The sequence below is a fragment of the Echeneis naucrates genome, chromosome 23, assembly GCF_900963305.1.
Source record: "Echeneis naucrates chromosome 23, fEcheNa1.1, whole genome shotgun sequence".
NCBI classification, from domain to species: Eukaryota; Metazoa; Chordata; class Actinopteri; order Carangiformes; family Echeneidae; genus Echeneis; species Echeneis naucrates.
This window is the reverse complement of record NC_042533.1, coordinates 1,136,400-1,258,295: the sequence shown is the minus strand read 5'-3', so window position 1 is coordinate 1,258,295 and position 121,896 is coordinate 1,136,400. Positions and strand designations below refer to the sequence as shown.

The 121,896-nt window shown below is 44.3% G+C and overlaps 12 protein-coding genes across 23 annotated transcripts in view; 5 read left to right on the top strand and 7 right to left on the bottom strand.

The window, feature by feature from the left end:
* Positions 1-314: 314 nt before the first annotated feature.
* Positions 315-3,663, top strand: LOC115036623 (arg8-vasotocin receptor-like). The gene is made up of 2 exons (XM_029494866.1): positions 315-1,314; positions 2,238-3,663. The coding sequence occupies exons 1-2, from the start codon at positions 387-389 to the stop codon at positions 2,519-2,521; spliced, it is 1,212 nt and encodes a 403-aa protein (XP_029350726.1). The 5' UTR covers positions 315-386; the 3' UTR covers positions 2,522-3,663.
* A 3,004-nt stretch (positions 3,664-6,667) lies between these two features.
* LOC115036802 (acyl-coenzyme A thioesterase 4-like) lies at positions 6,668-10,892 on the top strand. 2 transcript variants are annotated; one of them, XM_029495154.1, is made up of 13 exons: positions 6,668-6,778; positions 7,168-7,213; positions 7,285-7,480; positions 7,878-7,977; positions 8,059-8,243; positions 8,327-8,490; positions 8,667-8,786; positions 8,880-8,962; positions 9,035-9,131; positions 9,286-9,366; positions 9,527-9,668; positions 9,746-9,896; positions 10,793-10,892. In XM_029495154.1, the coding sequence occupies exons 2-12, from the start codon at positions 7,205-7,207 to the stop codon at positions 9,868-9,870; spliced, it is 1,302 nt and encodes a 433-aa protein (XP_029351014.1). In that variant the 5' UTR covers positions 6,668-6,778; positions 7,168-7,204; the 3' UTR covers positions 9,871-9,896; positions 10,793-10,892. The 2 variants fall into 2 exon arrangements, with proteins under 2 accessions (XP_029351014.1, XP_029351013.1); XM_029495153.1 differs by lacking the exon at positions 10,793-10,892 and having other exon boundaries at positions 9,746-10,256.
* On the bottom strand, positions 10,567-15,622 carry c23h12orf56 (chromosome 23 C12orf56 homolog). Its single transcript, XM_029495688.1, is given in 13 exon segments — positions 10,567-10,678; positions 10,815-10,996; positions 11,073-11,150; positions 11,279-11,507; positions 11,655-11,744; positions 11,840-11,934; positions 12,111-12,255; positions 12,321-12,409; positions 12,645-12,800; positions 12,892-13,078; positions 14,021-14,036; positions 14,220-14,415; positions 15,371-15,622. Coding segments are annotated over 13 exon segments (1,827 nt in total).
* A 3,425-nt stretch (positions 15,623-19,047) lies between these two features.
* LOC115036864 (CD9 antigen-like) lies at positions 19,048-27,921 on the top strand. Of its 2 annotated transcripts, none has more exons than XM_029495249.1 (8): positions 19,048-19,204; positions 24,720-24,822; positions 26,075-26,172; positions 26,289-26,363; positions 26,443-26,544; positions 26,666-26,755; positions 26,862-26,945; positions 27,368-27,921. In XM_029495249.1, exons 1-8 carry the CDS (start codon positions 19,136-19,138, stop codon positions 27,431-27,433), a joined length of 687 nt encoding a protein of 228 aa, XP_029351109.1. In that variant the 5' UTR covers positions 19,048-19,135; the 3' UTR covers positions 27,434-27,921. The 2 variants fall into 2 exon arrangements, with proteins under 2 accessions (XP_029351109.1, XP_029351110.1); XM_029495250.1 differs by lacking the exon at positions 19,048-19,204 and adding an exon at positions 22,190-22,508.
* A 354-nt stretch (positions 27,922-28,275) lies between these two features.
* On the bottom strand, positions 28,276-32,431 carry cwf19l1 (CWF19 like cell cycle control factor 1). The gene is made up of 14 exons (XM_029495331.1): positions 32,351-32,431; positions 31,739-31,823; positions 31,548-31,632; positions 31,367-31,468; positions 30,849-31,063; positions 30,653-30,768; positions 30,475-30,559; positions 30,240-30,380; positions 29,971-30,133; positions 29,771-29,850; positions 29,462-29,671; positions 29,242-29,361; positions 29,058-29,155; positions 28,276-28,934 (listed from the first exon to the last, which is right to left on the bottom strand). Exons 1-14 carry the CDS (start codon positions 32,371-32,373, stop codon positions 28,790-28,792), a joined length of 1,668 nt encoding a protein of 555 aa, XP_029351191.1. The 5' UTR covers positions 32,374-32,431; the 3' UTR covers positions 28,276-28,789.
* Positions 32,432-33,413: 982 nt separating this feature from the next.
* On the top strand, positions 33,414-38,515 carry dmtf1 (cyclin D binding myb-like transcription factor 1). Of its 5 annotated transcripts, none has more exons than XM_029495366.1 (16): positions 33,414-33,480; positions 34,447-34,565; positions 34,707-34,802; positions 34,884-34,975; positions 35,276-35,387; positions 35,468-35,544; positions 35,618-35,775; positions 35,863-35,895; positions 35,978-36,087; positions 36,244-36,472; positions 36,555-36,706; positions 36,790-36,975; positions 37,058-37,140; positions 37,323-37,493; positions 37,583-37,792; positions 38,006-38,515. In XM_029495366.1, exons 2-16 carry the CDS (start codon positions 34,457-34,459, stop codon positions 38,219-38,221), a joined length of 2,034 nt encoding a protein of 677 aa, XP_029351226.1. In that variant the 5' UTR covers positions 33,414-33,480; positions 34,447-34,456; the 3' UTR covers positions 38,222-38,515. The 5 variants fall into 5 exon arrangements, with proteins under 5 accessions (XP_029351226.1, XP_029351227.1, XP_029351225.1 ...); XM_029495368.1 differs by lacking the exon at positions 33,414-33,480 and having other exon boundaries at positions 33,503-34,565; positions 38,006-38,108; positions 38,187-38,513; XM_029495367.1 differs by lacking the exon at positions 33,414-33,480 and having other exon boundaries at positions 33,502-34,565; positions 37,064-37,140.
* A 1,319-nt stretch (positions 38,516-39,834) lies between these two features.
* Positions 39,835-43,012, bottom strand: tmem243b (transmembrane protein 243, mitochondrial b). 2 transcript variants are annotated; one of them, XM_029495371.1, is made up of 5 exons: positions 42,897-43,012; positions 40,887-41,159; positions 40,644-40,694; positions 40,281-40,385; positions 39,835-40,129 (listed from the first exon to the last, which is right to left on the bottom strand). In XM_029495371.1, exons 2-5 carry the CDS (start codon positions 40,980-40,982, stop codon positions 40,010-40,012), a joined length of 372 nt encoding a protein of 123 aa, XP_029351231.1. In that variant the 5' UTR covers positions 40,983-41,159; positions 42,897-43,012; the 3' UTR covers positions 39,835-40,009. The 2 variants fall into 2 exon arrangements, with proteins under 2 accessions (XP_029351231.1, XP_029351230.1); XM_029495370.1 differs by lacking the exon at positions 42,897-43,012 and adding an exon at positions 41,270-41,385.
* Positions 43,013-44,809: 1,797 nt separating this feature from the next.
* Positions 44,810-45,422, bottom strand: meig1 (meiosis/spermiogenesis associated 1). The gene is made up of 2 exons (XM_029495687.1): positions 45,276-45,422; positions 44,810-44,941 (listed from the first exon to the last, which is right to left on the bottom strand). The coding sequence occupies exons 1-2, from the start codon at positions 45,420-45,422 to the stop codon at positions 44,810-44,812; spliced, it is 279 nt and encodes a 92-aa protein (XP_029351547.1).
* A 903-nt stretch (positions 45,423-46,325) lies between these two features.
* dclre1c (DNA cross-link repair 1C, PSO2 homolog (S. cerevisiae)) lies at positions 46,326-51,635 on the top strand. Of its 2 annotated transcripts, XM_029495043.1 has the most exons (15): positions 46,326-46,517; positions 46,653-46,704; positions 47,241-47,325; positions 47,496-47,555; positions 47,676-47,731; positions 48,016-48,117; positions 48,214-48,286; positions 48,534-48,674; positions 48,928-49,029; positions 49,121-49,257; positions 49,331-49,385; positions 49,579-49,667; positions 49,878-49,975; positions 50,129-50,209; positions 50,403-51,635. In XM_029495043.1, the coding sequence occupies exons 1-15, from the start codon at positions 46,409-46,411 to the stop codon at positions 51,077-51,079; spliced, it is 1,917 nt and encodes a 638-aa protein (XP_029350903.1). In that variant the 5' UTR covers positions 46,326-46,408; the 3' UTR covers positions 51,080-51,635. The 2 variants fall into 2 exon arrangements, with proteins under 2 accessions (XP_029350903.1, XP_029350902.1); XM_029495042.1 differs by lacking the exon at positions 46,653-46,704.
* On the bottom strand, positions 50,281-68,871 carry LOC115036727 (carboxypeptidase M-like). Of its 4 annotated transcripts, none has more exons than XR_003840427.1 (18): positions 68,765-68,871; positions 67,775-67,951; positions 66,482-66,579; positions 61,247-61,419; positions 60,138-60,237; positions 59,881-59,986; positions 58,829-58,999; positions 58,348-58,500; positions 58,106-58,254; positions 57,821-58,019; positions 54,272-57,370; positions 53,674-53,692; positions 53,473-53,502; positions 53,303-53,379; positions 52,872-52,942; positions 52,254-52,457; positions 51,805-51,968; positions 50,281-51,402 (listed from the first exon to the last, which is right to left on the bottom strand). XR_003840427.1 is itself a non-coding variant. In XM_029495045.1 (10 exons), the coding sequence occupies exons 2-10, from the start codon at positions 67,935-67,937 to the stop codon at positions 57,711-57,713; spliced, it is 1,422 nt and encodes a 473-aa protein (XP_029350905.1). In that variant the 5' UTR covers positions 67,938-67,951; positions 68,765-68,871; the 3' UTR covers positions 57,398-57,710. The 4 variants fall into 4 exon arrangements, 1 of the variants encoding a protein (XP_029350905.1); XR_003840426.1 differs by having other exon boundaries at positions 50,282-51,402; positions 51,805-52,075; XR_003840425.1 differs by having other exon boundaries at positions 50,282-51,402; positions 51,805-52,457.
* Positions 68,872-71,233: 2,362 nt separating this feature from the next.
* LOC115037184 (nuclear factor 7, ovary-like) lies at positions 71,234-72,886 on the bottom strand. The gene has a single exon (XM_029495686.1). The coding sequence runs from the start codon at positions 72,884-72,886 to the stop codon at positions 71,234-71,236; it is 1,653 nt and encodes a 550-aa protein (XP_029351546.1).
* Positions 72,887-93,036: 20,150 nt separating this feature from the next.
* The window catches only part of LOC115036752 (thyrotropin-releasing hormone-degrading ectoenzyme-like), a 59,188-nt gene continuing 30,328 nt past the window's right edge, over positions 93,037-121,896 (bottom strand). Inside the window, exons 3-18 of the mRNA XM_029495081.1 lie at positions 119,688-119,801; positions 115,258-115,395; positions 114,981-115,046; positions 112,575-112,640; positions 112,198-112,376; positions 108,177-108,265; positions 107,482-107,615; positions 107,339-107,394; positions 103,360-103,507; positions 103,125-103,228; positions 102,815-102,922; positions 99,363-99,530; positions 97,468-97,608; positions 97,302-97,383; positions 94,236-95,094; positions 93,037-93,622 (exon numbers count right to left, since the gene is read on the bottom strand). Of these exons, the coding sequence (XP_029350941.1) occupies positions 94,942-95,094; positions 97,302-97,383; positions 97,468-97,608; positions 99,363-99,530; positions 102,815-102,922; positions 103,125-103,228; positions 103,360-103,507; positions 107,339-107,394; positions 107,482-107,615; positions 108,177-108,265; positions 112,198-112,376; positions 112,575-112,640; positions 114,981-115,046; positions 115,258-115,395; positions 119,688-119,801 (1,746 nt within the window). The 3' untranslated portion in view covers positions 93,037-93,622; positions 94,236-94,941. The remainder of the gene's footprint in view (positions 93,623-94,235; positions 95,095-97,301; positions 97,384-97,467; positions 97,609-99,362; positions 99,531-102,814; positions 102,923-103,124; positions 103,229-103,359; positions 103,508-107,338; positions 107,395-107,481; positions 107,616-108,176; positions 108,266-112,197; positions 112,377-112,574; positions 112,641-114,980; positions 115,047-115,257; positions 115,396-119,687; positions 119,802-121,896) is intronic.

Genomic DNA, 121,896 nt, shown 5'->3' with positions numbered 1-121,896 from the left:
AATGCCAAAGAGTCTCTTTGACTCAAACTAACTGATGATTTTCCACTTTATCCAGTTTAGGGGAGGGAGGAAGTGTGTGTGTGTGTGTGTGTGTGTGTGTGTGTGTGTGTGTGTGTGTGTGTGTGTGTGTGTGTTGGGGGACAGGAGCCTTTAAAAGGGGCTGCACGCAGCACCGATTCAGACCAGGAGTTCTTGTGCGTCACGGAGGGAAACCAACTGGATTTAGTTTTTGTGTGTTTGTTTGTGTGTTTGTTTTTTCCCCACCGGGTCTCTCCGGTGATCACTCAGGGTGAGTGTCTCCGGTGTCTCCGCCGGTGACGGTTACGCACAGGCGGGCAGCGCCCTCCGTGCGCCCCGGAGGAGCGGCGGGAGGACAGCCGGCCACCATGCTCTTCCCCGGGAACTGCTCCGGAGGCTCCAACCTGACGCAGCAGCAGCAGCAGCAGCTGGAGCTCGGCGGGGGGAGCAACAGCACCGACCCGTTCGGGCGGAACGAGGAGGTGGCCAAGATCGAGATCACCGTCCTGAGTGTGGCCTTCCTGGCGGCCGTGGCGGGGAACGGCAGCGTGCTGCTGGCCATGCACCGGACCCGCCGGAAGCCGTCGCGCATGCACCTGTTCATGAAGCACCTGAGCCTGGCCGACCTGGTGGTGGCCTTCTTCCAGGTGCTGCCGCAGCTCTGCTGGGAGATCACCTTCCGTTTCTACGGGCCGGACTTTCTGTGCCGGATCGTGAAGCACCTGCAGGTGCTGGGCATGTTCGCGTCCACCTACATGATGGTGATGATGACTCTGGACCGGTACGTGGCCATCTGCCACCCGCTGCAGGCGCTCACGCAGCCCACGCAGCGCGCCTACATCATGATCGGGTCCACCTGGGCCTGCAGTCTGGTCCTCAGCACCCCGCAGTCCTTCATCTTCTCCCTGAGCGAGGTCCGGCCCGGATCGGCCGTCTACGACTGCTGGGGCCACTTCGTGGAGCCGTGGGGGCTGCGCGCCTACATCACCTGGTTCACGGCCGGGATCTTCCTCGTGCCCGTGCTCGTGCTCGTGCTCTGCTACGCATTCATCTGCCGCGCCATCTGGAGGAACCTGAAGTGCAAGACCGGCGGGAGGAGCGTGGGCGCGGTGGCCGAGGCCACCAAGACCGGGATCCTGGGCCGGAACTCGGTCAGCAGCGTCAGCACCATCTCCAGGGCCAAATTACGCACAGTGAAGATGACCTTCGTCATCGTGGTGGCCTACGTGGTCTGCTGGGCGCCCTTCTTCACCGTGCAGATGTGGTCCGTGTGGGATGAGACCTTCTCCTGGGACGGTAAGTCTGCCTCCACCTGACCAGAGCTGGCCTTCTGGTCCGGCCTGGTCCGGAGAAGAACTCCAAAGTGTCGTCCTGGTTTTTATCTCCACTCCTGAGGTGACCAACCTAAAACTGATATGGGTCAGTGTCCCCAGAGGAGAAACCTTCTGACTGCATGTCTTCAGATCACAGGAAGTCTGAAGGTCGTAGGAAGGTTTAATTAATGTTCAAATCTCCTTCGCTAATTTATATTTGGAACATTTCCCTTAATTTGTGAGATTTTCACACTTAAAGGCTTCAACACTTTCCATTAAAATCTCAGTTGGTCTGATGCTGCTCTCTGTGATTCTTTCTGACCTGGAGGACAGTTTATTTTAAAAACATCTTCATTTGACATAAAAAAAAAAAATACGGTCAAAACGGTAAACAGCAGCCGAAGAAAAGTCCCATTTTCTGTTTCCAGATGAATCCTTGAACTTTAACTGTGACAAAAAGAAGCGACTGAGAACTGAAAACCAAAGATTTTTCACGATATTCGGGTGAAAAGCTTCAGATGTTCATGTTTGGATGGAAAGTTGGAAAGTTAAAGAGGTTTTTTCGGCTTCCGGCTCAGATGTTGGGTCCTGAAGGGTGTCTGACAGGAAGCCGATCATTTTCATTTATCCGTCAGGGTCACAGGTGGGACTTCAAACGGGTGTGAATAAAAATAAAAGGAAAAATGGCACGTTGCCAGGCGGCGTTCAGTGGTTGTAGTCATGACGACAGCAGTGTCTGATTTATGTCAGTTAGTTGTGTTTCTGCCATCTTTAGGAAGGACATGAATGTTATGGTAACTATGGTGACAAAGAAAAGGTCCATCACACGTGCAGCCGTAGAGCCGTCAGCGTCCTCCCTGAAATTCAGTTCGGTTGTCGTTGACGTCTCTTTCTGTTCCCCGTCAGACTCGGAGAACCCGACCGTCACGCTCGCCGCCTTGCTGGCGAGCCTCAACAGCTGCTGTAACCCCTGGATCTACATGCTCTTCAGCGGACACCTCCTGTCGGACTTCGCCGGCAGCCTGCCCTGCTGCCGCCGCCTCAAGAACAGGTTCGGCCGCCAGGACTCGGACAGCAGCTTCCGCCGGACCACGCTGCTGTCCCGCCTGCAGGGCCCCCGCCTTTCAGAGCCCTCCAGGGACCTGGACCCCGTCCCCAAAAGCTGTCCCCAGATCCCGTCTGTGTCCTGACCACCGGAAAGACGACACAGAAGACGACACAGAAGGGGGGACATTTTGTTCTCAGTGGTCTCCACCAGAGAGGACCAGTTTCCTCTGGACTGTTTAGTTGTTGGTCCATTTAGGAGCTTTCTGTCCGGCTGGAGCTTTTTGGGGAGAATTAGCGTGAAGATCTTTGCTGTCATTACATCAACCGTATGAAATGTGGCTCAATAAGAGCGTCTGTCCACACCAAGAGGACATGTTCATTTCCTGGAGACATGAAGAGGACAGTTGGAGACATCACTTTGTGTTTCACATCTGTAACTTTGTGATGTCACAGCATGCCACAGCATGTTTTGCTGCTACTTCTGTACCTTTGAGTTGTATTTAATGTGTTGTATTTTAATTTTGGCTGTAAAGTCAGTGTTTTTATTTTTTGTGGAATTGTGGAAATTGCAAAAAAAAAAAAAAAAAACAGAATTCATTTAATTAAATTAAAAAACTAAAACGAACCCCTTCTGCAGATTAATTTCCGCTCCCTTTTTGGTTAATCACCTCCAACAGATGAATGTCTAATAATGGAGTTTGTAATTCAGTGTTCGTCAAGTTCATTGTTAAAGTCACCACCAGTTGCCATGGAGATTAGTTGGACGAGAGTGATGACGACACATGTAATGCTCATTAGTGACAATTAAAGCTGCATTGTGTTTAATATAGACAATAATAATCTTGTGAATATGCTTCTTTTGGTTTATGGTGTCCAGCTGTACACACAGACATCAGACATTTCATTATCAGGTCGGGGAAACTTGAATTAGAGGTACAAATAAAATCAGCTAAAACAATCAAGTCTGTAATCAGCCAGCTTCCTGCATGTGTTGTTGTAAAGATGTTTAACTATTGTGATGAATTCTGTCGTGTGTATATTGTTGGATGATACATGTGTATATTTATGTCACGTAAAATGTTCTTCCTGTAATCTTCAATGAAACTCTTCACGTTAGTCGTAAAAATATCTTCGCTTCACCTTTTACCTTTTAAACTTTTCAGATTCTGGTTGCAACTGAATATTCCCCAAAAAAGAAAAAAATTATAATTTTATGGGTGTTTTAATAATATCTGAATGAATTGTGTCTCCAGTAAATGAAAACAGGCTTAAAAAAAAAAAAAAATGATCCACTGACAGAATTAACAAGTTATTTAGTCCCTTTAAAGCGAAGCCCACAAAGAAGCATTTAAAATGAGCATGCAAAGGCGTAGTAGTGCCATGAAGCATAATTAGGATAAACGTCAACTCCACATGAACCATTTCAGTAATTAACAACCATCCAAGCCTCCCTTCTTTTCCTCCAGTTCAACCTTATCAATGATCCTCTCTTAAACTAAGCATCAGATTTAATCCACTCACTGTTTGGGGTTAGCAGTTTGAGTACGGATGCAGGAAAAGGTAGAAAATAAAATATTTGTGTTTCCATTCAAAGTGAGTCTAAATGTTGGGTTCAATATATCATGTTTAGATTTGTAAAGCCCTAAAATATTAAATTCCTGTTTCAGCTGCTCTCCACTGACTCTTTCAAATGACCTTTCACCTCAACAAACACACCTTTCCCTGATTTTTACTGACCTGAAAAAGGAGGAAGTAGTTTTCCGTGTTGCTGCAGGATGGAGGCAGCAGGCGGAGGATGCTCTGCAGGTCGGCCATTATTCTTCCTCATCTGGGGAGGCTGACTGTCTGACTTCGGCTGATCTGGATTAAAAACAGAAATAAGAGTCATCCAGAGTTGAATGTGCAGCGAGGAAGCGAGGACAGGACCCTCGCCGTTGTAACTGCCGCTGTGATCATCGACGTGTCTTTTATCGTTTGGGTTTTGATTGAGTTCTTCACGGGGAAAATTAAACCCTGGAGGCTGAATTGAACTTCAGGTTGAACCCAAGAAGGCCGAAAAAAAAAAGCTGCTGTGATTTTCTCTTTCAGTAAATTTGATTAGTTTGAAAGTTCAGCCAGTTCCATTGACCTGGATCGCCCCCTCACCACAGAAATAGTCTGGACCAATACTACCTGTGAATGACTATTCTGCTGCAAACTGAAGTTCGGGCCAACATTTACTGGCAGAAGTAAGCAGATCTTCTTTAATATCAACTTTTAAATGTATTTGTTCAAACTATCAGACAGAATCCTGAAAAATGTCCAAAAATCCATAAAGCAAAATGACTTGTGCTGGATAAGTTCTGTGGTGATACAACCTGATTTATTCAGAAAACTGCCAGACAACATGGGAATCATCCAAATTCAGGCTGAATGCACTTTTATGTTCTCCATCTTAGAAGTCGTTCAGGACCCAAAAAACATGACTTAAATTCTGAAATGTCAAACGTAACGACGTCTGCAGGGAGCCCCTTTATCGGGGAGATGAAAGCAGGAAATCGGGGAGAAAGGAAGTGCATTGTGAAAGACAGGAAGTGGAGATGGATGTTACTAATGTGAGTCAAGCGATTTTAAAACCAGGCGGCTTTCATCCTGAATGACTTTGGGTGGAGTCGCATCCTGTGGCGAGCATTTAAACGGCCTCTATCTCCATCTACACATCATTCACTCCGTCTGTCCATCTGTCCAAACCCTCCATTTCTTCTTCTTCCTCTCATTGAGAACCAAAGTGGAACAGGAACAGCCGGGTTCCGTTATTAACTGAACTTCCTGTCGTTATTTTTCTATTTTGAAGATTAAATATTTTCTGCAGTGAAGCAGAGAAGCTTAAACTCGGATGTTAATGTCACATTAATTATTCTATCGGTGGTAATAGTTTACTCTCAGTGCATCAGCCTCACAGATCTGACTTCAGCGTCTGCAGGTTTCTTTCTGTCCTTCTGTCTGGATGAAAGAGGCTCCCAGCAGCTTTTTCGATCTGTTCTTTTCCACACAGAAAAGTGTTTCCATTAAAGTGTCCTTCTTGGCTCTGAACACACGACATAAAAACAGTGTAACCTCGGTACAGAGATGATAACAGAATAAACCTGCTGACTGATAAAAGTGGTTCTTTGTGCATTTCACAACTTTTAAATTGCAGAGATGGAAATCAAAGTCACCTTTCACTATATCATTAATACCGTCTGTCCATGCTGATCTAATTCAGATGCATAAAAAATATATTCAAGGGGAAATTGCTGATGGACCGATGTTCAGTTTTTCACAACACGCCAAACTTCAGTAACTAATGACTCAGTTAAGAAATCAAGAACAGATGAAACCGTAAATTGCAATCAAGGTCTGGACCCTTTCTGACAGTAACTTCAGGCGGGTGGAAAGATGCCCACATAATCTGATCAGACCAAACAGATCTGAGTTGGCTGCATCCTGCGTGGGAGCTAAAAGGAATTCCGAGCGGCTGCATTTAGATTTCCATCAGCGAGGTTCAAGTTTTTAAGGTGCAGATCAGCGCCGACTTCCATCTGACTGATGGATGAATCCTTTAAAGGAAGCAACGACGGATGACGGAAACATTCACGCTGTAATTGACTGTCAAGGTTGACAGAAGGAAACATCGCGAGGAACCCTCAACCTGCTGGGTTTTTAATTTTCATTTAATTTAATCAAGGAGATGGTGGAGCAGGATGTGACCTCAAACTGGAGACTGAGACTGTAAACTCATCAGGAAAACGTTTGCATGTATAAAACTTAACGTTTGATTCAGTGTGTATCAAATGAAATATATTTCATTATAATTATGTCCGCTACAGCGACGCAGTGTGACAAACGTTTGATTATTTTGGAGGAAGGAAAGAGATGAATTTGGAATTAAGAACCTTAAAGTTAGTGCTGCAGAAAAAGACATCAGGTGTCTGAGGACTTTGGTCCCAGTTCCAACGTCCACAGCAGATATTTAATCTTCTTACTATAACGCGCTCAGACAATATAAACTTTAACAGAATCTAATGTTTGCTTTTTATTTCGAGGCTGAAATCATTTTAATAGCTCAGAATTTACTGGTTTCCATTCTGTTCTGTTCTGAGCTCACTTCATTTACTGTCGTTGACCTTTACTGGGGGGGTGGGGGGTCCAAAGTCCACCAGAGTTCTTGGCACTTGGAGATTACAGCCCCTTCATACTAAACTGGTTAACCTGAGGTCACTTAGGACACGCCCACACGCTGCGTCACAGACACACCTTCGGAAAAGCTCCTCCTATCCAGCCTGAACCGGTCAGGTCCGTCAGGTAGGTCATCCCAACCGAGACCCGAACCGAAGACACAGCACAACTTTTATACTTCTGTACTTCCAACTGAAAACAAGGTGCGTTATTGTGTGTTTAATATTCATTCTTTCGTTCGCTGGAAAGTGTTTGTGTGTTTTTGTGAAGTTGGCTTAAATTGGAATAGCAAAAGAAGCAAACAAACTACAAACTGACAAAATTAACTGAAAACCGACCTCCTTGGTCTGCTGTGTTTAAAGCTTTAAAGAATGAGGAATCAGAGTTTCCTGCTTCTGGAAGTCAATCGGCAGTTTCAAGAGAACAACCACATAAAATGTCCAGAACAAATCTGGCTGCTCGGGGTGTCGGGCACGAGCACTGCTCGCCCCCGCGGACAGAAAAAAACAACCGGCCGGTGTGTTGTGAGGTGAAAGAGAGCTGACGTCATAGTGGGTCACGCTTTCATACATGTCTTTTTTTTTTTTTTTAGAGAGTCCGGATCATCAGAAGCGGACCGTGTACGCAGCATGAGCTCGGTGAGACGCACGTTTTCAGGAATAACGGACAAAGTGATTACCTTGTTGTGTAACTGTGTGTGTCCCCGCAGATTACGGCCCCCCTCCGGACCCCGGTGCTCTCCGTCGTTCCCATCCGGGCTCTGGTGGATGAGACGTTCAAGGTGCTGGTGGAGAATCTGTCCCCGGGCCGTCCGGTGACCGTCCGGTCCCTGCACCACTCCGAGGACCGGGACGACTGGGAGGCCTACGGACACTACATCAGTGACCACAGAGGGACGGTGTCAGGTGGGACACATACCCAACAAAGACACAAAACGAGCCACAACACCAACAACACCTTCATCTTAAAACAGCAGTGCTGTGTGTTCCGGTTTTTGTCAGACTGGTGAAACATTTTAACTGCTTCTCAAGTTTAACTCAAGTTTAAGCAAAATTGACTCTAACAAATAAACACAACATGGCAACTCATTTAAAAAACAAAATTGCCTCTAAAATGGTTAATAGAGAAATTGATTTGCATTATTATGAGTTATTTTAAATATAATTAGTTGTGCTGTTCTTGGCAGTGCCTGACTCCGCCCCCTTAAGAGGTGGATGTGTGTGCAGAGCTGAAACTGGTTAGCATGTGTTTTGCCGTCAGACTCCACTTTCCCATAGGCTTCAATAGAATCTGCCTTTACAGTGTCCGATGATTCCAGTTTCGGGGGCTCCTACTCGGGGAAGGAGCCCATGGGTTTGCTGTGGAGCATGCGTCCTGTCCCGGGCAGCCGTCCGGGCCTCAGGTAACATGGCCCGCAGCTTCGCGACCTCAGGTGAGCTGTCACCATGGTGACGACCCTGACCTCCTGATCTCCAACTGCCAGGTTACGTAAAAGGGACATCACCTCCCCGTTGCTGGTCAACATCTCGGTCTACAGCGGCCACGAGGGCTTCAGAGACCAGGAACCTCTGGCCTCTGTTGTCACAGAGAGGTGGTACATGGCTCCAGGGGTCAAGAGGGTAGAGGTCAAGGAGCAAGGCATTCGGGGGACCCTGTTTATTCCTCCAGGTTGGACTAAATGTGTGAAGGACCAGGGTGCCTCCTCCCCCTCTGCTCACAGTCTAATCCTGGCTGGATTCTCCTCCCCTCAGGTCCAGGACCCTTCGCCGGCCTGTTGGATCTCTGGGGGGGCGGCGGGGGGCTGCTGGAGTATCGCGCGGCCCTGCTGGCGTCTCACGGTTATGTGTGTCTGGCTCTGGAGTATCTGCGGACTTCTGAGATGAAGTCTGGAAAAAATGAGCAACTGTACTTTGAGGTTTGTTCTTTTATTACATCCACGTTGTTTCAGTCACATAGATCAACTAGATCCCGCCAGGTCGGGAGGGCCCACGTGGAGGTCTACCTTTAGACCGTACCGACGTCCAGCTCAGTCCTTGCCTGATAGAATTTGAGATCAGATGCAGACACTAACTTTCATTTCTGTCTCCGCAGGCAGCATTCAACATCATCAAGTTCCATCCTCAGGTGATGCCGGACCGAGTCGGGCTCTTCGGGCTTTCAATGGGTTCGTTGATTAGTATGTACTTGGCGGCTGAGAGCGCTGCAGTCAAGGTGAGTATCTGCAGATTGACCTTTTCCTTTCCAGGGTTTTAGCAGCCTGACTGGAAGTGACGCCTCACATTGTTTCCTTGTGTTGTGTTGCAGCCTCGTTGTTGTGTTTGTATCAGTTGCAACCACTCGTATCTGCCGGGGAAGCACATCACTGATGGGTACAGCGGGTTACTCAAGTAGGTGTCTGTAAATAAGGTGGACACAAGACCTGTCACAGTCTGACTAACACAAACTGTGACGTGTGACAGTGAGAACTACAACAAGGTCCGCACCGACGAGAATAACTACACAATATGGAGAGACATGGGCCTGGAGATTGTGAGGAAAGTGGAAAACAACATAGATGTAAGTCAGCGTCACAATAACAATCCAAGGATGGGAACAGGAAACAACAAACACACATCAAAAATAGATCATTCAGCCTGCAGGAGAAAAGCCTTTTTTTTTTATTTATGTTTTATTTGTTTAGTCGACACGTTTTAAATCTGCTCTTTGCCAGGTTGGAAAAATAAGCTGTCCGATATTGCTGGTCAACGGTCAGGATGATCAAAACTGGCCCTCGGTGGAGTCGGCCGAGGACGTGAGTCATTAACAAATAAAAACAACACTTGTTGGAGATTAACAGAACAGAGGATGAACTGTGAACCGATCGGCTTCAGTGGGCTCTGTACTGTGAGCTGCTTTGAACAGCCTGGAGGAAACTATGCAAACTATTCTGTGATTTGACCTTTGACCCTCAGATTGCAGCGAAGCTGCGGGCCGCGGGTAAGGAGCACCTGCTGACCAGGCTGACGTACCCCAACGCTGGACATCTGATCGAGCCGCCGTTCTCCCCTCACTTCAGAGCGACCAACTTTAAGAATATTATCACCAATGAGAAAGGTCTGTTGGACACGCCACTGTTCATGGTTTCGCCGTGTTGTGTGTGAATTTCTTATTGAATGTAACGTGCGTTGCAGTGGTCATGCTGTGGGGGGGGCAAACTAAACCTCATTCGGACGCTCAGGAAGACTCCTGGAGGAAGATTCTGAGTTTTCTGCAGCTGCACATGTACAGCAGCTCGAGTCCCAGAGCGAAACTTTAAATGACACGACAGGCCTGTGTTCTGAGGTAGTACCAACCAAATGAGCATTAATCTGTATTGTCACATGTGCCTCTGTTTCAAATCATTTTTTAGACCAGCCTTAATCAAAGTGAATGTAAATTCTGAATGTCAATAGAATAAACCTGATGTTGACGCCTGTCGGATCACAAGCTGTTCATAAATATTCTTGTTAATCAGGTGTAGTCATGGTGTTAACCATCCAATGGACGCTTACAAGCTGACAATTCCATCAGCTCAGTTTTTTCAATTCCTCAGCCATTTCTTTGTGTTTCAAAAGTTTGTGAGTTTTATGTAGCTTTTTTTATTGTGATTGTGGAAATTTCAAGGCAATTGTGTTGAGAAGTGTAAAGCACAACAATGCTGGTCCTAGTAAAGTAAATAAAATCAACCATGTGTTTAACTCACATTGTGTCTTTAACAGTTTATTTAGAGTGTGACACATCAGGAATCTGCACAATCTGACCTGTGACTATACAAACATCAACATTAATTATAATGAAGTGCAACAGCTGGCATCTGTCTAGTTTCTAGATTGATGATAAACAATATTTAATAAATAACAAATACAGAAACGTGGATGAATTTACTGAACAAACTCCCTCAGGCTTCAGTAAAGGCACACTTCTTCTTTCACTCTGGGTGAAAATCTAAAATACAGTTGGAAAGCACACGAGTTCATCTGCTCGCTATAAGAGTCAGAATCTGCTCGACCAGTCGGAGAGTCGGTAAGCTGATCAGGTACTGAGGCGGCAGGTTCTCCTTCACACTTGACGGCTTCACAGAGTACCTGCAGGGAGGAGACGTGTTGAATGCACAGCTCATAACTATGAAGAAATACTGATGATTAAAAAACACTTCGCTGTCCATCTCTGGGATCAATCCTGTATTTTTCTGACCTCAGACTCTGGAGCTGCTGCACCAACCTGAACTCCTCTCTGAAGTGCGATCGGAGATGTTGGGCCAGCTGACTGTTGTACTGCAGGCAGGCCAGCAGGAAACGGCAGCGCTGGAAGAGCAGCACGGCCTGGACGGGGCTCAGATCTGAATCCTGCAGCTCGGACAGAACCAGGACCAGCTCCTGGGCCTGGTGGTCGATGAACGGGAGCTGCAGACAGAACGGGTGTAGGTCAGAGCCAGACGGAACAGACACAGAATCATCTCCGCTGTCGGCTGGTCTTTACCAGGTGAGGGTGAGGCTGCAGCACTCGGAGGATCCAGCCCACCGACAGGAGGTTGTCAACGGAGAAACACCTGCTGGTCTGAAACACACATGTACACATGTCCGATATACACGTACAATAACTGCCTTTAAAAACGCCACATTTAAATATTTAAGACATTTCTGACTTTTCAGAAGCTTTTTTTTTTTTTTGAAATCAGGACTGACCTCATGCCTGGAGAGCAGCAGCTCAAAGAGCAGAGAGCAGGCAGCATCCAGATACTCAGAGAGGAAGGCCTGAAGCTGTTGGAGACAGACAGCGATCATCACCTGATCAGGTCAGGTTAAAAACAGCAGAGACCATCTCACCTCAGAGTCAGTCTCCGGTCCTCTGCTCTGCGTTTGAAGACGTGGATCACAAATCAAGGCCAGCAGCATCCGGGAAGCCACAGCTCCTCTGCAAAGAAAGACTCAGTTTACAGCTGGAATACAGAAGCACCTGGCAGCTCCCCCCCCCCCCAAAAAATGAATGTGCTTTAAATTTGAACAAACGGAAAGAAGCTGGAGTCAGACACACAGACACAGAGAGAGACGAGGTGTTTACTTCTCAGCAGACAGCAGGTTGAGTCTCGCTGCTTCGACCTCCGTCTCTCTGAACATGATGGCGAGCGTCTGGACGATCACGGTGCTCAGTCTGAGGACAGAATCATGACGTCAGAGACAGAGAGGAGCTCAGTGACCCTGAGGAGGCCCCTCAGTGTCTAGAACAGGACCTGAACACACACTCACAGTAGCTGATCTGTTGTGTAGACTCCACTGGCGTTGTGATCTCCGTGAAGAGTCTCCTCCAGAGTTTGAACCAGGAAAACACAAACCTCACTGGACTGAACGAGAAAACACACTTCAGTATGAGACTTCACTTCACAGCACGAACCACCAGAGGTCAGACGTGATGCCAAGACGTGGAGGGAGGGAGCACTATTGTTCTTGTTTATGCTTGTAGGCTAAATCACGCGCTGTACTCCCCAATGAAATGGAGGAAAGTGTGTGTGTGTCTCACCCTCCAGAAGAGTCTGCGCAGGGTGATGTTGCGGTGAGCAGCCGTTCTCAGCTCCTGCAGCAGCAGGTACAAACTCTCCACACTGATGCCGTCCTGCAGCAGCTCAGAGCTCAGCTGGCCGAACAGGTGAGCTGTCCGCTCCTGACTGCACACACAGACGTTTAAACCTCCTGATCTGTGCAGCCCATTAAGGAATCATCAAAAAGTTACCTGATGGCCAGACGCTGTTTTCCCGGGGAGGGCTCGGAGGAAACGTTGCACTTCCTTCTGTAGTGGGGGTCTAACAACAGAGTGGACCTCTGAAGACACACACACACACACCTTTAAATATATAGTAACATCTTTCATTGTATTGTTGTGGACTTGAGCTATTTTGAAATTACGAGCTGACAGCTAGGTCTCCTAATGAGACGCTCTGATTGGCACCAACTGGAGACGTGACTCTAGACGTCACCATCGAAGACAGATTAACACGGCGAAGGTAAGCAGCAGAGCTCAGACTGAGCTCAGCGTGAAAACACCTTGATGACTCACAATAATAAAACTGTTCCATGAGCTCTGTAGATGCAGGTAAAGCGTGGACGTCGGAGAAACGGAGTAAAGATGAAGCTCGGCCTCTCTCTCCTCTCTGCTGCTCACACAGTCTCTCCTCAGCAGGCGGGACAGGACTGAGCTGATCCTCCTCGGGACCTGGATTAGGATTTGTAAGAAAAGAGACGTGTAAAAGCATCCCCCCCTCCTCTCCTCTTCCTCAATGCTTCACAGTACAGCTGATCATTACCTGACCACCCTTGAAGTTCTTCAGACTTTGCTCTGAGGGCGACGGAGGTGAGGCAGGGGAGCTGGTGGGTGGTTGGCTGGGAGGGTGAGGGACCATCTGGAGGCCCAGAGTCTCAGGGTCCGGACAGGAGGCAGAGCGGGCCGGCTTCATCACGTGGGCGTCCTCGTTCCTCCATTCAACGCGGCTCCTGGATGAGACGGACGAGCTGCAGAAACATGCTTTTTCGGAGCACTGGACATTTTATCACTTTTAAACAGTCATGGTGTGTAATGAGCGCTGCAGAAAAGTCACCCTGCCTGATTCAGTCCCCAAAGATCAGTCATTACTTCTGTGTTTTAAACAGAGGATGGCGTCATAGTTAAAATGTGCCCAGGCTGGACTGAATACTCATCACACCGGTATTTAGGAAACTATGATTATGATGAACTCCAAGCATTAACTGATTTATAATGAAAATGATCAGGTGACTGGTTTATAATGCCAGAAAAATCAGATGAGATGAACTCCTTTATTGATTAAGTAAAGTACTCAACCTGCTTGTGTTCAATTTCAGCGTGTGCATCAGATGAAATATCACTCGGCGTGTTGCTGGTACTTTACAGCAGAGCGGCTCAGTGAACACTGTTAATAGCAGCAGGTGAGCTGAGGGGAAACTCGTACCTCTTGGGTAAATAAGTGATGAGCTACATGAGACGCCGAAGAGGCTGATGAGATGTGAGACAGTCAGAAGAAAAGAGTCACGGTTAGTTAGCTCTCTCCTCAATGGTTTGTTTTATTGACTGAATTGGTGAGCTGTGATTCGTCACGTCGAGCAAACAGAAGAGTTGAGTGAAAACACGGAGCGCTGGTGACGGACAGGAGCTGCAGCAGTTTGCTAGTCTGTACTCAGAAACTGAGCCTCAAAACCAACCGCCAGGATTTCTGGAACTTTGTGATGTCACAACAAAGCAGTCACCCCCCCCCCACCTGTCTGACCCCAGCTAACCTGAAAGGATTTGGTTTGTCTCAGGTGTTCACCTGAAATCTGAAAATTACAGTAAATCACTCAGAAAACAGAAAGGAGTCTGAGCTTCTTCGGTCTGAAGTAGATTTAGGCGTTATATCAGCGAGGGACCAGTGTAATGCTCACCTCTCTGCAGGATATCCTGCGGACAGAAAGACACACAGGTGGTTAAAGTTACAGGTGTCGATATCAGGACAAAGAAATAAAGGACACGTGAGCTTCAGGTCACTGATTTCAGCCCTGATTACATTTAACTGATTAGTGGTTTTTGTTTTTACGCCTCTTTAATCGTCTTCAAAGCAGCTGTGCACCAGCACTCGTTTACCTTCTAAGGGGTGACTTATTAACGGGCAGTGGCTGTTTCTGCGAGCAGCCGGGGCCACGGGAGGAAGCGTTGACCTCTCGTCTCTTCTAAACCACTCCAGTCCCTTTGCAGCAGGTTTGTTGGTGACATAGATGATTCGTATGTGCTGGCAGCACTCTCTGTCCTTCCCGCTGAGGAAATCTGGGAGGTCGTTCACCTGTTTGGACGAAATGGAGGGAGAAAAAAAATCTGTAGGTCAAAGGTTAAATCATCAACCTCGTGCCTTCCCCAGAGACATGAATCAACTCATTTATCTGTTTTGTATTAGTCGACAGCTGCGTGTGTTAGTCCTGTGTTTGTGAAGCCGTCACAGGTGAACTCAGGCTGTAATCTGATGGTATAATCCAGACAGGATTAACTCTAAAACTCGTAACCTCTGACATAACAAGATAGTGGTGCAGGAATTAGAGCCTGAAGCTGCCACACTCAGCCTGTTATGTGGTGATATGATGTCGCTGGAGGCGGAATCTATTTTCAGGAGGTAGTAGTCTAAACAAGTCAGTTTAATCATTTATAATCTGAAGATTACAGTTTCCTAAAAAGAACTTCACTGTCTCTCTACTGGAGGTGTTGGTTTTTCCTCACACAGCATATCTGCCTCTGATTTCCTCTCTTTGCTGTGTCATTTAAATTTCCGCAGGGGGAAATCTGTCCTCATGCAGGATTGTAACCATGAAAAGAAATGACAAACCGAACAGCAGCTTGAAGTAAAACTGTGTATAAAATAATAGGACATCGTTTGTGTACACTGTTACCTCAGCTATGAAATCTGGAAGCTGGTCCAAGTGAAACTCAGCATCCGATCAAACTGGGAGTCAAACCGGGACACAGGTCATTAATTAGCTCAGAGCAGCTAGCATGAGCAGCTCAGTTAGCAAACAATTAAGTGATAAGGTACGTGTGTAAATGTTCAGAATCCAACACAGCCGGATTAAATTTAACCCAAATTTAGCTCTCAGTGATACAACTCAGTAAAAAGTGAAAATGAAGATTTTAGGTTTGTGAAGTGTTCAAACTAATTCAGTTTCTGTATCTGACCGGATTCTCCCTTCGACAGACTCACCGATTCATCGCGCGACCTCTGAACTCTGACCTTTGACTTTTCAACTCACCAGCTCGATGTCGCGCACGCGCCCGAAGCCGACGGCCGCGGTGAGCGTGCGCGGCAGGTACTCTGTGAGGTACACGCGCTCGTCGCTCAGGACCACGTGCATGTAGACCCTGTGGACGGACTCGGAGACCACCACGCTGGGCTCGTGGATCCGGATCCGTTCGTACTCGGCCCGCTCCGTGTTCCGCTTCAGGAAGGAGTCCAGCTTGATGTTCCGCCGGCAGAGGAGAGTCCCGGAGCCGGTCCGGGCCATGACGGGGGGCGGGGGTCACCCTCCGTTCCGGGCTGAGGCAGCTCGGCGGACTTCCATCAGCTAGACCCGGAGTTTACGGTAAAAACCGGCGGAGCAGGTGAGCTGATGCTCCTCCGGTCCTCTGGGTCCCCCTCCTCCAGTCTCCGGTCCCGGTCCTCCGGTCTCCGGTTCTCTGGGTCCGGTCTCCGGTCCTCTGGGTCCCCCTCCTTCAGTCTCCGGTCCCGGTCTCCGGTTCTCTTGTTCCCCTCCTTCAGTCTCCGGTCCCGGTCCTCTGGGTCCCCCTCCTTCGGTCTCCGGTTCCGGTCCTCCGGTCCCGGTCCTCCGGTCTCCGGTCCTCTGGGTCCCCCAGTCTCCGGTCCCGGTCTCCGGTTCTCTTGTTCCCCTCCTTCAGTCTCCGGTCCCGGTCCTCCGGTCTCCGGTCCTCTGGGTCCCCCAGTCTCCGGTCCCGGTCTCCGGTTCTCTTGTTCCCCTCCTTCAGTCTCCGGTCCCGGTCCTCCGGGTCCCCCTCCTTCAGTCTCCGGTCCCGGTCCCGGTCCTCCGGGTCCCCCTCCTTCGGTCTCCGGTCTTCTGACCCGGTCTCAGGTCTGAACAGGTGTGTTGCCGCTGACGTCACCTTCCACTGCTCTCTGATTGGCTGCAGGATAACTCTAACAGGTCCAGGTCCAGATCCAGGTCCAGGTTTTAGAGGCTTCCATCGAGCAGGACCGGATTCAGCTCTGGATCGGGACTACCTCGGCCCCCTTTGGCCTTCAGGTCAAACACACACCTTTCCTTTGTTGTGTTAACTTAAACTTTGTGTGTCTCTGTGTGTTATGTGTGTGTTGACTCTCTTTGTTGTTGTTGTTTGTCTTTTTAAATCTCTTCTCAGTCCACTGAAAACGTTTCCCTTCAGTTTCCTCAACGTTTGCTGATTTTCCCAAACACACAAACACACAATTCTTCAGTTTCTTATATCTTATTATTTCATATTCTATTCTATTATATTCATTATATTAATGTGTTATTTGTTATTATGTGTCACTACAGATGCACAAAAAACAAAGTTTTCTGATATAAATTTAAGTATTTCTGGATCATATTTGGTAAATTTATATTAAATTCATTTAGCATCACAGATAAAAGTATGTTATATAAATGCAGCAGACATAATTAATATAATTTCAATGTACAAACAGGGGAAATAGTCACTATCCCAAATTAGCTCATATGAATAATTAATTGGACTATCATTTTTTCTCACATCACTTTAATGCAGCAGCTGTGTAGCTTGTGAATTTCTTCCTATATCTGTTTTTATATAATTTATGTGAATAAGTAAATTTTTATAACAGCAAAAATAAAAATCAGTTTCCAAAATTCCCCACTAGATGGAAGCAAAGTTTAGATTATCTTGATGCTCAATTTCAGAGTCTCCTAAAATTGAAATGACAGTCAGAGATTAAGATGTTTGTTTGTGTAAACTATTAAAACTCTGAGATCTTGATGTAAACCTGAAAAGAAAAAAATGCTGAAAATGTGACGCGCCGTTCTTCATCCTCCTCCTTGGTCTCATCATCTTCCTCACAACACACACACACAGACACACTGACACACTGAGGCGAGGCTGCAGCTTTGAAGGGAAGCTTTGTGAGACGATGAACGCTGTCTCAACAGACCATGAAGGACATGAAGGCAGTGTTGTGTTAGGGAGGAACACACTCAGGCTTTTATGCAGCCCAGTAAAAGGACAGACACACAAACTGCCTCCTCTGGTTGTGTGGGTTACAGATATGATTGTGTAGTTCTTTAATTTTGTGTTTTTATCTGTAATCTCTGCAGTACGGATGCAAAACTGTGTTGAGAATAACTCCTGGACAGAATCAGCCCTCAACAAAACTCCAGGCTGAAAGAGATGACGACAAATTTGTGTCTTTGTTGTTATTCTGTTTCTCTCTATATGCCCTTTTGGAGTTTCCTGCATTGCTGTGTTTGTTTTCTCTACAATTTTCATTTTGCAACTTGTTGTGGTGATTTTTATCAGAAATATTTTAATGACCCCGTGCAGATGGTCGAGCCCAGCGGCCCCTGACGTCCTGGGCCCCTGTACTTCCTTTCAGGAAAAAATAAATGTTGACATTTTTAATGATGAAAAAGAAAAAAGAAAGAAAAGTTAAACATGAATCCATCTGCAGTCTTTCTCATCCATCAAATATGACACTCATCTTAAAAGTTAAAGACATAAAAATCAGTCCGATGTAAATTATGGGAATAATTTATTTAACTCACAAATGTGATGTGCAAACAACAAATATCAAACAATGCCACAATGAATTTACAGTTTTTCTGTAATCTCAGATATTGTATACAGATAATGTTGGTTTCAGTGTTTATGTTTACAGCTGATCAGATGGGTTGTGCTGTACTCCTTCATCATCATCATCATCATCATCACCATCATCATTGTGTGTGTGTGTGTGTGTGTGTGTGTGTTTGTGTGCAGCTGCAAACAACAGTTGTGGGCCGCCAGCTCACACTGCCGTCTTTGTTCAGCAGCAGAAGAAGAAAACAGTCACATTTCCCATCAGAGAGAGAAAGAGAGATTATGGCCTCATAACGAACACACACACACACACACACCGTTTTGCAGATTGTGAGGTTTAAAGTTCAAATTCTGAATGTGTGACTGAAACTTCAGTCTATAAGTTTCTACTCATATTTTACTCAACCAGAGCTAACATGCTAACTCTGTGTGTGTGTGTGTGTGTGTGTGTGTTTCAGAGTTGGGGTTTTTTTTTTTTTTTTCATGCCCATCCTCACTGGGCCACGGCTGGATTAAACTCCTGAGAGGCCTGGGGCAAACACTTTGCTGATAAAAACAATGCTTCAATAATAAAAACTATTTTGATGATTGCTTTAAAACATTTATGAACAAAAAATGTTTTTTTTTAAATCACTCCACTTTAATGTGAATATTTTTTTAGGGAAGTGTGATTTTTGTTTTGTAGCGCTTTCCACAGGCTGTTTCATTTTTGTGTTTTGGTGGCACAGCAGTAACAACTGAAGCCTTGTCTCCTCTTCTACAAACAAAGCCCATTGTCCTCATTAGTGTTATTGGTGCAGCCTGTTGATATGAAGTGAACTTGGGGCCCCTCAGGTTCTCGATCCAGCAGCTCTCTGCTTGTCTTTTCTTTTCCGCCGATAATTTGGGCATTCATCTCAATCAAAGGTCGTGTGGTTTGCTGTAACAGAACAAAGGGGATCAAACAGCAGAAGAGACGGACAGAAATCTATTTATTTCTCCCTTTTTCAGTGGGAGTCGAGCAGCAGCTGCGGCCTCAGCCGACCCCTGACGGAAACGGCCGAGCGCAGCCGGAAACAGCCGAAGTGACGGCGACGGGTCCGCGCTGAACCGAGCCTGCAGAGGAACCGAAGGAGGTCTGAGAGGAGAAGCTGCTTCTCTCCATCCACTGTTTATTTCACAGCAGCTTTATTTACGGCTTATTTACCAACAGGAAGAAAGAAAACAGCAGCAACATGTCGGCTCTAAGCAGCTGGGAGCTGTTCGTCAAATACGCCCTGTTCATCTTTAATTTCATCTTCTGGGTGAGTGTCCAATTAAAAATACACACTATCCATAATTACAATCACACAAACACACACACGGTACATGTTATCGGGTTTTCTTTTTGTTTTGTTTTGTTTTCATGTGAATAAATGAATATGGTAAACTCCCATTAGAAATATTCACTATAATTTAAATTAATGATTTAAAATAGGTAGTTTAGCTAATCTGTTCATATTTACCACTCAACTGTGTGCCATATGTTAACATTTGTTAATTCAACTAGGCCAAAGTCTAACTTTAAGCGTTGCAGTTGAATATATATATATATATTATTGGGAAAAAGAAAAGAAAATTAGAAAATTAGTAATTTTTTTGCAATTCAAGCAGTTTATTATACGCTGAATTGAAGATGTAGTTCCGTTTCATTGTTTAAAAATATTGTTTTGTGGACTAACGTTAAATTTAGCAATTTCTAAACGGAGTCTGGTTTTGAAGCCAATCAGGATTTTTGTAATCGGACCAAACTAAACTTAGAGTCAAATTAAAGGGGACACGAAGAGACTTATTGGTAATATTATTGTTTTCTAACAGCTGGACCAGCTATTTTCTGGATTTCTGGTTTTATTTTCACATACTGTTTTCAATGAGAGAATAAGTGAGTGGCAGAGGGAGACAGTTAAATATTAATAATGACTCACAAGTACATTGCACTGAAAATGGGAATTAAAAGTACATTGAGGGGAAAGTTGGTTGGTATATCTGGAAACTAAATCAAATCAAGTTCCTGTTTTGAAAAAGAAAAAAATATAAATCAGGAATGATCAAATTTAGCGTTAATGGACATTTTGTGTGCACATAAATATTGAAACTAGTTTAAAACTAGTGCAAAAACAGACAGTAGATAATTCAGAGTACCTGAGATCAGTCCTAAAACCTGGATCAGGTCGAGGGTTAGGGTCAACTACACAACTGCACAAATGGGTCAAATGTGTTCACCTGAGAAACAACAACCAGGCTCATTGTGGATGTTGACAGTTTGTATACAAACAGCACACACGTGTGGTGGGACATTGCCATATTTTGTGTTGCTACAGCCCGCCTCCGATTAGCATCTTAATTATTGCTTTTTATAGATAATCATTAAGTGATAAGTCTGGTTGAGAGTTATCCAGCGAAGAGCTCGGTTTAACAGTTGATTGTGTGAGATTTCAGATTCAGATGATTGATAAGAAACAGTCAAACCGGAGGGGACTGAGTGGAGCAGACATGATGGAGTTAATCTGTAGTAAAAAAATAAACGGGTGAGTGATTTAAAAAAAATTATAATAATGTTTTACCAAAGAGACCAAAAGGAGGTTTTTAAGTGTCTGACTGTGAACATGGAAGGAGGAAGGGAAGGAGGAGCTCACAGACAGAGCTGGTGTTTGTCCAAAGCAGTGGACCCAGTGGAACCGACAACAGCTTGGAGGTGTGTGTCTGTGTGTGAAACCTCCACCCTCCGTTCTTTATTGTCTCTAATCAGAGCGAAAGAGTTTCTACTGAGCCGAGCAGTTTCAGCAACAATAACACACACATAACTCTCTCAGAATGAGAGAGACACAATGTGAACATAAACCACACAAGAGATGTAGTTGTGTGTTGTTGGTCTGCACTCGTCTGATCTGAGGGGTGAACTCCGAAGACAGCTTAGTGCCTTATCGAGCTATGTTGAGCCCAAAGTCAGACTTCTGTGTCACGAAGGCGGCTCTCTTTGAAGCTATCTGTGTCACCATGGTAACCGATGCTGGAACATAACCTGGTCCGGTCCAGTTGTTGTTCTGACTTCATCGATCATCCTCCCTGAACATGAGCTCACCGTTTGTAGAAGATCCGGTGGATTCAGGAGCTGTTCGGACGGAGAGAGTTCTTCCAGACCGGAGTGATCTGTTGGTGTTTTCTGACGAAACAGACTCTCAGCTGAGGGAAGATGCTACAGATCCTCCCCCAAAACAAAACAAACAAACAAACAAACAAACAAACAAACAAACAAACAATCACAGGATGTTTTATTACTTATTAAAGTTCTGGAAAAGCAAAAGTCTTAAGTATACAACATCAACGTCATGCTGAACAAAACCTTTGAAAGTACCATTTCCTGCAGTGCCCTTTTCCTCTTACTCCAGCTGCTCCATCTGAAGTTTTAGTTTGTTGATTTCCAGCTCTTTTTTCTGATTATCCAGCTCTAGATTCCTTTCATTGTCTGCTCCAACATGTATTAATAGGACATTGAGCTGTTCATGTTAGAGTACATGACAGCTTTGACAGCAAAGGTGTGTGCTGGCTGTTTGAGCAACACTAATGTGTCTCCTTCAACTGTAAAATAGACTTTTCTCATCTGAGAAACAATAAATATGCATTTAGTATTTTACCACCAAAGCACTTTTCCATCCCCTGGACAGAGAACAGCTGCCGGGAGTCCGACTGAATACCTCCTCGTATCTCCTCCATGATCCAGCTCCTCTCATTTTTCTTTTTGTTTGCTTAAAATAACATTAACTTAATATGTTACGCAGTGTTTCATCCACATTCCACTAAAAGAGTGATGAATTCAAACCACTTTGGATGATATTCTTGTTCTTGGTCCAGATTTGCACTGCTGGCACTACAACTGATAGAACACCAATTATAGAATGTATTTATTTATCACAAATAAGACCAATAAAACATATTTCACTTTGATTTGGCCCTAATCTAAGTGACTTCCGTGTATTCTGATGGAGGGAATTAAAGTTATATAATGTCATAAAATATCGGATATATGAACTTACAGGATCTGAATTTGTTGTCAGACTTCCTCTCTCGCCTTGTTTGTAGAAACAGTGTTCTTTTAGCTGGTCTTATCGGTCTGAACTCTTCAGAGCTCTCCATTATCATAATCTGCTCCTCTTGGCTGAAACATGCGGCGCGTAATCGGACACTGTTTCTGCGGAAATGACGTCAGGTGACGCCTAAACGCCCCTTTTTGTGTGAACGCGCACAGAGCCTGCTGAGGAAAGCCTGGATCGACAAATCAACATCAGGCTGATAGCCACCTCCGGGATACTCGTTATCTGAGGTCGGAGCCAGCTCGGGTCGTTAATCACCTCCACCTGAGATCAGATTCAGACTCCGCCCCCGGCCACGCCCCTCCCCTCCTCCTCTTGTATCCCAGGTGAGGTGCAGCGGATCTGGGTGTGGTTCCCAGTTTTCTGCAGCTCGTTTCAGAGGACAGCTCGCTGAGGAAACGCTCTCGTCTCTGGCTCAAACATGGGTGCTCTGCAGTGCATCAAGTATCTGGTGTTCGTCTTCAACTTCCTGTTCTGGGTATGTAGAGCTGCCTTCCACCGACCTGCAGCTCAGCAGTCCGCTTTTAGCGCGTCTGCTGAAGTGAATGTGACCGAGAACAGATTTCGCTTTTCTGTTTATCATGAATGATAAAGTGATTTATTCACCGTTAAACTCTCATCTCGTCTTCCAGCAGCAAAGATGCTTACTGATGAAAGTGGCTGAGTTCTGAGGCCTGCGCAGATATGAAATGATTTTATCATCATCTGATTGGCTTTTCTTTCTGTGGATTTTAAATCTAAACTTTCTTCGTGTCTGTGAGTCACTGGATGAGTATTTGCCTTCTGCTCTGACTCACCGTCTGTTATTCAGACACACGAAGGGAACTTTTATTTTTTCATACAACAAAGTTTGACTCGGACCGTTTAAGTGTGTCTGAAAATGTCGCACTTTCTTCTTCTTCTTCTTCTTCTTCTTCTGCATTTCACTAATAGTGTGTTTGGAGCTCAGATCATTTTGTGCATCGTAAAGCTAATTGTCAGAATACTTTTTTTAATGAAGCCAACACACAAGTTAAGGCTGTAAACATTTCCTCCTGCTGGCTTATTCCAAGTCTTCCAGTTCAGCGGAAGAAGCGCCTGCCCCCACCAACATAACCATCAGAGAAAATGGCTTGTTTATTCCACTGGGAACAGATGGGTAGTTACTGAGAGCTTTTCCTCTCATTCTCAGGTTTGTGTTGAAATGTCACGTTGTTTTATAGAGCAGCAAGCTGCCTTTTGTGCTGAATGAGAGCTAATGCATGCTGAGGGTTGAACCTCTGAAGATGGTTCACCGCTGTCTGGCTCTCTGGAGAGTGTTTCCTGTGCATTAACGCCGCTCCAGCTTCCTGCTGTCAGACTATCAGTAATAAAACTAAAGGGATATAAAATATTTTGGCTTCAGGTGACTGATTATTAATAGCAGTCAGATTAGATTAGTTTGGTCGGAGGTTGTTTAGTGTGTCTGAATATGTTTCTCGGCCCTCCACGATGTCCCCCATCAGTCTGTGAACTGCTCCGTCAGCCATCTTTGTTTTTGGAAACCTAATCTGGAGGAGAAGGTGGATCTGATCTCACTGGCTGCCTCGCACAGTCTGAGGAAAGTTTAGTACTGACATTTGCTTTTCGTAGGTTAAAGGCCGGAATTCAATCTAACAAAAATCATAAATTACCTTTTTGTATCCAGAAGGTCACAGGTCAACTTCAGTTTGACATCATAACCCTCCCATGGCTGGAAGAAATCACACCCAACCTGATCTCTGTTTGGGTGTGGTGCTCAGTAACTTTCCTTTATGTGGCTGTTAGCATTAGCAATGATCTGGATCACTTGGCCTTTCGACACTTTTTTTTTCCTCCTCCATAAGTGTGTCACAGTTTGAGCTCAGTTTAAGTCCAGACAGTCGGCCAGACTGAGATGAGGTCTCATTGTGTTACAGGAGCCGGTGCATGTTGTTGTGTGTTTATGATTGTTGTCTATTGAGTCAGTCTTCAGTCAGTGAGGACCCGACCGAAGTTGTTGCTGCTGGCAACAAAGTGGATGTAAACTGTGTTTTGTGGTTAGTGAGGAGAGAATGAGTCATTTAGGAAACTATCAGTGGGAGGCGCACTGAAGAGGCCTCGGGCTCCGTTTTCTACCCAGAGAAGAAGAACTGCTCACTCAGCCGGTTGTTCTGGTGGATTGAGTACTTCACGTTCCTGAACTCGGAGCTCTTCACTCCACTTCAGCGTGAACTGTCTTCTCTTTACGTCCTGTTGTGGCTTTAACAGACCTTATTTTTGTCTTTAGCTTCTCATGAGACGGGCAGCAGCAGATTTTTTTTTTTTTTTTTTTTTTTTTTTTTGTTTGTTTTGTTGAGAAAGCTGCCACACACACACACACACACACACACACACACAGTCTTTCAAAGAAAAAGCACAAATCACTTGATCCAAAAACAAAGTCTGACACCTCAGAATCCAGATTTGTGACGCACAACTCCGCCTGAGGATTAGGGCCATTTATCCCAAGTTCTCAGTTATACAAATAAATTTGGTGAAAACATGAACGCACATTCATAAAAACTTTAATATTAGCTGCATCGATGTTCCTCCAGGACAGTTTGAAGTGTTTCTACATCCTGACTTCCTGATAAATGAGACATGTTATCTGTGATGGAGATGTGGCCTCGTCTGAAGCAGAGGACCTTCAGTTTGATTCTTTGTGCTGCAGTTGGCGGGTACCGGAGTACTGGCTGTGGGACTTTGGCTGCGTTTTGACTCCAGGACAGCAGGACTCTTTGAGGGACAGGACTCACCCACAGTCTTCTTCACTGGTAAGAGTTTGGAATCTTTTTTTTTTTTTTTTTATTATTATCAGGGCTGCTGCGAGTTGCATTAAAAATCTTCACAATGGAGGAGCAGGAACATTTTCACTTTTATAATCTGAGGATTGGTCGGTTAGTTTTCTGTCAGTTGACAGTAAAATGCAGTTAATAAAGTCTTTAAAATCCCAACAAGGGACTGTAGAACAGTTTTTCTACACTTAAATAAGTTCAGGTGTTTCCATGATATGAACAGTATGACATAACAATGATTTTTAACTCAGTCAATTTATTTATTTATTTATTTATTGTCACCTCAGTAAGTGGTACTCCATCACCAAAGACAAAACAATAAGAGGAAGGAAGTCATTAAAGTTTCAGTGACTTCATGGAGCAGCAGCATCATAAGCAGTCTCGCTGTTAACTCTGTTATGAACGTAAATGTTTTATGACGGCAGCATTGCTTTGTGGCTAAATGCTGGAGCGATGGGAGAAGAACTCAAACTTAGATTCTGGCTAAAGTTAGACCTTAAAGGTCCATGATGAGCGCCTCATGGGGGGGCAGCTGAGTCGGCTGAAGCCTCCTCCATATAGATTTAATTCTTCGGCGTTGACAGGGACGTCTTTGTCTTCGATCTTTGGCGTTTGCTGAAGAAGTCTCGGAGGCGACGCAGCTCCCGCCTCCATCAATCTGAGAGATGAAGTGGGCAGAGAGGGCGGTCCAGAATGACAAACATCTTAAAAACAGCTTTAGAGGGAAGAGGCGGTGGTTTCTGTGTAGGTGACGTCAGTGTTGTGTGTGTTTTTTTTTTTTTTTTTTCTCCCTGGCTAGGATGAGTCATCATCAAACAATGTGGCATAACAGTAACACAACTTCCTCACATTCACTTGGCTGCCGGTTTAATGGCTCAGTTTCTGAATCTGTCAGTGAACTGAGACCTTTAATACTCAACAGACCACATGGAGGTCTACCTTTAGACCTGATGGACCTTTTGTAATACTGGACGGAACCACTTATTGTTAAAATAATGACGACATCAACAGAAATCCAAAAAGAAAACTTTATTTGGAGCTCATGGAAGAAATGATAATATGGGATCTTTAAGGCTTGTCTGGTTGCTGTGGCAACGATATTCAAATATCTGATGTAAATTTAAACGAAGGGAAGCAGATAAGAACAAACTGTTAAAGCGAAACATCTATGAAAAGATTCCTTTGCAGTGTTGTTCAGTGTGTGTGTGTGTGTGTGTGCGCGCATGTGTAGGTGTGTACATCCTGATTGCGGCGGGGGCTCTGATGATGGTCGTGGGCTTCCTGGGATGCTGCGGAGCCATCAAAGAGTCGCCGTGCATGCTGGGACTGGTGAGTCATTCTTGGTTTAACACAAAGTTGCACAAAAAAAAAAAACTTCAGTTTGGAAGCGTGAATCATCTGGATCCACACGTGTCAGGAGGAAACTCTCCCGTCTTCCTTTACAGTTCTTCTTCTTCCTGCTGCTCATCTTCGCTGTGGAAGTGGCTGCTGGGATCTGGGGCCTTTCCAACAAGGACAGAGTGCGTAACACACACAGACACACACCTTGTTGTTGCTGTCGGTTTTCTTTAATTTAAACAGTTTGTAACGTGTTTGTAGGTGGTGGAGGACGTCACAGAGTTTTATAAACAGACCTACAACAACTACAAAGACACTAAACAAGAAGCCCTGAAGGAGACGCTCCGCCTCATCCACTTTGGAGTGAGAGTTCACACACGGATACAGAGATAAAATAAACCAATAAACAGAGACACAAAAGCAACTGTAACCAGTAAACAGGCCTGAGATCAGTAGTAGTTTGTCATAAGTCTCCCCTTCACAGCTGAACTGCTGCGGTCTGACAGGAACGGTGATGGATGCCATCAAAGACATCTGCCCCAAGAAGGAGGGGCTGGAGGCCCTCATCACCACGGTAACAAAACGCCAACATGAACAGACATCGATAATCACCCAGCATTCATATTAGTGTCAATACGACAAATACTTAAAAACAACGTATGTCTGCCTTCCTCTGTCAGAGCTGCCCCAGCGCCATCGATGAGATGTTCAACAACAGGCTGCACATCATCGGAGGAGTCGGCATCGGAATCGGAGTCATCATGGTGAGTCTGCGTACCAACACACGACAACGTGCAATCACAGATACGTAGTGAAATATAAACAAGAACACATTTTACATTTCTGATGGCATAATGACATTCACATTAAAGGGACAAATAAGCCTGAAGAAGAACGAACGTGACAGGAAGTGTTCAAAAGGATGCTGATCATTTTAAGTTGGCACAAAATGCTCCACCAGCTGAGAGCAAAGATCAAGTTTCAGGAGCGATCGGTCGCTCAGCAGAAAACAAAAGAAACAGACGAACGAGCTGCAGATGAGTTTAACATGACGGCTGAAATCGTCGCATCCTCTCTTAGCCGCTGAATGGAGGATGTAAATATGTGAGATAAGTGCCGGCGCCGCCGGGACACTCTTTTCTGCCCACTTCCTGTCGTGACTGATCGGCCTCCATCTCCTCCACAGATCTTTGGGATGATTTTCAGCATGATGCTCTGCTGTGCCATCAAGAGGTCCCGGGACTTTGTGTAGACCACCACCCTCCCTCCCATCTTTAACCCTCATCCCTTTTACACCGGCTGCTTTCGAGTTCATATAAGTTTAATAATAACAGTCATCTCTTTGTTTGCTGCCTGGATCTGTTCAGGATGACCGTGTCGACCTGTGACAGTGTGGAGGCCGAGCAGTGATGCTCAGAATAAACTGGTCCCTTTCAGCCCGCCCCGATTCAATGAGTGAAATGCACTTGTGACTCCAACACCCCCTGGAGGTCGCTCCTGTTCGGTCACTAAGCTCAAAGTGAGCTGTAAACTAATGGGCCTTTGTTACAGCTAACTGAATTTTACTGTGCAACATGTTTTATTTTGAAATTGTGTGTTGGAAGCTTTTTTTTTTTTTTTTTTTTTATAAAAGCAGGACTGTGTTGGAGTTTTATGGACAAATTGATGAATGCAGGTCAAGTTTATCTTTAAGATGCCAAATAAAGAAAACTACTAATAAATGTTTTGTGTTAAAACTGAGCCTTTTTATCCAGCTGTGGTTTTTCCTCTCAGGGCTGTACAGATGTTAACAGAACATCTGTACAACTTCAAACTGTCCTCCAACAACAGTGACCAAGTCACCACGCAGTAATGTACAACTCCTTCAGTTTAGCTTGTACATGAGCTCATTTCAAATTAAAGTTCTGTAGTTTAACATCACTAATCTTTTACTTTGTAGGGTTGCTTTTCTCAAGCTATTCTTAAAAATCCAAAAACTGATCCTTTTACTAGACTCTGTAAATATGATGACATCAGGAATCCAAAATAAGAATTTATTTTATAGCTCATTTACAAAAACAAATGTTTAAAAAAAAAAAAAAAAAAAAAGGCAGATTTGAAGTTCCAAAAAAAGAGCCTCAATAGAAATGATAGAAAAGATTTTTACAGAGTTGGATTTAAGAAAATGTTTTAGAGCTCCTGTCTGTTATTCCTTTTCAGGGTGAGAAAATAAAACTCTACACATTTTGAACACATCTGAGCACAATTTCACATCACGACACACAGAGGCATTCATGACATTACAGATAAAAGCCTGTTTCCACCATTGTTACCATGGCAACAACTGAAAATGTAAAAAAGAACATGCTGGTTAAAAACACCAAAAACACAATTTAAAGAAAGAATCTGACATTTTCTGAGATGTTTTTATACCTGTCTGGTAAATATGGAGCTGGAGTTAGCTTAGCATAGAGAGCAGAAACAGCTAAGACAACATGACAGACAGGCTAGCTGTTTCCCTTTGTTTACAGTCTTTATGCTAAGCTAACAGAGGCCACATACAACCAAGAGTCCATTTCTCAGAATGCAAAATGATTCATTTCACCCTGGCTGTGGTTGTGTGTTTGTGTCAGTCCTCCCAGGCGAAGTCGTACGGCTGGAAGTCGTCCCTTAGCTGTTTGCAGCTCTCCTCCTCTTCCTCTCTGCTCTGTTTGCACTCCTTCCAGTCGGCTCGGGTCGGGATGTTCAAGAGCGCCTCGCTGGCCAGAACCTCCCTGGGGGGGGAGTGGATTTTTGAATCAAACACACAGATGCTCCTGCCGAAACCTAAAAAAGTCTTCAGATGATCCAAAACCTTCCTGATTTTAAATGAGAGGTTACAGTGATTCATCGTTTACCTTCCGAACTGCAGAGGAAAATGTTTCTGGATGCGGTAGAAGAGTTTCTCGCCGGAGTCCAGCTCCACGTAGAAGTACGGTGTCCCTGGAGGAGCGATCTGAACACACACACTCGATGCAGCAGTTGTGTTGTGCACAGTGCGGTTGTGTGTATATGTATCCAGGTGTGCTTTCATACACGTACCTGTTTGAGCTCTGTGTGTTGAGGAATCTCCATCAGCTCCATCTGCTGCTCCTGAGCCTGGACAGTGAACGCCTCCTTGATGTCCTCAGTGGTGCAGCGGTCCAGAGGCACCGGGACGACCTGAACAACAACACAAAGGTTAAACACTAAACTGTGCTTGTTTTGTTGTCATTTTGTGTCTCTCTGTGGTTGTTTCATTTTTGCTTTAGTGTGTGTGGACCTGTAGCTGCAGGTGCTGGCTCCTGTAGTTCCTCTCGAACAGCACACAGCGCTCCCCTTTGCTCTTGTAGAAGCTCCTCAGAGCAGACTTGTACTTCTCCATCTCCTCCACCACCTCCGAGCTCAGATCCACCACAGACTGGTAGTGACCGATGGGGAGGATCAGCATGTGGTGAGGGGTCAGTCCACCTTTAGCCAGAGCCAGGTAACACTGCAAACAGAGTTCCTCTGCGTTAGCGTCACCTGATGAGCCTCCTGCTCTTTTAGCTCCATGTTTGGTTTCCTCCTGATCAGGAGAAAACAAACTCACATGTGTTCCGATACTGATGACGAGATGTTTCTCCACCTGAGGACTCGCCAGACAAAACCAGCAGGGACCAGAAGGCTGAGCTGCAGCGAAATAAGAAGTCTGTCAGTTAGATTTAAACGACTGTCAGTGTTTTTTAGTTTGTGCACATTTATTAGTTGGATAGAGTATAATGTTTTAAACATTGGACCGTTCAGACTCACGGTGTCTGCGCGGCTGTTTGGGTTGTCCCTGATGATGTCTGTCTCCGTCGTGCTGCCCGTCTCGTCCTCGTCCATCTCTGTCCGAGTGTCTTTTCCTGCCCCGGCCTCGAGCTCCGGCCCCTTGCTTCCCACTTAGGTCGAAGAAGAACTGGTTTGGCTTCTCCTGAACGGCGGAGACGGGATTGACTTTTCAAAATAAAAATACCTCTGACTCCATAGTGAGCTTCACTTCCTGCTCAATCTCTAGAACACAAAGACTCACAACGTACCTCCTCCTCCTCCATCTTCAGTGCCTCCGTCTTGTCTTTGGAGGAGCGTCTGTAGGGGTTCTCTGTCACGTCCTGCGGCTGCTTCACCAGCTCTGTCGGGTTCATGGTCTTCATGGGGATTATATTGAAGGCATACAGATACTGCAGACAGAAACACACACAGACACACAAACACTCAGACCAGGGTCTGACACTTAGATGGTGTAATATTAACACTAGGCGTTCACACACGAACCTTCTTCTTGGCAGGGTTGTTGACGGTTGCCAGGGCGATGAAGCGGCTGACGTGCTGAGCGTTTTCCTGGAGAACAACATGATTTCTGAGGATGGAAACGGAAACACGTGACCGAGCTGACAAAGACGGAGAGCTTTGCTCTTGGATCTGGTTTCTTCCTGCTTCCTGTCCAGTTCACCTGTATGGGAGTCTCTCGTAGTGAGCGCCCTCTAGTGCAGCAAAGTGGTACCGTGGCTTCAGTTTGTCTGCAAGGTTGGCCACGGAGCTGCTTCCACAAAACTTCGTGTTCACCTCCTGTCACAGAGGCACGTTTAAGAAACGTCACTTACACAGTCATCAGTGGGTTTTCACATCCAGGTCAGAATTGTGGTTACCGGGTTGTTTGCAAAGTGCCAGACTCCTCTTGGCCACTGTGACGTCAGCAGGATGTCGACGCCCCTGAACTTGGAGCTGCTGGTCAGCGGCGCCACGAGGGCTGACAGGTCTTTGGCTGTGAAGCAGTGAGCCGGAGCCGGTTCCTGCGAGGCCTCCCGACCGCTGACATAGGCAATCTGTAGGCCTGACACGCCCGTGAACACACCACGCCGCCCTGAATCACACACAAACACAGCAAGCTTTCACAACAGGAGCTTTCATGGACAAATGGAAACCTTAAACTCATCAGGAAAACATTACTGAGTTAATAAAACAAGGGAGAAGTAGGGACATTTTCCCATAGACTTCAATACAATCAGACTCAGACATTAAATAGTGTTAAGATACTTTTTTTCATTGAGTAAACAAAAACCTCAGTTCAATTTCATCCAGCCACTATTATTTTATTATTTTGTCTCATAAATGTGACTTTTAGATGTTATTTTTTCCGGGACCTTTGAGCTAAAAGCGGGCTCACCCAGGTACGTGATGTTTTCAGCCAGCTCGCAGCCGTCGGCGCCGGGGAAGTTGTTCACCGTCTCCTGGCTGGCTGCTCCCAGGATGTAGGTGTGTATGGGAGCTGAGGAGGAACCAAACACAGCTTTATAAAGATGCAGTCTGCAGTGGGGACGTGACGCCGGGCGATCCGGGTGTTCTACCTTTCCTGGCTCCAGTTCTGTACTGCTGCCACTCTGCTTCAGCCTCTGCTGTCGTCCCGAAAAACTCTCCGACGCACAACAGCAGCTGTGGAGACACACAACCAGACATCCACACAGAAGTGTTGTATCATGCCAAAGTCTCTGGGTCATTGTGTAGACAGAATAAATATTTTTAAAGAAACCGGACTCACATCGAACTGTCCTGTCTTCTTCTGGATGGCTTGGACTCGGTTGAAAAGAGCGTTCAGTCTGCCTTCAACGTCCCCACAAGCCAACCTGCCAACAGACACACAACTTTAACGACTTCACATCAACATAACAAAGGAACATTAGTCTAACTATGTGTTAAGAGCCAGAACCCCAATCTGTTTTCAGATGAAAACTAACTCAGATCATTTAAAGCTAAGCCCATATTTTACTAAAAAAAAAAAAAAAAGAAGCTTAAGAAATAGTTTATATGGTGTCCAACTGACTAATTAAAAATATTTCCATTCTACATATAAGCAGTTTTTTAAAGCCCAAATTGAAACACGTGACTTCTGTTTGTTTATCGTGTTGGGATGAAAACTAACGAGGTTTGACGGTTTATATGAAGTACAGTTTGATTTGGGGAGATTTAAAATGCTGGATTTTGAGTGGTTTGGATTCTAAAAGACAACACAAACATCTTCTGTGTGTTTTAACGTGATCCGTCTGTGACATCACAGTTTGGGTACAAACCAAAATAAAACAGCGTCAATAATTCAAAGAGAGGAAACGTGGAAAAGAAGCTGAAGAATAAACCATTAAAAAGAAGGACTTACACCCTGACTGGTTGTTCCTCCATCTTCTGCTTTAATTTCAAACCGTCTGCTGAAATGTGCTTTGGATTTTTGCAGTTTGATTTTTCGTCCGTCGCTGAAATTGGTCCGATCGACCAGAAGACGGAACATTTTTCCGCCTCTAACCAGTAAATAAAAATACTTCGGCCTTGTTTGGCGATAAAAATCAACAGCATCAGATCATTTGAGATTATACAAATATATTTAACGTCAGTGTAGGAATTAAAGTTGAGTATTAAAGTCGGTCACTAAATAAATAGTTCAAGTTTTTACCCGGAAAGATTTTTTAGAGCTGACAACGCGGTTGCCAGGTTTGATACTTGAACGCAAATCGAAAAGTTTCGGATTCAAAAATAATAATTATATTTAAATTTATATTATACGCTTAGATTAATGATATAGTGACTATTGTATTATAAAGTAACTAAACGACCACTTACTGGATATTTACAGTCTCTTTATTTCGACATGTTTGTTTGTATTTTATTGTGTTCTCTGTGTTTTATCTCTCCAGCTGTTTGTTCGTGGTGATTATTTTTGGGTCCTTTTTAAATTCTTCTAGAAACAGACCTGCTCTTTATATGTAACGTGTGTTATGATTTGGCAGGAAATAAATGAAATTACATTTGATTTTAATGTGGTTGTAGCGCAGAATACATCAAAGTCAAAGTAAACTTTATTAGCAATCAGACCAAATAACAAGCAATTGCAAAGCAGGATGAAATTGTGTTTCTCCACATTCCGATGTGCTGTAGACAATAATTTCCCTAAAAAGTGTGCATAGCTGCATGACACACAAACAGATAGGAAGTCAACATCTGTGAGGCTGAAGACGGCCGGAATTCAACTTTTCTACACGAATAAATATAATAAATACAGTCTTTCCCCATTCAGCATATTTCACTGTGTCTATATTTTTACACAAACTTCACTCACTTCTTCTTTTTCAGGTCTTATAACCTCTAATTCCATCGCACAGCTGCGAATAGGAACCAGGGCAGATTTCCGGAGAGCCGTCCGACCTGGCAGCCCCGAGGCCGGCCTGGTCAGGCTCCATCCTGGCATTTCGCTCCATCCTGGTAACTCCGAAGTCCCCGGACCAAAAACAGGAAGTAAGTATCCGAATCAAAAGTTAAATTCACTTTCTGTTTCGGCCCGTCGAGGCGACCGACGCTGGACAGAAATGAAGCCCCCAAAAATCGGAGAAAAAGCGGAGATAAAACTCCGGAAAAGGCCCGAAGAGTCGGCGGAAGCTTCGGCTTGTCCACTAAACATGGCGGCGGAGATTTTTCCGTTCTTTGGGCTTTTAACGGCTCCGCTGGACGGATGTCCATGTTCATGTTGGATATTAACTCTTTTCTTTCTGCTAAAATCAACAAACTCACATTTCTGATTTCTGTCGTTAATGGCGGGAACGCAGCAGCAGAAATGCGTTTGGCTCTTTGTCCCAAAGTAGCGTCAAACCAAACTCCATTTAAAAACACAACAATTTGACATTTTGTTGTTGTTTTTGTTGTTTAAATCACAACAGTGTTCAACTCGAACTGAGAAGCATTTAAAAGTGACACAGACACAGTTCGGCACAACACAATTGAACAAATAATGGCAATATTATTTCTGAAAATGATAAAGTTTGTCTGTTTTTGAGATAAACAAAACAGGAATTGAAGTAAATTAGTTAAAAAATATAATGCAATATAATTTTGTGGAGTAGAATAAATAACAAGCCTTAGAAATCATGTTATAGTAAATTATCTATTTTATTCAATAATAGTTTTGCCATTGATCCATCTGCTGCTCTCCTCAGTTTTTATCATTAATTGTTGGTTGACAAAAAATACAGAAGAAAATAATAGAAATGAAATAGTAACATTTTATTTTTAAAGTTAAAGTGATGAATAAATGCTAATTGTAATTGTTAAAAATTGAGACACAACATGCACACGTGAAGAAAACCTGATGTCCCAAAATATAAACAGCCAGGAACTTTGCTGTCTTCTGTTTGTTGGATGGGAATTGTGTGACTGCAACATGAACACAAACTCACACCTGAGGCAATGACCATTTGATTTCCTCAGCAGGAGCAGGATGAGCTCAGCAGCTGAGGACGAGGACGTTGTAGCGTTAGAGACCGTGAAGTCCGTCACACTGACCCAGGATAGTGATGGAAGCATCATCCTGCACTGTCCGTCCAGCGGTGTGTGGAAACACACACACTGATGTTTAATGGCTCCTCTGGGAAAATCTGATTGTGAGAAATCGAATCTTATATGAATTGTGCAGCCATTAATTCAGTTAATTGAAAACCTTTGGGTTTTTTGTGTGTGTGTGTGTGTAGATGGAGACTCTGAACCTCTTCAGAAGAAGCTGCGTCTTTCAACCGACCAACAGGACGATTCAAACACAACTCAGTTCTCTGTGGTCACGTTACCCAGTAAGATGCATACACACACACACACACACGGACACACACCGTGTCTCCAGCCACCTTTCATCTCCATCCGTTCTTCTTCAGTGTCTGAGAGCGACGAAGGCTTCGAGGTGACAATGACGGCGGCGGCGGCAGCAGATGGAGATCTGTCTGAGGACGGCGTTGCTCAAATTCAGGTTTTCTGCCTCCTGATTAAACCAACTGGCTTTTTTTTTACTGTTTGTGAATCTTTCTGACAGAGCTGATCATTATGTATTAATGTCAAAGGTCAACGCGACACTCTGATGTGACTTGTATTAGTCAGTTTGAGTCTTAGGGATAAAACTACGGTGGCCCAGAGAGGCCTCCCTCCATCTGTCCCCTGGAAACTCCTCTGTTGTGTTGTCAGACAGCTGATGTGTGAATAAGAGAAGAGCTTTTGGGCCTGAAGAAGACGTCCTGGGGTTTCACACACTTCTCTGTGTGTTTGTGTGTAGATCCTGCAGGAGGACGAGGACGCTCTGTCGTCCAATCAGAAGACAGAGGTGTCGCCTGTCAGTCAGGCCTGGTTCACCACGAAGGAAGACAAAGACACGTTGGCTAATAAAGGTACGCACACATCTGCAGGTCACATTTTACAGCACAAAACAGCAAACATGAATGAATGAATGAATGAATCTCCTCTGCAGGTCATAAGTGGAAACAGGGCATGTGGTCGAAGGAGGAGATCGACATTCTGATGAGCAACATCGAACGATATGTGAAGGTGAACGTTACCGTCTGTCTCTGTATTTCTGTCCACTTCCTCCAGGCTGTGCATTTGACCGTGTGTGTTTCAGGACCGAGGCATCGAGGACCCGGCTGAGATCATCTTTGAGATGTCCAAAGAGGAGAGGAAGGACTTTTACCGCTCTGTGGCTTTGGGCCTTAACAGGCCGCTGTTCGCCGTCTACAGACGTGTCCTGCGAATGTACGACAACCGCAACCACGTCGGCAAGTGAGTGCAGTCCAAAATCACGGCGCAGAGCAAACTGTCACCTTCCCTGCTGTCTCACATCTCATTTCACTTTGTTTTTTCCCTGAGGTACACGCCTGACGAGATAGACAAGCTGAAATCGTGAGTCAAGACTTAAAGTCTTTGTAGTCCACTGTGTTTGTTGTGTTATGTTGTGTTGTTTATGTCCAATGTTTGCGTTCAGGTTGAGGGAAAAACACGGGAATGACTGGGCCACGATCGGCGCCGCTCTGGGACGCAGCGCGTCTTCTGTCAAAGATCGCTGTCGACTAATGAAGGACACGTGCAACACAGGTACAAATAATGATTTAATTGATCGGATCCTCTCTTCTGATTGGCCACAAATTATAACCACAAATGTTTCTTCTTTATTCTGAAAACTTAAATTTACAAAGATGAAAATAATTCAAACTGTGAAAAAAGGCAATCTTTTTCTTTTCTCTTTAACAGGTAAGTGGAGTGAGGACGAAGAGCGGCGTCTGGCTGAGGTCGTGTATGAGATGGCGGGCGTGACGCCGGGGTCAGCGGTCACAGGGGGCGTGTCCTGGGCATCGGTCGCGGATCAGGTCCGCACGCGCTCTGAGAAACAGTGCCGGTCGAAGTGGCTGAATTACCTGAACTGGAAACACAGCGGAGGAACGGAGTGGACGAAGGAGGATGACCTGAACCTCATACGGAGGTGTGTGTGTGTGTGTGTGCGCGCGCGCACGTGTTTGTGTGTGGGGTGATATGTGTGTGTAAAGTTGATGGTTGTGTTTCAGGATTTCGGAGCTGGAGGTGGAGGATGAGAATGAGATCAAGTGGGAGGACCTCGCAGGCGGGTGGAGCAGCGTCCGGTCGCCTCAGTGGCTGCGATCCAAGTGGTGGAGCATCAAGAGACAAGTAGCCAATCACAAGGAGATCCCTTTCAACGGTACACACAGACACACACATTACAGTTGGCTCTGTACAAATGAAGTGATGATGATTGTCATTACTGTGTGTGTTTGTTGTCAGTCCTCCTGAAGGGCCTCCAGGAGCTGATGGCGTCCTCACAGACAGGATCAGGCCCGGGTAGCCCCTCCTCCTCTTCGCTTCAGATTCGCCTCACTCGATTGGAGGAGAGCGGCGGCAGCTCCGCCGCCAGCTCGTTGGCTGCGCTGCAGATCCCCGTACAGATCCCGCTGCAGATCACACACCAGGGTGAGCCTCACTCTAACTCCACCATCCCCGTGGCGCCGAGTGTCACCCAGTCGCTCAAGGCCCATCTCTGTTTGTTTGTCAGCGTCAGATTCTTCAGTGGCCGCTGCCGACGGTGAGACCATCACTCTGAACACCGGCGCCCTGCAGACCTTCGAGATCCTGCCGGTGAGACATCAGTCCCTCCTTTTAGAAATCTAAAGCAGAAACGTGATGGAGTGTCAATCCTCCGTGATGTCACTCATCTGTAATTTGTTGGTCTTTTGATGTCACGTGAATCAACTTGTGAAAACAGGAAGTCGTTCTACTTCCTGGTCAGCTGATCAGCGTGACGATGTGTTTTCTTTCAGTCTTTCCACCTGCAGCCCACCGGCACCCCGGGGACCTACTACCTCCAGACCACGGCCAGTCTGTCCACCGGCCAGGGCCCGCCCCTCAGTCTGGCCAATAGCAGCACAGTTACCCTAACGACAGGCTCCTCCCCGTCGTCCCACGAACACATCATCTTTCACAGCCTGTCGGTTGGTTTCAGTTGCTCGTTGTGTGTTTGTGTTACAACAGGGAAATGTGAGAGGTTGTGGGTCTGTAACTGTTGTGTGTTCCTCCTCAGACTGAAGGCCTCTGCTCCAGCGATGGCGTCATCATCCACACGGTCACCTCTGACCCCGCCTCCTCCGACCCACTCAGCCAATCGCAGCTGGTTGTGAAGACAGAGGGGCGGGGCCAGGACGACCACCTCGATGCCACAAGCCTCCTGGAGGGTCCGGAGAGCGTTGTCACGGAAACGCAAGAGCCAATGACAGATGGCTTCACTGACAAGGTACAAACATGGAGGATCTTTGGCTTTTTTTTATTATCATGACAATTTATAGACATAATTAACATTTTATAGACTTAAAAAAAAAAAAAGTTGTTGGTACTTTTCTTCAAAAACTGAGTGAAACACTGAATACATTAATCTGAGCTGAAGAAGGTTGTGATTTTATTGTCAACACAAAGTGGCATTAAAGTGTAAACTTTGTGTGTGTCCCAGCCGCTCAGTTCAACCTCTGTTGAGGGTCCAGTGGTGCATTCTGGGATAACATCTGGCAGCGCTGTGCTGATTGTGTCTCCCAACATCAGCAGCACGCTGACAGGTAACACACACACTAGCACACACACACAGACTCACACCGACCGACACGTTAAACAAACGGTTCTGTCTGTGCCGTCAGATCCGATCTTGGAGAACCAGGACGGCTCCGACTGACCCAGACTTTGACCGCGACAGATGGTGATTACGACGACAACAAAGACAGCTGCTGTCTACTTGTTAAACTCCCAGAATCCTCTTCTGTCTGAATCAGGATCTGGACACGTCACTTCACTGACTGAAGTTTGACCCCTGGATGAAATGTGAAGAGCCAAAGAGACTTTATGGGCTGTGGGAGATCAGAGCGCTGACCCTTTTAACTACATGTACAGATGATTATGTGAAAATGAAAGCCTTGAACGATAAATAAATCCCGTCCGGAGTGACGTCCTTGTATTTTTAACTCGCTCTCTGGGTCTTGAAATATTAGCATGTGGCGCCGTTTAGTTTCCTGTTGGTGAACTAACTGTTTCATCTCTCTTACTAACCAGCAGAAGAAAAGAGGCGTTCAGGGTGCAACATTATTTATTCCATAAAATTTTCGATAGAAAAGAAACAGTGCTGAAGCTGTAACAAACTCAGCTCCTCGTGACTGTTTTAGTTTGACTCATTTTCCCATAATGCTTCACTGCAGATCACCTGACAACAGATTGATAAATCCAGTTTTATTTCAGTTTTCAGTCTCCTGATCAGACAGAAGGTCAAACCACAGGTTTTAACAACAGGGGAGGCTTTGTGCCTTTAGTGCCAGCGTCTGACCCAAACCCCTTTGAACACAGCGAGACACGCCGAGCTAAAATGGACCGATGACACTGAACGTTTTCATGATTATAGTTCTTATCCTTTATGAAAACACGGAAACTGACGTTGAAGCTTTGGTGTTCAGCTTCGGTGTAAAACATCCATTCATTTTCGTTGGTGCTACAGCTGGCCTGCGAGTGTGTGTGTGCACGTATGGTTTAGATTAAAGCGTAATTTAGCCGTGCTTAGTGCAAATATTGGCAGTGAGTCGGAATAATTCAGCATTTAAGTCTAATTAAAAGAAAAAAAAAAATCAGATGAGCAGAAGGAGAAAAGAAGCAGAGAAACATGTTGCATCTCTGATCTGGAGCCCTGATCTGTTTGTGCTACAGCGTGTGAGCTAAGGTGTGTTAAAGTCCACAGTGCTGAAGGGAGGAGGAGGACGAAGGGGGTGGAGTTTCCCTCCTCCTGCTCCACGGTGTGTTTACATGCTCACATCTTACTTCCTGGTCCAAATGTGACCAGAGGAAAACAGCAGTTTATTCACGATGGACATCACAGTAACGTCCACTGCAGGTCGCGTGCTGTAAATTCCTGAGCTGACGAGTTTGACAGTAAAAACATATTTCGCCTTGTGTGATCTGTTCGTTCTGTCCAAACGGACCGACAACAGACGTGAAAACAGAAACACAACTTGTGTCTGATGGCAACTGTTGTTTAAAGATATAAATACAGTGAATCGGCCACAGAACATTTTGAGTTGAAGCTTCAGGATATGACTGATTCATGACCATGTTTTTGTTTATGTGCATGTAAACACACCAGTTTATCGGACAGTTCGTCCCCCAGCAGTGTGTGTCTGTCTGGGCAGATTCATGGCCTCTTACAGTACATCATGATTCCTACACTGTGATGTTGTGTGTTAGTGTGCGTCCCACTGGACCCATTAAAGTCTCTGGTTTTGGTCCGATCGGCCTCTCAGGGGCCGGGTGGGAAAATCATTCAAGTTAGTGAAGCTTTTTTTTGTTGTTGTTGGTTTTTTTTTTTGTTTTTTTTTTTTTAATTTTGGTCATTGTTGGTCCATCCTTCTGTCCTCCCACGTGTTTCTGTCTGTGAGGGCCAAGTCACCCTTCTTCTTCTTCCTCCTCCTCCCCGCTCTTGTCTTTACCTGACGTCGTGGAAGTAGAGGTTGGCACATAGACATAGCAGCACGATGGAGGCCAGCATGTAATAGATCAGGTTCCTGAATTTGGGCTCCAGGTCTCCCTGTCGGTACCAGAAGATCTGAGACAGAGACGAGAGACGACAGATTGTATTTCTCTGCTTCACGTCACCTGCTCTATACTTTATTTCAATTTTCCCATAGACTTCAATACAATCTCTCTTCTTTTTTTTTTTTTTTTTTTTACAACTTGTGCGTGTGTGAGTGAGTTACCAATACTATGGTGGACCCACAGGCCAACAGGATGCACACGGCAAAGAAGACGTTCAGGGGTTTTGGAGGCAGCGAAGGGAAGACGAAGGAGCAGATCACCGTAAACTGGAAACAAACAGGAAACACACAAAAAAAAAAAAAACAACTTTAAAACTCATTTTAAAAGTATTTTCTTCTCGTGTTCAGGAGAGGAAATGACAAGTGGAGAACAGCTGAGGAAAACTGGACCGAACTGTCTGATGTTCTTGAGCTGCACATTTTACTCAAAATATCTCTGAAATTGTGATAATCTCAGGAGCTGCTTGTTTTGTGTTACATGGCGACTGACCAGAGAACTGAGATCAACAAATGATTGTCACTCACCAGAACAACCAGAGAGGTGAATCCTCCGACGGCCATGTTGATGAATCGATCCTGTGACACAAAGACAACTTTAATGTTCAGACTTCACATTAGAAACACATTTTAATTGATTTTCCTTTCCATCAAAAACGGCACTTTTTCCAGTACAATCTTCAAATTGTTGATGAGTCAACTCAAGACTTTGTGTTGCTTTGAATAGTAGTAATGACAGACACACGACTTCTGGCAGGTTCTTGTTCCTACCCGAGCAGACGTCTCCCCGAACAGCGGTCTGTTGTCCAGGCCGCTGGTGCCGTACGTCCTGGTGGTGAAGTCGTCCATCGCCGGTTCAGCAGACATGACCAGCGCTGAGCGATTGCTCCTCAGCAGCGCCGCCTCCTGGTGACAGCGGCCCAATGCTGCATGTCAGCTGCCTCCCTCTGCAGTGTCGTGGGGGGGGCGGCGTCAGCGTCCAGAGAGCGATGGCGACATGGTGGACGGTGGACTCTGTGGTGCCAGGTGGGCGTCGTCTTTTACCTGCAACCCAAAGAGGAGAAACTGTTGAAGGTCTGAGAATAAATCACCTGATCTGGCAACAAAAACTCTCTCAAGAAGACATCAACGTCTCCTGTAACAATTGGTGTCACCCATCGGTTTGTGAGCTGCTGTTTCTAATTGTTCTTATCCAGCAGAAACCAGATCAGGAGGAGAAGCTGCAGCAGAGTTTAAATTCTAATCTAAATGTCACCTTAAAGCCTCCACAAAAACTGATTTCTATTAACAACCCTCCTGCATCACTTCCTCTTTTTTCAGCCGCGATAACAAACCGCAGTCACTTCCGCATCTCTGAGCGAAAAGCACAGATGACAAGATTCAGAAGAAAGATAAAATCAGAAGTCAGATTTCTTTATACCATCTCAGTCCTGATGTCAGAGTCTCTGATTGAGTCCAGCTGTCTCAGTGAGACCAAAACCTGTGATGATAAAACGAATCATCCAGTCACAACATTAGCAACATTTCCTGTGTGAGAGATGTTACAGGTGCCAAAAAAAACCCCAAAAAACATCATGTTTTATTGTTGGGCAAAGATCTAAATTCCTTATTGAGAATGTGATATCTGGCCAACACCACAACTAGATCATGGGAATCTTTATGAGAACAGATGAAGAGAAGGAGGAGGAAAGTTGAAGCTCAGTGTGCTGTTAGAAATCTGCCCACATCCTCTTTCTGTTTGTACACCTGGGAGGCGGGGGGTTAACCAGGTGCGTTTGACGCCCGGAGCATAACCCCAATCTGACTATCTGTAGTAGATGAGTGCAGAGTGTGTCATGATAAACGTATTTTTCTTACAACACACTGACACACTTTAAAACAACTGTTGCTCCCTGTGGTTGCTTCTTCCTTTCTGGGTGAAGAGGCAGCAGGGGAGGAAATAAAAGCCTCACAAAAAGCACAGTGGAAAAAACAAGAGCTTCATTATGAAGTCGGATAAACCTGGCCTAAAGCTGCATTCCTCCACGGCCTTGTGATTCACTAGGCTTCTTACAAACAGACCCCACGACTTAATGGGGCCGAGAGATCAGGGAAATATCAGCCTCACATTCAAACTCCAGTAATCTGCTGAAGGCAGCCGTCAGACTGATGATCCGGAGACAAAACCCCCAATTCAAAGCGATTATCAATACAAAGACACTGGTCTAAGGTGTGCTGAGGACCGGGTCAGTGACAGTCAGTACCAAGCAGCAGCACCGAGGCTCCAGCAGGCCTTTGGCTTCATATCCATGTACTTTAGGTAATGATGGGAGAAGTTTCCATCAAGGATAGAATGAAGTCTGAGGATTTCTCTCAGTTTCTATTTCAGGTCTTGCTCAGAACTTCAGTGTGCAGCCATGCTTCACAGTAACTGGACTGGAAGTCTGTGTCATTAAAGCAAATTTAACTCCTTTATCTCTGATATCTTTTCAGCCTGACTGAGCTGTCTTCTCGGTTTGTACGTGAAAGTATCAAACCTGAAAACACAACATGAGAGTCTGAAAGCTGCCAAACTGTTTATTCAGACAGAAAGAGTTCACATATCAAGCTGCTGAGTAATCCAGCAGCGAAAACACCGAGAAAAGAGAAATATAAGAGAGAAGTCGGTTTATCTGTGTGAGGCGACAACAACAACAACCTAAAACAACAACATCAGTCAGACTCACCTGTTAGCTTCAACACATTAGCATGCTAGCGTTAGCTTCACCTGTTTAACTAGCCGGCGAAGGTAACACACCTTACCTGAATAAATCCGACCTCACCGGCCCGGTGTTGCTGTTGAAGCCCCGCAGAAACACTATTTTGCGGTGTTTGGTGATAAATCGATGCTGCTAACCGGGTTAAACCGGCGAAATGAGCTTCTAACGGAACCATCAGGTTAGCTTTACCATCACACGGCTAACGAAGCTAAGCTAAACTGAGCTGAAGCTAACCAGAGGAACGAACTGTGTTTCCTTCAGTAGAAAACGTGTTTTTGACCAACACAGACTTGCCTGACAGCTGCTGTGTCGACACCGGTGGACACACAACACTTTGGGTCGGTGGCACCAACTGAAGCCGTTGAAGGAGAGTTGAATCCGGGCTGAGCCGCTCGGCGGACTCCGTTCACTAAACAAGCGATTTAACTGCAGACTGTTCCGGTAAAGTCCGTCTGAGCTGCCGCTAAAAGATTTAAGAAAAACCAAACTCCTGCAGGATTACCCCCAACATCACCTGACCGATGTATCCAAATAACAATCATCTTAAATTACACTCTGATTCCGGGTAACTTTGGGCGAAATCTGTGAGAGATGGACTCAGTTATTCTGGAGACAAACTTTTATTTTAATTATTATTATCAAACCTTTTAAAAAGTTTAGAGAAATATTATTTTACACTAAATACTTTATAATGAAACACACAAAAACCATCTTATATACCCCACTTCAGTGTGCAAAAGTTAAACTTACTTCTAGATCACTATAATAACAATCTGAATATTAAAAATTTAGATTTCATCCTCCCAAAATGGATCACTTTTACTGTCAATAAACAATGAATGTAAAGTCTGTAGTTTTTAGTTTTAGAAAAAGACAGATTAATAAATGAATGTACAGTAAAGAGGTTATATCTGACTCGCCTGTCTTGTTGGTGCGGGCTGAAGACACATGTACTTTTAAATTCCTCTGTCCAGCAGCAGCAGGGTAAACTTTACTTCAGCTTATGAGCCAATGAGCACGTATGTAGAATCAAACCATATGGTCTGGAGCTGGGGGGGAAACCATCAGATATCAGAGCCTGGAGGGTCCGCACATAATCTGCTACCATCACATGAGCAGAGTGTGACAGGCCTTCTTTAATCCCAGAGGTAGAAAACTTCAGTCACATTCTTTCTTTAACACGTCATTAATGTTTCAGTGAATAGGCATGAAATAACACCCATCCACCCGTAGAAGCCTGGTTGCTGCAATGATGTGCATGAATTGTAATTAAAGCAGAACTAACAGGACCCAACCTCAGGATTACATGACCTGCCTTTGTTTGTAGGATCTCGATGAGCATAAAACTGAGCATAACTGCCAATAAAAGAGGTGAAAGAAACAACTGGTTCTTCTTTGCATTATCACAGGTCAACTGACATTTACTCAGACTTCGGGGGGGAAATTAGGCGACATGTCACATGTGTTCTGCTCTGGTAATGTGCATACAGAGCAAACATTTTAATTGCAGTCAGGTTGGATAATGAGGGGCCCTGAGGCTAAAAGGAGCCATGAGCCAGGCCCCATGTTTGCTCTTTTTGTTGATAACACTGAGAAATGTTCTTTGCACCTGTGCTGTTTTTGTAATCCATGGCATGTGAGAATATTCTGTAAAAATGCATCATGTAAAACCAGAAATGAACCAACGGAAACATCAAAAAATTTTTAAATTCCTTATAATTGAATTTTATTCATTTGTGGTTTTTGTCAACAACTATTCCCGGTCTCCAGTATCTGTCATGCATGTGTGTCAATGACAAAAACTTGAACATGTAAAGACTTAAGATGGGTTTAGTCATATTATAATTGTAGCAGATATAATCAAAAGTAAAGAAATAAATATGTTCACTGCAGAAAATAAAAGATGTACACAGTGATGACGTGACTCCTTCCTTGGTGTCAGGGTGAATACAGAACTCATTTATACATATAAACTTTGACTTTATGGACATCACAGTCTTGGCATTCTCTTCTCTTGCTGTAGTAATAAAATGTGTTGTCTCGACGTTGGAGCTTCTTCACATAGCCGGTGTCTGGCCATTTGTCAATCTGAGACAGAGACAGGGTGCAGAGAGGCGTGATCAATGTGTGATTACAATACAGAACTTCTACTAATGAAGTAACAGATCTCAGAACACAGTCGTAATAATATAAAATCAATTTTTCATGGAGTAATTGTTGATAGTGTTAAAACGTGTGCTTAAATCTGCCTATGACTACACATTATACAGAAGATATCATCACGTGTTCTCCAATTTATTGAATGTCAAATAACAATTATGGGGACTTTTGAAGAGTTAAAATATTCCTTCCACCAGGGAGAGTTTATCTTAGAACAAACTCAGAACACAGAACCTGGGACGGTTCAGAGAACAATATTTACCAAGGCCCCTTGTTTGACTTGTATGTACTCCAGTTCATCTCTGTAGCCAGCCTGTTGGAATCTGAACAGGTTTTCCACCTCAGTCGTCCATTCTCTGGCTCTGCTCATGGACTTTGGCCTGGAGTTGTTATCAGTAGCACAGGACATGGTGTCGAAGGCAAGGTGTCCCAGAAATAGACCGGCCTCCTGTAACTGACAAGCACAACAAGGAGATGCTCCAATGTCTCATTTGCCTTCATTTTTCAACTTAATAGGATAAATATTCATCTTTTTTTCCTTTTACAGGAACATAGGTGACACATATACAACTAATTATTCCTGAACACCTTGTGTGTCGATTGTTCAATAAAAAAAGTATAAATAATAAAAGTGTTAGACATAAACAACACATCTTATACGTTTGTGATAGAATTGCATTTCGTTGACGAAAAAAGATTATTTATCAACATTATAAATGATGTTTAATGAGTCAATTGAAATTTGAAACACTAAAAAAGAATAATGTTGAATATCAGGAGATGATCTTTTATACTGATCTTTATGCGGTGATACTAAATGCACCGTTATGGGATCGAACTTTCTGTGGGTTTTTTGTTTGTTTCTTTCTTTCTTTGGCTTAACAGACAGAAATCAACTTATTTTTTGCTTTAAATCAACACGCCACATTCACCAGTATTCACTTCTGAACATGTCTTTACTTACATGTTTGTTTTGTTTATTTAGTTGGTCGGACTGCGGTCAGCAGCTAGCTAGAAGCAGTTGTTAGCAGTTTAGCTTCGGCGGTTGCCTGGTTACGGCGAACTTTCTTCTTCTGTGTTGGAGGACGAGCTTCCGGGAAGACGGCGCCGTCAAAACGGGCGAAATAAAATTAAGTATTATAACATATACTGAAGCTCTTAAAAAAACACGTAATTTTGGTTTATTTAGATAAATGACAAAAAAATGTTGAATTAAGCTTAAAGTTTGTGGTTATGTATTAACGACAGGTGGCGGAACCTGCAGTTGGACAAAGAAGCGACGAAGAAGAAGCTCAACCCGATGGGCGGGACGGACCGAGCTGATGGAAGCTAACAATGTCTCCTTTTCTGCGTTAAGAACAAAAGCTGGCAGATTAAAGAAGGTTCTGCTTCAGGATGAGTTCCTTTGCGGGACGAATGAAGGAATATCCGACGCTGTCTCTGGACCGGTTCGACAGGGAGAACCTTCATTCCCGGGCATATTTCCTCTCCCACTGCCACAAAGGTGAGTCGGGCAGCTAGCTAGCATCTCCAGGCTGGTGCTAATCCTCCATGTCCACATTTTAATTTAATTTAATTTAATTTAATTTAAGTTTTTAGACTCCCTGTTAAGATGACTCAGTGTTGTCATCATCCACAGATCACATGAAGGGACTGAAGGGACCTCTGCTGAAGAGGAAGCTTCAGTTCAGGTGAAGACAGTTTGGAGAAGAACTGTAGTTTGTCTAAAACATTTTTAAAAACCAAAGACAAAAGGCAGATGTGTAATAAAAATGATCATGTTGTGTCCAAAAACATGGATTTGGTAAGACAAAGAAATAACGAGGGAGAAAATAAAATGTTTTGGCTGTAAAGTACGCAGTTCAAGGAAATCCATAGAAAATGGAAAAGAAGAGGTTTATTTTATACATAAGTTTTATTTTAAAACACAATTGTGATTCAAAATGAATAACATAAATGCTATTAAAAAAATATATATATTCTACAGTTAAAGTTCATCAGCAGAATAATCCTCATACGCATAAACAATTCCTAATATTACAAATATACATTTTAGAAACATCTTATTCAACGTGAATTTATTCTACTTGTAAAAAAAAATAGAAATTGTCAGTTAGTTTGTAGCTTTGACTCAAAGCCTAGATGGAGAAATAAGCTGTCATGTGAGTGAACGAACAATGATGCTGTAACAGAAAGCTGACAGTGTTTGTCCTGTCTTCTTCTTCAGTCGTACAGTCAGGCTTTACTGCTCCTATGTGACCAAAGAGCTTCTGCTGAGCAATCCGAAGTACGCTTTCTGGGAGGAATACATTGTAAGTGTTCTCTGGGCTGGTCAAACCATTCAGTTGATTTCAAGTGATCAAAACATATCGTGTGTATTGATTAAGAGTTTCTCTTATTTTTCTGGCATCTGATGTTTGACTGTAATGGATGAAATCCAAAGCAGGAGAACCATAAACATCCTGATTCATAATTTGTTCAGGTTCCTCTGGAGCTGGAGAGCCCAACTCAGATTTCCCTTGTGGATGAAGCATCAGGAGAGGTAAAGTCTGATCCTCACCCTCATGCTGGGATTACAAATATGTAGATGGAGATTATACCCTTTTTTTTTTTTTCATCTGCTGCAATTTTTTTTAACCATCTTGTCTGTTGTTTGTGACAGAAAGAAGATATTGTGGTGACGTTGCTTCCTGCTGGCCACTGTCCCGGCTCTGTCATGTAAGTTAAAGCATCGAACACGCTGAATTGTCATGCTTCTGACAAAGCAGCACTACAATGAGGAGAATTAAAGTCATGTTTGGACAGATTTATCCACAACTACTTCGATAATCATTTCACTATTTCAGCAAAGTTGTTTCTTATTCCTTTAATTTAATGCTTTCATGCTGCACATGATAGAGAACTGAATATCCTGACACTCCTCCGTCACACTGATGCATACAAATGCTAACTGGTCCCAGGGAAATGCCGCAGCATGAAGTGTTGCGTGTGTTTATGTGTAGGTTCCTGTTTGAAGGTTCTCAGGGGACCGTGCTGTACACAGGAGACTTCAGGTTGGCTGTTGGAGACGCGTCTAGACTAGAACATCTCCACTCTGGCAGCAGGTCAGTCTCCGATCAACATAAAAAACTACTTTTTAAAAAGTCAAATTATCTTCATTACCATTTTCCAAGACGTGACATCTGCTCTACATATCACAGGGTTAAAGATATTCAGAGTGTGTATCTGGACTCCACCTTCTATGATCCACGTTTCCATCAGATACCAACTCGGGTGAGCTGTTTAAATCCAACAACCAACACAACAACAACACTCTGTAGTGTAGTTATTACATTTTGTTCCTCCAGTCTGATGATTGAATACATAAAGATGAGACACATTAGGCATAATCTGGAAACATGAAATATATAAATGATTACAGAGCTGAACTTCGTACAGACGACAGTAAACCGCAGCAAGAATCCCCTTTAATGAGGCTGTCCTGGTCCTGTCTGTCTTTATTTGGGGTATCTGTGTGTAGGAGGTGTGTCTGAACGGCATGTTGGAGCTCATTGGTAACTGGATCAGTCAGAGTTCGTATCACGTCGTGTGGCTCAACTGCAAAGCTGCATATGGATATGAATACCTGTTTACCAACCTGGGGGAGGAGTTCAACACACAGGTGACGTGAACATGAACCGTTTTAACTGACAGGAAATGGTTTGAAACAGACGTGGAGATATGCAGTGAACATGAAGCCATACGTTGCAGATGTTGTTCCTTTGTTCAACAAAGAGGGCAAAATATTTTAGTGTTTATGAATAAACAGATCAAACTTATCTAAACTAGCAGACAGAAACCAAGTTAGTCTGAAATGGAAGTCAGTCCGTATGAGGCCGCAGACAGGAACTGAGACTTTAACATTCTGTGTGCAGATCCATGTCAAGAATCTGGCGATGTTCAAGAAGATGCCAGAGATCCTGAGCTACGTGACGACCGACCGCAACACACAGATTCACGCCTGTCGACACCCAAAGGTGCCAACTTCACACACAACTATTCATTTGAAAGTGCTTTTTAATAACATGTTTAACATCTTATTCATTGTGTGTGTGTGTGTGTGTGTAGGATGAGGAGTTCCTCCAGGGCAACAGGCTGCCGTGCGGCTGCACAGCGGTTGACGGGACGCCTCTTCGTATCATCAGCATCAAACCGTCCACCATGTGGTTTGGAGAGAGAACCAGGAAAACCAGCGTGATAATAAAGTCAGCGCGGCTGCACTCAGTCTGACAACACGTGACAGATTCATCAATAATCACGTCTGGTTTGTCTCCTCAGGACCGGAGCCAGTTCCTTCAGGGCCTGTTTCAGCTTCCACTCCTCCTACTCTGAGGTAAGTCAGGTTTCATTGGGTTGATGAATGATTCCAGTCTGCATCATAAAACCTTGGTGACACAATCTGAACTAAGCTGCAGCTGCTGATGGACTAAACTTGGTTTTACAGGGAAGGAAGTTTAAATCATCATCAGAGCATATTCATTTACTTCTAAATGTTTTGTCGACGCTCACGCTCTCTTAACTTTCAGCTGAAAGACTTCCTGTCGTATCTTAAACCCGTGAACATCTATCCCAGTGTCGTCCCCCTCGGCAGGACGATGGCAGAGGTCACACAGATGTGAGTCGTCACTAAATCAGACCAGATGTTTTAGAAAACATCCAAAGGAGTCCTTAAAACAAACCGGGCCCTCTGACATCTACCTTTAGACCGTTTTTCTCCCGCTGTGGAGTTTTAATTTGAAGTAGATGTGAAGAAGGGTGTGATTGTCCTTTTAACTGTGGATGTCAGAGTTTCAGGAGTGTGACCACGTTGTGTACGTTCCACCAGGCTGCAGCTGATGTGTAGGAACCGGTCTGATCGGGCGGCGTTCACTTACAAACCTCTTGGGGTCCTCAAACGCAGCAGAGTGGAGCGACCTACTTCTGGTAACACAAACGCACACAGTGGCAGGTGTTCTCCACAACATGTGTAACACTTGTTTACAGGTCATGAATTATAAAGGACAGGCTGCATCAGCGGCAGATTAAGAGCTGAGTGTTGCTGCTTTTGACTAACTGATTTTTTTTTTCTGCTCTCAGACTCAGGAAGTGACGACGACCTGTTTGACGGGCTGGACCTGGAACCAGTGAGGAAGAAAATGAAGAACGAAGTTACCAAAGGTGAATAAATACTTGCAGCTGAAAAGAGAAGTTTTTATTTTATTTTAGCTGATACTGATAATCAGGAGAAAATTCGAAAGTTTCCACTTTATGTAAATATCAGTTTATCTGCTGCACTTCAATTTTTGCTGGAGACAAAATACAGCTGAGGGCGAGAGGGCTTTTTTATTTTACATTTTAATGTGTTTGACAGAGAAAAGTCCTGAGAGAACGGCGCCCCCTCTGTCCGTGGAGGAGTCTTTACCTCTGACAGTCAGCGACGCCTCGTCTGTCGCTCGCAACTTCGTCGACTGCACCGAGTCCAACGGTGAGGAGGAGGATGACGAGGAGGAGGAGGAGGAAGAGCAGGAGGGCAAAGGAGACGCAAAACCATCAGAGAGCAAAGAGACTTCAAATGCTCCAAAATGGGAGGATTTCTTCACTGTGGAAATGTTGAGCAGCAGTCAGACCAGCCAATCACAGTCCTGCTGCTCTACCGCCTCCCCCGCCAGGATGACCGGCTCCCAGACGCCTGATCTGTTCAGCGAAGAAGAAGAAATGTCCCACAAAGACGAGAACTTCAGCCTCACGCTGTCTGCCTCTCTGTCCAATCACTCCTCCCAGAACATGGACTCCTGTTTACCCGACCCCCTGATCCTTCCATCGGAGCAGAGGGAACGGGACGAGCCCTGTGCTGCGTCTCAGCGGAAGGAAAACGCTGGTCCGATCGTCCCATCGGAGCTGTCTGAGTCTCAGGCGTCGTCAGACTTTGACGTCCCCTGCACGCCGGAGTCGAAGGCGCCACAACCCGACGAACTGTTGCACCTGTACAGGAAGTTGGCCTCCGGAGACGAAGTGGTCATCAGAAAAGGAAGTCAGGGCTCTGGATGAACGAGCCGAGTCACAGCGCCCCCAGGGTGGGCTGGCCTTTTGGGGGCGTGGCTGAGGGCGAGCACTGCTTTGTTGTGACATCACAATGTTCAGGAAGTTCTGACGGGTGGTTTTAAGGCTCCGTTTCTGAATTGTGTGTTAGCATTTCTACGTTCGATGCAGAACCTGGACCTGAAATGCAGCTGCCCTCACCAGGAGAGTGACTGTCTTGTTACCTCACCGTTTTGCTGCCATGTTGTTATACGTGTGTGACAAAACGCACACTGAGCCTCTGTAGCACCTTCCATTCCTTCTGTTGAACCTCCAAACCACTTCACATGGACCTGAGTACAATATACATTAATGCACCTGCACTGCACATCACAACTGACATTTCCTTCTTTTTCAGTTTGTGGTTTGTTCCACTCATTGTGAACTGATGTCGACTTAATCAACTTTTGTCCAAATTATTTATTTTCAACTGGAGAGATTTTTTTCATTTTTAATGTTTAGGTCATTAATGAGTTTCACTTTTTACTGACGACTAAAAGGATTAATTAAATTAATTTAAAACTCTTCATTCCAAATGGTCTGGTGTTTTATTTTGGGGGGGGCTGATCGCCACGAGAAGATCGAGTTGGGGATTTAAGAAGTGGTTTTTGGAGTGATCCAATAAAACATCGACATCGTTCACTTCAGAGTCGGTTAGTAAACCCTTGAGTTCGTTTCTGCAGCGTCACACATACTTTTACTGACGTCTTGGCCGTGCAGCAGCTTCCTTCCTGCATCACCTGAACTCCGATGTGTTTGAAGGCTCTTCGGGGACGACGCTGTGCTGACGTCATTTCACAGCAGGAGCTGCTCTCTGTTTGTCCTCTGGAGGATCCAACCAGGAGTCAGAAGGTTTCATCTACAGGTGAGAAAATGTCACCTGTCGTCTTCCTCCAACTGTCTGAATCTTTTCCCTTCTTATTAGCACCAAACTGTTCAGGGAATTCTTCTATTTAAATATTTAACCTGTAACAACAAGAGGACGTTTAACTATGTGTAGATAGCACATTCAGCCTGTAAAATGGGTAAGCCATTAATTTCTGTCCACGTCAATATTCACTGTTGGAGAGAGATTCACTATCAGCAGCCAGAGGAGAAATGAGAAGCTCCCAGAAGAGTCTTTAAGCCATCTAAAACAAGAAACCTCAGATTTCTGAAAGCTCAGGTCGACGTCTGATTCCATGAAATGAGGCTCCTCGCAGAGCTGGGGGAGGTGACGACTGTCTCCTCCGGGTGCTGCCGCTGTTCTGACATTTGAGCCTCTGTGGACTCCTGATGAAGCCACCAAGGATCTGACGGACAACCGGAGGGACGTTTCATCTTCTTCCACCTGCTGCAGAAGCCGTCACTTCACAGAAGAGGGGGGAGAAAGACGACAACTGTGATTCCAGGAAATAGACCGAGCTCAGTTTAATGTAACTGATATAATCAAAACATTCACTGATTTCCATCCATCATTAAGCGATTAAAGGTCAAGTGTTAGCGTTCATGAGAAGATATTTTGTAGTTTTAATCATCTCAGTGGTGTCTTTTAAATATTTTACATATTTAATGTGAATATGTCGGACTTCTATGTGCAGCAGTGTGTTAGAAAACATTTATCTTTCTATCTGCCGTGTGATGTCATCAGGGAGGCGTCTGATTGGCCCTGAACACCAGTATGGCCCTTTAACTGCTGACGTGCCATCACGACACTCATTAATGAAAAGGCAAAGAGGAGTGTGTGTCTGTACACACAAAGCACACGGATACATGCACAGACCTGGCTCTTCATTAAAATCAGTCCGATCACCTACAGCGACTTCCTGAGGGACGCCGAGTCTCTGCAGATCTCTGTGGAGGACAACACTTTCATTAACACACACGCACATTGTGTAGTTAATTAAATACACTTAAATGCACAAATAAGATCCAGACACACACACAGACACGTTTGGGTCACAACATAAACAAGCACAATAACACAATCAGTGTGTGAAGTGATCAGTGTCTTCTCTCTCCCATGCTCTTATGACCTCAGAGATTCAACAGGAAGCTGAGGCCGAGTATGTGTCTGTTATATGTATTAATGTCTCGTATACACACACAGGAAACTGATGCAGTTTGTGGTAACTAAGAAACAGAGAAACAACAATCTTCGGTAAAAGAGCCTCTTTTTGTTGTGTGAACAACAGACGTGTCAAAGTGTGTTACCTCTGAGCGGTCCAATCTGGACTTGAGGGATGGTGCTCAGGTCTGAAGGCAAACCCAAATAAACGCCGCCGTAGTTTCTGATGTCACACAAACACACACACATTATTATCTGCAACAGAGACCGATTCAGTGTGTGTGTGTGCTCTGAAAATCAAAAGTCGGTGACTCACTTCCTTTTGTCGTCCTCGGCCTCATTTGATCTGCGGACACACACACACACACACATTAAGGGACATTAAAAGCCTCCCTGGATCTAAGTTAACATCAGAGAAAGGTCAAAAAACACTGATGAGGTTTAATATTAAAATGGTTTTGAAAATGGTCTTTTGTGTGTGCGTGTGTGTGTCTGTGTGTGTGAGAAACGTACTTACATTTCTCTGTCAGCGCGACCTGAAGATAAAAAACAATCACGTTTTAACGGTTAAATGAAATGTCCTTTGATTTTATTCAGTTAAAATAGCCTGACATATTATCTTCTAACAGCTGAGTCGTGTGAAGGTTCAAAGGTCGACCTCCATGTGATCAGCAAACTGAAAATATCAAAAATGTGTTCAGCCTATATTCAGAAACAGCCTTAAAACCAGCTGTCAGGACTTCCTGATCTTTGTGATGTCACAACGAAGCAGCCCTCTCCTACTGGCTCAATCAGAGCATCTTTTTAACTGTTTAGCTGCATTTTGTGCCACTGATAATATGATTTCTAAATACAGAACAGTTGGAAGAATCTTTTTAACCCCCAGTTTATTCTGAAGTATTTTTTTTTTTAGTTTAACTCATTCAAAACTTTGTGAAAATGATAGAAAGTGCAAAACGGCAACAACACTGATGTTTCACCTCGTCATCGTCAGTTGTGCAGTTTACATGTTCAAAAACGTGACATGCCAGACCTAAACAAATTTACAGCACAGAAAAAGTGACCTGAAACAACCTGGATGAGCCAAAAGGCGAGTAATGACATTTAATACTTACCTCCGGTGCTGCTGCTGCTGCTGCTGCTGCTGGTGGTGGTGGCTGGTGAGGAATTTCCACATCCCATCGCTCATATGACTCTGAAAACCTCAGAGGGGAAAGAGACAGGAAAAAAAACCCACAAACAAATGAGAGGAAAAGGGAAAGGACATGAAAAGGATGGAAACGAGTTTCCCTCTTCCTCCCCTTCGCTGAATCCTTTCTCTGCCGCTCTCAGCACAGAGAGGATTAAAATGATGCCAAGGAAAAGGGGGAGGAAACTGAAAGGAAGAGGGAGGGAAAGTGTGTGTGTGTGTGTGTGTGTGTGTGTGTGTTTGCGTCTCGGGGTTTGAAATCTCTGCACAGTTTGAAGGAAGCAGATCAAAGTCGGTGGGAATCGATTTAATTGGCGCTTTGTGCAGCACAGGTGGAACCACACCTGGAGGAAAACAGACAAACACAAATGCCTCAAATATTTAAAGTTAAAAATAAAGCTTCAACTCTTTCAGGGCAACATTTTTCTTTTTGTAATTTCATCAAATTATGTGAAAGCTATTATAACAATATAATATATATCTTTAATCCTTTCTGTTTCTGTTCAAATGTTTAGTGACACCAAATACCCCCCAAATTTTTTCTAATACAGTAAAACATGAAACACAACAGCCCACCCCCCAATCAGGGCAATTAACATTATTAATGTCACAAAAAAAAATAAAAATAAAAATGAAAATTTATGATAAAATACCAAAAATATCCCTTCAAGACAATTTACATGATTTTGATCATTCATTATTTTTTCACTGTAATAAAAAGAGTGTGGCTGTTTCCAGCCTGACAGTGAAGGAGAAGAAACACTCATTTAAAGTGACTCATGCTGCCCACGCACATACATGACCCACACATGAACACAGACACACACTCACTTATATGAAACGGTAACACAAAGTGACTTTCAGAGGAAATGAAAATGACGTCTGGACTCAAGCTGTATTTTAAAGATATAACACCTCCGAGGCTTTTTCATCTGAAAGTATTTCAATAAGCTGAGAGCGACAAATACAGTTTGAAACGCTCAAATCGCTGGTGATGTACTGATTCATCATGAAGATAAAAACAAAAAACAACAGAAGGTGAGCAGTGGAGGAAGAACCTTAAAAATAAATAACCAAATAAATTAAAAATCACAAGGAGGTAAATGAAGGTAGACGTTAAAGGTCCAGCCTGTATTCAGAAATGGAGCCTAAAAACAACGTAGCAGCTCTCTGTGCTCCTTTAAACCTCGACTCATCTTAAAAGGCGGATTTATTGTCCTTGCTGCACGACTTTTATTATACTTTAAACTCCTGATGTAATCTGGGACTTGCTGCTCTAAAATCTTCCTTAATAAACAAAAACAAAAACGATCTTGTTACTTTTAGCGTCTCATATAAACTAAAACACTAAAACCTGAAACCTTCCATCTGGGTCATTGTTAAAAACAGAGACAGCATTGTCATATTTATCTCTACACCGTTTTCACTGTGGAGCTAATGTTATTTACAAAAGTAAAAGCTAACCTCATTTTTTCTTCTTAATAATATATTCTAGTTTTTTGACTTCCATACAAACAAAACATCTCAAAGTCCAATTAAAGGGAATTTCAGACAGACATCAGCGTTTTTGCATTTCCTTCAAGATCCAGGCTGACTGAGCAGCGACAGTTCTTTGTGTCCGCCCTGTTGTTTTAAAGTGTGATGAATGAAAAACACTGAGGTCGACATCGTTGTTGTGACTGAAGCCTGCAGTCACCGTAGGTTCAACTTGGCACAGACGACTTTCAAATCAAACAGTACAAAAGTATTAAAAAACAAAAAAACGGATCATTGCCCCCCCCAAAAAAAGAAATGAAAAAAGGCCTCACTGTACGAGCTGATTAAAGTCAGTCATCCTGTTTTCTTTATGAAATCAATGATTCAGAACCTTTTTGGCTTCCGATCCTTTAAAACTCAAATTCAGGTTTACTTGAAATTCAACATATTTTTTTCTTTAGAATTAAAACTCCTGATGTTTGTGGATGTGCGTCTGTCGCCACCAGGTGGCACTTTTTTTACTTTTCAGTTACTTCTAATGATTTTAATTTAATTCAAATGAATTTATTCTGTATTGTTTCCTGATTATTGATTGGTTGATGTTATATTTTTATATATTTTCTTTACTTGAATTGTACACCCACCATTTGCCGATTTAATATTAAATAAATTTTAATTTTTATATTTTTTCTGTAAACTTCCAATTAAATATTTAGTTAAATTGTACCAAGGAAACAGTTGAGTTTGTGTTGGACCAGACGAAACACAAACTTAGCTTTGTGTTTGTGGTAAAGTGCATAAATAAGGCGTGAGAATGAAATGTGGCTTATAAAATAATGTCTTATTTTGTTACTCATGTGGACACTGGACATGAATGTGAAATAGGCAGACTGGAATAATGTAACACGTTAGGATCTCTTCAGTTCACATCATGTGCTGTTATCATTTCCAGCCTGGACTTTAAATACCCCCCTTTTCTAAAAACACCATTCAGTCCTTCTAAGTGCTAATTTTAAAGTGCTCCTTCAGGCTATAATATAAAATTACAGTCCAGCTCCACCACACTAAATGAAGCTCATCGCTCCGTGAACATCTCAGCAGGGAAGATGTTTTTTGTATGTGAAGATAAAATGCCCCGCCAGAGGAACGTTTTCCTTCTGTCACCATCTGCTTCGGAAGGAGGGCACAAACAAAACTACCCTGTTTATTCTTGTGAATCCTGTTATTCCTTTTTCTGTCTCTTTTCCTTTAAACCAAATTGTTTTTGGCTCCTGGGTCAAGAATCCACACATTTATTTTCTAATTGATCAGTAGTTGATTTTACTTCTTGAGAGGTTTCCAGATCCTCAGAAGGCTCGAGGGATCGGAGAAAGGCGGAGCAAAATAAAAAATTACTTTTGAAATCGCTGTAATCTGTAAATCAACTCATGGAGGTGAAGTACATCTGTGCAAAGTTTCACAGCCGTGAACTTCTGACGTTGCCTGAGAGTCCAAATCAGAGGAAGACTGAAGGACTTAAGGGCATCAAATTTCCAAGACCTTCCTCTGACTGAAAAAAAAAACAAAAAACCCCCAACTGAAATTCAGCTGTGATTAACTTATATTTACAAACTCGTGCTTTTCCTGTTGCGAGAAATAAAAATGTTCTTGAAGGTGAAAAAGGCCGTTCTGTCGTCTGTTTTGTGATGATGGATAGATGACGGGCTTTAAGCCCCGACCTGCCCTCAAATGAGGATTTTCTTTTGGGGCAGAAGAACTGGCAACAAGTTCTGGTGTGAACACCTGCAGCGGACCGTTTGTTTTTGTTTTGTTGTTGAGGGTTCAGCGTTGCCCTGAGACACTCCAGCGGCCCATTCAGCTGGAAGCAAACTACAAGCCACCAGGAAGCTTCACTCTGTGACAGATCGGAGCACCACTGCAAACCACAGCCCCATCCAGAACCTGGTCCACGTGGGCCTGGAGCCGGATCCCGCTGCCTCGGCCTGGAGGGAATGCTTACATGTGGGAGTCGGGTCGGCTGGAGTCGGGTCAGCTGGAGTCGGGTCGGCCGGGGTCAGGTTGGCATGGGGCAGGTTGGACTGGGTCGGGTCGGCCGACACGCGTCTCAACAGGAAGTCGTGTTTCATGGCGGAGTAGTTGTCTGGACCGTAGGGGACGTTAAGTGTCTCCGTCAAAACCTCATGACCGGGGTATGTCACCTGTCAATCACATAGATCAAACGCCACGTGAGGGAACGGAAACGACCACCAGGGGGCGTCGTGTCAATACGTGCATTTGTTTTTACCGTGAAGCTGTACTTCCCCGGCAGCAGCAGTCTGTAGTATTCACCGTGCTGGTCTGTTCTGAACGGGCACATGTTCCTGCGACCTTTGACCTCCACCACCGCATTCTGCACCGGCACTCCAGAAGCATCAAACACACGACCTTTGACCCCTGAACACACAAACATATTTGTATATCGAATGAGGGGATCATCAAGTGTCGATCTGGGTGAAGACAGGGACCGGAGGACAGGCAGGTACTGACCCAGGTGGACCTGCTGCATGAAGGCCAGCAGCGCCTTCTTGTTGTCGGCCCACAGAGCAGGAAGTTCCCTGACCGGGGGAAACTTACAGCAGGACACTTCCAGAGTCAGCTCCAAACACTGAGCCCACACATAGTTATAGTCCTGCATCCCGCCTGAAACAGACACACACGTTATCGTCAGGTGATTGTGTTGCACGGATCAGGTTTCTGCAGCAGGCAGCTCCTCGTCAGTATGTTTCACTCTGCAGATCGAAATTCACTGATTCTCCTCCAACTGCGAACAGTCTGCCAGAGTTTATTCAATAATAAATACAGTGCTGACTTAAATAAAGTAATATTTAGATAAATGTCAATATAGATGTAAAAGGAAACAAATAAACACAAATATGAAAGCAATCCTTAATAACCCATTCGGTAATAAATACACTCTGTTGGATTAGCAAAGAGATTTTAAAAAGCCCAAAAGCTCCAACGTACTGACCACTCAGAGGATACCACTGGTATCCGTTGGTGATGCCCTCCAGGAAAGGCATGCTGTCGTCGCAGCGATCGCCCCGATGCATGGAGGCGTGGCTGTGGGAGTACACCCGGGCCAGGTGGACAAACACGTCGTTGTCGGGGGTGACACTGGCTCCATCCACCAGCTCGCTATCTGGAGAAACATCCGTGTTACACCGTTAAGCTTCCTGCTCCTCAAATCTGAGTCTTGAAAATAGCAGATGTGAACGTTATGTTTAAAATTGGCCACAATGGAAAATAACTCACCACATGGATGAAAACAACGAGGAACACGTTTAATAATAAGATAAAATGTAAAAAGAGCAGTCTGGAGTTAAATAAATGGAATCAGCTTCATGTCTCCGCATAAATCTAAAGTGATTTTGTTGAGTATATTGTTGAAAAATAAAGTAAATCCAGCAGCACTTCCTGCTTCACCTGCACAGCAGAACCCAAAACCACCAGCAGGGGGCACAATCACATCCAGCCTCAATTTAACCAAAAGTATAAACGTCAAAAAAAACATTTAGAATCCATTCATATTTCATATCACCCACTTAGTGCATTTGTAATTAAACAAAAATGTGTGTGATTTGTATTAGTTGGCGGTTTCTGAGTGAACCTCCTTGTTGGTAAATTCATGTCAGCTTTTTCATATGTTTTAAACTTCATGGGTGTTCTCTTCATCTATGCTAAGCTAAGCTAATTCCTCATATGTATTGCAGTATATTCAGAAATCGTTTTGCCTGAACTCAGGATGAGTTAGACCTGAAGGTGGACCTCAGCAGGACAGCTGGGTCCCAAAAGTCACTGCGGTGGACTTCAGATCGCAGTGTGTGGCCAAACTGCCCAACTGAACTTGTATATTTATGTGACACTGCTCGACGGAGTCTGAGTCTAAATGTGGAGTCTGCTTCGTGTCGTTGTCTCGTTCACATGAGGGGGGAAAAAAAAAAATCTACACACACAAACATTGTCATGCGACAGTTGTGGACCACCTGGCTTTGTCTGCATGTCCAACAGACGTGTGTTTACCTTTGTTGCTGTTGTCATAAGGGTAACTGGCCACCAGAGCTCCTCCATGAAGGTTCGCTGAGAGGACAAAACTTTCTGTCCTCAACCAGCCAATCACAGCCCGGACCTGTAACACATCACATCCAGGACTTGGGTGAAACGTGAAACTAGAGACTGAGACCATAAACTGAGCTGATAAATCAGGGAGGAGGGGGGACATTTTCACATAGACTTCAACACAACACAACCAGTGGAGTCGCCCTGTGCTGCTGACAAACCTCTGCCTCCCTCTTCTCCTCCCTCAGCTGCTGTTGCCTTCGTAAACCAGCAAAAGCATCGGGGAAGTTCCTGTTCAGGTCCACGCCGTTATAGTTGAACCTGAAAAAGACAGACACACAAATATAAACGCAGGATTGTGTGGCACAGAACAGACTGACTCCAGGGACCCAATCGACAACACAACAGGAAGTTGTTAAGTGACTCCTGAGTTCTGAAAGTCCTCAAAAAATATTGCCTGGTTCTGGATTTGTCATCTGTGAGACTTTGCTGCTTTTGTACAATTGAGAATTTTTTCCTTTCTTTTTTTTTTTTTTTTTTAAATTTTGGGCTTTTTGTTGGACAAACAAAAAAGAAATTTCCAAACACAGATCTTTGAAAGTGTGGCGGTAATACGCTGAAAAAATTATTTGTGCATGCAAAAAAAATCATCCTGCACGCACAGCAGCTACTGCTGCCAGGCTCCCTCGAGCAAGGCACTTCTATTAAATTCCCACAATCCTCTATGCAGCTTTATTTACACAATAGCTCTGGACACTGAGAGCCACAGAGGACTCACATGGACCAGACACCCACATTCATTTCCTGGATAGTTAATCCTTTCCTGAGTCCTTAATCCCATCTACACTTTAATCTTTAATTATACATTATTATCTCATTTTTGTCCCCAAAAGCAGATGAATTCCTTTGAAGAAAATATATACGCACATAAATTTAGTAAAACCTGGAGCACACACTCACAGATACTGTGTGTGTCCCCACAAGAATTCCTGTATCACAAACTGTGTGTTAATCTGTGTGTGTGTGTGATAAACATCTAGAGTGTGTCTGCTGTCCTGCTTATCTCAGTGCTTTGGGCGTTGAAGCGTCGAATAGTTTAGTCTGTAGTCAACAAACACGTCAGCCTAAAGTCTTTACATCTTGTTTTGACATTCAGTGAGACACAAACATGCGCAGCCGTTTGAGGCAGCTGCCATGAACTGTGGCAGAAACTTTAAAGATAATATAAACACAACGTTTAACTTCATGTTTCCATTACTGTTCGGTTTTTGACTCCATGAGCTCCTGAAGGAAACATCTGTAATGTGCCCAGACCTGTGTGTGTCTGTACCTGCCCTGGCTGTACTGGCAGTGCGTTCCCGCTTCGTCGAAGCCATCAGGATTCATCGTCGGCAGGATGTGGATGCGGGTGCTGTTCAGCAACTGCAACGACCACGTCTCGTTGTCGCGGTAACCACGCACCAGGTCATTGATCAGCTGGAGCAGCAGCACTCTGCCGAGAACCTGCACAAACGTTCATTTGTGACCACCGTCATCATCTTCACCAACATGCCATTGTGTGAATTCACCCATGAGATGAGTCACACAAGGACGTCAGAAGGTTTGGCATTGTGCGATACTGCAACGAAATTGTGTTGATGCTCATAAAAACAGCAGTACAACAGTACACACAATGACACCACGCCACAGAAACAAACAACAAAATGACAGACAGAAATAGGCTCAGTAAAAATAAACACACAAATATTATTCAATTAGTACAGATTTAAGAAAGCAGAGATCAGTTTGGATAAAAAGTTGAAGGAAGCGCGTCATCACTAAACTTCCTTCAGACTTCTAGCAAACATCTTTCTTTTTATGGCATGATATTTCCGCTGGATGTTCATTCCAGGTGGAAAAAGCGGGGGAGGCAGGTGAAGTCATGGGGGTGAGTCAGCGAGTCAGGGGCAGTTTTCTGCAGGTGGGAGACTGGATGAAAGGAAAACTTTGGGAATGAATGACAGTCTCAGGAGGGAGAAAACGAGAAGGGTGGGAAGCATGAAAAGGTGTGTGTGCGCGAGCGCGTACAAAAACACACGTTAGGACTGGCTCTGCCTCCGGCCATCATTTTGTCTTCCTCCATCATTCATTTTAAGTATCTTACTCTCCTGGCTGCGCACAGAAAACACACCTGAATGTACTTAAAGGAAAACTCAGGTGGATAAACGACGACAACGACAAAAACACTGAATGTACCAACACAATTGGGGGCGTGGCTAAGGCCAGTGGGCATTTTTTTTTTTTTTTTTTTTTTTGTGACATCACAAAGTTCCAGAAGTTCTAGAACAAGGCATATATCTTCAATAAAACACCTTCCACAGCTAGAAACACACACACAGACACACACCCACACACACACTAACATAAACAAACACTAACACTAACACAGACACAAACACACAAAAAAAACAACACACACGTTTATGGTCAAGTTAACATCACAGCTGGTGGATCGGAGTGAAAATACAGCAGATAAGGCAAACTTATCACAAACTCATCACCGCTCATTTTCTCCGGTTGTCCTAAAGTCTTATATTCTTCCAAACAGCAGCCAAGAGTCCAAACACACCAACAATTTTAACATGCTAATTATGCAACAAGACCGCAGCGAGGCACAGCGATAAACGGGCAACGCACGAAAACCAAGTCAGCAAAGTTTTCCAAAACAATAAAAACTATTTTAACACTCACCCGCCATCTGTCGTTCCGCCCGACGACGTTTAAAAACGGCGGACTGACCCGACTGTTAGCCGCTAAGGCTAGCTGCTGCAGCCAGCTAGCTCCTGCGGTCAAACAAACGCGTCTGTGGCGAGCACACGCGAAAAGCGCGCTCAAATGAGTGACGTCAGCACTGACGGTCTGAGGCCGACTCTTCCAGAACCCAGATCAGTGACAGCTGCCTGGATGACGTCATCGCGTGGCGCACTTTTCTTGGTTGTTTTACGGTAGAGCTAACAGTAGAGCTAACAGTAGGCTAACGGCAGGCTAATGGTAGAGCTAACATTAGGCTAACGGTAGAGCTAACACTAGAGCTATCAATAGAGCCAACAGTAGGCTAATGGTAGAGCTATCAATAGAGCTAACAGTAGGCTAATGGTAGAGCTAACAATAGGGCTAACAGTAGGCTAATGGTAGAGCTAACAATAGAGCTATCAATAGAGCTAACAGTAGGCTAATGGTAGAGCTATCAATAGAGCTAACAGTAGGCTAATGGTAGAGCTAACAATAGGCTAATGGTAGAGCTAACAATAGGGCTAACAGTAGAGCTAATGGTAGAGCTAACAGTAGGCTAATGGTAGAGCTAACAATAGGGCTAACAGTAGAGCTAATAATCCTCAATGGGGCTGTAGCCAAACCAAGCCCTACCCTGGCACTCGCTACGTTAGTGGGCTAAATGTCAACCATCTTACTTTTTTGAAACCATGAGGGGCCATATTTACTCTAAATGGAGCTTCATTTAAAAAATGAACATCATACTGTATTTCAGAGTGAGACCAGAAACTCAGGAAAACGTTTGCTCAGGAGGAGGAGGGACGTTTTCCCATAGACTTCAGTATAAGGGAGGAGGAGGGACGTTTTCCCATAGACTTCAGTATAAGGGAGGAGGAGGGACGTTTTCCCATAGACTGCAGTATAAGGGAGGAGGAGGGACGATTTCCCATAGACTTCAACACAACCTGACTTCTTATTTTAGCCAGTCGCCCCCTGATGGTCATCACATTGCCTCTGGCTCTAAACCAACATGTGGTTGTTGCCGTGGAAACTGATCAGGCTCCCCTGAGTTTCAACAAGCTTGAAAGCGGCTGCTGTTTACGCTGTCGTCCATTAGCAGATGACCGCCGATGATGTCATCAAAGGATCTCAGCAGGGAGTGTGCGGACGGTCCGGAGTGTCCTTGGAAAACACAGGAAACCCGGCTCTCCCTCATTTCCCCTCCGCCCACACACAAACAAACACACAACTGGACCCACACAGTCAGTTCTAGGAAACCAGACTGATGCTGTGAGCAGATAAGTCGGTCCACGTTGTGACACGGCTAGTTTTCCTTTTGTCGCTTGGTTACACACTTCTCCTTTCAGCTTCCACAGTTGTTGGGTTGTTCGACTGCGCTCAAACTAGAGTAAACGTTTTTCAGATGAGTTTAGTCTCAGTGTCAGTGCACGTCATTTATCAGGATTATAATTCTGACCTGAAGAAAGAAGAGCTGCGGGTTATGTGATATAAAATGAACTTCTGCGACGTGAGAATAGCTGTTGAAAGATGTAACGCTCGTATCCAGGCTTTTTGATTACGTCCTTAATCTTAGATTTATAAATTCTGATTGATTTCATCTGAACTCTGTTGGAACTACGACTGCACCTTCTGATTAGCTCCTGTAAATATCCACCTCCAGAAGTCTGTCCAGCTGAGGACATTAAATGATCTCTAGTGTTCCTCCACAGCAGCTGATTGTTGTGGGGATGTTACTGTTTTTGAAGCTACAGGAAGAGCCACAGGTTAATTACTGAGAGAAGTGAGCTCTGTCTCTGAGATTAAAAGGGTTAGGGTTAGCGTTAGCGTTAGCGTTGGTGTTTTTGCTCTGTTGCTGACGACAGACATATCCTCGCTCGTCAGGCCTCCCTGCCCCTCCACCAGAAGTGGATGCTCTTCACTTCCTGTATCCAAAGTTAGACCAAACAACATAGTTTCCCACCGAAGGACGGATTTAAGAACGTTATACGTTATACGTACGTTAAAACTGAGAACAAGCATCTTTAACACCTCAGCCAAATGTGACCACCTGACATGCTGATGTATAATCAGTCCACCGGGATACAAATGTCATATCCAGGTGGCATTTTCGAAGATAAGAAAACTTTCAGTCGCTGGTGTTGCTTAAATAACAAAAATAAAATGAGGGAAACGCTAAAATCCGTCAAGTTCATCCTCCGAGAGGACAAACATCTATGAGATTTAATTTACTCAACACTAATTAGATAATTAGGCTAACTTTATATTGCTAATTAATTAGATATGCATCACTTTCAGAAAACTTGGTATAATTTATTACTTTAATTAAAAAAGGAGTTTAGAGTAATTTTAGCTAATGTGATTTGTTTACATATAATTCTTGAAGACATCAAATCTTATTATTTTTGGATATCTGATGAGGTTCTTCACAATCTTTCCTTCAGCTCTGTTATTGTTGCTCAGCACGAACAAGGTGATGGAGTCAGTTGTTACTGTCGCACAAAATAAAGTCAGTTTTTCTGGGAACCAAATGCACACACACAACAGACAACTTTTCCCACTCTGTGTGTGAGTGTGTACGCAGTGAAAAGACCTTTTTCTGGAAGTTTCCTCAGAACCGACACACTCCACTGACTCTGTTTAGTGACTGTGTGTGTGTGTGTGTGTGTGTGTGTGTGTTCAGCCGTGACTTGTCTATTTAAGGACATTTCCATGACTTTCACACACATGCAGTGTGATCAAGCGTTGGCCGTAACCGTGGCAACCAGATGCTGGTCAGAGGTCCTTCAGAGTTTCCTTTCCACTTTTCCACACTGAGATTCATCCACAGCCATGAAGATGTTATTGATTGACTTTATTTTTCTGTCTGGTAAATTATTATTTTTTTTTTAATTTTACGGCTTTTAAACTTTCTTTTGCTGAGCAGTTTCATCACTGATCTTCCCACGATGATAACCTGGCTGCTGCAGAATCTGCTGACCGTCAGAATAAATCCTGACCAGCCTGAAATGTTTAGCCTCGTGCTGGTTAACGTCTTCATAAAGCTGCTGTCGGGATTTTGTGCCGCTTCACTTGCTGACAGGAAGTGACGAGTCCAGAAAGGTGGCACCGAACGTCGTCTGCACCGTTAGAACCCCGCTGCCGCATACATCAGGTTTATTTATTCAAAACAGATTATTGAGGACATTTGATGTCAGGGAAATTGTCTTTCTAATGAACGGGTCAGTGTGTCAGAGCTGTGTCACCTGATCTAAAGAATTGACAGATTTTAAGTTTGCCACTTATTTTTTCAAGCCAAACTGCAAAATCAGATCTATCACACCGGAACATAGCACAAAGGTGACGAGTTCTACTTCGGTTTCTGATAAATATGCCTGAGACATTTTAGAGAAATAAACCAAAACAAATGATGTGAGATCCAGCATGGTCGCATCGTGTCGAGACGGAGCTTCATGATGTCACCTCAGTGTGTTAGCATCATAAAATGTGCTCATGTGGAGCAGAACAAACATCGGACAGTTTGGTTTTGCAGGCGTGGCGATCAGACGATCACGTTTAACAGAGACTGCAGCTCCTTTTTTCTATTCAGTTCATTAAACTATAAGTTTGTTATGATATTGTTTCAATGTTGACTCACTGATTCTTGGATAACACACACTCAGTTTGTTGTCTAAGGACAGAAGTATGGACGGAGTGTGTCTGACTGTGAAAGGCTTATGTTGATCTCTTTAGTCTCCCTTTATTCCTGCTTCCTGTCAACAGGGAAGGGTTCAGTGTGTGTGTGTGTGTGTCTCACCTCGTTTCCATGCATGTTAGCCACATATTTGAACTCTGGGATGCCAACGGTGTGACGCCGCGGACTGAGGCCGAGGGCCAACACCCACAGCTGCTGTCCTGACAGACGGAGACAAACATTCAGCACATTTACATTTTATTTCACTGAAAAGTTTCACCTGGTTGCTGCACTGAGCCTCTCAGCTGATTTCTTCACCTCCACTGATGCTGAACCTGCAGAGGGAAGCAGACCATGACGCCGTCCCCTCTATGAATCATGGGTAAAATGACTGTGTGTACGGTGAAGGTGTTTGACGTCAGATGAAGCCACAGTTAGACCGATGGCCTCCGTGGTTTGGCTTCTGTCACAGCTCATTTGGTTTTGGAGTGATGATGTTGCAGGTGGAAAGTTAAAGCTCTCCACCATTACGATTTTCCTGAAACGTTATTTTACTATGAAGGTCTGATTTTTTTCAGAGCTGGCCTTTTATTATGGAGGAAACATTGTGACTCCAGGTAAACTGTGATGGGGGTGCAGGTGAGCGGACGGCGCTGTACAAGACCCAACAAGTCTGTAACACACACACACACACTGCAGTAAACTACCGTCAACTATGAAAGACTCACAGCAACATGAGAACACCAAGTAGCTGCTGACACACAAGTCAACACACACACTTTGGACACAGGCCAGCTGGTGTCCTAGATTAATTTAGATTAGCTGTGTGTGTGTGTGATTAGACAGATTAAGGCGCCCCAGTTTAAATTTACCTCAGTTAGTGTCCTGTCATATGATCACACACCAGCAGACACACTATCATCTATCACGGTTGCTATAGTGACTCCAACTTTATTTGTGTGTAATTTGCCTTCCCTTAATCTATTCAAATTAAAAGGCTTCAGCTGCAGAAGAGTAAAAACTATTTGGAAATGTGGGGCATCCTGTGTCCCAGAATCCTTTTCTTCAGAAATCTTCCTGATTGGACCGTTACGGTTCGACATGGAACAAGGAAGCAAAACAAAGACACAACTTTCCCACCTGAGCATCAACTGAAAACCGGAAACTACATCTGACGTCTCACATGCGGCTTCATTTGAAAATGTATAATTATTGATCATTAGGAATTAAAGTTTAACTGGAAGAATGTGGTTCAGTCACCTGTTGCTCTGTGATCTGGAAACTTAGAGCTCATTTGTGTGAGACTTGTTAGGAAAACATTTACTGAGCCACTCAATGGAGGTAGAAGGAGGCCTGTTTTCCCATAGACTTCAATACAACTAAGTTACATATGAGTGTGTTTTTACAAAACGTTACCTTTGACGGATTGGCCGATGCTGTACAGGTGTGTGACCTCAGGGTTGGAGGCGTTGATCTGGAGAAGGTACTGCTCCATCTCGCTGTTGCTGTGGTAACGAAACTCCAGCATCGAGGCGGGGCCGGCAATGAGGACGGCGAGGAGCAGGAAGAGTGATGACATCACTGCGGTTTGACCTGCCGGAGGAGACCAAAGAAAGATTGACATCACGTCAGATGATTTTACAAAAACAGATTAATAATCCTAATTTACAGGAAGTGTAACTGTCAGTGGATTCAGAAAGTCTTCTGCAGCCTCACAACGTTTTAGCTTCCAAACTGGATCTATTATTTTCTCTGGAACTACAGTCGCTCCTTCAGAAGCTGTTGGTTTTAATAAATCTGAACCAGGCTGAGCCTTTAGTTCCAACCAACTCCTCTTATTTCTTTTTTGGTGGATCTCATTTCACGTTTTTGTTGAATCAACACTCATATTTTATTTTTGTTGGCTGATTTCTTTTAAATTCAGCTGAATTGCAGGTCACTGTCACAAAATTATAGTTTGAACTGGAGCAGAAACTTGATTGAACATCTGCTGAGAACTTCTGATCAGCACATTTCCTCCTCCTCAGCAGGCTAATATAAGAAGTAGAAAAGTTGTGATGAATAAAATAAACCTGCCTTTTTCGAATCAGTGTCTTCAACACAGCTAAAGATGCTAATTTGGCTACACTGTCAGAGCAAAAACAAAAAATATGAACGAAAAAAGACCTTTAAATGTTCCTCCTGCTATGAAGTCCAGTTTGGTTAAGTTGTTTTATTATTTAACAAGTTCAGGTGGTTTAACAGTTAAATAGTACAATTATTAACAAATGAGGCCATTTTACACAAACTATAAACAATAAAAGAGCCACTATAATAAATCTACACACACACACACACACATCGGTCCAGATGGGCTGATACCGGATCGATAATCAGCCCAATCAGTCCGGATCTCAGAGGTCTTACCTGTCCGGCTCCGAGGCTGAAGAGGATCCGATCGAAGGCGGCCAAACACCGGCCGGACAGAGCAGAGAGTCCCGGTGAGGAGGAGCCGGTCTGTCTGTCGGTCTGTCTGTCGCTTCTCTCAATGAATGTTACTTATTCATCAGCCGGCCTCCCTGTCTGTCTGCGAGAGGGGCGGAGCTTAGGAGTGTGTGTGTGTGTGTGTGTGTGTGTTGGACGCACACTCAACAGGTTTGTGAATGAAACAAAGTGATGATTCATTCAGTTTAGACAGAAAAGGCCCTTCTTCTGAACAAATGTGTGTTTTAGTTCATTTTTGTCACTGATGAACATTATTACTGATGAGATGATCCAGAGATGATGTGACGGGACTCTGCTGACAGGCCTCAGTGGGTTTGTGTTGTTGGTCCTCCTGAAGCCTTCTGGATCCTTCAAGCTAAAGCAGAGCTGAAGAAACTGTAGAATCTGAGGAAGGTTGTTGGAGTCCTCCGGTTAGAACCAGGATCAGCAGTGAAACCTTCTCTGTGGTGTTTTATCCACCAAGTCTGGACTTTATCTGCATATTTATCTTCATAAAACACTTTGGTGGCATTTTCAAAAAAAAAAAAAAAAAAGACAACGTTTGTGTGGACAACAAAAGTCACACAAGACAAATAGAAATGCAGCAGAATATATCAACAATGACACTTCTGTCATATTTTAAGTGTTATTGTTCTGTTAAACATGTGTTGAAGTATCATTCTGTCATTTACTGTGAATGACAAATTATTTATTTGTATGAATATATTTTCAGCTCATATCTTTATTTATCTAATCATATATTGGTTATATGTCTGTGTAGTAAATCTAGCTCGTCTCACGCCTCCATATTATTAAACATTTTATGTCTTTAAACTGCTAAAAATTTTTTTGATTTATTCATTTATTTTTGCTGCCTGTTTTAAAACTAAACAGGAAGCTCCAGTTTGGGTTTGTGTTTTTTTATCGCCATCTTCTGGCTGCAGCTCTAATCTACAACCAAACTGAAGGAAATGAATATGAATAGATTTGTATTTTCCTTCACTGTGTAGAAAATGTTGTGTTGATGGACAGCAGAGAGATGAAACCTCATTATTGACTTCTATTGGTGCTGAAAAAGATCAACAGGTTTCAGAGTCCTCAGGTTCTGTTTTTCACTCAGAAGACAGGACATCTGAAGAAGTCAGAAGGGATTTAATTTTCTGAGTGGATGGCGTCTCTTTGGAGGTTGTAAGAGTCCCAGAAGGAATTTAGACGCTTTAAAGTTGTTTTTGTCTTCAAGGAAATTATAGTCGTCTTCTGAGAGGGATCCTTAAAGACGTTGAGGAGGCTGCGGCGTCTTTCAAAGCTCCACGAGTCCTTTCTGATCTCACTTTGGTTCATCATGAAGTTCCAGGTTCAACCTTTTAAAACCGCCTTTCAACCAGAAAAGGATGAAAGCTTTTTTTTATTTATATATATTGATATATTGCCCCGCAGTTCAAGTGGGGGAGGAAAAGCTTGAAAAAAAAATCTTCCTTTGTACAAAACTATGCAGAAGATGAACTCTTCATGGAAACATGCTGAGACATAAAAACAGTAAAGTTCACGTCTCCTCTTTCAGCTGCATCAAGGATGAAACACATTCTCATGTTTCTGTCGCTCAGTCAGGTGAAGTTTTCTGCATTTTCGGCTCATGTTTGCATTAAATAAACCGACTGCACTGATTGTGCCTTTTAATCGTCCGTCTTGGACGCTGAGATAATGATGTCGCAGTAATTGTGTCCTGGGAGAACGGTCGGCTGACTGATGGCTCATTTAAACAGACACGGTCAGAGAGATGATACAACGCTCAGAAACAGGAAGTTAATAAAGCTGTAGAGATGAGTGACAGATACAACATCACCGACGGGCTCATCCGTCTTTCACTGTCACCGAAACCTCATTTGGTGAAACCACGAGATGCTGATTCAGATTTTCACTGAAAACAAAGATGGAGTCTATTCAAACCTTTATTGCGGTTTATGGAGATAATTTGTGAATTGTCCAGCAGAGGTCAGAAAAATACAGGATTGATCCCAGAGACTCTAAATTCTCTCTGATTGGCTGAGACGTGAACTATTTCGGCCAACATGTTCTCATAGTGTTTCATCGTGGCCAAAAATCGTCCTGCAGACATTTTGAGCTATTTGGATATAAAGTGTCATCATTGTGACACAGTTTGCCAATAAATTTTTTATTTATTGTCCAAAAGATGACGTTTGACCTTTGATTACAAACTGATCATTTCAGTCACTGTTATATAAAAAAAAACCAAAAAACTTTTGGACACCAAAATGAAATCAGTTCTAATGCGCAGGGTTTGTTTGGGCTTTAAAGAAGTTTAACACTCACAGGAACAGGAAGTACAACCAGCTCCGGTGTAGTCCACGTTAAGTCAGACTCATGTCCGGGTCTGTCAGTCAGTCCAGGATGTTACCCCCCGGACTGACTGACAGGAGAGACAATCAGGGTGGCCGAGCCAGGACCGAGGAACGGGTAGAGTTTTTCAGTGAAGGAGCAGCTGGTAAAGGAGTAAAGAAGATCTGCAGAGTCCACATCGTAGAAGGAGACCAGACCTTGTTCATAATCCACAAACACTCTCACCTTCTCAGGATGCCGATCGATGGCGAGCGGGGCAGGAGGGTCGGCAAGTGCAAAGTATCCTTTCCTGTTCCTCAGGCCTAAAGTCCAGAATCCGTTCTCCGGCTTTAAGGCCATCTCTCTCGTCATCCCGACGGGTTTTTTGGCCACTCCCAAAGTCCAGCCAGTGTTCCCTTTGACGCTGACGTCGAAGTGAAATTGTCCACAAGAGAAACTTTCCTTTCCCAGGACACCGATCACCGACTCAAAGTGTTCCGAGTCCTCTGGGAGTTTCTTCCAAATGTCGCTGTGACCCGCTTGTTTGCCGTCATCGGACAGGACGAGGGCCGGATGTGCCATATCAGGATCCAACGTCACGTCCACCGCCCTCTGCCGGACTCTCTTCAGCTCGTCTTCCTGCAGGTTCTTCATCTCCTGCGTGAACGTCTCTGTCAGCCGATTCACGGCGTTCACCATGGCCGTCCTCCTGACGCCCTCGTACGACGCCGGACACATGCTGATCTCCGTCCCTTCCCTGGTGGCTGCAGTAGTGTTCATGGACGAGAAGGTCTGGAGGAAGTGGAGTTTGTCCTCAGAGCGGGAGAGCTCATCCACCTCGGCAGATCTCCTTATCAACTCAGAGACCTCCTGCTTCAGCTCCTGGATGAAACTTTCGGCCTGTTTCTCCGTCACTTTCTTCTTCTCTTGAATGGTCACGGTGAGCTCTGCCTTGGCTTGTTCCAGAGACTCGACCAGAGCTTGGAAGACCTGGAGTCCGGCCGCCATCTCTCTGTCTGCGGCGTCGCTGCTGAGAGCTTCCAAACGAGCCACCTCATGAATCTTGACTTGTCTCTCTCGGATCATCTGCTGAAGTCTGGCCCCTGTTTTTCGAAGCTCTGCCTGTTTTGCTTCATATTCTTCTCTCAGAGAAACTACGTGGTGAAATCTGTGGCTGGAGTCAACACAGGAGCGACACACGGACGTTTGTTCGTCTTTACAGTAGAATTCCAGAGGTTTGTCATGTTCGGGACACATCTTGTCCACCGTCTTCTTGTCAACGTCCAACAGCTGAATGATGTTCAGGCCGGACACTGTTTGATGAAGCTTTAGGTGAGTTGCAAAGAAAACGGTGAGACATGTGAGGGCGAACGCTAACACCAGCCAGAACCTCAGCGATGTCCGTTTGGGGCCAACAGGAACGACATCCGTCTCTGGTTTGGTTTCCTGAAGTTTCTCCAAACTGCCGCCGGCTTTCTTCACACCACCCGACTTTCTGAAGTGGACAACCATCTCAGCTATGAACCTGTTCACCCCGAGCTTATGTTTCTTATCCACGTGCTCTTTGCACATGGGACACTGACGATGGGAGTTAAAATTCAGGTGCTCTGTGATGCAGTTTTTGCAGAAGTTGTGTCCACAGGACAGCGTGACCGGATCAGTGAACACATCCAGACAGATGCAGCACAAAAGCTGCTCTTCAGTAACCAGGAAGCTGGTGGCCGACATGTTGATCCTGCCGAGGAAGAAAGTGAAAGAGAATTAGAGACTTCAATGTCTTCCATTGTAGGACAAGAACCTTCTCACATCGTACCAAGTGTCGGCTATTGTCAAGACAAAAGTGTCCCCATTTATGAAGTGTGTGTGTGCGTTGGGGGGCTGCAGTTTTAAATCTTTGGGGTCGCAGATCCCATGTTGTATTTACCTTTATTTCCTTTCCTCTCCTTTTTTATACAGATGTTAATGTAGAACACCCTGAACCTGCCCAGGACTACAGGGGGAAAATTTTCAACAGTTTGTTTGTTCGTTTGGGAGTTCATCTGATCTGCAGTTTCTACATAATCCAAAATATTCCACCTGAGAAAGCGACACTCATCAGATCCGACTACGATCAATGTTACTGAGCTGCAGAGCAGAACCAGAGCAGTTCAATCTTCATGTCTCAGAGAAGTCAAACCTTCAGTACAAAGTTTCCTCAGAGTTAACTGCACTGACCTGAACAGGACGGAGACCGAAGACACTGTTGGAGGCAGATGGGTGAAAATCTCAGATGAGATTATCTTCAAAATCATACCTTTGGGCCTCAGCCCAACATTTGCTCAACAACTGTAGCTGCAAAACAAGTCGGTTCATTCGGGCTCCTCATCACTAAAAAAAGCATTTCACTCATCAGATGCTTTAAAAATATGCTCTGCAACGCACAGAACAAAGGATCTGAGCAGAAACCAAGACTAACGAGACAACAAGGGGCAGGCAGGGAGCGGATTGGCTGTGCAGGCAGGGAGGAGCAAGAAACCAAGACAAAGGTGAAACACATGAGGACAATGAGCAGGTAGGAATGTGACAAGACGAGGGAAGAGACAGGGACTTCAAAATTAAACAAACCAAAGTCAACAGTGTAATCGTATGATTGGCTGAGGACGGGCCATCCAGCTGTTCAACACCAGACGAAAAGAGAAGAGAGATGGATCGACCAGGACCGACCTGGACTGTGGTCATAATCCCTCCAGTTCATTTTAGCTGTCCGGACCGATTATCATCATAGTTCCTAAAGTATAATTCTGTCAAGCATTCTGTTCCTGCTCCTGTTGTCACATCTGCATTTGTATTTATTTATATTAAATCTATATTTAACAGACCTGTATCAGGCCTAATCACTCCTGTGAGTGTGTGTGACAGATGTGTGTATAAGTTACTGGATATGCAACAATATTAATTTACAGTTATTACGTGTCAAGACTTGTGGCCGTGCGTATGGGTAAGGGCGTGAGCGTGTACTTACTGAGTCTGACGTATGTGTTGGGTAAAATATTATAACCTCTTTCTGACACTTCTTATTGTGCCAAGAAGCAGATTCAGGGTGCACCAAGTGTGAGACTTTCAGAATAAAGGCACACCGTTGTAGTAGTAAAGTGGGGGAGGGATGGATGTCACTGTGGTGTCCTGCAGTCAGGAAGTGAGGACGATCAGGGGAGAGAGAGAGAGACCGGACGAGTGCTGCAATAAAAACTGATGCAATGTTGGAAGAACACGTTGAAAAAGTGCAGTCAGCAAACATTAAAGTTGTGAGGCAGAGAGAAGCAGCAGCGCGGCGGTCTCCGTGGCCTCATCTGAGCCCCACCTGAGCCCCCACCTGAGCCCCCACCTGCACGGCCTCCTCATATTGTTCCAGTCCAAAGAGGCTCCGAGGAGCTTCCTCAGCCCGAGTCAGTGCGAGTTCACCGCTTTATAGACCGACTGTAAAGTCAGGCTGCTCAGAAGAACAGAAAAAAAGGAAGACCGTCGGGATTCCAGTCTGGTTATCTCGATCTGAGTTCAGCAGGAGAATCTTTAACCCCCCCCATACACACAGACACACACAGACACACACAAACACACACAGAGCTGCTGGTGTGTTGCTTTTATTAGCAGTGTGCGCTCTGGGGTAAATAGAGTCTGATTTGTTCTGTGACTCTGCAGCCATCCCTCCTATTTTCTCCCAGTTTCACTGTGTGTGTGTGTCTTTGTGTGTCTGTGTGTGTGTGTCTTTGTGTGTTCAGGGTTTAGTGTCAGGTTATAATCCCATCAGGCTCAGAAACCTGAACTGACATGAACACCAGAGAGTCTGGTATGAATGACATCGACAGTCAGCCTCGCTCCGCTGCAACCATGACAACGGGCAGGTCTTTGTCGCCATGGCTGTGGGTTGAAATCCGGCTGCCCCTGAGCAAAGTGACAGTTAAAAAAAACAAAAAACAACAACAACAACAAAAGAAATAATAATAATAAAAAAAATAAATAAATCAAAAATTAACTTAACAAACTCACTCAAAACAAAGAAAATGAACACACACTGGATGTGGAAACAGACACTGAAAACACCTTCAATACTTAAGAGAGCGTGCGACTTTAAAACCAACAGAAATAAAAAAATCCAACGTTTGGTATTCTGACTTATTTTTATAGCGACACAGTCGATACATTAATTTGAATGAATTCAGCCTCTCTTTATTATTCCTTATGAACTTTCATTACTCTTTCCTATTTTTATGACCTCGTTAAACTTTCAGCCTTTCCAGTCTCTGACAGTTCGGCCACAAAGTGAGTTTCGGCCTACACAGCTTATTTCCTGCGTGGGAAAATGAACCTGGCTGCAGATGGACAGTTTTAATTCTCTGAAAGCAGCCGACACATCAAATTAGATTCTCAAACATCAGACTGCAAATTAAAGCGAGTGAGAGATTTAAATAAGAAAGAAAGGAAAGATAATCAGGAGAGAGAGCGACACAGAAAACTCTTCTTCAGCTCTGATGAGCAGCTTCGGTGTCTGAGACAGAAAATTAAACCTTCCATTCTCCTGCTGTCACACTGCAGTAGGTGTGTGTGGCCAAAGTTACCATGTCAACAGTTTTGCTTTGAAAGCTTCCAAACTCTTCATCGCACACACACACACACACACACACACACACACACGCAGGTGAGTGTAGAGATTACCTGCTTTAGCTCCTTAGCCGCTAAACTCTCCACTGTGTTCACCAGCTTTGTTGTGACATCACAAAGTGACATTAGTCCCGATGGCCGGTGTTACGGCTACATTTAGACCATGTAGGACCTTTAAAAAGTTTTGTTTTTCAAGAGCTTCTATTTCACAATTTACATCTTTTAATATTCATAACAAGAAATGTGACATTAATATTAAAAAGGTGTTTCTTTCTCACATTATAGCACATGTTCACTAAATTTAGTTACAAAGCTGTTAAAGCTGTGAATACATACAATCTGTGTGTGTCTGTGTGTGTCTGTGTGATCGGATCCTACAGGAATTCATTACTTTGTTGTCTACGTGTGAAATTCACAACTTTGCAGAAATCTGTGAGCAGCAGGAACAGCTGTCACCGGCCGATCACATGACTCCCAGAGGTTTTCCCTCCAGTCTCACAGACGACTGAAGTCATCGTGTTTGGCCCTGAACGCCTCAGAGAAGCATCGACCCAGATTGGCCCCCAGCTCGCCTTTCGACCCGCTCCTTTGGCCCTCAGACAAAACACCTGGTCTGAAGAGGAAGCAGAAAAAACTCGGCCATTCATTTGCTGCCTCTGGACGGATACAAGCGGCTGACGTGGGTTTTCCCTGCGGGGTGTCTGGCAGAGACTGGGGCCGACCCAGGACCTGGCCTGGGAGCACACAGTTAGCTGAAGGAAGTCTGGGGATGGACCTGCTCTGTGTGAAGAACCTCGATGTAACTCTGTTATTGTTCGATTTGATTTACAGACAGACGGACGGAGAGTTTGTTGTCTCAGTCTCCAGTTCACTTTCTTCAGCACAACATGATGCTCCATTTAGAGGGAAACAGAGCAGGAAGGAGGGGAGGGGTTAGGGGGCGGGGCTACTGTGTGACTGACGGGCTGTCCCTCCCAGTGAGCTCCACCTCCTCCAAATCTGGTTTCTGTCTTTACAATGAAAAGATAAATTGGATCAAACTTTGAGGATGTTTGATGGACAATGTTGGAATCGAGTGACGGATCTATAAACCTAAATGATTCTGTTTCATCGTCTCTGAGTTGTTGTTTTGTTTACATTCGACAAACGTTCACGACAGGAAGCAAGTTTATTCAAAGACGAATCAGTGAATTAGACAAAAACACCTGCAGGACAGGAAAAATGTAGAGGAGATTAAATCAAAGTTTAAAAGGGCGAATGGATCTTTTTAACACACACACTCAGGGTAGAGTCTGTGGAGAGGAAACATCATTTATTCAATATTCCATTAGCTTCTCATTTGGGGCGAGAGACTCATTTATTCTCATCAGGAGAGCGCGAGAGAAACAGGATATTGTGTATTAACTCCATCAGAGTAATGATGTGGAGCTTTTGTATAAAGTTTATAATGAAACGGTGTGTGTGTGTGTGTGTGTCAGGCCCAGTGTGCAGATTTCCCAGCAGCCACTGGGAGGCGCTCCACATCCGTCCGTCACCAGACAGACGGTCCAGCTTCTCTACTGCTTCCTCCTTTCTGGTTTTCTCTATTTCTGATTTTATCGTTGATCTTTTCTCATTTTCTTTTTTTTCCCTCCTTTGCTCATCGATTTTACGTTCTACTGCCTCGTTTCCTAATTACCTTCCCCACTTCCTTACTTCCTTTCTCTGTTTTCTTCCATAAATCATCTTTTCCTCATCTCCGTCTTTCCTTGTCTTGATACTCATCCTTTCCTTCCCTTTCCTCTTTCCTTCTGTATCTCACCCTTCCTTGTTTCCTTCTCTATCATCTTCTGTCCTTCTCTCCTTGTCTCCTCGCTGCCCTCCCTGCCTCCTCATCTCCTCCTCGTCTCTTTCTGTCCACATTAAAAACCCGACTCTGGGCAGATGAATGGATGTTCCTGAACAGATGGGTGGCCTAGTTTCAGCCTCTCTCCTCCTCCTATCGATCCCTCCGTCCCTCCATCAATAAACCATCGTCCATCTGAACAGAAGTGGGAGGAGAGAGACTCTGGAGACCTCTGAGTCTCTGCTGGATTTTGTTTTATTCCTTCATTCATTCACGTCTTTGTTTCCAGGTCGTGGGAGGTCCGTCACAGGGCCAACACACAGAGACAGACAGAGACCAACAACCACTCAGACCTACGGACAACTTAGAGTCACCAGTGAACCCAAACAGGATGTCTTTGGAGGCCCCGGGCTGGGAACCCAACCAGGACCTCCTTGTTGTGAGGGCGCTAACCGCCATGCTGGCTGGGTTTTACTTTAAAGAAGGAATAAAATGGAAAACAAGACACATTTGGACTGAGGCTGGATTTGGCCGGTGCAGATGTTATTCAAATGCTGTCGAAGCATGAGATGTGCCCTCTTTGCTGCTTCACCAGCTTTCTGACATGATGAAATTGCATTATTCAAAGAAGTTACCCAGAATCCTTCAGTGAAAAGTCACAGCTGGAGAAGCTAATGATATTCACCATGAAACTTTTCCACTTCGGGCTCAGAATCAGCTCCTGTGCTGCCACAAGTCTCATTTTATCATATGAGCATCCTGTTTTTTTGCTGCTACAGACCAAATATTCATTTGTGTGTGTGAACTTCATCATGAATGGAGAACGAGCTTTACACATAAAATAGATCATCGTCAACATACGTATGAACTCCTTCTTTACCTCCTAACGTTCTTATTTTCTTCCTGTCTGAGTGTGAAAAGCTGAGCTTTCAAAATAAAATACAATAAGACCGACTGTTTTTTCAACAAGTTTCAGATTGACAGCTCAGAAGAAGAAGAAGAGAAGAAGAGTCAGTTTAAGATCCTGTGTGTGTGTTTTGACCAGAAAAGGTCAAAGCTGCACAACCACAGCACTGTTTAACACACAACTCACTTTGTGTGTCCCTATAATGAGACCACATCACCTGCTGTAAATTACACTGTTGGAGCTGAAGCGTTGTGTAATTAAAAGGTTCAGGTGTTCATTTTTTGAATAATGGTCCTTTTTTTCAGAGAATGGCTTTGTTGTTTTGAATCTGATTTCCTTTTTCTCATTAAATTTTGTGTCCTCATTCTCAGCTCCCGTCTGTTCTGACTTGTTTTGAATCTCTTCTCATTTAAAATGTCTTTGATTTTACTTGTTTTGTGTCTTTCTGTTGGACTTGTCGACTTTTTGCGCTGAGATGTTTCTGTCAGAAGGAAGGATCTGAATAATTTGTGGACCCCTGAACAGCGAACATGTAAATCACACCCCCCTCCCTTCGGGGGCCAGATTTCCTCCCAACATGGAAACTGCCATGTTGCTGTCTCTGAGGTCGGTGTATTGATCAGAGGGGTCGATTTGTCTGGATAATTAATAATCAGGCCGCCTGTTTGTTGTGCGGATTTAAATGGAACGGAGTGAATTCTGCGCTGAAGCCGTTAAACTGCCTGACTGAGTCAGAAAGAAACTCGGTAATCCTCTAATATATTTCACATATCACGGCTGCTTTCAACCTCAGCAGCACAATTACAACCAGAGGATCTTTAAATACATTCAATTAGGTGAAAAAAGCTCCAGTGGAGTCCGAGTGGGACGTCGGAGGAGCTGCATCATATCTGAGATAATTAGAAGCATAATAATGATAATGATGCAGATGCTGACTCAGATAGAAACATTTAGCTCTGTGACATCTGGAGAAAATGATTTTCTGCTGCAGCGCAGGGTTTCCATTCTGCTCTGCTGTGACACTTTCTACCTTAATATGGATCAAATGAATTTCCGCTCCTGAGATTTGGATATTTGTCTTGGTCTCACTGCGATTTGCAGGAATATTTTTGCCATTAATCCAGAGAAGGTTTCCATCTTCCATAGTTTCAGTGTCTGAGGGGACTCAGGGAGCCGCAGTTTGTCTTTGCAGTGTTCTTGTGTTCATTTGTGTCGACAGTAAAGCACAAACTGTGGTCAGAATAGTAATTTTAAATTTGCATCTCGGTGAGTGTAAAAAATGTAAATCCGACTGAATGTTTGAAGCGTAAATCACCTGAAGCTTCACGCTGACTGTAAAACTTCACTTCCTCCGAGGATAAAGGCCTTGGCTGGCCCGCCCGTCTGTTCTCAGACAGGGACCGGATCCTGGATCAGGACTCGGTCCCGCCTCAGAAGCCCCCCTGGCTGCTGCAGAGATGATGGTGCAGCTGCAGCGTCTCAGGAGGAGTCCTCGCAGGCGGAAGGATTTCTGCAGTAATCATTTCAGACGGCTCACACATCACAATTTCACAAGCTGTTCCTGAACATCACACATTCCCGTGTTTTAATTTGCTGCCATTTAAAGCAGTTAACTTTAAAATCAGAACATCTTTCTCTAATCACACGTCCAAAACGAACATCATGTTGGAAAACTTGACAGAGACTGAGATCATAAAATAAGGAGAAGGATGGTCATTTTCCCATAGACTTCAATAGAATGGAACAGATGCAGGATCGCCTGTATTTTTTTATAAAAACGTATCCAGCCTGAATAATGTTATCTGCCTTTAAATATTTCATAACGTGTAAGGTAAAATATGTGCATGTGGAAGTCAGTCTTTCTAATAATCAGCTGATTTATATTTATGATTCTCCGAAAAGAGCGAAAGTCACCAAAACAATGAAAAGAGACGGAAACAGAAACTGAAGATGTTGATGGAGAGTTCTTTGATATTCACCGTGAGAAGACTGGAAACTGCTGTGTGTCTTTAAAGTGATGGATCCTGTCATGGCCGCCTGCAGGTCAGCTCCCTCTTCTTCTCTTCCTCGCCGTGGGCGGCGTGTTGTTGAGTTCAGCCGGTGGTTACCACGGCAGCAGCTCCACTTTGATCCTCCTGTGACTCAGTTGGATTGGATCAACCCTTCTTCCGTGTTTTATCATGATCCGTCCCGCTGAGGCCGCTGATGAGCATGGCGACGAGCCGACGCCGCGGGGAGGCCACCAATCACAGCCCGCCTGCTGCCATCGCCGTGATGGAGCAACTGAGGAGGAAGTCTGGACGCCGTTCAGAGGAGTTTTCATTTTCTGTCCAAAATCTAAATGGGATAATTATATTTTTGAGCACACGCACAGAAACTGATGAGCTAAAAACGACAAAAATTAAAAATCTAACAGAAACAAAAACTAATTAACTAAAAATCCAGTGTGATGTTTTCCTGTTTGTCTGTCTCTGTCTGTTAAAAACACACAACACAACACAACAACAGGGACCAAGTACACGTCATCCAGAGTCGGAGCAGTCGTTCTGCCTTTTAGCTTCGATGCTAAGCTAGGCTAACTGAAGGCTGCAGCTTTATCAAGCATCCAGTCAAAGATAAAGTTTGACTTATAATTATCGAGGTAGTCGAGGCGACTCCACAAACCTGTGAGATCTGCAAACTACACAAACTTGTGTTGAAGTCTATGGGAAAATGGCCCTTCTCACTTGATTTATAGAGGAATGGGGCTCCAGAGAGGACGTGACAGGGGCCTGGCAGAGTTCACAGAAGACCCCGGGGACACCTGCTAATCCTGGTGAAAAAAGGTAACAACACAAGAACCAACTAATGACTCAACTTGGGAATTAATTTCAGAAACTAAAGTCTTGATTAAAGGATTTAAACTCAGGAGCTAAATTCAATCAAAGATGAATCTGAGAGAGGAATCGCATTGATAATGAAACAGATGACTGTTTGGCGCTCCAGCTATGAAGATAAATTAAATCTTGTGAATTAAACGTGCTGCTTCAGATTAAATTATAATCCCGTGAAAACTTCAAGTAATTTACTGACCTTGAAGTTTTGAGTTCTTACGTCAGCTGTTCTCCTCCAGTCCTCGGCCTTCGCTCTTCTCCTCCTCCTCTTCCTCCTCTCCTCTTGTGATTATCTCTGTATCAGCGTAATTACAGCTCATTCATCTTTCCTGCCAGGACTCAAGGACACACACACACACACACACAATTTTTTTTGCATTACAGGAAGATCATTTGGGGAAATTCTCCTTTAATTGTGATTCACATCTGGGTCATTCATAACAATCACCAGTTAAAGAGTTAGTTAAAGTTTGTGTCTGTCTTTGTGTGTGTGTGTGTGTGTGTGTGTGTGTGTGGCAACTATGACAAAAAGTTTCTTGTTGTCAAGGAAACCATGCCAATAGCTGTTACCTGTGCCCTTTACTTGTTATTTCAACACTGATGGTGCGTTTAAGGCCCGGGGACCTGAACCGGTGACGCTGCAGTCACATCCAGTCCAACAGGCTCACATCTATACACACCAACAGACATCGGGTTAAACTATCAATCAATCATCACCGTGGCAACGCAGCATCCATCCGCCTCATCCGTCATCGAAAGGAGATAAGACAGAGGAGAGAGGAAACAAGGAAAGGAGAGGAAGGAGTTAACCAAGACAGGAAAAGGGAGGAGGGGGAAGCAAAGAAAGCAAAAAAAAGAAAAGAACTCATGATGAATCCTTAAAAGGGGAGTGGATGAGGTGAGGAGGCGAGGAGAGGAAGGAAGGAGGGGAGATAAAAAGGAAACAGGGAGGGAAGAAAAAAGAGGAAACGACAGAGGATGCAAATAAAATGGAAAGAAAGATGAAATGAAATGGAGCCGTGGAGTCTTTTTGTCGCAGGAGAATAATTCAGCTTTGCTGAAGTCAAGGTGAACTTGTAAATTGTCTTGTAATTCCCAGTTACACACTCACTCACACACACACACACACACACACACACACACACACACACACACACACACATTTAGCTGCTGACAGTGAGGATGAAGTTAAATCCTGAGAGAGAGAAAAATGACAAGAAGAAGGGAGGAAGTTGGACAGAAAGAAAACAAAACTGTTGTGTAGTCAGTGAAGTGTGAGTGTGTGTGTGTGTCTGTGTGTGTGTGTGTTCGCAGCCTGGAAACTAGTGAAGGAAAAATCTCAGAGGAAAAACAACCTCATGGTGGCGCTGTAGAGGACGAGTCAGAGGAGAATTTAAAAAAGCTTTCAACTGGTGAAGACGACACGTTCAAGGAGGTAGGAGACAAGGAGAAAAGGAGAGACCTTCATCCTTGGTGACGTCCTCCCTTTGGACCTCCGGTGGAAAAAGAATTGGACGCTTCGTTTATTGAAAGTTTTCTTTTTTTTTTGAGGAAAACAGAAACCTTGAAATCTTTGGATTGGTTAGATCTCCCGTTGAATTGAACGGTTTTCGTTTCTTGCAGCTTTTTGTTGGTGCTAAAGAGCTTCATTTAATCCACCGAGCGTCTAACGAAGAACTCACTGACGGAGAAGGAATCAAATAAAGAAGAAGAGATGACGTGAGGAAATCAAAAGGAGCTCTCTGACTCAGAGAGGAAATAATTAGATAAATAAATAGATAAATAAATAAATAATTAGAGTAAGGCCTCTCTGACTCCTCTCTGACTCTGACAGCTTTATTTATTTCCATCATGTGAACACAAACTGATTCATCACATCGGAATAAAAACATTTTGTGTTACTGTCCCTTTTCTTTTCTGCTCGGACTTGAAGAATCTTCAGACATGACGAGAGAAAGAACGAGAGGCAGGTCAGTTTCTTGATTCTGCTCTGAGACCAGAAACTCATCAGGAAAACGGAGGAGGAGGGACATTTTCCCATAGACTTCAATACAATCGGACTTGTTTCCACAGCCAGAGGAGTCGCCCCCTGATGGTCAGCAGCCTGAACGCCCAACGAACCGTTGGAGCGTGATGAAGGTTCACGTTCCACCTCAAACCGCCGTTAACTTGAACCAGCGAGCCAATCAGTTCGGCTGGCCGAGCCTCAGTCATGTGTCTGTCAGCCAATCACATTAGGCCCTGTGGTCTGGCACCTGATTGGATCTCAGCCGTGTCCCCGAATCAATGGCCAACAGCTGCACGCCTGGGGGAGGAGTTACCTGCCCGCCTTTTATTTCCCTGAAGTTATTACATCTACGCAAATTTAACAACGACACAAACTAACCACCGGCCTGCGTTCAATGTGTAATCGACCGACAAGAGAAGTACAAACAAACTGGCACCGAAAAAGATAAAAAAAGAATCCACTGAAAGTGTTTTGGTTTTTTGTTTTTGCTGCCTGAGAGGCGAAACTCGGGGCTCAGAGATCCGATCATACGTTTGTTCTTTAAACGCCACAAACACAGGATTTGTAGATGCCCTGAGGGGGGCAGTTGTTCCTGAACGCACCACGGCGGCCCGGCGATTCTTCAGAACGAAGGAGAGATAATCAGAACAAATGAGGAACATCTGTGTTCAACTCACCCTGCTTTTTTTAACATCTGGAGCAGCACGGCTTCTTTTTCTGTCTTCAGGCCATCGAACCTGTCTCTCTCTCTCTCCCTTTCTGTCTCTCTCTCTCTCTCTCTCTCTCCCTGTCTGTCTCTCTATCTCTCTCTCTCTCCCTGTCTGTCTCTCTCCCTGTCTGTCTCTCTCCCTTTCTGTCTCTCTCTCTCTCTCCCTGTCTGTCTGTCTGTCTGTCTCTCTCTCTCTCTCTCTCTCTCCCTGTCTGTCTCTCTCTCTCTCTCTCTCTCTCTCTCCCTGTCTGTCTCTCTCTCTCTTTCTCTCTCTCTCCCTGTCTGTCTCTCTCTCTCTCATTCATTCTTTCTTCTCTCTTAATTTTCTCTGAATTTGTTTCTTTCTCACTTTCTGGTTTGAATTTATTTCCTAGGGTTCTTTCCACAATGCTTCAGGCGTCCACAGACACACACAGACACACAAACACACCTACACACACACACACACACACACACACAGTGAGCAGTCTGCCAGGCTGTGATTAGAGAGGAAGGATGGAGGGTATAAAAAAGAGAGAGAGAGGAAAAGACGCACAGACACTTTGGGCAACGAACACAGCTGATAGACTGCTGTGTGTGTCTGTTTGTGTCTGTTTGTGTGTCTGTTTGTTTCAGTGTTCACAGTTATGCAAGCTCGCTTTTCAGCAACATCTTCTTTTAAATAATGCAATTTGGTATTTTTTCTTCACTTCTTTAAAAGAAGTAGAGACTCAGATAGTATTGAAGTCCATGGGAAAATGTCCCCCCTCCTCCCTTATCTTGATGTCTATGGGTAAACGTTTTCCTGATGAGTTTATGGCAAATGATGGAAAAAGACCATAAATGGATGGGAGGGGGATTTAGGGGGCGGTGCCACTGTGTGATTGACAGACACAGATCTGATTCACAAACTGCTGGTTTGAGGTCAAAGTTCAGGAGTTGAGCAGCGTTGCAGATGTTTCTGCTGTTCGTTTCTTTATATTTAATGAGGATGAAACAGCAGCAGGAAGCAGTCGTTCCTTTAAGTCGAGCCTCTCCACCGCCGGCTCTCTCCTCCTACGCTCCTGCAATCTATCGCAGAGAGGACTGCGGCTAATGGAGGTGACCACGAGGTGCGATTTGTCTTTTCACCACTTCGTCTCTTCAACCTCTTCATGCTGTCATATTATCCTGGAGACATTTCCGCCTTCCTCCTCCTCCTCCTCCTCTCCAGCCCTCAGCCTTCCCCTGTGTTTGTTTATCTCTCCTCTCTCCTTTGTCTCTTTTCACGCCGTGCTCTTCCTCCTCCTCTCCACGGTGGGATTGGAGGTCCAGAGTTGCAGAAGGTTTAACACATTATATATTATACATACAGCAGGAGAGAGAAGATCAAAGCCTGACACGCCGAGCTCAGATAAAAGTGAAGGAGCTCGATGGAGACGACATGGAAGTGTAACGACGGAGCCCAATCCTGACTCAAATATGAGGCCGACGCCGAGGAGGGAAAACCAGAGCGAGGTTTTCTGGTCACGCTCAGCTGCGGGAAGTCGCACAATGTCAACACACTGAAGTGACACGACAAACGGTGGAGCGGCTCCTTCGTCTCGTCAGCTTGACCTCGTGTTGGTTCCTTAAACTGCAGAATCAGCTCTTCACAGCCCGATTCGTCTCGTGTGAAACTGACTTCAGAGATAAACTGATGGCGGCGATGTCTCGGGTCACGTCTCTACATCGGACGCTCCCATTGGTTCCAGTGGGTGATGTCACAGGATGTGTGTGTGTGCTTGTTTTGAATAAAGACCTGAGTTCCAGATAAAATGTCTCCTCTCAGCCGTGCTTGTTAATGGAGAACGGAAAACTGTGTTTCTATTAAAGCGTCCACTCGTGCAGAACCAGAAAAAAGGAATTTAAAAAGTCCCCTAAACACGTGTTGGTGTGTGTTTGTGTGTTTGTGTTGTCAGGTGTTCACGTTGAGCGTGTACAAACTGTAAAGACAATCAGATCAGCTGCTTCCTCCTGTCAAAGGTAAACATGTGACAGGAAGCATAAAGGTGTGTAGTCGTGTCCTTATCGCTGTCTCCTTCCTGCTTCAGCTTTAAAACCGCTTTCTGTCGGTGATGAACAGCGTTTCATTTCAATTTAATCCCATTACCAGTTCATTTGTATGCAAATGCTGAGTTTGGATGCAAAAACAGAACAACTTGTTCTTGTGAGGAAAAAAAAAAGACATATTTGGTGGGAAAAGTTTGGCCTTCCTTCAGCAGGTGGAGCTGATTTAACATTTTATTTATATCTCACACATTTATATCTCACATAACACACTGCTGCTGAACGGAGGTGTACTTTGAATGTTTGTTGCAGGCGGCGTGTCATCAGTTAACAGAAACAACAGGCACCATTACCCGATAACGACACGTGCTGATTGGTCAGCTTTGCTGCTGCTTTCTCATCCTGTGGCAAAGTTGTGAATTTTGCACAAACAGCAAAGCGAAGGTGAAATCCTGCAGGAGCCAATTAGGATTTCTCCCACTCACAGTGACGTACTGTGTGTTTACAGGGAGGGAAGTTATTTTAGCACCAAACGCTCCCTCCTGCTTTCACAGGACCCGTTTTCACTTTGAACGCTGTAATCAACACAACCGACCTCTAAGATTTCACCATAAAGAACTAATCAGAACTGCCCACAGCCAAATAATCCTGACAGACATTACTCAGGGCGACAGCAGGCGCTGTGCGGTTGGTTTGGTTTAACTTTGTGGAAAATGTAATTGGAATGTAAGTTTGGGAAAACATTGAATATCTGATTATTAAAATCTTTGCTGGGGATAACCAGCAACAGCTCATCGCTCCTCCTCAGACTGTGCTTCCTACCGGTTTGTAAAAAAAGACAAGATGGCCGATGGTGGCTTGGAAACAGCAGCTCACAAAGCGGCGGAGGTCGTCAAACTACGTCAGAGCAGACGAACTTCACTTTCCTGTTTTCTAAAATCTGCTTCCTGATGCATCAGGACGAGAAAAGGATGAGTTGGGTCTGCCGGCTATTCTCCCTGCTGATCTCTCTAACGGCAAACATTTTGTCCCCAGTGTGTGTGTGTGTGTGTGTGTGCTGATAACAGTGTTCACTTAACAATCAGCCACAATTACATCCCAACCGAAAGAAACAGAGACAAAGTGGGTGGAAGGAGGAGAGGCCTATTGATATGGTAATATCGCACACAGACACACACAGACACACACAGACACACACACGCCGAGGTCTATTGCAGCATGACAGCTGTAGAAAGGAAGGTTTCATTTTCTGTCTCACAAACCGTTCATTACAACACAAGGCTGAAACTGCTTATTACAGACAGAGAGGTGTTGCATTCAAGTTTATTTGTGCAAAATTAAACGCAGTTGGGTGACAAAGCCTGACTGTTAAAATTATTATCATTATCTAACATACTTGGAGCTTTTAAAGCCTCTTCACACCACAGCAGACCAGCAAAAGGATCCCAAGTCTCGGGAATTGATTTTGTGTACGTGCAGCGAGCCTGATCTCATTAGATGGTCAATGTTTAAAAAGTCCAGCAGGTCCTGAACGCCTCATACACTTAAATCCATCTTGTGATTTAAAGGTCCGAACAGTTTAAAGGCAGAAATTAAACCTCCCCCTTTTTAGTTGGTTTGTTTGTTTGTGTGTTTTTCCTCCTGGGTGAGCGTTCTGTGTGGGTCGGGCTGTCGGCTCATTGAAATGAATGGGGTTGCTGATATTTCATGCAGGGCTGCAGTCGGTCTGAACGAAGCCTAATGAAATGTGAAATTGCCGGTATAAGTTATTGGTTCATGGTTAATTTAAGAGCCGCCTGGGTTTCGTGTAGATTTGTTACATTTTGGACAAAAAGCTGTTTAAATATGTTTTTGGATTTTGAGCCTTTGGCTGAAAATATAAACAAGGCTGCCGCACTTCTGTGTTTTTTAATGAATCTGTCAGAAGAAGTTAGAGAAGCAAAAGAATCAGCTGGAGGAAAGCAAGTCCAGATGCATTGTGGGTAATTCAGGTACCAGGCTGATGAACTGTAGTTCTGTTACTCATTCTTAAGATTTCTGTGCAGGATTTGAAATAATTTTTATTTTCTTATCAGCGACAAAAACTAATGTTTTAATGTAAATAAAATAAAAATAAATAGTTTGTGTATCGACTGTGTTTGTGTCAGACTGACTCACTAACTTAATTTTGTCCTTTTTCTTCTGTTGCAGTTCTCACTTCAACACATTTGTGTCTCAGTTTACACAACTCAGAGTCAGTTTGGTCACACAAACACAACACAACTGCACAACACTTCCTACATTGCTGTGCCAGCGAATCACACCAGTTTGATAGTGGAGCTATTTTTAAATATCGTGGTCAACAGTCAACAAACACACACACTATCAACATAAATATCAACAAACAGACGCGCACACAGAGACACAAAGACAGTGTAGTGATGTCAGATTAATTGTGCTGTGGTGCGTTCAGGTCCTTGGGCTGCAGATAGAACCTCAATAATCCATCAAGCCTGACTGCTGATATAATTACTATCACTACACGAGCATGAACACACACACACACACACACACACACACACACACACAGCCTGTCATCTTCCAGTGTTTCATCCAATTGTCTCAAGGAAACAGCCAATTTACTGTGAACACTTCAGTTTAACTCAAAGCTCTCTCTCTCTCTCTCTCTCTCTCTCTGTCTGATTGGATGTTAAATAAAATTTCTATCAAATAAAAATTGAAATCTGAAATCTGAAAAAGAAAAAAACAGAATTTCATTATTATTATTATCAAACTGAACTTTCTTCCCTTTTTATCTACAAACATGAACGTCATTTTACAGCCGTCCTGATTGGGTGGTACAGGCTGTCAGTCACGCCGCAGCCCCGCCCCCAACCCCAACCCCTGGTCTCTGGCTATTTCCCATAGACTTCAATACAATCTGACTTCCTTACACACCCAGGATCTGTTTGTCTAACCTCAGACATCAGGAGGAGGCAAACATTCAGGGAGACACAATGTCAACTTAAACTGCTGTTACACTGTGTGTGTGTGTGTGTGTGTGTGTGTGTGTGTGTGTGTGTGTGTGTGTGTGTGTGTGTGTTTTCTTTTCCTATTTGCTGGATGAACTTCAGCTCAGTTGTGAATTTTCCAAGTAATTAAAAATCTGCAGCAACCTCTGAGGGAACTTTTGTTTCTACACAGAAATTCATTTTTGGTTTTCACTGCAAGCGAACACACAACTGAGTGTGTGTGTGTTTGTGTGGACTGACAACAACAAGGAAACAGATACTGTCACAGACTCCTCATCTCCTCGCTCCCTTCCCTCTGACAAGCCTGTCTCCTTGTTGCCTTTCCTTCCTCTCTCCTCTTTTTAATCCTCTTCTCTCCTCTCTCGCTGCTCCATTTCAATATGAATGAGCAGATTTTCCTGAAGGCAGCACACACACACACACACACACAGACACACACTGGGCTGATGAAGAAGGAGTTTTAAAGCGTTGACAGTCGAGCAGTGACGACGTGATGTCACCTGTGGGTTTGTGGGCTGCCATTTTGAATTCTCCAGTTCCCAGAACCAGAAGGAACCACACACAGAGGTGGCGATCCGGGTTGAAATAAGGGCCTCCTCGACATCAAGCTGGGTCTGTTGTCATGGTTACAATATCAACGACAAACAGTCGACGCGGATAGCTTGCATTAGCTTAGCCGTGACGTCGTGAACGTCAGATGATTCAGATCACCGACGCTCAGACTGACATTTCATTACTGTTGTTGTGTTTCTGACTCTGGGGAAGCGGTTACCACGGTAACCAAGGATTATACTTGTTATCAGAAAATGGATTACAGTTCTCCCTCCCTCTCTCTACATCCTCCTGTCCTCCATTAAACTGTGTGTTATCTAAAATGGGATTCCTCTGAACAGAGAAGATACTTAGAATAATAACAACCTGCACACTGTAACCGCGCCCTCCGTCTCGTTTGCGTTTCTTTACTTTCTCTGTTTTCTTTTTTCCCCTCACTTCCTGTCATTCCTTCCTTCCTCTGACTTTGTACCTCTTGCTCCTTCACCTGGTGGAGAAACAGAAGCTTCAGATTGTTGTAAACTGACAGTTTGTCTCTTTATTCATAAAACACTCTCTCTCTCTCTCTTTATCGTCCGTTTAGCTCATTCCTCTCTGTCACATCCTTTTCCAGCCCCATTTATCTTCACACGCAGGCTAAGTGTGCAGTGTGTAGCCACAGTGTGATTTCCCATGATGCCGTGGGAAAAAACAGAGGAGTCGTTCATCACTGAGGATGAAGTCTAGAGAGATGTCACACACAGTCGGCTGGTTGTTGGTTTGAATCCCACCCCTGACACGGCGTCAGTTTCTTCTTCCCCGGAGTTAAATAATGAAAATTCTCTGCCAGTTGCAATTTGTCCTGATAAATGTTGGAAAACTGGGCCACCTCCCGCTCACTTCGTTTCCATGGCAACCAGCTCCCAGTCAGCAGCGCCGAAACAGAGACACGACCACGCTAGGACTGTTGTCACCGACCTGCCGCAGGACCGACCGACCCAAAGAACCTGAGGAGATCTGGACCGACCTGAAGAACCCGAGGAGATCTGGACTGACCTGAAGAACCCGAGGAGATCTGGACCGACCTGAAGAACCCGAGGAGATCTGGACCGACCTGAAGAACCCGAGGAGAACTGGACCGCCCTGAAGAACCCGAGGAGATCTGGACCGACCTGAAGAACCTGAGGAGAACTGGACCGACCTGAAGAACCCGAGGAGATCTGGACTGACCTGAAGAAGCCGAGGAGATCTGGACTGCCCTGAAGAACCCGAGGAGAATTGGGCTGACCTGAAGATTCTGGGGAGATCTGGACCGCCCTGAAGAAGCCGAGGAGAACTGGACCGACCTGAAGAACCTGAGGAGAACTGGACCGCCCTGAAGAACCCGAGGAGATCTGGACCGACCTGAAGAACCCGAGGAGAACTGGACCGACCTGAAGAACCTGAGGAGAACTGGACCGACCTGAAGATTCTGGGGAGATCTGGACCGCCCTGAAGAAGCCGAGGAGATCTGGACTGACCTGAAGATTCTGGGGAGATCTGGACCGCCCTGAAGAAGCCGAGGAGATCTGGACTGACATGAAGAACCCGAGGAGATCTGGACTGACCTGAAGAACCCGAGGAGATCTGGACTGACCTGAAGATTCTGAGGAGAAATGGACCGACCTGAAGAACCCTGGTTGTCATGGAGACAATCAGGTGAATTGTCTAAGATTTGGACAGAAGCAGACTGAATCACAGACGAGGTTAACCGTTTTAATATTGTCCAATCAAAAGACACAGGAAACTACAGCAGGGCACACAGGAAGTGGGATTAAACTCTTCGATGCAACTTCCTGTTTCTGTCAAATTTTGGTCCCAAGTCATCGTGGTTATCATCGAAATCGTTCATCAGCTTTAAATCTGACAGTTTACATTTTTGTTTTTATCCAGTTTCAGATCAGCTCAGTGTTTGGTGTCTGTAAACCAAATTTCCCTGACAGGACAATATAGATTCAAAATGCACTGAATTATTAGCATAATAATTAAAATAATACTGATAAGCGTTTTCACATCAATAACAATTATCACGACTGACTCCATCATCATCATCTTCATCAGCCTCAGTGCTGATCATAATCATCACAACTTCAATTATCATGACAGCACAACAATCTTCATCACCACCACTGCTGTTATCTTCATCATTATCTTTGTCTCACACACACACACACACACACACACACACACAACTGCATACACAGTGTATAGAAGCAGGCAGGCCCATTAATTCATATATGGCTCAGTTATTAACATCAAAGCCGGATCTAACAGAAGAAGAACAACTTCAAAAAGTTCAACGTTCTGGACTTTCCCAAAGTTTATGAGTCCTTTTATTCCAAAAGATTCCTACAGATTTCCTGCGTCCAGCTCGTTAAAGAACCGGAAAATAGTCAACATCCACAGCGGATTTCTTACTGTACAGTCCGTGCTGCTGTAAATCCAAAGTTTTCCATCAAAGCGCCACAGAATCAGTTGTGTTCTAAATTCCATTGCAGAGCAATCGCACAACCGAACTTGTCCGACTGGCGTTCGGCCATGAAAGCTGCTGCAGTAATAATCCTTCACACTGTCCAACTGAAGAATCCGTCACCTACATAAACACCAGACTGGAAAATTTGGAAGAGTTTGTCCCAACGTAAAGTTCATCAGTCCACTGTTGTCTCCATATGAAGGGTCTCATCTAAAACACAACATCGTCTGCATATAATGAAAGTCAACGTATTCCTTAATGGTGCATCGGCTCAGTTTCCTGTTTTAGGTCACCCCTGCTATAAGTCCACTCATTTATTCTCTCATCTGGGTTCAGGAGAACGGGGTGAGTGACGAAAACCACAGACTGGTTTATAAGAAAACAAAAAATGGACTTTGTTGTGGCATTAATTTCTGTCCAGCAGCTGAACCTTCTCTCCTTTTGTGCTTCATTGTTTTCTTTTTTGGTCGAGGTTTTGATCTCGGAGGCAACACTCCATCAGAAAGGTTGTCATGTCGTTTACAAACCCCCGACTCCCCCTCACTTTTCCACAAAGAAACTTCCCTGCGCGGCCTCATCCATCTTTCAGGTTCTCCTCAGACCCTCCTGGGATTTACTGCTCGCTTTTACGAGGTCACTAAATCAGGAGAAACCTCGGTGGTTGACAGGTTTTGTGTGTGAAGTTTGAGCACTCAGATTTAACACGGGCTGCGTCCAACCCGTCCTCCTGTTCTCCTTTAATTGGGCAATTTGGATATCAAAAAAACAAAACAGAAAACAACAACAAAAAACAAACAAAAAAAAAAAAACGGCAAAATGTTCAGAGCATTTAGTCCTTTTTTCCATCTGTTAGCCAACAGGGATGACTGAGCTAAAGATTCATTTACAACTGAAGTCAACTAGTGAACAAGTTTCTGAGACTTTCTTTGGGGGAGTGAATCTTAATGCCCTGGATCATGTGACCAATCTGTAATAGAATATTCTCAGACTTTTTTCACTCACTGAAAAAAGACAAAAACATAAGAAAGACATTTGAGAAGAAGCATCTTGTTTTTGTGCCAAAATAATAATAATGATTTTGGTGGCCAAAAGGTTTTATAAAGTTGTTTCCTGTTTCCTGTTTCACTTCTCTTTGCTTCGACTGTGACGTTTTCAAAAGTGATTCATTATTTCAAGTTTTAATAATCATTTGGTTTTTCCATTTACGAGAGGTAAGAAAGTTAAAGGTCCATCTGGTCTAAAGGTAGACCTCCATCTGGTTTTCGATTCTAAATCAGGTCCAGTTTAATATTAAAACAGTCCTCAGAGAAAAGCTCACAGTCTGGATTCAGAAACTGAACCTTAAAAGCAGCCGTCAGGACTTCTGGGACTTTATGATGTCACAACAAAGCAGTCACCATCAACACGTGGACCCGGCGTCCAACCTCAGAGGATTAGGTTTACCTGAAATGTGTTGAGAAAATCAGAAGAGAGGATTATGGTCTTGGAGGTGTGGCTGCTTTATTGTGACATCACAAAGTTCCAGAAGTCCTGACAGCTGGTTTTAAAGCTAGCAAGCTAACAGGGCTGAGATCTTCCAGCAGACGGTTTCTGGTTCTCCAACACTTATACCAGGAAAAGAGAAAAAACAGGAAATGTAAGATATTTAAATTTATAGATGGCAGAGGAGACAAAGAACTGGAAAATAAAAACTGCGGCTTTCTTTTGTTTTTCCTAATCATTACTGTGCCTTTACTTTAAAACGTGCTCCAGCTTGTAAAATAAAATAAAACGTATCACAACATCAGTGCTCTCCAGATAAAGATGCCTGTTCCAGCTGTGGCGCTTTCGGGGGTTCACAGCTCCATTTTTAAGATATTATGAGCTTTTATAGTGAAAACATATCTGTGAAACAGGGCGCCAACAAAGGCTCCTGAAAACAGGCAGATATTCTCCAAACTGCGGGAGCTTTTGATGATGAAAAAACATAAGCTGCTCTTTAGTTTGCAGCTGAAGAGTTAATGACTCTGAATGATTCCCCTGAGAGCTGTGATCAGAGGACAACGAGCCCACGTACTGTTAATTACAGCTCTGTTCGATGATCGACATCCAGCTCGCTGCTGGGAAATCTCTGTTTACTGTCGGCTGCTTTACAGCTGGTTTCACTGTAAAACACTGAAAATACACGACAACAGACATGAATTTGTTTCCACTGAGCAGGCGGCGAAGCCACCGCTTCACTGAAGGGCATTTTAAATTTCTGTTTTATCTCAGTTTCAAAGTCACAGTGAAGTTTCTAAAAACTCCACAAAAACAGATTTGACCGTAGATAGAAGAAAATAAGCAACTTTAGCTGAAATGTAAGAATTTCCTCTTCAATTTATGAAATATTGATGAGAATTTGAACGAGACATCGAGAATTTGGGATTCACTAATTTTGAAGCTAGCTGCTAGTTAGCTATCAGGGAAGCTAGAAACTGCGTACTGCTTATCAGCTTCAGTTGTTTAATTTGTCTTTTTTTTTTTTTTTTTTTACAGCACAGAGACCATTTTAACCACATCGGCCACTCGAAGAAGTAAAACCCATAAAAAAAAATAAAAAAGAAAAATCTGAAATCAAATTTTGTTTTAAAACAAAACCAGCAGAGAAACCAGCTGATGAATCGGGTCACGTCAGTGTTTCTCCTCATTTGTTTGTTTTGCTCGATCTGACTGCGTCTGTAAGGTAGCAGCACGTTAGCGTGACCTCAGCAGTCGCCGTGTTCGAGCTAGCTGGATTAGCGTTAGCCAAGAGCGGGGCCCGGAGGTTTGCGCAGCCACTGGTAGAACTGGCGCTGGTGGAGGCGGTGCCAGCGCACGTTGCCCTCAACAATCTCCAGTGCACGCGGTAAAGCAGGCCCCGCCCCCACGCCACTGGATTGGATGAACTCCTTTAACTGAGGAGAGAAAGGACAAAGGGAACAATGGGGAAGGAAACAAGGAAGAAAGGAAGGATAGGGAGGACATCTCGTTACCACCATAAGAAGAAAGTGACAGAGCCAAGAACACGCCAACTCGTCGACACAGATACGACCAACAGTTGTTGAGAAATGTACAAAAAACCAAAATGGCCAACGGCCTAATCACAATGATCACAAACTGACAATCGATCGGACAGAATGGTTACGTGTGTCCACATAGTTTATCCTGAGAAGAGAAATCTCGTTGAAGTTTTAATAAAAAGATTTTCCCTTGAAGTGACAGTTAACCAGAAACATTAGAGGAAAATGTGAGTCATTAAAGCAAACGGTCTCCGAACTGAAGGAGAATTCTTCTGAAGGTTTGTAATTGGAGGTAAAAGTTTCAGCATTAAAGACACAATATCAAAGTGGAACTTTGCTTTAAAGGAAGGTAATTAAATGGACAGTTTCCAGCAAGAGAGAGGAAGTATGAAAGAGAAAGTTTGTCTAAGGAAGAGAATTCATTTTCTTTTTTTCTTTCAAAGTTAAGGATGGAAGAGGAAACTTAATATCGTTCAGAGTTTGGCAGATTCACTGGAGCACAGGAAAAAATCCATCCGCTCGTCCCTCCTTCTTCTCTGTCCAACTATTCTATTCTATTTCTGTAACTCCACCGTCACCTTTCACGAGACACATTTTCAGATTTGTTTTGAGAGCGAAAGCCATCTTTACATTTCTATCAAGACATTTTCAGGAAAAAGAAACAATCATCCGCCGTTCTTTTCATTGGTTGAACTACTTTTGTATCCAGAGGTGCCGTTTTTAATTCATGATGATTTTGTTTGAGATGGAGGCTTTTTCTTTTTGTCAACCCATCTCAAATAAAACAGTTTTTCACAGAAAGTATTCATCGGGAAAAAAAAGAACTTTATTCAGACGCACTCATGACTTGTTCTTTGTGAATGTTTGGAAGTTGAATTGAAAATGAGGATTTTTCTTTGCTCCTGCCTTCATTTTTATTTATTTCTCATTTGGGTGAAGCATCTCTGTGTCTAGGGAAAACTCATTATACCAAATAAAATCAGTGAAAAGAGGAGAAATTAAATAACAGGGATGATAACGATGTAAAGGCAGATGATGCCTGAGCTGCAAAGCAGGCGGCGATGCCTTTTTTTCAAAAAGCTGATGAAATTTCTTTCATCCAACATCACAGAGGTGTGAGCAGATGATTCAATAATTATTAAAGGCTCTTTTCTCATTTCAGGGACTGTAATAAATAATAAACATACAAAAGCACAAACAACTGAACAACTTTTACAGCAAATTCTTTCTGTGACTAAATAAACAGTGTGCTCACTGTAAAAGGAAAAAAAGATGCTGACTGAAAACCAAAAAAAAAAACTAAAACCAGACATTAACCCGACCCAACCCCAACTTTTCCTGATAAAAACTGTGTGAAGCAGAATAAGCAGAGAAAAGTTCCTCTCACGTGTTTCTTGGTTGTTCTACAGCTGATCTGAAGTTTGGAGCAGTAATGATGAAAAATCAGCTCCAAATATCTGATTATCTTTATTCTGTCAACACAACAAACTCAGACTGTGACATCACCCAGCGGAGCCAATAGGAGCGTCCGAGTTGGAGACGTCACTATCAAAGATGGAGGATGAGGATGGATGGATAAAGCAGCAGAGCTCCAGTCAGAGTCAGACGGATCCAGATCTGAACTAACTCTGTTTAACTGCAGCCGCCCGAACAAACGCTGATTGGATTTGATAAAATCAGTCAGGAAACAAGCTGCTGCTCATTTAATCCATGACAGAATCTATTTAGGATTATTGCTCACAACATGTTCCATCATCATCATCATCATCATCATCATCATCATCTGTTGTGTTAATAATGTACTTTGTCAGTGCCTCATCATTAAACAAGGTCAGCAGGGTACGACATTTTCTGGATAATGAAGACACATTCATTCTGTCAGTGTGGAAAACACAACAGGAACTCACCATATTCATAATTTATTTGTATTTCTTATTTTATCACCTCAGTGTGAGGAAGGTTGTTCCACAGGCCATCAGGTTCACATGCCTGAAGCTGAGCTGGAAAAATGTGTTTTTGTTCCTGCGTGTGTTGTTGTCATTGTGTGGTGAGTTAAGAGTTGTGGGGGGACCTGATTGTTGTGTCTGCGATTGTGCGTTTACCTCATTGAGTTCTCGCTCTGTGTTCAGGAACTCGGTGACGCCGCTGATGAGCTTCGAGTTCATGAACAACGCTTCGCCGTAACTGAACGGAGAAATGAGACAGAACTTCAGCGGTTTCAGGCGAGTCTGCGTTTAAACGGCCACAAAAGCAGGAAAAACGTCTCACCGAGCGTTCAGGACGTCCCACTTTTCCCTGAAGTACCTCCAGGCCAGGTTTCGACCCTGAGGGTTCCTGCCGACGTGGATGATAACGTCGATCACATCCTGCTCCGGGACCAGGTCAGAGGTCAGAGAGAGGTTCAGTAACCTGGGAGAGAGAGAGGCTCAGTATGTTAGCATGTTACCACACTAAAAATTAGCACGTGGGGAGTAAATTTAAAAAGTTTCACATGTGACCATCACAAGTGTGAAATATTAGCACACTAATATGTTTTAACGTTAGCCTGTATTTTACTTAATCTGGGATTAACCCGGTTCACCTTCATAATCCGAATTCTATCTCCGTTAATTCAAGTTTTTAAATCTTGTAAACAACTTCACTCTTGTGTATTCTGCCATTCTTCTGTGTGTGTGTGTGTGTGTGTGTGTGTGTGTGTGTGGATTAGCTGGTTGTTTGTAGCTCTGGTCTTTTCATTAAACCCCAAAATCAATTTTCTCTCTCTTTTCCCACAATCCCTCTGTGCTGAAACCATTTCCTGTGTGACCAATCAGCGTGTATCTGTACTGTGGTTAGATATTTGTGTGTGTGTGTGTGTGTGTCTGTGTGTGTCTGTGTGTGAGATAGCTGCTATCTGAACATGCAGGACCACCTCTATGATTGCTGAACAGTTTACTGTGGCTGGAAAATCAATAACACACACAAACACACACACACACACACACTCTAATCTGTCTCCCTTCACACACTCTTGAGTGTGTGTGAGATGTATCCTCACTATTTTTCTGAACAAACGTAAACATCAGAAATCAGATCACAAACATAATCAAGCAAAAATAAACTAATTATCCTTGAGGTGTGTTTGCCTTTAAAGCTGCACCGATCCGTGTTTTTGTATTAACGTTGGAACGAGAGAGTGTCGCCCCGCTCAACCCGGTGGGCTGTTTTTAATATCTGTCAACTCGTTGTTTTGGTTTTACGGCTCACAACTTTACTGATTTGGTTTGGCCTCTCTTCTCTCGTAAATTCAGTCTCCGGCAGCAGGAAGCTGTTTTCACAAAAATAAAACAAAACAAACAAAAAACACTTCAGCAGTGAGCTGAAGAGCTCAAGGCCGCTCCCTCTGGAGGCGGAGGAGACCAAACATGGTGCTAAAAGAGAGCTCATGTTCCACACAGGAAATTCACATGGATTTTGCTTTCATTTGTTCTTAATAATCACAACGTCATAATAAAACGGTTCAAAGAAACAAGCGGGAGCTTCTGTTGGTTCCACCGAAATCATCACGACACAACGCAGCCCGTCGAACGGCGCAGCGACAACAGGAAATGAAGACCTTCGTGCATTAGTGGATGTTACTGCGAAGCGTCTGGAGGTCAACTCCACTTTTTGTTTTGGAAGATGAGACAGAAAGGACCATAAATTAGCTGATGGAGCATCGATACTGTTTCTGTTTCATAAAGCACCATTAAATGATGTGAATCTGGGCCTTCGGCAGTTCGTGTTTTGCCCAGCTGGGAACCGAGTCATGCGATGAATGCTACAACTGGGAGCGAGACCAAGCCTGAACTTTATTTATCTTCTTTGGGAAGTTTGACAGGTCGGATATGTTTCCTGTTTCAACTAAACGCTCCAACACAGTCTGCAGTAAGCAGGTTTTAAAGAAGCTTTCCTGGTGTTGACCGAGATGGATTTGGCCCGACCTGCCCCCCCGCCTCCCTGAGTGGATGGACCTTTAACTCGTCCTGCTGCGAACAAAGTGCTCAGACTGATCAATACATCAATGTAAATGAAAATGAGTTTATTCTTCTGACTGCAGAGGATCCTAAAATGAGCTGAGGGACGGCCGGAGGGAAGCAACACAAAGTCCACAATTAGATTCAAATCGAACCAGAGGTTCGTACCTGTTGAGGAGGAAGGTGTTGTCCGAGCAGGTCAGAGCCTCCAGCAGGATCTTCTTCTCTGAGACGGCGTTGGACGAGTGAAACTTCATCCAGATGAACTCCCAGACGTCCTCGTCCATCAGACTAACGCCGGTGCAGTAAACGATGTCTCTGATGTTGGGAGGAATCCTGCAAAGACATTGTCAGCACAGCAGCAGTGAAGTGTCGACCAGCAAAGGTGATAAAACTAAACACCCCGATAAGACACGTCTGAAGGATTAACAAAGCCTCTCTGAGAAATTCGATTTCCATTAGAGAGCTCCATGAAAAACATCCCTTCGCTCCTCATAAAATTCAGACACAAAGAAAGCTACCGAGCACAAACAGTCTCAGTGTGTGAAAATGAAACGGAGGATAATTGTGTTGGAAGAATGTTTTGAGTTTCATAATCAGGTGAAATTTATTCTGATTCTCTGGAATTAAACGGCCCACTCGGGCTCTTTGGTGCAGTTAGCACGTGCTGTGATCAGCTCTGAGCCGGTTTCCTGTCTGTTCCTATCCGGACCTGCCAGCCTGATGAGCCGACTCTGTATCACTTAGCCTGGACAGGTCGGCACGTTCACGCCATTTAACCGAACGTCTTGGAGAGGCGACGCTGCAGCGCTCGACAGCAGGAGGCCTCGACAGGTGGATCGATGCTGCTGATGTCAACGCTCAGCTGTGGCAATGAACTCTGGGTAGTGACTGGAAGAAGTGGAGTGCAGATTTTCCCAGCTGGGCTCAGCCTCAGGGGGAGTCCAGCTGAGAAGATTCGGATGAGGCCTCCTGGGCAGCTTCCACTGGATTCCTCAGCAGGCCCGACAGGACAGAGACAGCGTGTCCCATCAGCCCGGGAGGAGCCCCCCTCCAAAAACATCAACTAAACTGGGGTTACTAGAAATAACAACTGCATCTGGTATCAGTGCACTGACACACAATCAATCCCCCAGCTGGTCCCTGATCCAAATCATCATCACAGCAAAGAGGTGAAGGGTTCCTCCACACTATGATGTGTGTGTGTCTGTGTGTGTCTGTGTGTGTCTGTGTGTGTCTACTTGACCTAAATTGTCAATAAAGCAAAACTAGAAACTTTCATCACAATACAGTGAACTCAGCTGGCAGAAAATTATAAACTGAATTATACCGTGTGTGTGTGTGTGTGTGTGTGTGTGTGTACAATATCCCATTCATGTGTATTTATAATGTGTGAGTGCAGAGTGAGTGATGCAGGGACAATTACATCATTCACCGACCTGGGAAATCATTTTAGAGATGCTCTACTTAAGACAGGGAGCGCACACACACACACACACACACACACACACACACACACACACACACACACACACACAGACACACACTGGCTAACTTCCACATTAATGCTGACTGTGGCATTAAAGTGCTTCTCAGACGACGGCTGCCAAACTCGGTGTGCTGCAGAGTTTGTATTCATGAATGTGATAACACACATGATGCATCGTGTGGAGCACAAACTGCCGCCGCCGCCGCCGCCACAGATGCTCTTCCTCTCCCTGTGTCATCACCGCTGCACTTACATCCAATAGAAACAACAGTAATAATGTCGGGCTGTTCTCTGGAGAGTAGAAGATGGAGCAGCGGAGTCTGTGGAGTCCTCCAGATGGCTCCGATCCCATTAACGCACACGGACTCTGGGTGTGTGTGTTTTAACGGTCTGTTCAGGAGCTTTAATGTCCTCCAGCTCTTCTCCTTCTCCTGAAATATCTCAATCTTCTGCATGTATGTCTGTCTTCCATCTGCTCTGTCTGTCCGTCCATATGTCTTCACGCCCGTCCGTCCGACTCTGCTGACTAAATGTCACGTTGAATTTTGAGGATGACTCGGCTCTGCTGATTAGACATTTAAAGCACCCTTGGCGTGGCGGTCGGGTACCTAAACCCTTCCGACTGAAGATGAAGTCTGTTGCTGTCACCGAGTCCAAATTCATTCTGCTCTGACTGCGACCTTTTTCAGCTTTTCTGAGGCTGTCACACGACCAGCTGTCCTGTCAGAGCGTCAGCCCCCCGAGCGGCCCGAAGCAGCTGGACAAACTTATTTTAAAGTCACTGTGGCTGATGAGCCCGCGGCGAGAGGAAGTAAATGCCCCCCAGGTCTGCGTCTGGATGTGGGCCTTTTAAATGCAGCATAATGAGGCTCAACCGAGGCCGCATCACCAGCTGAAGGATCCTCAGTCCAGGACTCGGAGCTGGACCGGGTCCAAATTAAATTCAGTTTCATTCTTCCTGTCAGTTTTCCGGCCGCTCTGGGTGACTCTATAAGCTCGGACCATATGGTGCTGTTATTATTTAATGGCCATGGGGAGGCGGAGCTTATTGGCTGATGATCCAACACGTCAGCATTTAAGCCGTGGCGTCGAGAAGGATGGCTGTTCCCACTGATAAAACCGGCTGTCAGGAGTTCTGTAACTTCACCACCCTCAGAGAGCCAATCAGCTGAGAGCACAAATCCTCCCTTCTGATTGGTTCACCAAGGTTTTTTTTTTTTTTTTTTTTGTCTCTTAAAACTACAAATAAATCTTATGGAGCTCAACACGAACAGACATTAGACTTTAGATGACCCCCCTCCTGCCCCCCACCTTTAGCTGCACAAACACAAATTTGAGAGTCGATCTTTTTGGATTCATTCAGAAAGTCCATTTGCAATAAAACCCCGGAGAGACGTGATTAATATTCAGGGGGCGTCGGCGTTAAAGTATTAACCGTTCTCCGCTGTAATTACACTTTTTGTTCTGAGGGGGGTTTTAGCCCACCACTTTACAGCGGGGGGGGGCGGTTCTGTCCCGTTCAGTATGTAGGTGAGACGGGCGGCTGCTTTCTGACTCATTTAATCCAAAGATGTATCAGAAAATTACATGAGGCCAAAATAGAATTCAGGTCACTGTGGAGCCGGATGGGATGAAGTGTCTCCTGACAAGACTTCCAATTATTATGGCAATCCAGAAAAAAAGGAGTAATTAATACCGAGGAGGAAAAACTAGATACATGTTCTCTCTTGATGGGATTAGAATCACTGAATGGAGCATGAACTATTAAAAAATTGCCCTGCAGAGACGAATTCTGCATGAATATGGATTCATCTGGCACTTTTCCATGACTGTGAATGCTTTAAAAAAAAAAAAAAAACTGAGGAGAAGCTTTCCCAAATCAGAAACATGCGCTCATCATTTGAAAAGCCGGACTGAAGGAGAGCGCTTGTGGTCTGAACTGCGTTTAATTGAATGTTGTTTAATATAAAGTAGCCTCTTATCACCGTCTCCCTGCTGCGCTGAATAGAACTGCAGCATCTGTTTCCATTTAACTTTCTGTTTGAAATGTAATTTTGTGAATTTCCTTAAAAACCCAGAGGGAGCAAATGGACCGGCACGTTGAAGAGACACGACAGGATGGATGTTGTACCTGTTCTTGTTGCTGGAGATCCAGTCAGAGATGTAGGCCACAGCCTGACGGTGGCACTGCTTGTTCCCGAAGCTACAGGCCAACATGATGAGCTCCCGCTGCAGCTCCCTGCAGACACACAAAGAAGATCATCGTTTCAACAAACCAACCAAGAGTCACATTTTGTAGAATCGTTCACTTGGAGCCGCTGGTGAACAGGGAGGCGGAGCTTATCAGCTGTGAGTTCAAATGAAAAGTGAACGAATTTGGTGCTGAAGATGAAATAATGACAACAAAGTGTGCACTGTTTGTGTTTGTGTTTGTTACACACTCAGTCTGGTAGGACGCCTGCAGGACGTTGCCCTCAGGGTGGGCGCCGTTGGTCGGCCAACCCATCTGATGGTACCGAGACGCCACCTGCTTCAACACGTAGTCCTGTTAAAACACACAATCCATTACGCCTTCGTTAACATCCAGCTGGCAGCGATCAGAGCTCCTCCTGACTGGCTGACTGATTCAGATATTGATTGAATAATTGATTGACTGATTGAGTGATCGTGGTTTACACTGAACAGTCGGTACTCCTCCGTGCGGTCCAGCAGCTTGTCCAGCTGGTAGAGCGCTCGGCTGGCGGCGTGCCACGGCAGGAAGGACGTCTCCTCTGGCAGATAGCCAATCAGCTGCAGGGGGACGCCCTGGGGGAGGTACCCCGCCCTGAGAGGGGAGACGGCCAGAATCACAACATCACTGTCCACTTATTCAGTTATGTAATAAAACCAGCCCAGAATTTCAACACAACGTGTGAAATAATGGAGGAACAACAAAAATGTGAAGCAATAACAGCGAATGAAAAAGGTTCAAACTGTTAAATGTGATTAAGGTGACACTTTAAAGTCTGATACTGTCAGGAAGTTGGAAATGTGTTTGGTTTCTGCTTCCTGAAGAGCTGATGCATGCTGGGAACGCCACATTAATGTGCATCAGGACGCCAACAGTGTGAAGTCTGAGTGTTGCCTCTTCGACAAGCTTCCTTGTCAGCTGTCTGGCGGCCATCTTGTCTTTTTGAAACCAGAAGAAAGGAAATGAAGTTAAGCCACGTCCTGATTATGAGCTGTTGTGTAACGCTCACATGTTGGACCCACTCTGGTTTGTGTGTTTGTGGGTGAGCACAAAGATAAGAACTTGGCCTCTAAATGCCAGCGGAGCCGGTTACAGCCACCGCCTCATGAATATGAACGAGCTTCCAGTTCGGCATTCATTAAGATTCATTATGTGTTCTTTATTTTTGTGGGGGGACTCACCGGTCTCCTGACGTGACCTTCAGCTCCGCCCACAGCTCATGAATGTTAATGAGACGGGGTGGTGGAGGACAGACGGTGAACTCGGAGAGGTGGAGTTAGTTTTATTGGTTCTGATGATTATTGCTGTTGAGCCGAGACAGCAGAGACCGATAAGGAGGAAAGTCATCACTTCACGCCGACTGGAGGTCGAGCGCTGACCTTTACTCAGAGCTGTCAACAAACATGACTGACAGACGCTGGCAGGCCGGAGGTGAAGGAATTTAACGTTGTTTTTTCGGAGTCTGAGCCAAGCTTTAATATCGGCCATCTGCCAATTCAGTGTGAGCCACAACTTTATTCCACTTATACAACATAACCGAATGGACTCTTTCTTCTGATTGGCTCGTTTCACTGGTTATGTTCTGTGTTGATCCCCACTTCCTTAAAAATAACACAACCACAAAGTTCCAAAAGTCCCGATGGCTGCTTCGTTTGTGAATACGGGTCACAGCTTTAATACAAAACTTAGAGCTGTTTTCTAATCAAAGGACACGTGGAGGTCTACCTTCAGTTTTTACTTCAGGACTTTTAAGATGAATTATTCTAAAACCAACTAGACGTCTCAAGGTCTTTAACTGAAGTTCGTTTTCTGTCTAACTCCCAGAGACGGGCTGATTCTCAGGCAGACAGACCTCCACAGAAAGTTAATATGTTTGAGATAAGACTAAGTCTTTAAGCAGCCAGCAGAGGAACTCTAAATTCCAGACCATCATATTTCCATAATCTGCCCCCCATCCAGCCCGACCAACCTCCATACAGTCATCTCCGTTCCCGCTGTGCACCTGGCCTCTGGGACATTACCATAATCCATTCGGCCCGCAGAGACTTCCTGTTTACAGCTCTCCCAACAACGGTGGAGCTAAACATGAAGGCAGAGCGAGGAGGGGAGAGGAGACTGGGATCGCCATGGCAACAGCATCCAGCCAGTCATATTTTCTTTTTTGATCCATCCATCATCCATCCAAATGTAAATGTGGCTTTTCACTCGTCCTATTTCCATCTGATCGTCAGAAAAAACACGATACTCAGGAAACGTGACGTTTTAAGGAAGCATTGATCTAAAAGACCCAAAAATATCATTCAACTAGAAGCAACGCACAAGATGGAACTTCTGGAGAGTGTCTCAATCAAAACAGGAAGAAAAGGATCATGGGAAATGTAGTAACGTCTCCTGAGCTGATCACCATTTCCTGCTAAACTCTTTTAGAAAGATTTTCAGCAGTTCAGAGGAATAAAATTTAAACCGCGGGAACGTAAAAATAAATCATATATTTAGTTGTTTTTAAAGAGTTTAACGAAGGAAATGATATTCACTCCAACCGTTAATGAAATCATTTTACACTCAGTAGTTTTGTTGTTTTGTCTCTTTAGCTTTCACATTGTGTTGATAATGAATGCTGCCGCCTTTAACTGAGCTCATTAACTCCTTAACATCGTTAAAGGCCAGTTAATTGTATGTCCATTAGCCATTAAACAAGGCTCAGTGGAGAGCTAACGAGGGACTACTGCGGCCACGCTCACACACACAACAACATCCATCACTATTTCAAAGCATATTCCGGCTGACATGACAGTTTATTACTGTAAAACGGGCTTCACACACTTTAGTGGTCAATCGAACTGTAAACAGGAGGATTCAGCTCCACTGAAGTTAATTCTGAGATTAAAGATCAAACTGTGATACGAGTGGCCAAGAAGGAAAGCGCTGATGTGACATTTCTGCACTCGAGGGCTCTTTGTGCGTTTTGCCATCGATCTGGCAGCTTTGCCTGCCTGCTCGTGCCCTGTGAGTTGTTTTTGTGTGACTGTGGGACAGAACAAATAGTCTCTGGCTGAGAAAGCGGTTTGATTTAAATTAATTTAGTTTTCAGAGTCACAATTTACAACAACAAAAAAAAGTCCCAGTTTTGTCCTTTGGTCCAAAAACAGTGTCGTCAGATGAACACATGAATCCCTTCATGCTTTTTCCCGCCTCACTAAATTGCCATGAGGAGAAAATTCGTCCGGGTTCGGACAGCTTAATTTAAATTAATCATCGAGCAACGTACCAGCGGAGCCACAAGCACAACAAAACAAAAACAAAAACACGGTTGCTACGGCGACAGATGCAGGATGAAGAAAGTGTCTTGTGTACTTCTGTCAGTGTGACTATTAATGGATCAGCGGTCGATGGAAACCTCCTACTGGGCTCCTAACTCATCAGCACGCTCTCAGAAACAGGATGGCAGCGCCGTCGTCTCTCGCTGCGGGCCGTTCGACATGACAGAGGACAGACTGCTGAGCGAGAGAGAGAGAGTATGGGGGTGGGGGGGTTGAGTTATAGGGCTGGTGTCAGAGTAGATTTTGGTCACAGTGCTCAGAAAGCTGCAGGCTGAAAAGATCATTATGAGGAACGAGTTGCTCTCGTGTGCAGCTGCAGCTTCACTGATCGCTCGTTCATCACTGAGTTTCCAGTCGGCCCTGCGCTGCATTCAAATTTCTTTTTCTCGTCTTCCCATGAAGGCAGACCCAGACCTGGTTCTGGATCTAATCTGCTGCCTCAGCTGGACCAAACGTCACCCTGAGATCAGGACGCTGCTTTAAAGGGAACTTCAGGCATCCATCCGTTTGTTTTCCAAATATTCTGGGACCAGAATATTTGGCCACCTAAGAAAATGTCATCAGCTGCCGTTATCCTTCTGGAGTGAATTAGGAGCAAAGTTCCAGAAGAATCAGTTTAAATCTGAAATGAATAAAACCAAGAATCACCAGGTGAGAACTTCCAAAGCAGCTCAGAATGACGGCGTGTCTCAATCAAAGCGATGAGTATTTGTGAGGATTTCACACAAACTGAAGTTTACTGGAAGACGCGCCAAATGCACACAGAGAGAAACTGAAGTGAGGAAAATCTGCTGCGAGGCGGTGGCTGTAATCCCTGAGCTCATGAGCCACTCTGGATCGTGGAGGAATCCATTGCTGGCAAAGCTTCATCCTGAGGCCTGCTGCTGCACTCAGTGTATGTAAATCCATACGTTTAACCGGATTCATTCAGCATATGGAAACCTGAGAAGGAGCCGCTACTCTGTTCAGTGTCTGTCCATTAAAAACAAAAGTCCCGATACACAAACACCAGCTCCTCATTGGGAAACAACAGGAAACAAACAGAAACAGGCACACCGACTCAGTTCTGCCCCCGAACACACCGTTTAACACCCAGAGGACTCACCTGGCCAGGTTGAAGGCGTCATCGATAAGCCCCGCCCTGTTTCCAACGGAGATCACCTGAGAGAGAGAGAGAGAGAGAGACAATGAGTCCGAATGGAGATGAAAACAGATCCAGCAGCTGGAGAGCAGGACGGCCGCTCGTACCTGAGGTTTGGTGTGAAGCTGCTGAATCAGCAGTTTCCAGTTCTGGAGGTCGTAGTTCACACGGAAGTAGCCCGTCTGGTTTATGTTGCCCAGCAACCAGGTGTTGTCACCCATCTGACCAATGCCGTGAAACTCTGAGGGGAAAAAAAACAGGATCAAAAAGGTCAAAGGGTCAAAGGTCCACGTTTTGCACGCTAACTGTGTCACGTTAATGTTTCTTCCTCAGCTTCTGTTTCTGCTCCTTGAAATTAAAGTTTAAGAGTTGAACTCCATTTTCTGACAGAGAATGTGAAAAAGAACATCTGATCTCGTTCTCTTCGTTTTACAAGCAAAAACTCTGAAAGGTCTCCAAAAAAAACCCCAATAACCAATAAAAACCCAGTTTTATTCCTCAAAAAACCAAAACAAATTTCATATCCAAGAGCAGACTTTCCTTATTTTTCTTTCTTTCTTGAAATCTGAAGCTTTGCTTTCAAAAACAGAAGGATGAGGTTTTTTTCATTCACCAAAAGCAGAAAGAGCTTTTCTGCTCAAACAGGCTTCATTTTTCAATAACAAAACAGACAGTGTTTAATTCTACAAAAAAGAACTGAAAAAGAGTTTTATTACAGGAAGCTTTCCTCTGAGGTTTATTCACCCAGACTCCAAAGCTGATTAATCTGTGATCAGGACTAAAATACGTCCCATGTCCCTACCTGTCTTGTTGTTGATCCAGATGAGGCTTTCGAGACAAACAGCTGATGCGTTTCCCACGGCAACCGTCAACGGGACCTGCCACTGTAAACTGCGGACAGAGAGAGGGAGCCGTGTCAGTGACGGCGTGAGAGAATCAGTCAGCTGGGATAGCTGCCATAGTGAGGGAGAGAGCGAGGGCAAGTGAAGTGGCCGAGCCGAGCGAGAGAGGTTCGATTGGCCATCCAGCCACAACGGTGCATTTTCAGATCTACGTGAAAACACATAAATGCTCCTTCAGCGGCACACTCACACAACCTTTTAAAAACCAATTAGATTATCTTTAAATGGCATCAGCGCCGAGCTTTAACAGGCCGCTTTCACAGACCGACATTTGGAGCCGCAGTTGTTAACGTCTTCTGGAGATGTCTACTTAATAAGGTGCCGTTTTTAAATTTGTCACATCACAGAAACATTTTGGTTTCCTGCAGCTTCACTTCAGCTTAAAATAAAATAAAGATTTTCAGACAACTGCGATGAATTTTAGAAGATTTGGGACTTGAATTCCTCAGATTTGTGGTGTATTCCATTTCGGAGCTGACTCCGGCTCCTGGGAATAATTTTCCTTTGAGGCTTTGCTGCAAAACGCGGTTAAATGAAGCTTTGAGAAATCAATTTATTATACAAACAAAAGCTGGAAAAGCCTCATTGTCTTCCTGAAGAGATGTTACAGCATTATCAGCTTCTTTCTTCTGGCCCTGTGTGTTCGCACAGAGGCCCATTGTGTTGTTCAGTGTGTGTGTGTTTTTGTGTTAGAGTCCGAGACTTTCTTTGGTGAAAGCGTTTGGCCTCCTTTATTGAACCAGATCAAGCTTATGGGCAGTCTGTCAGTTATTGTTGGATAATATCACAACATTTCTGATTTCTGAGAGTTTAGAGTTTGTTTGGTTTCCCCTCCATTGTTGTGTGTCTCACACAGACACACACACAGCAGCTTTATTTCACTTCCTGTGTGTGTTAGTGTTAATGACTCGAATAAAAGAGCTGTTACAACGAGACCTTCTCTTTCCAGCCAATAAAAACCTTCAGAGGATGTTTTTAATTAGACTCATTCTGATTAAACTGATTCATATTTTAATTAAAGTGGATTTTAATTACAGACAGCAAACAATCAGCCTGACGTACAACAGTCGGCCAGTCAGTGTGTGCGTCTGTGTGAGCTCTGCCAGGGTCATTGTAACACAATCACCCACAGAAAGACCCATTTACCAAGACCATAACAGCCATCTGTCGCCGCGGGCAACCTTGGATCGATCCCGCTGCCTAGCAACCAAATTTTTAACCTGATATTTATTTCAAATGTGATTGACAGGAGCGGAACTTAATTACACACACACAAACACAGTCCACAGTTTCATCAAATATTAATAAACACATTCTGCTGCTAACTGTGTGTGTGTGTGTGTGTGCGTAGGACAGAATTACAACACAATAAAAAGAGACATATGACTTGTCCCTTCAGTCTGTCCATCCTCTTCCTCATCGTCAGAAAACTTTACACTTTCACCCAGTCTGTCCTTTCAAGCGTCTCAAATCCAGATATGGTCCAAACTCAAAGTGCAGACCTGCCCCGGAGGACCTTTGAAGACCAGGACCAGAGTGCCAGATACCGGCCTGGGAAATAAAGATCAGTGGGTTTGATTTGAATATTAGCTGCTATTCCACCTCAGGACGTTGGTCGGTCATTTTCCCTTCCATCGAAGACGTGATTGCAGCCACAGTTTCTGCTGTTTGTCTGGACTCTAAATCTCATCCACACAACTCAGAAATATCTGGGAACCCACCCAGGTTAACCATCAGGGGCCAAGTCCCAAAATGCCCCTCCTCCTCAGTTTTCCTGATGAGTTTGCGGTGTCTGTAGTTTGCAGTCTTCAGTAACACATTTTTTAAACAATGCTCCATTCAGAGTCTTTGTCACGAATGCTTTTTATTCAATAACAAAAAAGAAAGTGCTGACTTCACGTTGTTAAGGTGACATTCTAAAGAACACAGTTGGTTTCTTTCTCTGTCATGCTGTTCTCTTCTCTGAGACTTTTCAGGTTTGACTTTATTTTTCCACCATCAAACAGCCAACACGGCGAGGAGAGGACGGGCTTTTTAGAGAGCTGAGCGAGAAGCCAGCTAACGATAAGGTCGAGCTAATGGTACTGAAAATAAATCAAACAGCTCGTCTCTGTGAGAGCAGAGCTGTCAGCTGACAGGTAAACAGAGACGCGATTGGTGGAAAGATGGTTTTCTTTTTTATTTAATGAGATAAACAAGACCTCGATAAATTATTCATGAGTGAGTTGAAAGGAAGAAAGTGTATTTATATACTGCTTCACCTTTATGGAGCAGATGGTGCAAATAATAATTAAAAAGAACACAAAGGAAAGTGAAAAAACTACAACGGCAATATTTTAAAAGTGACACGAACAGAATGATCTGGTTCCTGCTGCCAGTTCAACTCATTTGGTCCAAAATCATCATAATTCCCTCCGAAGACATGAAACAGACATCGATTCAGCCAGACTTCCTGTGGAAAGCATCACCTTCAGTGATCGTCATGATTAAAGCTCCCCAAACCTGCTTTGAAATCAAAATCCAGAGAGTCATCGAGTTCAGAGCAAACAGGAAGTAAGAACAGATCAATTCGTTAAAAAATAACTTCTACCAACATCAGACGAGCTGCAGCCGGATCTGTCGTCCTCACCCTCATTGTTAGGTTGTGTTGCTAAGTAACACCGCTGCAGTGATGATGACCGGACCGGACGGAAAAATATTTAAAGGTCTTCGTAAATAAAAACAACCACAGAGGCTGAGGGACGCAGAATTTCCCTCCAATCAACAATTTCCCTGACGGAGACCTCCCAAGGGATTAATAAAGTCTATCTTATCTTATCAATCGGTGCTTTCTGTGGGTCATTCAACCAGAAATTCAGGAATTTAAACTGGGCACTTCACAAATGAAGCAGCTTTCATCCAGTTGTACTTCAGTTTTGCTGCTGTATGTTTCTCTTTATTTCTCAGAAGTCTCTTTTTCAGTAGTTAAAGTCAACAGCGTGTAACACAGTGGGACACTGCTGTGCTTCTGAACGCAGCTCTGTGGCATCAAACAGCAGCGTCTGATTCAGTCAGCCACCGCCGCTGCGCTCGGCTGTGATGACGGTTTCGGGCCAAAAGCACAACAACAGCATTGATGAATGCCTCGGGGACCAGCCGGTGCATCTAAATGCAGCCCCGCGAGACCAAAGCAGGAGCAAAAAAAAAAAAGAGAAAGCATTCAACATCACCTGCAACAAACAGCTCCGGTTCACCGGTTGACAAGACCTCAGGAGCGACTGAGCACAAAGGAGTTGGAGCGAAACGTGAAAGATGAAAGCAGAAGAAAGAGAAGAGAGGAAGACGAGGCATGTACAGAAACTTTTGGTGAGCAGCTGAGCAGCTCTGACTGAAAACGTCTGTGACAGTAGAAAGAAAGAAGAATAACTGAGAGGGAAAGGAAGGAAAGAAAAGAAGTGAACAACAGGTTACAAAAAAGAGGAAAGAAAGGTGATGAAATATTGAGGGAGGAAAAAGTGGGTCGATAAAACAGTGAAGAGAATAAACTCTGGAGGTTGTGAAGTGTGTGAATAAAACATTGTGCGAATCAAATATAGATGATGTAAAGGTGGTAAAGAATGTGGAGAAAAGCCGGAGAAGTGCTTTTCAGAGCGACCGTTGAGACGACAAACTTGGTGCTCATCGAGCCGTGGAACAAAGAGTTCTGAAGTCCAACTCGGGTCTCCGGAGGGCGTTCAGAAGCCCGACAATCAGAGGGGCCCAAAACGCCACGTTTGTCCTGAGAGACACTGAAGTCGTTTCCTGAGCGAGGTTAGCCCTAACCCTAACCCTAACTCATCAGGAAAACGTTTACTGAGGAGCAGGAGGGACATTTTCCCATAGACTTCAACACTATCTGACTTCTGTTCAGTTCCCAGAATCCCCCACAGACTTTGAACTCACCTGTTGTTGCGTCTCACTTCCTGTCCGTACAGGAAGTGCTCCTGGCTGACGGTGATGTAATGAGTAGGGAGCTGCTCTGATTGGTTCTTGCTGATGGTGATGACGGGGTAGCCCATCTGGAGAGTCCACCTGTCCATCATCTCTCTGATTTCGATGTCCCGCCCCTCTGAGCGCATCGCCTGGATGTGACACACACAACACGAATAACTAATGTCGACCAATCAATACCAGCTAACCAACGAGCTCACACTCATCAATGGGCAGGTGAAAGAGTTACCACGGCAACATGACCTTAACCAACTGCACTTCATCAAAATGGTCTTAACGAGCGTTCTCCGGCCAGAGGGGGAGGAGTCAAAGGTTAAGGCGGGATTTACCTGAGACAGTTTGTTCCACAGGTCTTCTCTGGCTGCGTTGCCGTACATGTGACTCAGCAGATAATCCTGAAAAAAAAAACAACAGCACCATGTGACAGGAAATGGCCCTTCGTACGTTCCTCAGTGAGAAGTTTGTCTCCTCACTGAAATCACACAAATGGGCGGACGTTGGTCTGACAGGCGAACTGATGACGGATCAAAAGACCAGAAACCTGAACGTCGTAAACGTGAACATGAAGTCTCGGAGACTCGGCGGGGCCGAGCTCAGCTCCTCAGCGACTCTGAAGGTGGTTTACATTTTCTAAGGTAATGAACAGAGCGAAGACTCCCGGACGGGCTTAGTGGCGTGGCGGCTGTCTGGGTTTGATCTCTCGGCTTGTTTCCCCGTGTCAGGAGGAGGGAAACCGTTTCCCACCGCAGAGTCGGAGCGTGGAAACCAAAGAGGCTGCTGGAAGTCTCCGTTTGTAATAAAACAAGAAGCAGGCTGGTAAAATCGTAGAAGATAACACAGAACACCTGCAGAGAAGGAGCTCTAATCTGCTCCTTTCTCTGTCTGTGAGTGTGGTTCTGTGTGTGTTTGTGCGTGAGTCAGTTGTCGTCGGGTGTATGGAGCTTGATAAGACAGGAAGGAGCTCTTTGTTGGGACAAGATGACGCACGTGATACCAACAAAGTGTGTGTGTGGCTTTGATGAGTTAGAATCTGTCACTTAAGCTGAAGCTGCCGGGAACAGAGATATAACGCACACAAAGACGCACACAAAGACGCACACCATCAGCTTTAACAGTATGATCCGGACTGCTCTCAGTGATAAAACATCCAGTTCGAGGAAAGACGGCGCGGCGGACAATAATTCCATTTGACCCTCCGATAAGGTCGCCTGTGTCCTCATGACCCGGTGACGTGACCTCGACCTTCAACACACACATCCACATGTGAGCTTCTAATGTTCAGTCATTTTTAAAAGGAAATGCGCCAAATTACTGCTGCTGCAATGTGTATTTACACATGCAGAGGCCAAAGAAGAAGGTGGCTTCTTGACTCGTTCCCGTTTTGTCACCGACCTGGAAAAATAAATTGAAAAGCAGAACAATAAAATAAATCTCTCCGCCGTAATGAACCGGCTGAACCGTTGCCGTCAGTTTTCAGGGCGTTTGTTGGTTTGCAGAAATTCGAGTCTGCTGGAGTCAGACATTATTTGTGCCATATTCACATCGGAGCATTAAACTGCTCAGAGAATGAATTTAGTTAAAGACTTCTACATTTAATTTAATGCCAGGTGGCATCATGGTCAATGATTTATGGACCTGCACACACACACACACACACACACACACACACACACTGCTGGATCAGCAGTGGTTTTATATAGAATCTGGTTCTCGGGGAGTTCCAGGTCAGCGACAGCAGGAAAATCAGGACACCGTCTTCAGAATGAAACCAGAGAGCGGTCATGGGAATGAGCTGAAAGACAAAACGTCCTGTTTCATCAGGTTGAGCTGCCTGTTTTTAAAAACCACCAATCATCTCAGTGTACTTTAAAACACTGAAGCGGGTGAAGCCTCACCACTGATTCAGTGAAATTCTACATTTCAATATAAAATTATCGCCGATCTGGGAGCCGCATGAAAGAGTTTCTGTCCCCTGCTCTGATCCATGTTTCATCACTTTGTGCCGCAGCCACCGGCGCCACAACAGATCCAGTTACTACACTTCTCTTTGAACTTGTCCCTGAATAAACAAACACAAAGCTCTGATACGTCATTAAACTGAGCTTTTATTATTTCACTTTAGCTGCTGTCACGCGGCACACACACGCAGAGCAGTTTTATCGTTTACGGTTCTGTCAGCGCTCTGAAAGTCCTGAAAATGATTTCAACATTACAAATGTGGGATTGAAACCTGCGCCGTAAAAAGTTTGCTTTTGGTTCTTTTTCACAGAAACTGCAGCTTGGGAAGTTGAATTCAGGTCAGCCGTTGGATTGTCAGGGTTGTAACCGCTGACATGGTTTTACAGCAGAGAAGAAGAAGCAGAAACTTGTTCTCTGACTGCCCCTGAAGCCAAATCCACTCATTTACAGCCCATCTGTATTCTCAGCCGGTTCAGCCCAACTAAGGCCACGCACACACCCACAACCTCCGTCGTCTATCGGGGATTAAATTTAAATAATAAAAGAACATTTGAAAGGCAAAAGCCAGCTGCTTCTGTTTATGCCTCCTCGGGAAAAAGATTTTTACAATATCTTTCATTACAGAACAAAGACGCACAGTGAAGAGGGTTTTTTTTTTTTTTTCCAATCTTGATCATCGAGCGGCGGACGAATTTTAAGTTGAAATGATGTTTATATGGAAATGAAAAAGTTTTCCATGAAAAGTTAAAATGTGAATATTGAGCGCAGGAACTTACGTTGAGGCCTTTCTGAAACAGCGGCTGCCCCATCACGTTAGCCAGCATCCGGATCAATGCTGCCCCCTGCAGACAACACAAAGAAACACACTTCAACACAACAGCGACACTGTTTCTGTTGGCCAGATCGTTTTGGTTTGAAAAAGAAAAGTTGATTCAGACTCTCAGAGCTGTCTGTGACGCCACAGTTTGTTTTTTGTTTCTGGGGAAGAAAGTCCAGACTCTCAGCTCAGAGCGACCCTCAACACATCACATGAAAACATTAGAACTTCTTGACCTTCTTGTAGGCAATCCAGTCAAAGACTCGGTCGATGTCCGTCGCTTGCTCCACCTCCTGGGAGATCGGGTGGGAGGAGCTTAGGCCGTCCAACAGCATCACCTCGTGGAGGACATCAGTAAGGAAACGTTGCTTTTCCTAAACACACAAAATCGTTCTTAGTCGCATCTGGAGACGCTGTTCAGTCTCCAGTCCCTGAAACCAGCTGATAATTAGACATTTAGCTCAGAGCAGGCTAACTGCAGCTAACTGCAGCTAACTGCTAACATGGCTGCGTTTCCTGTCCGGAAGCTGGAAGGCAGATCGGACTTCTTCAGTCCTCAGACACGGAGCTTTGGATCACATTCAGAAAGTATCTGTAATTATGGAAACTGCCTCCAGCTGCGTTTGCAGGGTGAACTGTTCACACCTACGCAGCACCTTTAACACAAAGACATCAACCTTCAGCAGCGCAGTAACACAACTGAACAATGAACAAAAAGGCAAACAACTACACAATATTCAACCTTTAATTTCACAAAAACGGCTGAAATGAACTTCTGACTGTGTTTTTGCTTTCAGCAGTTTGGATGTAAACTTTAACACAAACAGTTAAGGTGGACGTGTGAGGGACAAAGAGCAGATTAAAGGGATCAGACTGCGTGATGTTTGTTTTCTTTCTGTTCAGTTTTAAATTGTTAAATTGTTAAAATGAAGTTTGGAAATCAAAAACTGTCAACAAATTCTCATTTGGATCAGTAAATAAATTCCAGTTGTCGCATCTTCCTCCCCGTCACATTTTTCGGTTCCTTTCTTCATCGTTTTTCGTGTCGCTCTCTCCGTCTTCAGCTTTCAGGGTTTAAACAGACATCTGCAAACATGCTGAGCTGTAACAAGCTCTGTCTAAATTACCCCAGGGATCAGGCTAAATCCGGAGGAGTGTGGCTCTGTTTAATTCATGGATTACAGTGTTTACTATGGAGATTTACTTTTAATGAACCTCCATCTTGTTAAGCAATGGAATTGGTGGCTTATTAAGTTTTAGTCATTAACAAACTAAATGAACAGGAACCTTTTTTTTTTAATTAACAGTATCAGTTGGGATGTGGCTAATTCCTGGCCCGATGTGGCTCTGTCTATGTATTACATGGATTAATGTTGTTTATGAAGTAGATACGTCTGAATGAATTTACATGTTGGCGAAACAAAAGTTCCTCCAGATTCATTTCTTCATGAACGGAATGGGATCAGACTATTTCAGCCTCGCTTGGTGAGTCGGCCTGTCTAATATCTGGTCGACAGCGTGACCGATAATGGACTCTGAGGCAGTGAAGTGAAGCCTTAAACCGCCACTCTAATCTGATTTAATGACCGTCAGGGGGCAAGGGGGTCAGATTGTTTTGAAGTCTATGGGAAAATGTTTCACTTTACCCCTGATTTATGAGCCCAGGAAATGGAAACAGAACAGAAAACAGGGGATGGGTTAAGGGTGTGGCTACTGTGTGATTGACAGACTGTGACAGCCAATCAGTAGACAGAACAGAGAAGGTCAGATCCACCTTCTCCTCCAAATTGGGTTTCAACTGGTTCAGAAACAAACAAGATGGCTGATGAACTAATTACTGAGCCTGGTTAATCATTTGTTTATATTTGAGCCAGACTGAAGCTCATCAAAGGGTGTGGCTAATACCTGGGTAAAGATAAACTGTGTTCATCATCCAGTCAACAGAAACACACACTCACACACAAACAGCCCGAATCAGGGGACTTTACCACAAATCATACAATTAGTTGATTAGTTAAATGGCCCATTTGGATGAAGAGAAAGCGACTTGGGAGAAACAAAACAGAATCAGACCAAATGAGACATCAGCTCTAATTAACAAAGACTTTAAATCACCTGCAGAGAGACGGAGGGGGGGTCCACCTGGACCATATGGTCATTACCCACCAGATGGACTCACATGTGGAGCTTCAGCTAAGAGGCCAAACACATTGTGCATCCACCAACACACACAGATGGAGGGACAGGACCGTGTTGTGTTCCGGAGCAGCTGCTCATTCCTCCTCCCTCCGTCTTCATCCTCTCTCATTTACACTTGGCATGAATTCTCCATCTCTGGGTTTAAATAAATAGCTCGAAATTGATAAAGCCCGAAACAGGATGTTTTTTTGTTGTTGTTTTTTCTTGGAGATTTTGATGATGCAGACAGCGAGAAAATGGAAAAGAGAAAAGAATTACTTTTGTTTCAGCTCGCTGTTGGTTTGCAGGATTTGTCCACAAAATCCCACAAGATTATGTTCATGTCATATTTTACATAAAAAGACAGAAACGAGCATCGACTGCAGCCACACTTCTGAAAGTTTGGGGGAAATGAATTCATTGGAAAGAAAGAGATGGGGAAAAGTATGCTGATATCTAATATTTCTGATTATTCTCTATTGTTTCACCTCTGACCTCTGACCTCCTTCGTTTTTTTCCCCTAAACAGATCAAGATAAAAAAAAAAAAAAGAATCCAAATAAACCAGTGAGTTTGATCCTTTAAGTCTTTAAACTTCCACAAACTGAGTGTTTTCATAATTAGAGCTGGAGAATAATCAGAGACGACGATGTTTCTGATTTTTAAAAAGCACATCCACTCTGAGTTGTTGTGTTGCTTTTCAGAACGGCACAATAAAACAGACTGACAGACTCGTTGAGGTATTTCGGTCCTCGTCGTACTTTTTTATTTGTCTCATTGTTTTTCAGTGTTTTTCCCCCGAAGCGCCGTGACGTCGCTGCTGATGGAAATGGGTTTTTAAATAAAAACCTGCTTCATAAATAAATTGCATTATCAGGAAACGACTGCTTTATCATCATCGGGCTTGTTATTGGAGAAACACTTTGTTTCTATTAAGGCGTCCAGCCGTGCAGAACCGCAGTAACAGGGATTTAAAAATGCCACGTCGCTCAGGAGAACAGTCCTGCATGTTTGTGCGTGACGGAGATAAGGTGTTTTTGTGTGGAGGAATGTCGACTGAAACAGAGCGAGGAAGCGAAGAGCGGGCTGTAAAAGAAAGTTCTGCAGCGTTCTCAGTTTGGGGGAAGTTTTTTTAGAGGAATCTGAAGAATCAGGTCTGGGAGTTCTTTAGCGAAGTTCATTTCTAATTTCACTGCGTTCTGAGTCGACTCGCTCTCTGCACCACTCTGTTTGCCAGCCTGAGTAGAATAAAGTAAAACAGGATTTTCCCCCGGCTGCAGATCCGGGTGGAATTATTATTTGCTGAGCTGCGAGGAAAGCGCATTTAGAAAAGGAGGAATCGGATATCGATCGGACCCGACGGAGGAAGGAGGAAGAGTTCAGGAGGAGACCTCACAGTCAGGACTTCCTCCTCCTCAAAAAGACAGTTTTAACTCTCCGGTTATCCAAACGCTGTAATAAGTTACGTAATGTTTTATGCAATAAATCTGGAGCCTGAAATCTAATAAAATAATCAAAAGTTCTGATGGGAATGTTCTAAAGTTCCCGAAACAGGAAGCTTTTCAGGTTTGGGATAGTTGATTGAATAAAGTTCAATAAAATGAACTTTACTCATTATTATGTCTTATTTTTTCTCAATCCAAGAAAAAAGAAAGTCTTGGTTTGTGTCGAGGACAAACACAGATATCAGTGAGGTTTATCTGCTTCAGTGTCGGTTTTATAATGACGTTAGAAGTTTGGTTTTTCATCGGGGATAGACAGAATGGAACCAGCCCGATCCTTTAATCTCCCTTCACCTTATTGTCTGATATTGTTGTTTTGTAACACCTGAAATAATCCCACTCTTTTATTTTCACGCAGTCTAATTGTGACGAGCTGTCAGTTCAGCCAAATTATTCAAAGATGGCATGCTTTCTGCTTCCCTGCGGCCGTATCTAACAACGCAGATGGCTGAACGTTGTCTTGTTTGTGCCGTCGACAAAAACTGCCCCAGTTCCTCCGGATAATCCTCGGACCTTTCTGTCAACACTTTTCTTTGGGAATTATTTTCTGCCAACAACCAACACCGATGAGAGCCAAAGGTCCCCCCCAGTCCTGAAGCCAAGTTCAAAGGTGGATTTGATATCCAGTTTGATGAATTTCTTCAAACTTCTGTTTTCTCTCCTCTGAAATCAGGTTTTCGTTTTTCTAGCCGTGTTGTGTTTCGGCCCTGGAGGTTTTTCAATGTTTTATTCTGGTAAAAAAGAAAATCGAATTTATATGTGAGCTATGAAGCCTTGAGCTGTGAGTTTTTATTTGCCTGGAACCATCTGAAGTAAGAATTAAACTTCAGGACAGATGAACGAACAGAAAATACTACGAACTTCCTGTTTATCTTGAATGATGAAAAATCAGCTCCGAAGCCTCTAATGCTGTAAATATCGGATTGTCTTTTTTCTTTATTCTGTCAACACAATAAACTCACAGACGGTTTGAAATGCATCACTCACCATGTTCCACTTCGGGAAGAGGAAGTCAGTGCCGACGTACTCGAAGAAATGAGCAAATCCTTCCTTTAACCAGACGTCCTCCCACCAGACCGGAGTCACCAGATCCCCAAACCACTGCAGGACAGACAGAACCATCAGTCATGAGTCAAAACTAATGAAAATAATGATTAAAATATCAGACACTTCATACAAATAACTCAAAGGGACATTAATCATCTGAGATAGAGGGCCATTTTCCCATAGACTACAATCGCCCCCTGATGGTTCTGAAGCTCTATAGTGCTGGCTTCATTTTCTGTTTGTGCAGCTGTATGAGGAAGGTGCCACGCTCAGATACAGTCTGCAGGCCAGAGGCGTGACGATGAAGAGGGCGGGGCTTCAACGTTTCCCTCCTCCCACTTCAGGAGAGGCCAAATATTTGGTTCAGATTCTTCTTTTCTATCTGCGGTCCAGGACGTGCAGCGCTGAGTCTCTCTGGGCCGGGACTCAAACCGCCCCCCTTCCCTCCGGGACCTGACAGGCTGCTCATCTGCGGCGGTTGGACTCCCCGAGGCGGCGCTGCAGCTGCCTGAAAACAAAACTCCGTGATCCGTGATGGAACAGAGAACCTGTAGAGGGAACCGACGCCGGCAGGTCAGGACGGTTTAACTGAGTTACGGCCTAATGAAGAGCTAATCCCATTTCCCAGCAGAAATCACATCCATCCATCCAAGGTCAGGTTTCAGTTGTTAACCAGGTTTTCCCCGCTCCTCCTGGGAGGTGTTCCAGGTCCAGGTGGGTCCAGTAATCCCTCCAGGGGGATGTGAGTCTATCTGGTGCCTCCTCCTGATTCGATGAAAATCCCAGACAACACGTCCAAAACCGCTTCGATGTGATGATTTTAACCTCCTGACGATAAAAGAAGGATGAAAGGATTCCTGTATGGATAATATTCTGCTGAATAAGATAATAAGAACTAAAAAAAAGTGGGAATGGAAATGAAAATGTCTTTGGTCCAGTTTCTCCTTTAAAGGTTCCTGTTTAATAATTAAGCAGCGTGATCAAAGCCGGAGTCTCCGCCTGCAGAAAAGTCTGTCCGAGCTGCTCCTTCCTTCAACATGACAGTTTACATTTGACTTTGGTTCTGCTGCTGAACGGATTTCTGCCTTGATCCAGCTGGATGTTAAAGTTAGAAATGGGTCAGAAGTTTTCAGTTTTCATCAGACTCTTAATTTCATACTGGCAGAGTTTGTTCAGGCTTCCTGACAAATAGAAAATATAATTAATTTAACACTGGGGAGATTTCCAGTTTCATCGTGACAGACTCAGTGAAAGAGACTAATCCTTACTGCTGCTGGAATAATTAAAAATGACGACTTGTCTTCATTAGCCGTTCTGTCGTCTCTCATCCTGTTTCAGTCTCATTAAACACTAAAACAGTGTCTGATGGGTGATCTCCTTCCTGCTGGGCGGAGCCTCGGCTTTAATGCCAACAAGGTTACACAGCTGCATCATGGGTAGGAGGGCCCTCACCAGGAAGCGTCATCATCATCATCATCATCATCATCATCATTATTATTAACAGCAGCTACTTTCCTTTTCCTTTATGTTTTCTAAAACTCCACCACGGAGGGGCAGAATCTGCAGCCTGAGAGACAAAACTCAGGACAGAAAGCAGCTGCTGCCGCTCATAAAGGTCAACGCAGCGAGGAATAATTCAACCTGACAGACGGCACATGAGAGCCGTTTGTTTGCTTTCTGCTCAGAGGCGTCTTAATGCGGTCACAGTGGCGACTTGTTGAACGCAGCTCGCTGTTTGTAGCTGCGACGCTCCGACAGAAGCACGTTTTGGACGTTGCTGGTCGTGTGAAGATAATTTCACTTACTCAGACTAATTATTCTGTGACGCACTGAACTAAAACCAGAAAAGCAGCGAGTTGCCTTCTCAGCACCTTCATTCTTCCTCCTCTCCCTCTCCGAACAAAGCGGATCTGTCCCTTTGATCGTCCTCCTCTTCCTCTCCTCCCTCCATCTGACCCTGGCTGATAAATATTCATCCGTCTCTTCAGCGCAGGGACTGAATCTGATTTTCGCCCAGTTTGGAAGGAGCTCCTCGCAGACTTCCAGCAGGAAGCCGGTCTGGTTTGTCATTTGGCACAAACACTGTTTACATCCACACGTCTATGAAAGTGTGAAGACTTTCGCAGAGTCTCGGGCCCCGACGAGCCAA

Coding starts and splice junctions, on each gene's coding strand:
- dclre1c (XM_029495042.1), top strand. CDS start 46,336: ATGGAAGCTAACAATGTCTCCTTTTCTGCGTTAAGAACAAAAGCTGGC. Junction 47,556..47,675: donor TGGATGAAGCATCAGGAGAG/GTAAAGTCTGAT, acceptor TGTTTGTGACAG/AAAGAAGATATTGTGGTGAC. Junction 48,287..48,533: donor TCCATCAGATACCAACTCGG/GTGAGCTGTTTA, acceptor ATCTGTGTGTAG/GAGGTGTGTCTGAACGGCAT.
- meig1 (XM_029495687.1), bottom strand. CDS start 45,422: ATGTCCTGTGCTACTGATAACAACTCCAGGCCAAAGTCCATGAGCAGA. Junction 44,942..45,275: donor AAGTCAAACAAGGGGCCTTG/GTAAATATTGTT, acceptor TCTCTGTCTCAG/ATTGACAAATGGCCAGACAC.
- LOC115036864 (XM_029495249.1), top strand. CDS start 19,136: ATGTCGGCTCTAAGCAGCTGGGAGCTGTTCGTCAAATACGCCCTGTTC. Junction 19,205..24,719: donor TCTTTAATTTCATCTTCTGG/GTGAGTGTCCAA, acceptor TTTGTGCTGCAG/TTGGCGGGTACCGGAGTACT. Junction 26,545..26,665: donor TCCGCCTCATCCACTTTGGA/GTGAGAGTTCAC, acceptor TCCCCTTCACAG/CTGAACTGCTGCGGTCTGAC.
- dmtf1 (XM_029495366.1), top strand. CDS start 34,457: ATGAGCTCAGCAGCTGAGGACGAGGACGTTGTAGCGTTAGAGACCGTG. Junction 35,545..35,617: donor ACATCGAACGATATGTGAAG/GTGAACGTTACC, acceptor TGTGTGTTTCAG/GACCGAGGCATCGAGGACCC. Junction 36,976..37,057: donor GCTGCAGATCACACACCAGG/GTGAGCCTCACT, acceptor TTTGTTTGTCAG/CGTCAGATTCTTCAGTGGCC.
- LOC115036623 (XM_029494866.1), top strand. CDS start 387: ATGCTCTTCCCCGGGAACTGCTCCGGAGGCTCCAACCTGACGCAGCAG. Junction 1,315..2,237: donor TGAGACCTTCTCCTGGGACG/GTAAGTCTGCCT, acceptor GTTCCCCGTCAG/ACTCGGAGAACCCGACCGTC.
- LOC115037184 (XM_029495686.1), bottom strand. CDS start 72,886: ATGTCGGCCACCAGCTTCCTGGTTACTGAAGAGCAGCTTTTGTGCTGC.
- LOC115036802 (XM_029495154.1), top strand. Junction 8,244..8,326: donor GACCCTGTTTATTCCTCCAG/GTTGGACTAAAT, acceptor TCCTCCCCTCAG/GTCCAGGACCCTTCGCCGGC. Junction 8,787..8,879: donor CTGAGAGCGCTGCAGTCAAG/GTGAGTATCTGC, acceptor GTTGTGTTGCAG/CCTCGTTGTTGTGTTTGTAT.
- tmem243b (XM_029495371.1), bottom strand. CDS start 40,982: ATGTCTGCTGAACCGGCGATGGACGACTTCACCACCAGGACGTACGGC. Junction 40,695..40,886: donor TCGGGGAGACGTCTGCTCGG/GTAGGAACAAGA, acceptor TTTGTGTCACAG/GATCGATTCATCAACATGGC. Junction 40,386..40,643: donor TCACCTCTCTGGTTGTTCTG/GTGAGTGACAAT, acceptor GTTTGTTTCCAG/TTTACGGTGATCTGCTCCTT.
- cwf19l1 (XM_029495331.1), bottom strand. CDS start 32,373: ATGGAGGAACAACCAGTCAGGGT. Junction 30,381..30,474: donor ACAACCCTGCCAAGAAGAAG/GTTCGTGTGTGA, acceptor TTCTGTCTGCAG/TATCTGTATGCCTTCAATAT. Junction 29,156..29,241: donor AACACACAGAGCTCAAACAG/GTACGTGTATGA, acceptor GTGTGTGTTCAG/ATCGCTCCTCCAGGGACACC.
- LOC115036727 (XM_029495045.1), bottom strand. CDS start 67,937: ATGTCATCACTCTTCCTGCTCCTCGCCGTCCTCATTGCCGGCCCCGCC. Junction 66,580..67,774: donor CATCGGCCAATCCGTCAAAG/GTAACGTTTTGT, acceptor TCCGTCTGTCAG/GACAGCAGCTGTGGGTGTTG. Junction 58,020..58,105: donor CGGGGAAGTACAGCTTCACG/GTAAAAACAAAT, acceptor TGTGATTGACAG/GTGACATACCCCGGTCATGA.